The sequence below is a fragment of the Gavia stellata genome, chromosome 13, assembly GCF_030936135.1.
Source record: "Gavia stellata isolate bGavSte3 chromosome 13, bGavSte3.hap2, whole genome shotgun sequence".
In the NCBI taxonomy this organism is placed as follows: Eukaryota; Metazoa; Chordata; class Aves; order Gaviiformes; family Gaviidae; genus Gavia; species Gavia stellata.
The window spans coordinates 1,589,061-1,691,065 of NC_082606.1; the positions used below are offsets into that span (position 1 = coordinate 1,589,061).

General features: G+C 54.9%; 8 protein-coding genes and 2 non-coding genes across 14 annotated transcripts; 3 read left to right on the forward strand and 7 right to left on the reverse strand.

Moving 5' to 3' along the window:
• The first annotated feature begins 4,791 nt into the window (after window positions 1-4,791).
• Window positions 4,792-7,760, forward strand: PPIB (peptidylprolyl isomerase B). Its single transcript, XM_059824188.1, has 5 exons — window positions 4,792-4,947; window positions 5,802-5,915; window positions 6,056-6,149; window positions 6,856-7,040; window positions 7,241-7,760. The coding sequence occupies exons 1-5, from the start codon at window positions 4,792-4,794 to the stop codon at window positions 7,361-7,363; spliced, it is 672 nt and encodes a 223-aa protein (XP_059680171.1). The 3' UTR covers window positions 7,364-7,760.
• Window positions 7,761-7,810: 50 nt separating this feature from the next.
• SNX22 (sorting nexin 22) lies at window positions 7,811-11,409 on the reverse strand. Its single transcript, XM_059824189.1, has 6 exons — window positions 11,338-11,409; window positions 9,128-9,211; window positions 8,843-8,947; window positions 8,664-8,758; window positions 8,388-8,461; window positions 7,811-8,246 (listed from the first exon to the last, which is right to left on the reverse strand). The coding sequence occupies exons 1-6, from the start codon at window positions 11,404-11,406 to the stop codon at window positions 8,137-8,139; spliced, it is 537 nt and encodes a 178-aa protein (XP_059680172.1). The 5' UTR covers window positions 11,407-11,409; the 3' UTR covers window positions 7,811-8,136.
• A 759-nt stretch (window positions 11,410-12,168) lies between these two features.
• On the reverse strand, window positions 12,169-28,636 carry SNX1 (sorting nexin 1). The gene is made up of 15 exons (XM_059823676.1): window positions 28,490-28,636; window positions 23,912-24,014; window positions 22,850-22,986; window positions 21,478-21,544; window positions 20,259-20,302; window positions 19,099-19,240; window positions 18,523-18,601; window positions 17,709-17,784; window positions 16,534-16,647; window positions 16,286-16,379; window positions 15,465-15,670; window positions 13,857-14,000; window positions 13,385-13,465; window positions 12,848-12,919; window positions 12,169-12,561 (listed from the first exon to the last, which is right to left on the reverse strand). Exons 1-15 carry the CDS (start codon window positions 28,634-28,636, stop codon window positions 12,511-12,513), a joined length of 1,557 nt encoding a protein of 518 aa, XP_059679659.1. The 3' UTR covers window positions 12,169-12,510.
• Window positions 28,637-33,100: 4,464 nt separating this feature from the next.
• Window positions 33,101-39,465, reverse strand: PATL2 (PAT1 homolog 2). 2 transcript variants are annotated; one of them, XM_059824089.1, is made up of 19 exons: window positions 39,442-39,465; window positions 38,747-38,849; window positions 38,235-38,557; window positions 38,022-38,090; window positions 37,842-37,907; window positions 37,299-37,466; window positions 37,098-37,184; window positions 36,436-36,590; window positions 36,218-36,301; window positions 35,990-36,128; window positions 35,744-35,864; window positions 35,564-35,661; window positions 35,155-35,199; window positions 34,868-35,016; window positions 34,462-34,621; window positions 33,963-34,103; window positions 33,775-33,872; window positions 33,548-33,697; window positions 33,101-33,140 (listed from the first exon to the last, which is right to left on the reverse strand). In XM_059824089.1, the coding sequence occupies exons 1-19, from the start codon at window positions 39,463-39,465 to the stop codon at window positions 33,101-33,103; spliced, it is 2,220 nt and encodes a 739-aa protein (XP_059680072.1). The 2 variants fall into 2 exon arrangements, with proteins under 2 accessions (XP_059680072.1, XP_059680071.1); XM_059824088.1 differs by having other exon boundaries at window positions 37,098-37,466.
• A 2,364-nt stretch (window positions 39,466-41,829) lies between these two features.
• On the forward strand, window positions 41,830-45,122 carry B2M (beta-2-microglobulin). The gene is made up of 4 exons (XM_059823935.1): window positions 41,830-41,923; window positions 42,191-42,469; window positions 43,017-43,051; window positions 44,831-45,122. Exons 1-3 carry the CDS (start codon window positions 41,857-41,859, stop codon window positions 43,028-43,030), a joined length of 360 nt encoding a protein of 119 aa, XP_059679918.1. The 5' UTR covers window positions 41,830-41,856; the 3' UTR covers window positions 43,031-43,051; window positions 44,831-45,122.
• Window positions 45,123-48,963: 3,841 nt separating this feature from the next.
• On the forward strand, window positions 48,964-52,330 carry TERB2 (telomere repeat binding bouquet formation protein 2). The gene is made up of 7 exons (XM_059824178.1): window positions 48,964-49,027; window positions 49,645-49,726; window positions 50,618-50,763; window positions 51,098-51,159; window positions 51,678-51,766; window positions 51,869-51,960; window positions 52,185-52,330. The coding sequence occupies exons 1-7, from the start codon at window positions 48,964-48,966 to the stop codon at window positions 52,328-52,330; spliced, it is 681 nt and encodes a 226-aa protein (XP_059680161.1).
• Window positions 52,331-53,768: 1,438 nt separating this feature from the next.
• Window positions 53,769-57,230, reverse strand: RPS17 (ribosomal protein S17). The gene is made up of 5 exons (XM_059824049.1): window positions 57,196-57,230; window positions 56,800-56,951; window positions 56,276-56,381; window positions 54,447-54,512; window positions 53,769-53,893 (listed from the first exon to the last, which is right to left on the reverse strand). Exons 1-5 carry the CDS (start codon window positions 57,196-57,198, stop codon window positions 53,813-53,815), a joined length of 408 nt encoding a protein of 135 aa, XP_059680032.1. The 5' UTR covers window positions 57,199-57,230; the 3' UTR covers window positions 53,769-53,812.
• On the reverse strand, window positions 55,751-55,880 carry LOC132318058 (small nucleolar RNA SNORA71). The gene has a single exon (XR_009484277.1). It is a non-coding gene; the product is annotated as a small nucleolar RNA SNORA71 (small nucleolar RNA).
• On the reverse strand, window positions 56,599-56,726 carry LOC132318057 (small nucleolar RNA SNORA71). The gene has a single exon (XR_009484276.1). It is a non-coding gene; the product is annotated as a small nucleolar RNA SNORA71 (small nucleolar RNA).
• A 2,296-nt stretch (window positions 57,231-59,526) lies between the features above and the next one.
• Window positions 59,527-100,921, reverse strand: CPEB1 (cytoplasmic polyadenylation element binding protein 1). 4 transcript variants are annotated; one of them, XM_059823878.1, is made up of 13 exons: window positions 100,907-100,921; window positions 95,166-95,343; window positions 84,883-85,071; window positions 71,333-71,344; window positions 68,689-68,915; window positions 66,804-67,053; window positions 66,382-66,495; window positions 66,188-66,277; window positions 65,039-65,175; window positions 63,615-63,813; window positions 60,891-60,985; window positions 60,556-60,636; window positions 59,527-59,637 (listed from the first exon to the last, which is right to left on the reverse strand). In XM_059823878.1, exons 1-13 carry the CDS (start codon window positions 100,919-100,921, stop codon window positions 59,527-59,529), a joined length of 1,698 nt encoding a protein of 565 aa, XP_059679861.1. The 4 variants fall into 4 exon arrangements, with proteins under 4 accessions (XP_059679861.1, XP_059679860.1, XP_059679859.1 ...); XM_059823877.1 differs by lacking the exon at window positions 71,333-71,344; XM_059823876.1 differs by lacking the exon at window positions 71,333-71,344 and having other exon boundaries at window positions 66,173-66,277.
• Window positions 100,922-102,005: the final 1,084 nt, after the last annotated feature.

Here is a 102,005-nt window from a genome sequence, read left to right on the forward strand (position 1 = left end):
AGGGCAGGAGGATGCAGTGCGGGCAGGAGAGTTGCGTGGGAGAAGGGCCCCACTGCTGCAGCAGTAAGAGACAGGTTCCCTTTTCGTCTCCTGGGGAACAGTTACACTGTAATGTGCAAGCTGTGAGAAATTTGCAATCTACTGTTCCAGTTAGGTTTTTTTTCCGGCTCCCTTGACACCTCCCTCCTCTGACAGTAACAGAGCAATGTGGATTGTTTTAAAGAAGCTGACGTCGTTGCACTTTTTATTATTTTTAGCATTTACAGATGCACATTGTATCTGTGGATCTCTGCGTGGCCATGCGGTGCCAGCGCAGACAGACATTCAGCTGGGAAGGCGGTGGGGAGCAAAGAATGCCCTTGAGTGGGGATGTTGATGACATCCACACAACCCTCGTGCCAGTCTGGGGTTCCCAACGCCCGCCTTGGGCCATGTGCTGAGGAAAGCATACTTGAATTTTCAATCACCCTTTCTAGCTGCCAGTGAATGTCCCTACCATGGTTTCCTACACCGTGCCTGACTCAACTGGCCAGGAGACGTAAGGCCGTAGCCCGGCATTGGCAGGAGTTGAGCGATGTCAGCTTTGCTGAGCTGGAGGAGTTTGCGCTGGCTTAAGAGGTAGATCTGGATTAAGGTAACTGGGAAGCAGCCGCTTCCCAAAGCGTAGGCGTTTCTCGGTGTGAGCAACCGGGCAGCCTTCTCAAATCCCTCCGGTAGGGTGGTTGTGAATACATACCTTCTGCGAGAAAACGTTAGCAGGAGCAAAGCTTCCCCGGCAGGGGAGAGGATACTTCGCTGCCTTAACACTGATTTCATCTCCAGACGGTCAGATAGGTTTGACTGGAATAGCCTTCACGTCCTCTCTGCAAGCACGGGCCTGGAGCTGTGCCAGGTCTGGGGCACTTGGGATGCCGTCCCACCCCACAGGAGAAGCCACGGTTCTCATGCACCGCTTTTGAGCCAAACAAAAAGCTAGCAAAGGGCTTGGGGCGCTTTGCACACGTGTTAAAAAAAAAAAAAAAAAAAAATCTTGCATCCTTCTGCAGTGTTTCCAGACTCGGAGGAGGCCAAGGCTGCCCAGGAGTTACCATAGATGTGGCAGAGCTGTGGGAGAACTCGAGCAGCTTTTGGGGAGGTTGTGAATAGGTTCCTTGTACTTTGTCTTTCCACGTGCGACACCTGACCAGGCAGGGATTGTTCACTTTAGGGACTTCACGTGTCATAAAACGCGGACCTGGCTCACCCCAAATTCCCCGCAGAGCATGAAGGGAGGAAAGGGAGAGACTAGATCTCATTATCTTTTAATTTTTTAATGATGATCTGCATAGCATGGAGTTCGTGGAGCAGCACTCGGGGGAGGTTCGGTTCCCCTGGCTGGGCAGAAGCAGGCTTAGGGGCAGGAGATCATCCTGGGCAGGGAGCTTCTGGTCTTGCTCTTCGTGCGTCCCTAAAGCAGGCAGACGCTGGTGTGGTGCCAGGGCAGAAAAGCCTCACTTCCTTGCCGGGATCCCCGTAGAGCGTCTCTTTGCCATTTTCCGCTGCGTTCTCTCCATGCCTTATCCTGACAAGTGCAGCTCGGAGGCGTGGAGCTCTTTGCTTGCGTGCCCACCAGGAGACGCGTGCACCCCCTGCTTTCCTCGAGCTGTACCGTGGGCCGGGGCAGGAAGGGGACCGCTCACCTCCCGCAGGCGCGTGCTGGGGCGCTTCGCCCTCTCGTCCCCTCCTGCCAGAGGGAGGGCAGGGACCGTGCCACGTTCCACCTTTCTTTTTCCAAACTCCTCTGCTGCCAGTGGCTCCCAGAAGCCCGGTGTCTCTGGCACAGGCGTTCCCCTCTCTGCTGTAGGAAACCATGGTTTGGCGTCTTGGGAGGCGGGGAAAGGGGCACAGGCGCTCCCCGGGGAGCAGTCCTGCCCGCTGCAGATGGAGCCGGGCCCTGAGACACTTCTGTTGCTGCCCTCCCAAGCCCCACTAAGTGCCTGTCACCAGAACTCGATTCCTTCTGCATCTCCTGCCGTGTTTGGTCATTCCTCGCTGCCTCCGGTCAGGGAGCAGCTTGTAGTTGCAGCATATGTAAGTGTTTGCAGGGTGAGGGAGGGCGGGGGGGAAAAGGGGCCATCTCAACAGTTTTTGTTCTTAAATGTTTTTTTTGTTTGTTTTTTTGGGTTTTTTTTAAAGTGAATGTATTTGATTGTTTAGAAACTTTCCTGACCTTGTTTTTAAGTGGGTTGGTTTGAAAGCTGTTTCACGGTGACCCACTACCGCTTCTCTCTGGAGATACGATGTTCTTTTAATCCTACGATGATGTGTTTGTAGGGGAGGACTGTCCCCCCACGGCATGCTGGTAATGCTCACTTGTACCAAGCCCTCTTGCACTATAATCGTACGTTGGACTCTTCAAAAGGGCAAAGATGTGGGGTGGCTTTTTTTAAAAAAAAAAAAAGGTTAACAGCAAGTCCTGTGCTTGAGGAAACCACTGTCCCCAGGGAGCTCAGAGGTGACTAGGAGACACAAGCCAGTCTGAGCCAACCATGCTGTCGTAGGAAGCAGGGCATTAAGCCTACCTGGGGAAACTCTCCTCTCCTCGCTGGAAGTCATTAGCAGCTGGGAGACCCCAGGAGTGTGAGGGGAGGGCTCTCGGGCCAGCACAGCGGAGGGCACCCGGCGCTGGGCTGGCCTCCCTGATGTTGCTCTCCCACGATGTGGCCCACCAACGTTGCGATGCAGTCTTCTGAGGTATCAAGTGAGATGATTATTATTTTTTTTTCAATAAAACATTGCACTGCTGCATTGTTCTCCATGAATATACATATTTATTACCTCTTCTTGACAACATTGCTTGCATTTTCTTTTCCTTTGCTTCTGTTGGGCTCTTTTGGTAGCCCTCCTCTCCTGTGAGAAGCTCTGAACCCTCCTTTGAGGGGACGATGCACAGTGTGGGATCTTACGGGACCTTCTCAACACTTTATGCTTTACAGCCATGGACGGTTGAGCCCCACGGAGCTTGGCCAAGGCATGGTGGCACCAATTTCTCTTCTCCCTGTGCCTGCACGTTCCCACATCAAGCATCCTGGGTAGCAGAATGGCTAAACCATTGATTACTTGGAACACAAAGATATGAACCACTCCAAAGCGTGCTGTCGCCTGGTCCCTGTGTCTCTGGAATAGCATCTACAGCTGCTGCTGTAGGCATCAAGCATGCCTTCCCCAAATGGAAGGGCACCGCGTACACCTGTCTGCGGGCCAGGGCACACCGAGGGGCTTTGGGGTCCAGCCAAAGTAACCACCAGCCAAATCCCTCAGCACACGCCGTGCTGGCAGCCGTGCCTGTGGAGAAAGGTGGCAACAACGCAGGCCCAACCGTTGCTGCCTCGAGTGCCGCCTTCCTCTGCACCTCTGTCCACTTACCAGGATCTTGCATAGAAAGGAGAAGCACTGTGCTGCTTCCATGGAATCAACCACCAGGACCGCGAGATGTTCCAGCATGCAAATAGCTGCTGCTGATTTATTCTCAGTACAGAGAAAAGCATTAAAGAAGATGCCACTATTAGCCAAACATAGCATCTTTTAAAAGCAGCTTTCACTGTATCTAAGACAGGGAGAGCACCTGTGGCGTGACTCCCGCTCTTAGAAACTGCTTCACACTGGGATCTTTGTTGGGACACTTTTTCTCCTTCCGTTTCCCAGCCTTAAACATAGTATTTTTAGCATGAACTTTCATTTCCCGTTCCCAAAAATTAGTCTCGGGACACTTGTACTCTGAGAAGAAAGACAAACTTCAAGCTTTCTCTCCCTGGCCTTTGGAAACATGCATTTCCACCAGGCAGTTGCTTTAAAGGTTTGTATGCTAGGCAATTAGCACTGACCAAGATCTATTTGAGTAGACGTTAGGAAAAAACCTAATTCCCACATACTGAACTAACTCCAGTATTTGTGAACGACTGTGCTAAGCTAGATATTGGCACCTGCAATACTGCAAACACCCGTGCGCTTTCAGCTTGGCCACATCTGGTATTTAAGAGAAATCTGGGCCTCTCTGATGAAGACCATTCTCCTCTCTCATTCCTTTCTTTAGCTTTATCACGCAGCCTCGCCCGCTCTTCAGTCTTGCCCGGGAAAGAGGAGAGGGGGCCAAGGCCCCGCAGCCCCTCTCCCCATTGTACCCTCGCGAGGGGCGCCTCAGGACAAGGCTCCATCTTGGCAGCAGGGGGGCCGCACCACGGGCAAGGCCGCCTCCTCCCGCTGCCGGGCCCGGAGCGGCGAAAGGTCCTGGGGGCGTCGAGCTGTCGTTTACTTTGCCCGTTTAATGCCCCCGCCCGAGGGGACGCGGTTGTCGCCGGTTGTTTGTGTTACCGCCGCGGACACAAACCTCAGCCGCCTCCGCGCTCCTTCCCGCCGGCGGCGCGCGCCCCCTCAGAGCCCCAACGGCCAGAGCGCGTGCTCGCCGCTCGCAGGCCGTCGGCCGCGCCCATTGGCCGACGCGACCCTCGAGGCCCCGCCCCCCAGCCGCCTGCCCCCCGCCCCGCCCCGCCTCCTCTTCCGCGGCGGCCAACCAGCGCGCCGCTTCGCTGCTGATTGGCCGCGCCGCGGCTGCCGAGCGAGGGGCAACGTGGCAGCCGCCCGGCGGCTGGGGCCGGCGCCGCCCCCCACCCGGCCGGAAGGTGCCTCCTCCCCCCCCCCCCCCTCCCCACGGCCGTTGGTCGCGCCCGGGCGGCTGGAGCGGGCGGGCGGGGAGCGCGGCGCGGCGCGTACCACTGCGCGGCGGGGGCGGGGGGGCACGGCGGGCGGGGCCGGATGCAGGCGGCGCGGCGGGCGCTGTGGCCGGGCTGTGAGCGGCGGAGGATGAAGGTGCTGGTGGCGGCGGCGGCGCTGGGCGCTGCCCTCCTGCTCCTGCTGCCCGCCGCCTCGCGGGCCGACGAGCGCAAGAAGGGGCCCAAGGTCACCGCCAAGGTCGGGGGGGGCCCGGCGGGGAAGGCCTGGGCGGGCTCGGCTGCGGCGGGGAGGCCTGGGGTGAAGGCCCGGGGTGAGGGGGGCCCGGTTGGGGCGGCCTGAGGTGAGGGGGGCTCGGATGGGGTGGGAGAGGCCTGAGGTGAGGGGGGCTCGGATGGGGTGGGAGAGGCCTGAGGTGAGGGGGGCTCGGATGGGGTGGGGGACCCTGAGGTGAGGGGGGCTCGGACGGGGTGGGAGAGGCCTGAGGTGAGGGGGGCTCGGATGGGGTGCGGGACCCTGAGGTGAGGGGGGCTCGGATGGGGCGGGAGAGGCCTGGGGTGAGGGGGGATCGGGTGGGGTGGGGGAGGCCTGGGGTGAAGGCCCGGGGTGAGGGGGGCCCGGTTGGGGCGGCCTGAGGTGAGGGGGGCTCGGATGGGGTGGGAGAGGCCTGAGGTGAGGGGGGCTTGGATGGGGTGGGGGGCCCTGAGGTGAGGGGGGCTTGGATGGGGCGGGAGAGCCCTGGGGTGAGGGGGGATCGGGTGGGGTGGGGGAGGCCTGGGGTGAAGGCCCGGGGTGAGGGGGGCTCGAATGGGGCGGGAGAGGCCTGGGGTGAAGGCCCGGGGTGAGGGGAGCTCGGATGGGGCCGGGGGCTGGGGTGGGGGAGGTTCAGCTGGGGTGGGGGAGGCCTGAGGTGAGGAGTGCCCGGCTGAGGTTGGGGGGGGCAGCTGGGGAGGTGGGGGAGGCCTGCCCCAGTGAGGTTAGGCCTGGTTGGAGTTGGTGAGTCAGACTTGAGGGGGGTGTGGGTTGACCCAGCAAGGTGAGGCTGGGTCCACTGATGCCCCCTTAACCTACCTCCCTCCGTTCCCCCCCCCAAGGTGTTCTTCGACCTGCGGATCGGTGAGGAGGACGTGGGCCGCGTCGTCATTGGGCTATTTGGCAAGACGGTGCCCAAGACGGTGGAGAACTTTGTGGCATTGGCCACCGGAGAGGTGAGGGGCCAGCGGCTGCCTGGCTGGGCCTCACCCGGCCCCCTGGGAGGCTCCTGCTGGGCATCCTGGGGCAGAGCTGGATGGAGGGAGCTCTAGTCCGTCCCTTTGCCTCACTCCGTTTTCTCCCTCCCCACCCCCAGAAAGGATTCGGCTTCAAGGGCAGCAAGTTCCACCGTGTGATCAAGGACTTCATGATCCAGGGAGGAGACTTCACCCGTGGAGATGGCACTGGAGGTAATTTGGCCCACGGCAGCCCAAGGATCCAGCTGCTGTCTTGAAGCCAGGCGGCAGCCGTGCTCCCAACCCACTACCTGGCTATGCCTGGGGACCAGGGTGGAGCTGGAGCATGGTGCTACAGTGGGGACGGGTGGGCATGAGTGGGCACACAGCTCATAGAGACCTGGCCTCGAAACAGAGCTTGCTGCTGGGGAGGGATAGGCGCAGTGAGGCTTGGCTGGCTGGTACCTAAATGTTACCCCTGTAACTGTGCCCTCTGCCCCAGGAGGACCTGGAGCTCCTCACTAAGAAAACTTTCCTCTGCAGCAGCTGGTGCCTGTGCCAGGCGTCCTGGCTGCCAGGACGCATTTAGTCCAGTAGCAGCAGAGTTCAAACCTTCCACCAGCACTTAGCAAACATTACTAAAGTTGATGATATCAGCATTTGGGCTTGTAAGCTCTTACCAGGTCTGCTCTCACACAGCCTCCTGCTCCAGTCCCTTGGGGACATGATCCTTCCTGCCCAGATCGTGGGGTGCTTTTAGCTCCCTCTGGTAGCAGGTAGCTCATGGTTCCCAGCAGCCCTGCGGTGTTGGTAGTTGGTAGTCCCCCCTCTAGATGTGCTCATGCACCCCACCCAGCCTGTGGAGGCAGCTGCCATCATCCCCCCTACCCTGACGTACTTCCATGAGAGCAACGCGGCCTTTTTTTCCCCCCGCCCTTAGGAAAAAGTATCTATGGGGACCGCTTCCCCGACGAGAACTTCAAGCTGAAGCACTACGGCCCTGGCTGGGTGAGCATGGCCAACGCTGGCAAGGACACCAACAGTTCCCAGTTCTTCATCACCACTGTGAAGACGCCGTGGCTGGACGGCAAGCACGTGGTGTTTGGCAAAGTGCTGGAGGGCATGGTAAGAGGGTGATGGGTGGTAGGGGGGTGATCAGTTCCCAGGGGGAGAGCGGTACCGGGCAGATGCTGCCTGGGCAAGCTGGCTGGGGGCAGAGCGCTGTGGAGAATGGGCTGGGAGGTGCCTTCTGGGACGGGGATTGCACTGAGCTGGCTTTGCCTGTGCCCAGCATTGCCCCGCTCTCACACCTCTGCTTTCCCCAGGACGTGGTGAGGAAGGTGGAGAACACTAAGACAGACAGCCGGGACAAGCCCCTGAAGGACGTTGTCATCGCCGACTGCGGCACCATTGAGGTGGAGAAGCCATTCGCCATCGCCAAAGAGTAATCTACCCTCACAGCTCTGTGACACAGCGCAGGGCCCCACGCCCTGCAAGGGACCCGTCCGCAAAGGGCTGCGGGCCTGGGGCTGCCCTGCTCCCCCCCTGAGCATTTCCCTGTTGTCCCGGGGCAGGTGAGCAGCAGCAGAGCCGCTGTGCCCCGCTGCCCGGCCTCCCCCTCCACCCTGCCGCCTTCCAGCCAGCCAGCGGGCAGGACGGGGCGCTGGCTCCTCTTCCCATCACTTTTGTAAGAAGCACATGCACCAATAAATGTGACCAATGTGTTTTTTAAAGAGTCGCCTCTCCTGCTCTCGGAAGGGTGCAGATCATTCAGCATCCCTCAAACGGGTGCATCCCTCAACCCTCCAACTCCCTTCTTTCGCCTTTCATCAAGCCGAGAGTGGCACCGCAGTTGGCCCTGGATTTGCTTTGCAGAATTACAGAGCACAGCCGTCTGCCGGTCAAGCCCAAGTGATTTATTGCACCAAAGTCCAGATGCTGAGGGGTTTTCCAGTGTGGTTCAGCCTCCGAAGGCTCCTACTGCAACGCCAAAACACCAGGGCAGAAGGCAGAGCTCCTGCTCTCCCAACAAAGGTGCTTTGGATGGTGGTGGGCCTGGAGAGCAGCTGTGCCTCCTACTGTACCCCTTGGCTTCTCCCCCTGTTTTCCTGCCCCATCCCAGCTCCAGCTTCTCCAGAGGGGAGTTATTTTTACCGCAGGGGTCCTTCCCATTGCCCGGCAGCTTGCCACCGTGGCCCTGGGTGCTGGGGGGGGGCAGTGCTCAGGAGCCCAGTGGGCTGGGGGCTCGGGGTGCTGCCTGGCAGGGGGTGCAGCTCGGGGGGATGTAGAGGCCCTGCAGCACCCCGCTGAGGACGGTGTCAGGGAGCAGGTCTGTGAAGAAAGGGGAGAGCTGGAGCAGCTTTGTTTCCCTTCCAGGCTCCGTCAAAGGGAAAACACATTTTTGGGAGACCAAAAGAGCCTTTTCCCGTGGAGGCTTTGGGGACCAGCACCCGTGGTCCTGCCACTTCTTACCGGTGCCCGGGGGCTGTGCGTAGGGGTCGGTGTAGAAGCCAACGACTGGCCGCTGGGAGGGCACATGGCCGGTGCTACCATGGGAGAGGGGATGTTGGCACCCAGCGAAGTGTCCCGCTTTCACCCCAGGTGACCCGCCATGTGTCCCCCATCGCCCCTCCCGAACCCCGTGTCTTGGGGTGATTAACACGGGAAAGGGGGATGATCCAGACACCGTGCGGGATAAACCAGGTGCCGGCAGAGCCTGACAGCACCGTCCACCGCTCGTCTACTCACAGGGGGCTGCTGGCCTTGGGGTCTTGCTGGCAATGCCGCACCTTCAGGAAGTCCAGCACATCCTGAGGCAGCTCCTCGTTGTGGTACAGGACACCCTGCCGTGCACCCAGGGGAGTCAGCACCCCCAAAAAAAAACCACCACCCCACAACCCAAAAGCCACTGCCAGCCGGCACCTCACCCGGATGTAAAGCTCCAGGCCCTGCCGGCGCTGCTCCAGCACTTTGGGCATCCAGTTGGGGACATGGCGCGGGGGGAAGTCAGGGACCTTGCAGGTCTTCTTGATCTAGGGTAGCGCATGGGGGTGACATCATGGCAGCACGGCCCATGGAGGAGGAGGCTGGGCCTCCCTGCTCCATGGACTTGGTGTCCTCTCCCCGTGTTGTGTCCAACCCCGGTTCCTCCATCCCCCCATGTCATTTCCCCCCACCCACCCACCCACCCCTGCAGTGCCGGGAGGTCTCACCCGCTTGTGCAGTGCCTGGAACTCACTGTAGCGCTTCACCACCGTGTGCCGCCGTCCATTGCACAGCACCTCCACCCTGAACACCTGTGCGGTGGGTCAGCCACCATGGCCTCCATCCTCATCATCAGCCTCCCAAGGCAGGTAGGGGCCTCCAAACCCTGGGGCAGGTGGGGGGGGCACCCCAGGGCAGGCAGAAACCTCCAACCCCACCCTGGGAGAAGTGGGACCACCCATCCCTATCCCTGGGGCAAGCAAGGACCACCATCACATGAAGCAAATGGGGACAATGTGGGGCAGGCAGGGAACCCCCTATACCCCCCCCCCCCCACCTCCCCCCCCCACCCCCCCCACCCCCCCCCACCCCCCCCCCCCCCCCCGCCCCAAGTACCTTTCAAGGGCAGAGAGTGCCCCTGCCCCCCCAGCAGAGACCCATGGGGACAGTTAAGGACCTCCACTCCCCAGGGCAGATGGTACCATCTACCCACCACCCACCACCCCCCCCACCCCCACCCCACCCCCCCCACCCCCCCGAGGCAGGTGGGACCCCTGGGACCAAGCAGGACCCCTGGGACAGGCAGGACCCCAAGGCTGTGGAGGGCAGGTGGGGCCCTCCAGCCCCTGGGGCAGGTGGGGGCACCCTGGGGAGGACAAAGACACCCACCTCCCCCTACACACCCACCCCCCCCCTCCCCAATACTACCCCCCCCCGCCCCAGACAGATGCGACACCCCACCCCACCCCCCCCCCACCCCCCCCCCCACCAGGGACTCTGCCACCCTTTCAAGGGTAGAGGTGTCCATCTGTTGCCCTGTCATCGTCTCCCCCTCCCCAGCATCGGCCTCTTGGGGTACGTGGGGGACCCCGGCAGGCACTTGAGGACCACCAACCCCTGGGGCGGATGGAGGCACCCCCCCCACACACATATTCCACCCTGCTCCCCCACCCTCCCCGGCAGCGGGGACCCGCTGGGGACACTCAAGGACATCCACCCACCCCGGGCAGAGAGGAACCAGGGGATGGTTGGGGTCGTGCACCCCTGGGCAGGTGGGGACATGCACCCCTGCAGCAGATGCGGTGCTCAGGGTCAGGGGAGATGGGACCCCAGGGTCTGATGGGGATCCCCCCAGCTCCCGGGTGTCATAGGGATCCCCCAGGCCAGGGACACCCCCACCCCCCCCCCATTCCAGGGCAGAGGATGTCCCCGACAGGGACCCAGGGCAGGCAGAGACCTCCACCCCCCCCGGGGTATGTGGACACCCCCCCGGGGGACACTTAGGGACCTCCAACCCCTGGGCCAGAGGGAGAAAACCCCACCGAGATGGGTGGGGTCCCCCAGGGGAACCTGGGGGGGGGGCCGCCAATCCCCGGGGCAGGTGGGGACACCCCAGGGCAGACAGGGACACCACAGGGCAGACAGGGACCTCCCCACTCACGGCTGCCAGAGAGGACCCCCGGACCAGGGACTCCCCCTCTTTCGAAAGTAGAGGGTCTGTGCCCCCCAACCGGCGGGGACCCCTGGGGACAGGCAGGGACCTCCACTCCCGGGCCACGTAGGGGACAACTGGGGACAGGCAGGGACCTCCACTCCCGGGCCACGTAGGGGACAACTGGGGACAGGCAGGGACCTCCACTCCCGGGCCACGTAGGGGACAACTGGGGACAGGCAGGGACCTCCACTCCCGGGCCACGTAGGGGACAACTGGGGACAGGCAGGGACCTCCACTCCCGGGCCACGTAGGGGACAACTGGGGACAGGCAGGGACCTCCACTCCCGGGCCACGTAGGGGACCCCTGGGGACAGGCAGGGACCTCCACTCCCGGGCCACGTAGGGGACAACTGGGGACAGGCAGGGACCTCCACTCCCGGGCCACGTAGGGGACAACTGGGGACAGGCAGGGACCTCCACTCCCGGGCCATGTAGGGGACAACTGGGGACAGGCAGGGACCTCCACTCCCGGGCCACGTAGGGGACAACTGGGGACAGGCAGGGACCTCCACTCCCGGGCCATGTAGGGGACAACTGGGGACAACTGGGGACCTCCAACCCCGAGGGCAAAGGGAGACAACCCCCATCCACCCTCCCCGGGCAGGTGGGGACCCGCTGGGGACAGCTAAACCTCCCCCGCCCCGCCTTAAGAGGGACCCCCCCCCCCCCCCCGCCCCGCCGCGCTCCAGAGACCCCCCTCCATAGCCCGAGGGCGCCCCTCACCGTGTGCGCCTTATCGGGGCTGCGCGCCGCCGCCTGAGGCTCCGCCGCCGGGATGGAGACGGCGATCATCGCCCGCCGCTGCCGCCGTCCAGAGAGGAGCGGAGCGGGGGGGGGGGGGGGGGGGAACCGCGGGGCTCTGCGCCGCCGTAACCTCCCGCAGACTCCGGGGACGAGCTCCGGGACTGGGGTCAGCCCCGCTCCGGCACAGCCACAGCCCCGGGGCACCCACAGCCCCTGGGCACCCACAACCCCTGGGCACCCACGGGGGGGGGTGACAGTGGGGAGCCCAGAGCCAGGCCCCAAGGGAGGGAAGGTGCAGCCCCAAGCTCCAAATCCAGCACGCTTGAGGAGTGGTTTGGAGCCTGGAGGTACCACGGGGGGAGAAGGGACAAGGGGAAAGGAAAGTGGGAAGTCAGCACGAGCTGCCTTTCCCTTTTTTTAAGGCAGAAGAAGGGGTATGAGTTTTGATGAAATCCAGGGCTGGGTCTTGGGGAGGGTTTGAAGGAGTAAGAGCCACCCCTTGGCTGTGGGGGAAAGGAACACCACAGTCCCCACACTGGCTTCTTGGGGGCCAAGTCCCCCCCCAAACCCCAGGGAGTGGGGCCACTGAACAGCCCCGCTGAGCTCAGATCCTAAAAACAGCCACCCCCAGGCTCGTGCTTGGAGTGAGGCAGAAAGCCAAAGCTTAATCAGGTGGCTGGGGCAGTGCCCAAGGTCAGCCCCTGGCTCAGTCACAACAAGGCAGGAGGCTCCGCTGCCTCCCTCGGCACCCGCAGGATGCGGCCGTTACCCCACCCCAGCCCACGAACAGACGGAGCCTGTTTGCCCTGATAGAAGTTTTATTACAGAATTTTAATGGCACTGCAGGAGTAAGATAGTCATTAGAGCCCTAAAACCCAGCCTGAAAAATATACATTTTACATATATCGTTAACCCCCTGCTGCAGGTCTGGTCTTAAAGCAGGAAACTAGTTTCTCTTCAGTAAGAAAATATATGTCGCTAAATGAAAAATATACAGTTAGAAGAGTTACTGGCTTGCAAGCTGCTTGTCTGGGGGTTAAACCTTTACCAGCTCCAGAGTGTTTAACTAGGGTTCGTTCATGTGTAAAAGAGGAAGAGGTACAGTGTATAAAAAAAAGGCAAAGTTCAGGTACACTCGTTGGCTCGATCCAATTAAGAAATGGCCTTGGCTTCGGGTAGGAATGCTTCCCAGTACTTCACCAGCTGCGGAGAGGAGAGAAGGAGAGAGTCAGGAGCCCGCGGGCACTTTGCCGCCACAGTTTGAGCCCAGAGTGGGTTGAGAAGCATTTGGGGGGGGCAGAAGCCCCTCCACCATAGCACAGCTCCCCCCAAAAGGCATCAAGGGGGACGCAATGCTTCTATTTCACCCCTCCCCACACCTGGGGAGCAGGACGCACCCACAGTGGGGGTTCACGCTTGGAAGGGGGGCGTGAGCTCACACCGCTGAGCTTTGAGAGGTAAAACCATGGGACAGGCTGGGGCTACTCACCTGTTGCTGTGAGTTTAGTAATGTCTCAAGGTATTTAGTGACGTGGTTTCTGAAGTCCTTGGATTTCTCTTTCTGCAAGAGACGGGTGCAGGAGTGAGTACAAGGCTGAACGAACCACCAAAACCTTTTTGGTGGGGGGAAGGGGAAACCGCCAGGATTTTCCTGTTCCTTCTGGGGCTCCGTCGGACGATCTCAGCTGCCCACATGAAGCAACCAGCATGAGATGCTGAGGATGAAGCTCACCTCTGTCCACGGCCTGATGGCACAGAGGATCTTTGCCCACCCACCTTCATTTTAATGGATACGCTTCTCTGCGTAGGAGCCCTCCAATGGAGCCCACAAGACATCAGCTCTGCCCAAGGCAGCGATGCCCCAACTCACACGTGTCTGGATTTACAAATATTGCTAACCGCTGTACCGGGAGCGGGGTCAGGAGCCGAGGTGACCCTTGGCTAGCCCAGGCTGGTGTTCCCAGCCAAGGCACATCAAGGCCAACCAGCTGGAGGGCTGCATGCCGAGGGCTGGGCCAAAACATACCTCGAACCGTATCACTTCCTTGCGGATGACAGCAGAAATCCGTTCAAAGTCCCTTTCGTACTGTGTCACACGCGACTCCCACTGCAGAGAGAGGAAGCGTGCTGTTTCCAGGGGAGGGGAGGTGAAGAAGCTCTCACTCCCCTCCGCCAGCAGTTTCATAGCCACAACTGTTCGCACGAGAGGTGCTGCCGGAGCAAAGCCCGGCATTTCTGGTCCTCGCCGCCACAGCGAGCTGCATCCCCTGCTTGCTGCAAGCTCAGCAAGGAAGCCACGGGAGGTGGGACCACGAGCAGCCCCTCCTGCAGCTTCTGTGGCTTCCTGCAGGGCTTGCTCAAGGCTGGCTTATCCCTTGATGCAAGCTTGGCAATAGATACCCGTCCTTTCAGCTCAAAAGGTCCCCTTCTTACTGCTCAGCGGCAGAGCACAGAGGGAAGGAGCTGAGCAGAGACCCCAGCAACTCCTCACCCCCTACCTCGGAGATCTCCTCTTTGGCCTGCTGCAGCTTGTCGGGTTTGTTGGCCCAGAGCAGCCTGGCCTCCATCTCCCTCTTCTTCTGCAACATGGTCTGGGCGTCCTGCCACCGCTGCCAGGTCTTCATGCGCTGGTCAAAGGCTCCCTGAAAGGAAGGAGCAGAGACTGAGCTCTGCTCTGCCGCCACACCAGTAGCAGCAGGCAGCTTCAAGGAGCTCTGCAGACAGTGACAACCACGCCTTTGGCAAGGGGGACGTCACCTAACAGCAGAGCCGCTTCATCAGTCAGGTCCTGAACCCATCTCAGCATAACCAAAGCTGAGCCAGAACATGGACTTGCTCTGCTAGCGAAGGAGCCCGGGTGCAACATCAACCAAGTCATGCTTCAGGAGCAGCTTTGAGACCTTCCACCATACAGGGTTGGCAGCAGAGGATTTGCCCACCTGCTCTAGGGTTTGGCAGGAGAGAGTCATTGGAAAAGCTCCAGCTACGCACGTAGTTCAGCACAAGTCTGGACAGGCCTGAGACCACCTACTGAACTGGCAGCATCCCAAACGTGACGTCTAGCCCGTCCCCAAGCTCTGCTGCCTGCCTGTTTCAGTCCTGCCATCGAGAGCAGCCAGTGCAAGGAGCCACTCTTGCCTGTCCCGCACTGGATCTCCACCATGAGCTCCCGCAGACCAAAGTGCTCACAGCTCCTACTGACCACACAGCGTCTGCAAGCTGCTGCTGCAGCGTATCTGCCAGGAGGGTGGATGATTTTAGCAGGCCTGCAAATCACCTGCCCAAGCAAGGAAAACCCATTAGACTTCTGAACGCATCCAGCCAGATCGTGGGGGAAGAGCTAGAAAAGCAGAAAGTGGTGTCCGATAGCCTGGTCAGAAGGACAGCGCAGCCAAGAGACAGGTAATGCCTGAGGCAACACTAGGTCTCCTTACCAGAACATCACAGATAAGTCTTATTACTTTCAGCACTATCAGAGGTCCTGGTCCTGCTCTGGAGCACCCATCACACCTCCCAGTACAGACCAGCAGACCAAGGAGGCTTGTGCCTACTCATCAGGCTGCATTCTGGCCTCTGTAGCATCCAGAAACAACTGCTCAGAGACAGGACAAGTTTGGGGCAGGAAAGAGTCAGCCTGCCAGACTTGCAGCTCACTTGGGACTTGTTTCTTTCAGCCTCCAGGAAGGAGGCCTGTGCACCAGGCAGGCTGCGTGGGCTTGAAGACTCAAGCTCTTCCCCAGTAGGCGCTCGGCAGATCTATCTGCAACACCCAGGCCACCGTTTACCAGCTCGCAGCCTCCGCAGTAGCTGCAGCCTTCACCTCTGGAAGGGTTGAGGGCCACTTATGAGCCATGAACTTGTTCCACACCCACCCTGGAGAACAACAGCCCAGCCAGGCCTCACCTACCCCACTTTTCCAATCTAACCACTCCAACATGTGCACAACTGGACAAGCAGCAAGTCTTGCCATCTGCCTGGAGAGATCAGTGGCACACCATGCCTTGTGCTTGCATTTAGAAGACCAGCTACCTCCTGGCACACCTAAGCCTAAAATCGGTGCTAGGACTAGCAGCATAGCCTAGAGCTTGCCCCAAAGGAGTGCTTACCCTTACAACTGAGAGGAGGCGGATGTAGTCTCCCAGGAGCTCAGCCAGGAGGAAGAAGTCATTGTTAGCCTGTTCCTGGTGCAGCTGTTCAATCTTCTCTTCCACCTCAGCCAGCTGGGACAGCGCCCGGGACAGGGCTGTGTTGTCCTCCGAGCTCCCCAGCATGGCCAGACTCTTTGCAAACTGGGCCGTATTCAACGCTAGCTCTAGTGAACGGAATAAGAGAGTCAACCGATGGGCCTCGGTTACACCGGGTGTTCTGCAAGTAAAGCCCCAGCCTAGAGTTCAGCTCAAGGAGCTGCTTTTCTGTAGCCCCAGGAGACGTCAGCTGGAAGAGCCAGCGCTGTCTCGGTCAGAGCTGGCAGCTTCTGCAGCACAGCGGGGAGGAGGGCTAGGCAACTCCAGCCAGGGAGGAGAAGGAAAGCAGCAGAATGGGAGGACAGGCACAGCTTTGCAGAAGTCAGCCAAAACATGCAGAGGAAGAAAAACCATCCCTGCTCCCTGCCAGAGGACAGCTCGGAATTAGTAATAAAGATCAGCTCCGCTCAGGTTTGCTACAGCAGCCTTCATCCTGCCGGACGCTGGTTCACTTCAAGACCATCATCCTAAGCTTGTAGGGCTGGACAGAAGTGGGATTACGGTTTCACTTCTGGTCTCCCATGATGAAGAGACCTAGAGTCCTTTATAGTAAGGAAGCACTGCCGTATCTTCTCAGAAGCACCTCCTAGGACACCTGCGCGCTGGTGACCTCCAGTCAGACACCGCACAAGGCTCAACTGTTACAGGTCAAGCTACAGAGCAAGCGGTACCAAGCTTGTTACCTTTCCTGTGGTTCACTAGCGTTTCGACGACAGCATGCAACTTCCGTAGCCGCTGGTCCTCGCACTCCACCTCCTGCAGCTTCTCCTCGAACCACTGAAATGGGTAAACCCAGAGCTGATTCCCCACAGAGGGCACTGCTGCAAAGCTGTGGAGCCTTCCTTGCATCTCACACCCAAAGCTTGAGCTGGGGAGAGCATGCAGCTCCGGAGCAAGGACAAGGACAGCCCAGAGGTGTCCAAATACTTACTATGTCCGATTCATTCATCTTGATGGTCATTTTACTGACAGCATCCGTAGCTTTGTTGAACATCTTCAGTATTCCTGCTCCACTCAGGGTCTGGGTGCCTACTGCTCTTGGTAGCTATGAAGAAATAGAAAAAAAGTTTGCTTCGCCAGGAGATAAAAGCAGCTTGGCAAGCAGCCACCACAGTGGCATCACTCTCCCATGCGGGTCCCCTGACAGCAGGGTTTCTGGCTCACAGCTATTGCAAAGGATTAGCCAGACACCGCCCAAGCAGTGGCATAGCCTGTACGGCATTTCAAATAACGGGACTGGAATGGTTTTCAAACGTAGGGGGAGTTCCTAAACCTTACACTGTATCTGCGTCTGCCTGTTCTACTTGGCCAAGGTTACAGACATCCGTAGGAACCAGCCGCGCTACTTGAACCCCTGAACTGAGGGCTGCCCAAGCTGCCACAGGTCACGCAGGCACGTAGACGCGCTTCGGAGCATCTCTCCAAAAGCCAACAGCAGTTTGCATTGCTGGGGGACACTAGAGTAGAGCAGTGCCTTGATGCTGGGGAATACTCCACACCATCCACAATTATTTTCCAGACAGAGCTGCATCTGCTCCGCAGCAAAGTGAGGTGTTTCCATGATATCTGCTCCTACGTCAGAGCTCGCCAGCACAGCATTAGGGATGGAATCACCCAGGCTAGGGTTTCCCCAGGGCTCAGCCTCTTTAAGAGTCTGACTTCTCCACATAAGGTGTGCAGTTGGGCATGGTCACACCCTCCTTAGAGGAGCAGGGACTACATCGGCCACAGCATTCAGTGCAGAGCCAGCGCTCCCTTAACATCTGAGCATCAGGCCAAGCCAGCCCAGGACCCCCCCCCCACCTCCAAACAGCAGGCTACACTTCCATCATGGATTTCGGAGAACAAAGACTACCCGTGCTCTCAACGTGTGCCTCCACCATGATGTATGCAAGCTAGGCCAGAGCTCTTTACGAGTGTACAGTGCTTAGACAAGCACTGACACACAGAAGAAAGTTCTTTTCTCATCATCACTGGTTAAGAGCTCTTAAAGGGTTCTGCTGCTTCCCACTGAGCTTTGAAGCGTCATGCCTCGTTAACTGCTTGTGTACCATTTCCTTCTGCACTTCCAAGGCACTTGTAGCTATGTTATTCCACACTACTGACCTCCTCCTTTTCCAAGAACTCCCTGACGTCTGGGTCCTGCAGCATTGTTGGATGGCTGACCACTCTCCGTAGGTACCTGCAGAGAGGAATGCACCAAGAGTTACTTCGGTTGTAGCAAACCTGTCTCGGTGAGCCGCAACACGCTTGTTATTTATTCTGAAATGGCAGTTCGGTAGCTAGAAGTCAGGCCCAACAAGCTGTTCTCATTCACCCACCAAGAGTCCTACCTCCCTGTGCACCCTAGTGAGACTAGCCTGCAAGACCAGACCTGCCAGACCTTTGATTAATACTTGCTACAGCAAGAAAGTTACTTGATACGCCAAGTGATTTAGCATTACATCTTTAACAATGATGCTTAACGGATCTTTCAGAGGCTGAAGCTGGAGGGGCATCAGCATCCCGGTGCTAACTACAACAATCGACACAGGTGGCAGAGCAAAGGCCACCTGTGGCTCTATAGTTAGGGTGCAAGTTAGACAGAGATCGAGTTGTTTCTCACCCGATCTGCACTGTTTGTACCATTACTTAACAGCCATATTTTGGGGCTCCTGAGACAGCTCAGTTTTCTCCCTGCCTTGTCAGCGGAGTCTGGCCAGATTTGGACCAAACACCAGCGGGGGCTTTTGAAGCAGGAGATTGTTTTACAGCATCAAGGCAACTCTCTGCAGTTGCAATTCTTCAGCAGCCTCCGGGTTTGCTGCAAACCTAGAAGCAGATGGCTTTTCTCATGTAGGGAGGAGAGTGCAGCCAGTCTGACCTTTCAGAGGTCCCTTGCTTGGTTCAGGCACAAGGGGATACCTGTTGGGGTCTGTACCTCTCTAAAGCAGCCCGTCTTTTTTCTAGGAACTCTGCAGAGGAGGAGTCTTCCTTCCCAACTTTCACTTTGGTCATTCCTAGCACAGAAGGAAGACGCAATTAATGAGCTGCTTCAAACTCAACATACAAGGTAGCGTGGTTCATTACAAAGTACAGACTATCAGGGTGACAGTAGAGGAGAGGCATTTTACAACAGGAATTAGACCTTGCATCAGCAAGAGCTACTTGGAAATTTAAAATCTGCTTATACCTAATGTCTAGCAGAAGTTGACATCAAAAAAAAAAAAGGCAAAGCAATGCCAGGCAAGACTGGAAGGGTTACAGGTCTGGACTCTAGGTCAAACAGATACAGAAGCATCTACAAACTCAAACAAGGCTTTAAATCCAGAGCTCCAAGTATGGAACCAGCAGAATTTTGTCTGTGCCACAGAACCCAGATTATTTTTCACACCTGCTTCCATGGCTGCTCTGCAGCTTCCCTCTCAGCTTTGAGGCTGCAGGCAGGCCTACCCTTCAGGCACAAAGCTCGCCATCAGAAGGACCAGCTCTAGTGCTCTGCACCTCCACCACTCACCTATGAGACTCTTCTCAGGCGGTGGAGGAACGATGAACCCATTTTGGGCATGCTTCTCCGACAACTTCTCATAGAGACCCAGAAAGTCACTGAACCTCCTTTTCACTGAAAACTGCTTGCTCCTGAACATTGGCATGCTCGTCTGGGGGGAAGAGACGAGACTCAGATCAGACTCACCCAGGGAAGCTTGCCCCTGCAGGCACAGCCTTGCTAGCTCTATCTGCTGTCACTTCTTGGGATGAAGTAGAACAGCCGGAGCTCTGCAAGATGGGAGGAATGAGTAGAGCAAGCTTCGGCCTAGGTTTTCGGCAACTTACCTCCTAACAGTTCTCCTTGGACCGAGCAGCGGTATTAATGCCACTAAGTAACAGAGCAGCTGTTACTGTGGCCACAGGTTGCTTGGTAAGCCCTGCCCATCGCCTAATCCCATCATCCCTGCTCCCCACAGGTACAGGGACCGCTGTCAAATCAGACTTTATCACCTCAAGACTACAGGGACCATCGGTGGCTTTTGACTGTGTTCGCAGAGCAGGAGTGGAGGCTAACAAGTCCCCCAGTCCCCCTCACACACCCCATCAGCTTCAGACCACAGGATTCCTGTAGTCCAGCAGTTGCTGCACAGACAGCTAGGAACAACTTTTTGCAGAGCTCAGAGCAGCACCCCAAGGCTCCAAGCAGGACAGCAGCTGCAGAAGGCTCCATTTCTTGCGACTAGCCCAGAAGAGCAGGTCCTGACATGAAACTAGCTATAGCAGCAGCTCCTTCAGCGAGAGCTGAGTTCAGGTCAGCTTAATTTGATGCTACCATCGGCACAGAACCATTAGCAACAGCCCCAGTGTCTGGGGCTCTCCCTAACAGACGCCACTCCTGCTGCTCACTCCAACGCTGAGCACTGATATCAGCCAGGACTGCAAAGAGGTAACTGGCTGAAAAAAAAAAAAAACGACAGCCTCCTTCCAAACAGGTTCAAAACCTATTTCTCAGCTAGGCTCATCCTTTGATCTGTAGGAGTGGATTATAACTCCTGAATCCATGTAACAAGGCATTCAGACCTCCTGTCTATTTAGGTCACCACTGGCTTGGCTAAGAGGACAGTCCAGCTGTCTTCAAGCGTAGAAAAATAATGGCACCCCCTCTCAGGAGCGACAAGTTAGACATACCTGTGTTGACACTTTGTAGGCTACATATGCATTCATGCCATCCCCTACGGAAAACAGAAACAAGGCATTAGTATCACAAGATCAGCACTTTCCACTACCACCGGAATGCAAAGCACAAGGCTCCTGTAATCTTCTGGCCTTTGCCTGCTTCAGCAGTTCCAATCTTTGATCTGACGCAGCCCCAAATCTCTGCACAGAACCGCAGGCAGCATCTCACTGCAGGACCCCCTGCCCCCTAGGCATTTCCCTGACCTGACTGCTTAGCCCTCTTTTTACTTCCTAAGGCAGCCAACACCGACAATCAGGCGCTTGTTACACCGACAGCATTTGGGCTGACTCCACGCATCTGCTCAGCACGCAACAATTCGGTGGCTGTACAGCACATGAAGCAGTCTATTCAGAGGATGCAAGTCAGACGGTCCCTGGCTGCGTGTGGTTGGATTCCAAAACATCACAGGCAGTTTTCTCCAGCTAACACACAAATCCCCTTGTTTGGCAAAGGGAGGGTTTTTACCTGGTAGTTCAACTGAAGGGCATCCTGCGATTTACAAGTCAGTGCACCTCCCAGCTCCAGAGATCACAAGCCATAGAGTGAGAACAAGCTGCCACGCGTGACGCTGCTCCCACCAGCTGTGATCAGATGTTACCTGCGTTCTCTGTACCCCAGGGACTGCCACATAGCTAGCCAAGTTCCTCTGACCCCCACTTTCAACAGAGAGAAACCCTCTTGCTTCTCATTTTGAAGCCAGAGCTGCTTCCCTGACAAGCACAGATGCTAGGGAAGGTGGCAGAGCATGGAATAATACACTCAGTTTTAGGTTAAGGCAGTTTTGCCTGCCACCTGCACACAGGACAGTGCTGCCTGGAGGTCAATAAAACTGGTCACCACAGTTCCAGACACCAAGCTCTGCTGCTGCAAGCATCATGTTACCCCTCCCAAAAAATCCAGTCCTGGCTCCCTGCCTTTGAGGTCCCCGGCTTTCCAGAACTTGCTTCTGCCTTGCTCATTTACCACCTAGGCATTTTGCTTTGTTTAGCTTCGTTTCCTCTAGATGTTGGAAGAAGTCTTGGAGAAGTTATTCTAGGATCAAGTTTGCACTTGCAGAGACAGCTCAAAATCTGGAGCTGTGGCACGTGGAAGCGATAGCTACATTTGGTTCCACTGCCAAGCCTAGCTTGTCTGTGCTTCACCGTGCAGCAGGACAGGACATTAACTCACCAACTTTCTCTGGATCACTCACTCCTACAGTCAGCTCAAATTTGTCCTCCTGTTCCTCTTCTTCCAGCTGTTTGGAGGAAGCACACAAGGACAGCAAGTTAAAACAAGAAAGCCAGGCTTCAATCCACCCCAAACCATGAAGTCCCATACATTACGGGGAGCTTGTCACACTGTCAAGGCATCTTTGGCACTTCAGTCTGGCCAAGGCCATTCTATAAAGCCCTTGAGCTTCTCACTTTTGTCCAGGCTACATGTTCCAAGGATCCCAAACTGGATTTGTCTTTACCACACTGCTGTTGTCACAGACTGATGTACAAACTGCTCAGCCCCAAGGTGAAACTCTGCAGAATCCAGCCTCAGCTCTGTGCAAGACAGTTCCCTTTGGGCTCTTTTACATCATGATTTCAGTTCCCATCCAACACAGTGCAAGATACCGAACCTATGCAGAAGGTAAGTTGTACTGTGTAGACACAAGGGGATGGAGAGCCAGGATAGCAACCATCAGACCCAGTCTGAATGGGTCTTTCCATCATACCCTGCTTTGCGAAAGGCTGGTGGGCAGCTATACCAGCAGCACTGGCTCCGACAGACCACGGAGGCTCCAGGCTTGCTTAGCAAGCATTGCAGTGCCTCGTTAGTGGAATGGTGTTAAAGGACTGGCTGAAGCAGAGCTGAGACTTGCCTCAAACAGCCTTTGGTCTACAAGCCTGAAGGTGACAGCTTATCGGTTCACTGATCAGCTCAGCACCCTGTCTGCATTGCTCCTTCACTTAAGCCAGACTGAAGCCAACCTGAGACACTACTCCTGATGGCACTGCAGAGTCAGCCCTCATGAGCTCAGGGGTGCTTGGGGCGGAAAAGGAGCACCTTACTTGTCTCCAAAATAGTTTCAATCTCTCTACAGGAGAAAACCCAGATTTAGGCCAAGTACCACCTGATTAACTGGGCTTGGCAACCAGACTACAAGTTCCACTTAAGGACGCTGCGCTCTCATGTCACCCAGGAGATTGTTTCTTTTAAAAACACGCACAAGAACAGCTACACCACTTGCCTCGTCTGCGGCAATACATGGTGTTAGAGCTCCAAGTCACAGCTCAGGCCCTCAGGACCAGATCAGCTGCTTGCTATTTCGGCTTTGGAAGCAGTCTGCACCACCACACAAGGAAGAATGCCGTCAGGCTGACCTGAACCCCACTTCAGCAGTATCAGTCTCAGACTAATGGCCTGAGATACAAGCCAGGGCATCCAATATGCCAATTACATTAATTGCATCATTTAAGATGCATGTTTACAACTAAGCAAACAGACAGGTTCCTGCCAATTACAGTCCCAAACCAGCGGGGCAAGTGGGAAAGCTCAGAGCAATTCTCACCTCCTCATAGCTCTTTGGAGGGTTTCTAGAAGAAGAGCTTGCAGCTACTTCTAATGAGGGGGCAGGATTGGATGCTTTGGCCAGTTCCTTCTTCTGGTTGTTTTGCGTGCTGTCTAGAGACAACTCTACAGTGGCATCTGTCAAGAGAAGTTTGCAAGGGTCAGCCTCTCTACTTTGGGTTTCTGGAAAGGTAATTTCAATATTGTGAGAGGTTCATGGGATCTAGGGAGTAACAATAGTCTTAATGAGCAAAAAAAAAAAAAAATCCATAGGGAGGACACCTGTAAGCACTGGGAAGAGCACAACTTAATGCATCTGCACTGCAGTAAGAGCATTTGATCAATCCTGCTGGGGAACATTAAGTTAATCCAATGAACTTCTTATTCTAGAAGGAGCCAGGCATCACCTCCTTGCTGTGTGCTAGAGAAGCTGCACACCAGAACGGCTAAAGCCAAGCTGGATTTTTACACTGCACGTAGGCCAGCCTGGAAAGCAGGCTCCTTCCCCGTACACTTCACCCAGAGGAAGTAAAAATTTCCAACTGTTAGCAGGTGTCTCCAGAATTGACTCTCAGATGGCTCTGCCAGAGGTGTGCCACCATGCCAGGGCTGGGGAAGGTCTGACCTTCCTCGTTTTCCCCTGCTGAGGGGAGTTATGTTTCCTGTTCCTTGGGAACAGCCACATCTCTACTAGAGATGCTTTCTCCACCTGCATGGAGGGAGGAGAAGGTAAAGAACAAAAGCCTTTTAACTCCAGGAGGACACTCACCACCTTACAGTTTAAGGCAACAAAACTAAAGCGAACCCCATTTTAATCCTCTTCAGCTTCCAAACAGTTAATCCTGCCGCATGATTATGCTGGAGACCTGGAGGAAGCTACTCCAACCTTCCCCAAAACACCACCAGACCTTAGTGCTTCCAGAACAGACTGGAACACGAGTTTGAGATAAGGACCTGTGACAGTCCAGAAATATCCATGACCTCCATGTTATGCATAAAAGCAGATGACTCCAGGCTTACAGTTCAGAAAGCCCCAGCAAACACCCAGTAGATATAGACTCACCTGCAAATAAGTCCTGATCATCTTGCTCTACACGAACGCCATTCTCTTTGGAGGTGCTGCTGACAGGGAGAAGAGATTCCCTTTTCAGTGCTATGGGCTTGCTCTGCAAGAGAATTAAAAGCATATAAACGAGAAGTTATTTCCACTGAGGCTGGAGGACCAAACAGATCACCTTCCTAGCCGCTGCCACACAGAGTCACTACTATGAATTTTGTGCGAGCACAGTGGCTAAAGGACATCACAGACCGCTTCCCTTCCACCCACCCTTGAGCGTTACGATCTCTGCCAGCAAGGCTGTACCGTGGCATCTGAGTTGTTAAGGACATCGAGTGTCACATGAAACTTCAGAGCCAGTTTTGACCCTGATTTTTTGCAGAATGGGAGCAGCTAGCAGGTCACTAGGACATGGCAGCCCACAGGCCAAGCATCACAGTCCTTCAGCTACAGGTGTCAGGAGCAGTAGGCAGTCAAGTACACGCAAGTGCTCCTGTTCACAACACCCATAACACACCCGGCCACGCCATTTCCAGGTAGTGACTTGCACACCAGCACTAATGCCGCATCAAAGCAGGTGGGCAGCACTAGGGAGCCTCATGTGCTTAACCGTAGTGAGCCGAGCACGCTGCAAACAGGAGATCCCTTGGGAAAGCCAAGTTGCTGCTGCTGGTGGCAGAGACCCGCGGCGGTTTGCTTGCCTGAAGACAAGATGCCCGGGACTGTGGGAGCTTTGTCAGCAGCTTAACTTGTGCTAGCAGTTCAACCGCTACCACGAGCCGAGCTGCCCTTCCCCAGAGGGCTGATTAGAGCCCGTGTGAAGGCAGCCAGGCCATGCTTTAATGCAGCAGCTCACTTCCACTTCCAAGTGGTGCCAGAGGAGCTCACGGATTCCGCTGCCCCAGCACCGCTGGAAGCCAACTTTCATGGAGCTGCACCATCCCCTCCTACAACACCCCTCACAGCAGAGACAAGGCTGCCACGGCAGGACTCAAGCCGGGCACGGCTCTTGGTGTTTTGCAAAGCAATGCTGAGAGAGTCTTGCACACCACGCTTTGCAACCCAAAGCTCATGCTCCCCACTTACAGCTTGGCCAGGACAAGCCAGCCCCAGGGCCAGGACTTACAACACAGCTGATCCTGCCACGGCAAACAGCTCCCAGGGCACACAGCTTCACTGGGGGACTGTCCCAGCTACTGGGAACAGGCTTGGGGGCAAAGTGAAAGCCCACCCAAGAGCTTGTATGCCAATCAGTCCACCACATCAGAAGGAAGAGCTGTTTCGCATTCCTGCTGCAGGCAAGCGCTACGGACACCGGCCTCACAAATCATCCCTCATTTCGCAGGCAGACAAGCAAGTACAAGTTATTCCAAGCAAGAATCGGACAGCAAGCACTATTCTTTAACGTCTTAGCAGAGAACAGAACAGGTCTTTGACAGCCAGTAAATGGAGCACTATTAGCAGTAACTCCGAACCGACAGGCTCCTCAGCGCTTTCTTCAGCAAGGAAACATGATCAGTTCCCACTGCTCCTGAAGGAGTAAAGCAGTGCTAACGCAGCTCCTATTTGAGGTGGGCCCATGTCTTTGGGTACATAAAACATTAGTGTCATTTGATGGCGAGTCCTCCCGTATTTTAGGATATTTTCCTGGAGGAGAAAGCTGGGACCTCTCCCAGCTTGGATCAGAACAGTCATAGGCAGGAGCTACATTTGATAACGATGGAGAGTGGGGAGCAGAGACCCAAACTAAATATCCCACCCAGACCCACCCCCAGGTCCTCCGGACTGGCGCCCAAGCCAACAAGAGTGTTACCACCACAGCAACCTCCTCCAGCCAGCAGCCAAGCCAACAAGAGGGCTGCTAACACCACAGTGATCTATGTTAGGGACCTTTATAGCAGGTCTCATTCAGATCCTCTGCTTCTGCAGGAGCTCCTCAAGCTGGTAAAGAAACTCCACTCCACATGGATGAGGCAAGGTGTGCTCTGAAGTTTCCCTAATGAGTCTGCCAGGTTTCAAATGCAGAAAAGGACTATCTGCTTTTCTGCTGTGACTGGGTTCTCACTTTGCTTTAAATTTAGTTTCTAAGACTGTGAAAGTACCACACCCTGTTCCTACTTCTCCATCTGCTACTACAGAGGAGCCATGGCCTCTTGTATATCAGCCCATGACACAACACCCGCCATCTCAGAGACCTGATTTAGCGCACCCCAACCATCACGCGCACAGGGAGAAGCTCCTTAGGTCCCCCAGTGCAAGCCCAATTCCTACCACAGGGAAGCGGACCTCGGGTCAGAAAAGCCAGCACTTGAGGGCATCCCTAGAGAGGGCTGTGGTCACGCAGCAATCCGACCTTCATCAACAGACAGATGAGGTCCAACTCAGGTTATATTTGTGTCTGACCCAAGCGCTTCTTTGCTGGCTACTGTATGACAGCTAAGCACTGTCAAGCCACCCGAATGCCGGCAGCTGGGTGGATTTGCCTCACCAGCCCAACTCCCCTGCTTCACAGAAAATGTTTTGCTAAGGCTCAAGGGCAGACAGACAAGCAAAGCCACCGGGTCACACAGAAGAGCCAAATATTAGTTATGACAGTTGCTTCAACAACAACACTAAGCACCTGATAAGCTGCTTTAGCTTAACAGGCTCCAGTTTCAGCAAAGGGACCCTTTATTTGCATGAAAGGCCGTGGCAGTTGGCATTTGTCCGTTTTGGTAGGCTGCCTCTACCACAAAGCAACAAGCCACATACTGCATCTTCCAGTTCTTCAATGAAGAAAGGTCCTGAGAAGTTCAAGACCGTCACCATGCCCTGGTGCCAGCCAGAGGTACCAGCATCTTTCTCTTGCAAGGCCAGGGTTGCACTTTCCCCTGTTATGTTCAAAACATACAACTGCCTCTCCATTACGCCAGACCAATGTGACAGTTTCATCCTCACAAGCTCATGCAGGGCAGAATCTACGCACATCTCCCCAACTCTGCCTTGTTCCCTGCTGCTAAGCCACCAGCAGAAGACAGCCTGCTGATGAGCAAGCACGGCTCAAGGACACCAGGGCAGCATCAGGTCAGGAGCTTCATCAGAATTGGGGCAGAGACAGCTCCAGCTTTGTGCCACTGGCAGGAGAAGTTTGGCTGGGTCAGCTCCGTTCCCAGCAGCAGGCAGGTCTGTGTGTTCACGACCATGGTCTCCTGCTCGAGGCCTCCCCGTGCCCAGCCCAGAGAAAACATCAGGGCTGGAAACCTGCAAACAGGAGAAGGTTCCTGGAGAGCTTTCTGCCAGAGACACCAAGTCCTCCTGCCCTGCCAGCAGGAGCAGGCAGGCTGGAAAAAGCCTGGGTGGGGCAGGCAGAGGCCACGGTGTCATCCCTCGCAGGGGACGGTGTGACTGGTCTCAGCTCAGAGAGCTTAGGAAATCAACCCTATTACCTGCAGCATTCAAGCAACCAGCCTGCTAGAGGAGCCAGCTTCTGCAGCCCCTCTAGCAGAGATCCTCGCTCGGTGCAGATGCCAAACCCAAGAACCTAAGGCCAGCAGCTGGCTGGGGAGAGATTCAGCCTGGGAAAGCAGTGTTTTAATTCCCCTCCTGTCTGCTGGTCACTGTCTGGAGCAAGCACCAGTGCAGCTGGCCAAAGCCAGCAGGAGTTAACATCAACAGCCTTCAACGATCAGGGATTCACACACAGGAGACTACTCGAAACAAGAAAAGGTGCCAAAACCCTTCACCATTCACACCTCCACCTTTAGCAGGGAATTCATGCAGTAATACCCTGACCTGGTTTATTGAAGAGGTACCGCCAAACCTTCCTAGATCCTTCTGCAACCGACTGTGCTGGTACAAGGCAAAGGAAATCACCAAGGTGTTGGTCACCCTCATTACCATGAGCAGGGGACATGGGATGCCTGCCATCATCTCACCCCGCTGCACAGAGGGGTTCATCCCCCAATACCAGATGGAAGGCAGCAAGCACCACGCTTTTTTCAGCCCCCTCAGGAGTCACTCGGACCCTGATCTGGGGGGTACTGAGCAGCAGGCAGCTGCCCCCAGCACCATGCCCGAGCCATGCAGGAACATCTTCACACTGACGGGCTCCTTTGAGACGCTCGGATTCTGCAAGAATTGACAGGTTATAAGCCCGGGGAAACAGAGACTGGCCCGGCACAAACTGTTTCGCAGTCCTGCAGCCAAGGGAGCAGCCTGCTCCCCCGGGAACGGCTCCCTGACCCCCGGGCACCCCCCTGTTCCCCCAGGAACTGCTCCCTGAGCCCCGGGCACCCTCCTCCACAGCCACCCAAGGTGCTTGAGGTGCTCGCAGGGAGGGAGGAGACGCTGGGCTCCCTGCAGGCACAAGCACCCTGGGACATCACATCCCTCCCCTTTTATTTTGGAGGGTTTGGGAGTATCCCCCCCCCTTTTTGAACCAAACCCGGAGGCTGTCACGCCGCTGCCTGCAGGCACCGGGCCGTCCCTCAGAGAAGGGCCCACCTGCAGGCACCGCCGCGTCCAGCCCCGCAGTTCCTCCCTCACCGCCGCCCCGGGTCGGGCCTGCCCCCGGGGCGTTCCCCCCGCCCCGCGGCCCACACTCACGGTGCCCGTGAAGATGTCCTCGCCCTCCGTGTCGCTGTCGGCCGCCCCCGGCGCGTCGCTGTCGCCGCCGTGAGGGTCGGGGAAGGGCGGGGGGAGGCGCTCGGCGGGGGAGGGGGAGCGGGAGCCGCAGGCGCCTCCCGACGCCATGGCCGCTCTGCCGCCGCCGCCGCCGCTTCCGCCTGCGACAGCCGCGCCGGAAACCGCCGCCGCCGCCTTAACCCGCCGGGGCGGGGCCGGAGGGGCGGGCGGCCTTCGGATTGGGCGGTGCCTCCGCCCGCCCCGCCCTCCCCCACCAGGGGGAGCCAATGAGCGCAGACGTTGTCGTCCTCTGGCAGGCGTCGCTCCGTCTCCATGGGAACCGCCACGAGCCTGGCGGGGGGCTGGGGGGGGCCTGCCGGGATGTACCATTGCGCTGGCGGAAGGGGCGCGTACCCCCCCCCCCCCCCACGGGGCCAGTGGGCGAGCCCAGGCCTGAGGGGACGGAGGGCGGTGGGACGGGGGCCTCCGCGTCGGGAGGGCGGCGAGGGCGGGTGTCCCCCATGGGCTGTCACCCTGCGTCCCCTCAGCGCCCCGGCCGGGACGGCCGTGGTCCCCTCAACGCCCCAACCGAGATGGCCATGGTCCCCTCAATGAGCCAACCAACCATGGTCCCCTCAACACCACAACCAAGGTGGCCGTGGTCCCCTCAACACCTCAACCGAGATGGTCATGGTCTCATCAACGCCCCAACCAAGATGGCCATGGTCCCCTCAATGATCCAAACAGCCATGGTCCCATCAACGCCCCAACCGAGACAGTCATGGTCCCATCAACGCCCCAACCAAGATGGCCGTGGTCCCCTCAACACCCCAACCAAGATGGCCATGGTCCCCTCAATGAGCCAACCAACCATGGTCCCCTCAACACCACAACCGAGATGGCCATGGTCCTCCCAACACCCCAACCGAGACAGTCGTGGTCCCATCAACGCCCCAACCAAGATGGCCACGGTCACCTCAACAACCCAACCGAGACAGTCATGGTCCCCTCAACACCCCAACCAAGATGGCCATGGTCCTCTCAATGATCCAACCAGCCGTGGTCCCCTCAACGCCCCAACCGAGACAGTCATGGTACCATCAACACCCCAAGCAAGATGGCCGTGGTCCCCTCAACACCCCAACCGAGATGGCCATGGTCCCCTCAATGATCCAACCAGCCATGGTCCCATCAACGCCCCAACCAAGATGGCTGTGGTCCTCTCAACACCCCAACCGAGATGGCCATGCTCCTCTCAATGATCCAACCAGCCATGGTCCCCTCAACACCACAACCGAGACAGTCGTGGTCCCATCAACGCCCCAACCAAGATGGCCGTGGTCCCATCAACACCCCAACTGAGATGGCCACGGTCCTCTCAATGATCCAACCAGCTATGGTCCCATCAATGCCCCAACCGAGACAGTCATGGTCCCATCAATGCCCCAACCAAGATGGCCACAGTCATCTCAACAACCCAACCAAGATGGTCATGGTCCTCTCAATGATCCAACCAGCCATGGTCCCCTCAACACCACAACGGAGACGGTCGTGGTCCCCTCAATGCACCAACCAAGATGGTCACCTCAGCACCCCAACCAAGATGGTCATGGTCCCATCAATGCCCCAACCAAGATGGCCATGGTCCGCTCCACTGAGGGGACCCACCTGAGACCCAATGTCCCAACTGAGATGGCCGCCAACTCCTCGATGCCCTGACCCAGACACCATGGTACCTTTGATGTCCCAACCAAGATGGCCACAAGTCCTCTCCATGCCCCAGCCACCCTCCCTGGGATACCTGAACTCTGAGGCAGCCATGGTCCCCCTCAGTGCCCTGACCAAGATGGCCACTGTCCCCTCAACACCTCAACCAGGACAGCCACCATCCCCTCCACACCCTGACCGGGATGCCACCTGTTCAGCTTGAGGGTTTTCGGGAGAAGCCCAAGAGGCAATGCTGCCACAAACCACCTTGATCCCTCCTTCTCCCTACCTTTGATTCCTCCCCTAAACATCCAGTAATAAGTCTTGTGCAAGCCCAAAATACTCTTCCCTGCATCCCAGGATGAGTCCCATACACTGAAGACAGCCCAGGATGAGTGCCATACCCCCAAGACGTCGCAGGATGAGCCCCATACTCTAGAGACATCCCAGGATGAGCCCCATATCCCTGAGACAGTGACCGCCCTTGGTCCAATCACTCACTCGCGGTGATGGGTCACCACCACCCCATGGGGCAGGTGGTTCTTTCAGGACAATGCCAGGAGGAGCCGGGCAGGGCAGTAGGTAAAGCAGAGCCACGTGAGACACCCTGGACTTTGATCAGGTTTGGGTTAAAGAAGATACCTATGCAGATAAACCAGATGGGATCCCTGACTTGCCGCACACCCCGCAGCTGAATTAATTCACCAGGTGGTGCCCCAGGGAGAGGGTCTCTTTCTCCAGGTGGGAAGCACCGAGGGGAGCTGCTGGGTGCTGCAGGTCCCATGGTTATGGGAGAGTAACCAAAAGAGACGGATTTTCCTTCTTTTGTCTCAGCTGTTTCCTGCAACGAAACAGCAAAGTCCAATAGAGACCTCCAACCCTTCTACGTTGGAGCGTTTGGTTTCGTACGTGATTGCAACCGTGTTGCACTTTCTTCCTTCATCCACGCTGGCTCTCAGGCGAGAAGCACTCGCACTAGGTCTACACTCTGCTCCGTTGCAAACTGAAAACATAACACAGCTTATCCTTATCTTGAAGGACTCGCTGGTGTCCTCCTCTCTCCTCACAAATCAGCGAGCAGCTGGTAGTTCCCTTCTCTCTGAAATTCTCTCTAGGGTTTGTAGTGGCAAGGTCCATCCTTTTGCTTGCAGGTGCATCAGCATGCAGGTATCCTCCCAGATTGCCTCAGCGGGTTTGAAACTATGGGTTTCACCCTGACGACAACCCGCCAGCGTCACTCTTTCGAAGTAAACAGTGGACGGCTAGAGATGCGTAGGGATGAACATAGCTGTCCCAAAGAAGAACTTTCCAGCAATGAAGTGTGAGGAACAAGTGGAGAAGGCTCTGAACCTGCTTTTGGCAAACCTGATTTTGAGGGCAGAGAAAATGCTGAGGCTGTAGGACACCAAGATGAGCAGAAGAGGCGTCAGGATGACAAAAGCAGCTACCAGAATGATCTGGAGCTCCTTCCAGCTGGACCTCGCACCCTTTTAGATGATTGACAGCCTACACCACACCTCTAGCATGAAGGTCAGGAGTCCCCCCTAGGTCCTGCATCACATCGGCGGCATCTCTTGTCTCTGTACAGCTGTATTCAGGCACCTCAGTTGTTCCTCTGAAGCATGTTTCAGAAGCTGTGAGCTGCCTTGGTAAGCAGTGGAGCTAAATCCCACCCAGTTGCTCAGCCTTGTCCATCACATCCTTATTTTCCATGAATTCTCGTTGTGCATTAGTTTGGAGGATGTCAGTTTAAAGGGATAGTTTCATCTGCTCTCATCTACATGAAGTTGGAGCTTGGGCACATGATAGCTACCAGTCTGAGGATGAGACAACTTTCTGGTGCAAACCTCTTTTGAATATAAACACCAGGCTTTGGGTATCAAGTTTAGACCTCTGGATGGACGTAGGTGGACTAGGCTCAGATGTCCCATAGGATTAGGGGAAATATAGCCAGGCAGGAGCCATGAAGATTTCTACAGTGGGACCAGACATCACACCTAGGCACCCCTCAGCCCTAGATGCAGAAGTGAGGGTCAGCTTGTGGTAGTCATGGTCAAAGTGGCTCAAGAACGATGCTTCGGGGAACTTCATGACCAGGCCTGCAAGCCTTTAGACTAGTTAGCCTTTGAGAGCTCAGCAGAGAGAAGAGGTGCTTTATTACCCACCCATGTCTGTTTAAGATCCCCCATATCCTACCCGTGTGCACCCAGATGTGCCTTCCTGCATGCACAGATCTTTTCTTTTCCCTCGGGGCAAACTCTGACCTCAGCTTCCCCACCACATCCTTTTCTTCCAGCCCATTGCTCTCCCTGGAGGCTCAATTCCCCTCTGTCCCCAGGCACATGGGTCCTCTGATCACTTCCACTCCCTTCTGAGCACCTTGCTTTCTCATCCATCCCCTTTTATCCTCTTTCTGGGTCCTCTCTGCACACCTCCCTGCTTCTCCCTCTCCTTTACTGTGCACTCTGATCCCCCACCATCCCCAGCCAGGGGTCCTCCATGCCCCTGGGACGCCTGTGCTTACAGCAGAATCTGCCCACAGGAGCCAGAGGAGCTCGTTAATCACCTTTTTATTTTATTTCAAGTGCTGTACACAAAGTCATTCACCCCCAGGTGCTCCCAGCGCCCCTGTGCAGACCCCGCCTCGACACCCGCTGTGATCCAGTGCTCACTGCTGCTGGGTGCGAGGCCAAAAATAAGTTACCCGCCTCCCCGTGCAGTGCTCCCAGGCACCGGGGCAGGTCGGCACCAGCCCTGCCAGTGCCTGGTTCACCCAGAGTGCCCCGCACCAGGGTAAGTGTTCGCTTTGAAACTCAAAGTCACAGCATCGGGCCCTGCCCGTTTCCAGCACCGCTGGCCCTGGCTCCCATCCCCGGCTCCCAGGGCTCAGCATGGCATGGCAGCTTCCGACGGCAGCGCAGAGCACCTGCAGGGAAAGGACAAGGTTGGAGCATCAGGTTGTCACGCTCATGCTGCCAGCAGCTGCCTGGAACCTGCCTGCCCAACCACCCCAGGATGTCCTAAGAGCTGCTCGCTAAATTGCTGGGGGGATCCTCCCTGTCTTTTCACCCCCCACTTTGATTCATCCCACAGGGACATGCCATTGAGGTGTAGCAAACCTGATGCAAATGCAAAACGCAGAACCAGCCGGCACAGTCCTGGGATTGCTAAAAACAGGAGCAAACCCACAAGGATCAGCTCAGCCCAGCAGAGGTTCGGAGACTTGTGTCCAACGGGGTCCCCAAGGGGACAGAAGCAGTGAGCCCCTGATGCTGTCTGCTGCATCTAAGGGATCCCTGGCAGAAGCAGGGAGCCGTGCCAGGCAGTACTCACTCCATCTTGGCTTCCAAGTGGTGGACAGTCTGCTTGTCCAGGTAGCGGCAGAAGAGCGAGAGAAGGTTGCTGGGCAAGAAGAGAGGCTCCACCAGTGAGGCCTTGGGCACTTGCGACAGCTCCCGGGCGACTAGGAACACCGTGTCTGTCCTGGGAGCATCAACGCAGGGGGTTGAGTGTCCCACTGGCCGGTAAACCCCAACCCTGTTGTTTGCACAGCCCCTCACCACGTCTCGAAGTCGCCACTGCGCGGCTCCAGCGGCACGTCAGAAGACAGCAACCTCTCGCCGTGGCTCAGCAGGCAGTAGAGCAAGGAGATCCCGAACTGCAGGGAAGCACCAGGAGGAATGTCACGGGCAGCAGCAGTGGCATCCTGGGGACGCTGCACACCTCTGCCCTCCTTGGAGCCACCTACCTGGTTCCTCAAGGCCATGGCGAGGGGAAGCTCAGGGGACTCGGGCAGAGGCCTGGTCATCTCCTGCAGGACCTCGATGAGTTTGCTGAAGGTCATCCCGCCCACCACCTCGTTCAACGGGCTGTAGAGCAGGGGGAGAGACTGGGCAGGGCAGAGGGGAGAGCAGGGATCTGAGACTGACCCATCATGGCCACAGCTCCATCCCTGAGCCCCATCCCAACACCTGGGGGGGACACAAGGGTCAATGCTGCAACCCCCCGGGGCGGGAGGGGGACACACACACTGCCACCACAACTGCTTTAATCCCTCCTGGAGACCTTTCTCCTCTTCCTCAGGAAATAAAAGAGGCTCCTGCCTCATGTCAACCCCACCAGCTGCCTGGCCATGCTAGGACCCAGCAAGACGGGTCCCCCCCATTGCCCAGGGTGCCCCACCCCAGCAAGAGCAACAGGGGAAGGAGGCAGCCTGGGATGCCCCTGCCCTGGCTGGAGGTGCTCGCCTCGTCCAACGCGTCCTTCTTCATGAGGAAGGGCAGGTGGTGAGTGATGGTCAGCAGGATCTTCTCCGCTTGCTCCTGGGTCAGGTGGGGCAGCAGCCGGACCACGAGCTTCTTGCCCTTCTGCACACACAGGAGTTGCAGGAATTCATCCTCTGCCTCCCTGGGGACGAAGGCTCCATTGGCATAGATCCCGAGGGACCTGTAGCATCTCTGTCCATCCAGAAGGACCAGCATCAGCTCAAGTGGAAGATAAGGCTTATGGGCAGGGTCAGCATAGGCCATGGTGACACATGGAGGACAGGATCCAACCCTTGCCGTCACCCAGAGCTGCTCATCTGTGACCATCTGAGCCCAGCAAGGACCAGGACGTGCCACCCGCTCCCCTGTCCCCACAGCACAAACTCACTCTTCGCTGCTGCAAGCCCTGATTTTCAAGGCTTGGTAGATACGGTCCACTTCTTGGCTCTTCTGTTCCTGACAGCAGGGCTGCTGCTCCTCCAGGGCCAAAGACATCTTCCGCTGCATCTCCTCCACTTCCAGCAGCTGCAGGAAGAGCTGGAGAAACAGCACAGGGTAAGGGGGCAGCTGGTTATCCAGGATCCCCGCCCAGGTAGGTGTTCCCTCATAGAACTCCCTGGATGAGAACTGAGCATCCAAACCCTCCCACCCTGCCCCAAGTCGCAGCTTGCTCACCTTCTCGATCCTGTGCAGGGCCCGAAGCCGGTGGCTCCCCGCAGCCTTCAGGAGGGGAGAAAGGAAGGCACAAGAGTTACAGCCAGCACCAGACACCGCCACCAGCAGAGCGCTGGGCTAGCCGCTCCCCTGGGGATCAGAGGCGGCTTCAGGATACAGAGCAATCCCACAGGCAGGTGATGGCCAGCTCCGACTGCCTGGAAGCCCATCCCATCCCTCGACAAGCTGCCATCGCTGAGGCGGCACCCACTCCAACTGCGCACCCTGTCCTGCGGCTCGGGGCAGCACCCATGCTTGGTCGCAGCAACTCTTAAAGCTCCTGCTAAAGCTGCTTCAGGGCCTAGGGAAAGCTCGGAGCAGCATCCCTGGGCATCCGAGGCACCAACCAGCCTGCCTTCCCTTCACCTACCTCCTCCACGAGGGCATGGTGCACAGCATCGATGGCCCGTCGAGGGCTGTAGCAGGTGGACACCGCAACCTGGCCCAGCGAGCCTGCGATGCGCACCACTGGAAGAGAGACGGGACACTGTGAGATCACGTCCCGCAACCCCTCGCCCGGCCCCCCCCACCGCCTGCCCCAGCCTCTCACCGGAGTCGTACGTCTCCACTTTCTGGATGAACGGCGTGACTAGCTTGGGGGGCTCCTGCTTGTTGCGCCCGCCGAGCAGCTCCTCCTCTGCCTGTTTGCGCTCCAGTCGGTGGTAATACGTCTGTAACGACAGGCGTAGCCAGGAGGAGAGGCACCGCGAGCCTGGGCACCCTCTAGCTCCTAAAGACATGAAGCCCCAGCCCCAAGGACCAGGATGAGCCACTGGCACTGCTGTCAGGAGCTCACCTGATAGTAGTAATCATCATCCATGTTCTCACTCTGCAGCTGGATCATCTCCACCTTGACGACCCAGTCCTTCTCCTTGGAGGTCATCAGCCTGGCATAAGGGTCCACTTTAGGAGACCACAACTTCTTGGGGGAGATGCTGGCACAGGAGAAGATTACAGCCTGCTATGACTGCCCAGAGACCCCACCACCCCCCCGCATCTCCCCAGGAACCTGGGACCCCCCTACCTCTGCGCCTGCCCGCCTTGCTGCCGCCGCTGGGTCAAGATTCGCTGGTGCTGGGGGTGCAGCTGGGTCATGTGGCTGGGTGCGCTGCAAGGGAGACCAGACAGGGGCTGGGGACTCAGCAGCCACACTAGAGCTGTCCCCAGAGGGGGGACACACCTCCAGCTGCTTTATGGGTCTCTTCCAGTCCCACCCAGGCACCTCGCTGGCCGCCCTGCTACCTGAGGTTCAGCTGGCCGCTGGCTGACGGACTGAAGAAGAGAGCAGGGTCCAAAGAGGGAGACATGGGACCAAAGTGCATGGCAAGAGGCCGCGGCGGGCTGCTGATATTGGGCGACATGGGCCGGAAAGGGGTCGGAGACGCGTACCCTGTGGTCTGGAGAGGAAGAGAGAAGCATTCAGGTGTCTGAGCCTTCCCCTCTGAGGGTCCCAGAGGGGTCTGCCAGCTCTGTGCTGGGTTCTGGCTCCCATCCTTGCAGGGACCACCCTTCCATGCACAGAGGGGGTATGTGGGGCACCGCAGCAAGGTGATACCCTCCATGATCCTGCCACTAAGGCTGGGCAAGGCAAGGGGACCCAGGTGTCACCAGGGATTGCATGCCCCAGGTCCATCACCAGCATCCCAGTGTGACACCAAGCACAACACCATGCCCAGTGCAGGTCCCACAGGGACATCAGGACAAATAGATTTATGAAGCAATGGCTACACTGGTGGCTCCACTTTCCCCATCAGCAAGATGCCAGAGATGGGTGCTCAGGATTAGAAGGAGCTGCAAAGTCTGCCCCAGATGGCAGAGCTTTGGGGAGGCACTGTCCCCAGCCCCTGCCACTCCAGGGCCACCTCAGAGGGGACATGGCAGTGGCTCGCAGCCTGCTGTGTTACCTGGTTGGAAGCAAAGAGTGGAGAGGGTCTGTGAGCCGGCGTGAAGGGCCGAGTGGAGCATGGGGAGCGAGGCATCAGAGGTGACTGCTGCAGGGCAGGAGATGGGAGGTGTCGCTGGGACAAGCCTGTCCTCAAGGCTGCACCTCTGGGGAGGGGAGGACAGAGGAAGGGGGAATCCAAGAGTCCCCCAAAACCCATTACCTGCCGAAGGAAGCGCTGGGAGAAGGACTTGGGGGATATCAGTCTGAAGTCAGGGCGCTTGAGCCGGGGAGAGCCCCCGTATCCTCTCTGCACCGGGGAGCCGAGAAAGTCGAGGGCCACGTTGGTGGAAGGTGGGGGCCTCTCAAGGACCTGGAGGATGGCTTTATCCTGCAGGGAGGAGGCAGCGGGAGATGGGAACGGGGCCCAGCTGGGATCAGTTTAGCTCCCCCAGCATCAGGCAGCTCACCAAAGCTTTCAGTTGTTGCTCAACTAGAGCATGCACCAGCCAGGCTCCCATCCTGGCTGTATGCAACAGCAGGGGACCCCCAGGAACACCTGGCACAGGGGTCCTGATCCCCCCAAACTCAACAGCTCTGCCTTCAAACCCAGGCTCTGCTTAGGGGGGCACCTCCACCCACATCCTTGGACCTCCAGACCCATGATGAGGCTTTGGAGGTCCCCCAGTCACCCCAAATCATCTGCATGACCCTTGGCCCAGGGAGCCCTCAGCTGCTCCCCGAGGGCCTGGCCAGGGGTACCCACCTCCAGCACATGGTGAGCTGGGATGCTGCCGGGGCAGGAGCCCCACACCGCAGGATCCATTGCCAGCTGGAAAACGGAGAGATGGTCAGCAAGGGGAAGGAGGACAGGAGAAGAGGGGCAGGGGATGCCACAGGGGTGTCTCAGTGCTGTCACCAGACTGGGGGGAGGACACATTTTTACCATGTCCTCTTTGCCGAACTCTGCCCAGCAAGCGCCAATCCTGCTGTCCAGCACTGCCGAGTCCTGGCTCTGCAGACAAAGAAGAGGTTACAGACATGTACTCAGCCCTGGCAGAGCAGGTCTCCTTCCCTCGGGCAGGGACCAAACCACCCCCTGGTGCCCCCGGTGGGGCAGGACCCACAGGTGTGGGTCCCCTCCCCGCTCACACATCACCTCCAGTGTGGGTTTACTCTGCACAACTCTCATCACTGCCGGGTCTCCCAGGTCGTTGGGCTCCTCACAAGGCTCCTGGTCTTCCTCCTGTTCGTCAGCCCCCAGATCCTCCTCCTCTTCCTCCAACTCGGAGCCAACCTGCTCAACCTCCAGCTCCATCCCACCTTCCTCCTGGGGCTCTCCCAGCTCCTCCAGCTGCTCAATCACTCCAGATCCTGGTTCCTCCCTGACCTCGGTCTCCTCTGCCACCACTTCGGCCAGCTCAGGGCTCATCTCCAGAGGCATCAAGGGTTTTGTGGCATCCTCCTCAGTGGAGTCTCGGTCTTGGAGGGGGGAGGAAGGAGACCACGCCAGGGTGGGTAAGAGCCTGGGCAGCGCCCACTGGGGTCCCTGCTCCCAACCCAGCTCCTCATCAGGCAGGAGGATGCCTTCCCAACCCTCCACCTCCATCCTCCTCACCCCATTGGGTGCTGGCTGATTTCCCCAACCCTGGGGCTCCTCCGAGATCTTACCTAACCCAAAAGTCATCTCGTTGTACAGGTCGAGCTCTTGGTCCTCCTCGGCCATCTCCTCCAGCAGAGGCACATCTTCCACCAGCAGGTAGTCCTCGAGGATCTGGAGTTGAAAGCAGCAGGGTCCCCAATAAGGCAGACAGGCAGGGGAAATGGTAACCCTAATCTGCCCCCAAAGTGTGGGGCACCCAACCTCTGCACCCCCCATATCCCACTGGTGGTGCTGGGCAGCCCCCAGGGCTCACAGCTGCTGCACAGCTGGAAAGGGGAGCCTGGGAGCCACCAGCACTGCCAGTGAGGGCTGGACCCACTGGCTCAGCACAGAGTGGGAGCCTGCTGAAGCCTGCCGGGACCAGGCTGCAGCCACCTGGAGGTGACGGTGGCCCCTGCCAGGGCAGGGGATGCCAGCATGGAACAGCACCAGCGTGGCTGGTGCTGAGGGACACCGTTAGGCTTCAGAGTGAACGCTCTGCTACCAGGGCATGAACATCACCCGAGCACAAGGCAGCGAAGGGCACCCCACTAGCACCTCCGGGACGGTGTCTTCTCCGGTACCGACCGCTCCCGGGAGAGCCAGTACCGGGAAGGGCGGCCCCGGGGGCAGCCGGCACCGAGGAGGGGGGGGCGTGACCCGGAGCAGCGGGAAAGGAGACGGCTCCGGGGACGGGCCAGGGCGGAGCAGGGCGGGCACTCACAACCGGCTCGCCGCCCTCCGCCATCCGCCCGCCCGCGTCCCTCTACGGGGCCGGGCTGCCCCCGCCGCCGCCTTTTACGGACCGCCGCCGCCGCTCCGGCGGCACCGCGCCGCCGCGCATGCGCTTGCCGTACAGCATGGCGGCGCCCAGCTGGGCCCCACGCTTGCGCAGTCTCTTCGCCCCGCCCCCTCGACTAGGCCCCGCCCACGCGGGCAGGACAGCCGGTGGTGCGTGGAGCAGGGATGGGGATGGAGCTGAGGTTTAAGGACCCCACCCGCGAAAGGGGGTGTAAAACTGCAAACACCTGCGTGTTTCGGGGCACGGAAAACCCCAGCCCGGCTTTTTCCACTGTTCTCATCGCTTCCTGCCAGCCATGGAGTTTCCAAACCGATACTCCTCTGAGCAGTCATGGAAAACCAGCGGGATGTGATCGGTCCAGCTGGAAGTGTGCCTCGGACATTTACAGCGGTAGATTTGAAAGCACAGGGGAGCAAAGCTAAGGCGAAGATGCTGTAAATCTCTGCATCCCGCGAAGTGCAGCGGGCTGCCCTTGTTCCCCCAAACGTCGGGAGTGCCTCAGTTGTGTCAGACCTCACGCACTCCTTAAAATATTTCTCTCCGCTAATAAAAGTAGAAGCGCCCTAAAATAGTATGATTTGGCTGTTCGAATCAAACCAGCGTGGCTTTTTAGAAACATCACGTGGAAGAAACTCGTGGTTCAGCTTCTCTTTATGGGGAAAGCCTGCCGGGAGTTGCCAGTTATGGTGGAATCATCTCTAGGGATTCCCCTCCCAAAAGGCAGAGCCCGGCTGTCAGCGCAGAGACAGGGTCTGTGTCCTGCAATCAGCTATTTGTGTAATTATTCCTCCTCAAACCAAAAGGATTGCTCACCTGGGTAGAGTTAGGCCTGCCTCAGGGTCAGGCCTCGAGGGTGACCCCCAGGTGCCAAGCTCAGCCGCCTCCACACAGCAGTTAGGGCTTGTTTCTGTGAGAGCCCTGAGATCCCTGATAAGGCTCCAGCAGCAGCTGCGTCCCCTTATCTCCCAGCAAAAACACACCGCAGCAGCTGCGTGGTTGCCGGCGCCGCTCACCGGGCAGCCAACAAACCGAGCAAGAGCTCAGCTCAGAGCTGGTCCCGTGGGGATTGATAATGAGTGTTTGCAGGTTTTTTCTTTGCTCAGTCTCTACTGATTTACCTGCTGCCTTTGGGTGGGGGATGTTCTCCGTGCATGCTTTATTGATTTAAAGGTAGGTCTTTAAATGGGATGTATTAAGATGATAAGTCTTAAAAGAGCTCAGTGTTAGAGGAGCTCCATGACACCACTGTTTTCTTCCTGCTAGTAGTAACTTTCCTTTTCTTTTCTTTTTTTTTTTTTAAAACTTTTTAATCCTTACACAGCTAGATAGAGGACAATATACATCTGCTTCCCAGTCTGAAACAGTGGCTCTAAAGATAAGCAGTACATGACCTGTGGAACCACAACCAGACAAGCTCCTAGATGTATAAAATATCTACATGCTTTTTAATACTGGTTCATTTTCCTTTTTTAACCTTGGTTTTCTTAACGTTGCTATTCAAAGCTGCTGTACTTCTCTAAGCAGTGCCTGTAGTGTTACAGAGCCGCTCGGAGGCGTACCCAGCCTCGCCAAACTACGCTGCTCACAGTTTTTCTGGACAAGGCACCAGAAAACCCGCCTCTTTCACCTCTGGGTTCTTGTGTTTGACGTCGGGGAATCCACGCTGCGCTCAGATGGCAGAGCCAATCCATCCCGCAGCTGCCGGACCGAGACGCTGACGCGCCGGCTTTGAAAGAAAGCGAGCCGAGATTCAGAAAGGAAGGTGGCCGGGCTGTGCCAGCGTTGGCTGTTGGCGTGAAAGCGGCCCTGGCTGCAAAATCCTCCACAAAAGGTGGTTTTTTCCCCCCCTTTTGGTGAGGAGCAGCAGGCAGGTGAGCACCTTGTAGCCACTGCTCTGTGACTTGCTCCCAGCGGGGATTCCTGACCGCAGGTGTCCAGCTCAAGGCGCGGGGGAGCAGCAGCTGGGGCCCAGTACAGCCTCACGCCATTGATGCCTCCATCCGAGGTGAAGGCCAAGGGCGGGAATGGCCCCCCGGCGGGAAAGGCCCCCGGGCGGGGCAGCCCGGGCCTGGGGCACAGCCCCACCTGCCGCCGGGCACCGGGGCTGCTCCGGGCCCGCCAAACCCCGGGCGGTGCCTCAGGCCCGAAGCGAAAGCGAAACCGAAAGCAACTCCGCGGACAAGCTCGTATAACCTCTCAGCTCCCCCTCAGCCTGGAGACTGATGACGCGTAGGCATTTCCGCACGGCGATTGGCCGCGTGCGGCAGGGGCTATAAAAGCGGCGGGCGAGGGAGCGGGCCAGTCTGTGAAGGGAGCGGAGCGGAGCGGTCAGTGACCATGGGGCTGGCGCTGAAGGTGGGGGTCCTGCTGCTGATCGCGCTGGTCGGCCTGGCGAAGGCGGATGGTGAGTGCTTGGGGCGGTGTGAAGGGCCCTGCTGGGGGTGAGGGGGGCGGGTGGTGCTGTGAGGGTACCGGTTACCGATGGGCGGAGGTGCTGTGAGGGGCCCGGTACCGGGGAGCGGGGCGGTGAGGGCCCTGTTACTGTGGTGAGCTGGGGGGGTGGGTGTTGTGAGGGTACTGGTTACCGTGCCCGGATGGGCGGGCAGTGGCTTCTCTGCGGCGGTGCCCACTGCAGCTCTGCTTCTCACTACCCCCTTGCCCCGCTCTCCAGAGGCACCGAAGGTGGAGGTGTACTCCCGCACGCTTGCCAGGCAGGGAGAGGAAAACACCCTCAACTGCTTCGTGAGTGGTTTCCACCCTCCGAAGATCGACATCACCCTCCTCAAGAACGGGGAGCCCATGAGCGATGTGAAGTACGCGGACATGTCCTTCAACGACAAGTGGTATTTCCAGCGCCTGGTGTATGCGCCGTTCACCCCCCAGAAGGGTGACGTCTACGTTTGCAGGGTGGCCCATTCTGCCTTCAGAGAGCCGCAGTCGTTCCGATGGGGTATTGTGTGCTTTCCTCTTCAAGCTTTGTTGCTGTTTGCGTGCAGAAGCCAGAGCTCTTTAATTTATAGCCTGCCAGTGTCTCTGTTTCCCTTCTCGGGAAACACGGTGCTATAATGGGGTGGATTTTGAAGGTTGTGTGCTATAGATGGAAAATTAACTTTGTTTCAGCTGGGCTGCTGAAAAGGCTGTGTATACGTACCCGTGAAAGAGTTAGTAGCAGCCAGGGAAGACTTGCCTTGGTATTATCTGTAGGTATTTGGTTATACTGTGTCTGATGACTCTTAGTGGAGCTCTGTGATCTCCTTCTGGGTGAACTTGCCTAGAAAGAGATGGGTCGTGCAGCAATTTTTGGCTTTATATTTGGTGAATATAAAGAAGGATATAGCAGTGGGGACCGATCGCGGTGACCCAGCCTGCTGCAGCAAGCAGACAGCCAAGCAAGGGTAGCTGTCTGGTCACTGCACTGGGGCTGTTTCCAGCAGGGGTGGGCTTGTGGTGTTGGTTGTTTGCCCCAAAGCCTAACCCTCTCCCCTTCTTTCTTGCAGATGCAGACTTCTAAGTTGTGTCTGGGATAATCATGGTGAGTTAAGCTGATGCTCCATGCTGTGCTGATACGGGGAACGTGGCGTGCTTTCTGTAGGGGAAAGTCTGTAGCTTGCAGAGTTGAGGAACAAAAGCAACCACCAAACACCCACCCCACCCCCCACCACCCCCCATATCTATAGTGTTGCTGCTGATTGGGAGTGGGGCTGTTCCCACACCCTTTTCGCCACCCACTATTTTGGCCACTTCTCAGCCTCGCCTTGCCTACAAGAGTCTGCTTGGCTCAAAAGGAGCCCCTTGGAGCAAAACTTCCCTGTGTGTCTTTGGCGTGTCTGGCAGATACTGTTCAGCATCGTCACAGGTCCTCTAGTGCTTCTCCAGACCCTGCGGTGCTATCTCCTGTCTGGTGAGGAGGAAGTTGCCATACCTGGAAATCCCCGTGGCCTGGGGGGAGGCAGGCTGGTTAACCCTGCGGCGTGTCAGCTAGGTAATGCGGGATTTATGAGGCACAGACCAGTGCCTTGCTGCCATGCCAGAAGCAGTCTTGGTCCAGCAGTGTATCACAGTCTGAGTGCTCCAGGTTCTTCAAACTATCTGGGCATAACTGATCTGGATTTAGCAATCAGGTAAATACTAGTTTAACCCTTGATGGGGAAAAGAAGAAACTAAAGATATGCGGCATAGTTGCAATGCTGGTTGAAATGCCTTAGTTACGTACCTGGTACAGGCTGGATAACTAATAACTGCACCCAGGACAAGCCTTGGCAAGACCTCACTTGAAATGCTCTCCACATTGGATCAGAAAAATGTTATTGATGGCTTTTAGACAGACAGAATGATGAGTCAAATGAACTTTGTAAATCAGAAAAACCTCTCTTGGGCATTTCTTATTGGGAAGACGTAGATGGATCCGAGTCCTTTGTCGCTGTCTAATGGTGCTCTCCTTCTAAAGTTCTCCAGCCCTTCCTTGCTGTAGAGCAGCAAAGGCTAGGAGGGATGTTAGTTTTCTGGGGACAAGAGGAAACGGAGGTCAGTTTTCCATCTTTCTAGTGGGGGACAACAGAAGATACGCTCTTAACTTGCAGCAGAAAAGCTGAGGTGTGATGCTGGGGAAAGGCTCAAGAGATCTCCCAGAGCCAAAAATGGTTGGATTGGAAGGATAATTAGAAGGGATGCCCTAAGTGCTTAAGTGTTTGCTTCTAACTGCCGCTTGAGACGGGATGCTGAGGTAAATGGACACATCATTTGATACTGTGCAGACGCTTCTAGGTGACAGAGCTCTGAAAAATTACATACAGCCACTCTTCTGGTTTGTCACTCTCTTTCGGGCAGTGGGGATGGAAACCTGGCTCCAGGGCAGGGCCTGGGTGCGCTGTGCCCACTCGGCGGGGTGGTGAGGAGCAGCTGTGGTGGAATGTCAGCGTGAAGGTCACCGATGGTGAGGGAAACCAAGCTGGATTGGAGGTGGGACATTGGTGACTTCGCTAGAGTCTGGGACAAGGATTTACTGAGCTGGGGCGGAGGAGTTGGGAGCAGGATAAAGGGAAAATATCTGTGCAGCTGGTGCTTGGGGTGGAGAGCAAGGATCGTCTTGGCTGAGGATTGCTCGTCAAGTTCTGAAACCCCACCGAGGAAGGGACGGAAAAGCAGTTTCTGCAGGATTTTTATCTAAATATAATTGGAGGGTTGGTCTGTCTGCCTGCAGCTGGGACTCTGCAGTCAGAGTTCCCTTGAGGAAAATGCTTCTTTTCCTAAAATAATTACAGTTGAAGGTGTGAACAGAGTGACTGATGTCAATCTCCTTTTCCCCACGCAGGTCTGAAGAATTCAGCCTTGCAGATCAAAATCTTGAGCTTCTGTATTTTCTTCACATCTCACTTGATGACTGCTCTTCATCATACCCACTTTATTAAGGAATTCTGCAATGAAGCTTATTGTTAAAATACTGGTCACCGAAAGCAGTATGCAAACTAGGCTTTTTTGATCACATAGCTATAAATGTCCACATTACTGATTAAAAAACAATTGTAGCTCTTCAGTGTTTAGAATTGTACAGGATTTTTATTTAAATAAAATCAGAAGACTCCACTGGAGTCCTTTAAAATGTTTCTTCAGAGTCCTATGACAACCTGAGCTGATTTCTTGGGCTCTGATGGCCACTGGGTTGTGGGTGGATCTGGAGGGTGGTGGCACTGTACTCAGGTGCACTTTTTTATCCTGCTGAGAAGGTGCAGGAATGCTTTTCTGTCAAAAAAAAAAGAATTAAAGGTTTATGTGGGATCTGCCTGGCCACAGGCTCCTGAGTCGCTCTGAAGAGATGGCACAAGGTTAAAAAAAAAAAAAAGGGACAAAGTGACCATGGGGACTCTGGGTCTGATCTTAAACCTGGCCGAGAGGAAAAGGAGCCATGGGCAGGATGTGGTGCCTGCTTAAAGGGGGAGAATGCCAGCTGATGCTTCTCGGGAGTGCATGGTATAAAGCTGGGCTGAGGGGAAGCAGACGTACATGTCTGCAACTTTCATTTCTTGTTTTCTCTTCTGCAAGTGGCTGACTCAACAGAAAAGCCCTGCTGGGGGCCAGTCGTATGCTGTACCTCAGGGGTTTGATGGTGCTACACTAAAATGGCGCTACTTGGTAGAGTCTGGCAGCCTTTTATGAAGAAGTCAGTACAATCATTTGGTGACTGTTGGATCAAAGAGGATCTCATTAGTGCAGATCTCATAGATGTGAACAAGGAGTCCTGGCAACCCAGTGCATCTGATCTATTGCACGTCTCTTCTTCGGTGTATTAAGATTTGCTGTGACTGGTGCCACAGAACACCTACTCAAGATTTTGAGGCATCTTGGCCTGTTTCATAGCTTTTTTCCATTAAAACCACATTTTCTGTGATGCACAAGAATAATACCTGTCCTGTGCAAACCCCTGGCACTGCTTGACAAGATAGTTACCTTGAAGACAAAGTCTTTGCTACAAGTGACAGGTTGCTGGGGTGAAGGGTGCAGTTATGGGGACTTTGCACTCACCAGAGGAGCATTCAAACCAGGAGAGGTGAGGATGTCATGGCTGGGTCATGCAAAACGCTCGTCACCCAGCTTGTGAGCCAGCGTGGGACAGCAGGACTCACCGGAGCCACCGCACAGCTCGGCCTGCAACGCCAGCCCATGCTCTGGAGAGCAGCCAGGGGCTGCACCAGCCCCAGCAGTGGTCCTTCTGTGGTAAAGGATGATCTGGGAGGGGGGGAAAAGGTTTGGGCTTCTCCTCCAAAGACTCCAGTGGGGCAGCACAGCCTGCTGGGAGAGCCTGAGGTGGCTTGAGTCATGGACCACATCCCTGCTTCCTCCTCTGGATGATGGAGAGCCACCAAAGTGCCTACCACTGCCTCGGCTTCACCTTTACTATCCTCAAGAGCATCAGAGAGTAACAGCCAGGTGGATCACATCACCAGGAAATCCTCATCCTAATTCGGACATGAGTGGAGTTGACTGTGGAAGCTGAAGATGCTGCGGCACAGGCAACGTGAGACAACCCCATCTCCAGAGGAAACTTACATCAACAGCTTCCCGCACCAGGGAAGTCTTTGCCCTGATTACATCTGTGGGCTTTTTGTGGTCTTACTTAGGAAATATTTTCACAGCTTACTCAAAAATCCCCCCTCGGGGGGAGAATGATGCATGCCGATCCCAGAGGCTGGCTAATTTTGATTAACAGCTGAATTTTGGGACCATATCTAGAACAGCCTCCTCTGTTTTATCCTTGGGGTCCAGCTTGGGGGTGGGGGTCCAGAGGTATGTGGGGTGTAGCTGCGTGGCTGCTGCTGGCTTTTCAGCAGAAGTTCCCAGGAGGTGGAGTTGTTGAGGGATATCTGGGCAAGTTTAAAGCACGAAACAAGCCTCATTTGTGCTTTATGAAATACAAGCAATTTTACTGCAAGCAAATGATTTCCCGAATCAACCAAATACAGGTGTTTTTAGGAGAACAACTTCTAGAACAACTTCGGAGAACCTTTTTGAAGACCAGCTTCTTCAACGTCACATCTCTTTGGACTTTTTGAAGCTTCACCAGTTCCTGCCTGGTAGGGAGAAAAGCTGAAGGAATGGGGTGCCAGAGGAGGGGGAAATCTTTCAAGACACATGGCTGAATACAGATGTCCTCTGAGAAAAGTGGAACCAAGCGAAAGAGATGCTACTGCACACCCAATCCTGGCTTTGCTGCCCCAGGTCCAGCCCTGTGGGAATGAGTTTGTGATCGGCTCCCTCTCCAGCAAGCAAACCACAGCAAGCACAGGCGAATATCCGCAGAGTGGTTTTGCCAAAACGTTCATGCGGTGTCTGCGAGAGGAAGAGTGCACAGCCCCAGGCCAGCCCCGGCTGCTTGACACAGGCTGGCCCATTTCAGCTCAACTAAACTGACCTTACCTGTGCCACACAGCACTTACACCACGGCCTAACACCTTGCCTTACCTTACCTTGTCCCCTTTAATTTGACAGTGTTACCAAGCCCTTCATGGAAAGGTGAGTGCAAGCAGAAGTAATTCTTCAGCTTGTGTAAAAACTTCATGAAAAATGAGTAAGAATCAAAGACAAGGGGTTTCTGCATCACTTTTCAGTACTGCTGACACCTAACTTGACCATTTGGGGCATATTCAGCTTTGCTTAAATATATGCACTAGTAAATCTTTCTCCTGGGCCATGCAGAAAATCCCAGCGTGGAGGAGACTAGGTTGAGCCCTCACATGGCTGTGTCTCACCCGTGTGTCCTGCTGGGCTGGACTTGCCCTGTTTCATGATCGTACACTGGCTGGCAGGATGGTTTGTTCCCTCCGCAGCACAAAGCACGTGCCATCTGAAGGGGATGGGGTCTGACAGGCAGCTCCAGGCTCCAATCCAGCAGACAGCATGGGAGGCCGTGAAATCCAGGCGAGGAGACAGTCTTCTTCTTGCTGCCTCCTCTTTTGCCAGAGAACAGGAACGCAGAGCATCCCAGGGGAGCTGATTCCCTGCATGTGACAGAGGGAAGGAGCCAGGACCCATTTGCTTCATCTTTCTGCAGAAGTTGGAAGAGGTTCAGAAGATGGGGCAGGGTGTGGAGAGGACTGAGGCCGTCAGACACTGCTCAGCTCTGCCACTGCCTTCTCCAGGGCAAGTCAGCCATGGACGCCATCTCCTCCATGCCCTCAGCTCATCCTGTCCCCTTTCCAGGGGTGACACGAGTTGGTCAGGGCCGTGGAGGGTTTCCAGGGGAGGTGGAGCATCACCAGTATTGAGCAATCCTGGGGCAGCCCCACTTGTAGCCCAGCTGCGCAGTAGGTCTGGGTCACCTGCAGCCATTTTAGGTCGCTCAGCCAAATGCAGACCGGCACGGAGAGGTGGCAGCGGGGGCTGGGACCGGGACCCCTCATGAGGGGCGGTTTGAAACCCGTGTGGCTTCAGTTGCCGGTGCCTGAACGACTGAGGGGAACACGCAGCCCTGGAAACGGCCGTCGCCTCTCGGGGAACCGCGCCTCTCCTCAGCGCCCGCCGCCCCTCGGGTTCCCGCCGCCGCTCCTCAGGGGCTTCCCCCCCCGCCGCCCCTCAGGGCTCGCCCCTTCCCGCCGCCGCCGCCCCTCAGGGGCTTCCCGCCCCGCCGCCCCTCAGGGCTCGCCCCTTCCCGCCCCGCCGTCCCTGAGGGGCTTCCCGCCCCGCCGCCCCACAGGGTTCGCCTCTTCCCGCCGCCTCCGCCCCTCAGGGGCTTCCCGCCCCTCCGCCCCTCAGGGCTCGCCCCTTACCCGCCCCGCCGCCCCTCAGGGGCTTCCCGCCCCGCCGCCCCTCAGGGCTCGCCCCTTACCCGTCCCGCCGCCCCTCAGGGGCTTCTCGCCCCGCCGCCACTCAGGGCTCGCCCCTTCCCGCCCCGCCGCGCCTCAGGGCTCGCCCCTTCCCGCCCCGCCGCGCCTCAGGGCTCCTCCCGCCGCCATGTTCCGCGGCCGCCGCGCTTGGTTCTCGCAGAGCGTCAGCCCGGGCCCGCGGAAGCTGTGGGGTGAGGGGTCCCGGCGGCGCCTCGGGGACGAGCAGTGGGGCACGGAGCTGACACAGCCCCATGGTGGGGCAGAGCAGTGGGGGCACGGTCGTCTCAGCCAGCAGTGGGGCAGAGCAATGGCAGCTCAGCCCTGTCAGCCCTCGGTGGGGCAGAGCAGTGGGGGCACAGCCTTGTCCCCCCCCTCAGTGGGGGAGCAATGGCAGCATGGCCCTGTCACCCCTCAGTGGGGCAGAGCAGTGGGGGCACAGCCTTGTCACCCCCCTCAGTGGGGGAGCAATGACAGTGTGGCCCTGTCACCCCTCAGTGGGGCAGAGCAGGGCTGAGCCCCCCACAGCAGGGCAGAGCATGGGTTTGGCAGCCCCCCCCCAAGTGCTGGGGCAGGGCATGGTGCCCCCACGCTGAAGAAAAGACCAGAAGGGCCCTCAATGGGGCGGTAGGAGACCCACAGGCATGGGGGGGGCCCATCACAGCTCCCACTTCAGGGCCTGGCCCTGCAGCCCCACAACCAGCCCAGGCAGCTGGCCCCATCCCGGGCCACCCCAAGTCCACCCGGGCGTGTTGGAGTGGGGACATGCCGAGGCATCCACCTTCCTCCTCACCCCCTCTTCCCCCCGCAGCGGCCAGCGGTGGGGTGCTTGCCCACCGGCGGGACGCCGACTACCTCTTCAGCAGCGACGCCGCCCACCCGGACACCCGCAGGTGGGCTGTGTCCCCTGGCTGTCCCCCTCTGTGTCACCCCCATGCCGGCAGCACCCTCCTTGCTTGGGAGACGCCTGCGGCCCCGTTGCACGCTCGTGTTGAACCCTCTCCACGCAATGCCTGTAGAGAGCAAAACATCAATGAAGGCATAGATAATGGTTTTAATGTATTTAATGTAAAGTATTTAATGGATGCCGACATCCTTTAAGAGTCAGGGTGGTGTTTTTAAAGTGCCTCGTGCAGGCCTGCCAGGGTTTTACTGCTTAGTGGGGTCTGAAAACTGACATCCACGCTCAACGGTAACTAGACAAAACAGAAAGCAGCTGCAAAAAACCATCCACATGTTAGGCTAGCTTAACTCCGACGTAAATTAAACTAATTGCACTGGTTTTCTCGCTACCTTTGAATTGATCTACTGGAAAACTCAGGGTTTAAAATAGAGGCAACACCGTTCTCAAGGAACCAGGTGCAAAAAAGCCAGCGTGAGTTAGCTCTGTAAGCAGGTGTGAGGCTAAAAATGGCTGGAAAAGGGCTGAATTGCTATTTTCCTTCTGCTTGCTTAATATAAAAAAAACCCAGAGAGCTCAAGAACATTTGTACAAATACAAGGAAAGCCTATTCAGGGTCTTCCTCCAGCGAGTGAGTATTTCTATATATTCAGTATCAGGTAAATATCTTTATGTGAAAGGGAACTGCAATGTTTTCTCACAATGCTCTGCAGCAGGCTTTGCTAAGCAGCTTCTTTTAACACGATTGTTTAAAACTGGCTTAGATTTTTTGTAATCCTTCAGCCACCCATCAGTTTTAACGACAATATCCCTCTAAACTTTTTGGCTTTTTTTTTTTTTTCCAGGTTTACCTTTGGAAACCAGCTGTCTTTTTCTTTTCCAGAATACACGAGAGCCTCGATTACTTGGAGGACAGAGCTACGGTCTTTCACGCCCGTTACCTCTCTGCGTGGGCAAGCACCGGCGTGGGAGCGAAGCCGTCCGTGGTTCTGGGCCACTTCGTCCTGCCACCCGCCTGCCTGCAAGAAGGTCAGGGATAAAAAAACATCAGGGTTTGGCTCCCCTGAGGGTTCCCCTGTGAGTGGAGCCTTTTGGGGGTGCAAACCAGAACCTCCAGTTACTTCTGCTCTAGGTGGGGGGAATTGCCTTCTGCTGAGAGTGATTCTTCCTCCCCAGGGACAGAGGAACTAATGTTCCATCTTTCATATTGCATTAGCGAGCAGCGCTGTGCAGTGAGCTCCTGCCAGGGCTCCCGACTGCGTTCGCTAGCACCTGCGAGAAGCAGGGGCTTGCACAGGCAGCGACTGCTGCACAGTCTCATTATTTGCTGCTCTCACAGTCATTTATTTTTTATTCATGGCAGAAATCAGAAGGAAAATCGGTAGTTTTATTTGGGAGCAGGCGGATGATTCCCTTGCAGAACAGGTAAAATGATAAATTTATACTACAGGAGGTGTAGCTTAAAAAAAAATATCAGTTGTATCAACTTAAGAGACCCTGGGTTTCATCCCAGACCCTCAACCCAAATACGGGATCAAATGTTCTTGTGCTTGCTCCTCTACATGTGTCCCTCCCAGCGTGACATCCCAGGGACGCAGCACCAGACTGAGCGCAGGACGCACAGGAGGGATTTTCTCCCTCACCCAGACAGACATCCAGTCTCCCCAGCACATCCTTCCGGGGCTGCCCCTGGCCGAGGTCTGAGCTCAGCCCTTTTGTGTGGCATTTTCCTTCCCTGTGTAGCTCCGAGACACTGCCCACTCTCTTCTCAAAGCAACTTCTCGGGACTTTTGAAGCAAAAATGTGATTAGATTTAAAATTTTATTCTAAATTATGCTTGAAATGACAAGTCCTAAAAATACCGCTCTCTCGCACCACGTCTCTAGCGTTCTGCAGGGTACCCAGGGCACAATTTTAACTCAACTCTGTGTTGATACTCACAGCCCAACAAAAATCTGACGGATGAACCGGAGGTGGTGAGAGAAGGCTGTGAGGAAGAAGTGGAGGAGGATGTGCTAGACCTGGCCGAAAGGTATTTTCCTGCCCTCGGCGGTAGGATTTGGACGCATTCCCAAATTTCAAGATATCCCCAACACATAGGTAATAATGCACAGATTTTTTTCCCCCAATATAGCCGCGAAGAAGAAACAGGCTCCAGAGCTCCAGCTCAGGGGGAATTTCCATACCGTGCCCTCCAGGAATATCCGATGAATAACATGGTGACAGGTAATGTTCGGCATCGGTAGATTTTTAAGGAGTGAAAAATACGCCTGAAAACGACTGCGGATGAAGCAGGGACCCCCCCGTGTGCTCCTTGCTTCCTCCTGGTACTTACAGCAGCGGAAACGCTGAGGGTGTGACTGGAATTGCCCCCTTCCCCTCCACGCTTTGCATTTTCCATCGTCCTTAGTCGGAGGAGCTCAGGGTTCCCCCACTCTTTCCTTTCGTAGGCTACGCCTCTGCTCGCAACATGAAGAAATATGTTGGAGAGCTCCGCGATTTCATTCCTGGTACCTCGGGCTACGCGGCGTATTGGATTCAGAAAGAAATTAACATTTACTCTGACGTGAAGACTAAAACAAAGAGAAAATTGTAAGTAACAGGTGGCTGTTCGCATCAAAAACTTCACTGCCAGAGAGCTATCGGTCGTGTTTGGAAATTCAATCCTATAGTTAAGACGCTGGGATGCCTCCTTGCTCGCTCTCTTCTGTGGATCGATGGTTATTTTACCTGTCAGTCTGCGTTCTCCCTGTGTTTTAGTTAAATAGTGAAGAGATTGGTGGTATTGAGCTGCAAATTCTGAGTTAAATCTCTGTAGTACTTACGAGGATTTATAAATCACCCCTGCTTGGTTTATCCTGACTGCAGCTCAGCACATTCAATGTGTATTTAAATACCTGGCTACATTTATTGTAAACATTTTCTTCTTTAAAAAACTATTTAAAACAAATTCCACAGCAAACTTTCTCCCCAAAACACAAATCCTTTGTCTTTTTATTTGTGCTGGGGGATTCAAGATGTGGCTGCAAATGGTAGTTTTCCTTGGAGGGACCTCTCCTGCAGGGAGAGGGGAGGAGTCACCCCACAGCACAGATGCACCCACCTGTGGTACACGCTCACCGATGGTACCCAGTGCTGTCGCGGGGCTGGCAGGACAGGCAGGGGCTGGCCCCAGATCTACCGGGCACGCGGGGAGCTCTTGTGGGTTTGCAGAGGTTTTGAGCGCAGGGCTCCAGCCTTCCCCTATGCAAAACCCACGTCGTGCTGGAGCCGGTCACGCAGGCAGGGAGGGAAAACCCAGGGACCTGCGGCCGGCCGGGTGGCCAGGAGCGCCTGCCCTTGCCGAGGGTGCCCTTGCCCGCAGGTCGTGGTGCTGGATGCTGCCAACAGCCAAGGCGGAGACCTGTAGGTCTCCTCTGCCTCCAAGCAGAGCCTCTGCATAGCAGGACAGGAGTTTCAGGGGGGTGAACCCCAAAACTCTTCCATGCCTGTTGCACCATGGGGAAATTGTTGGATGGAGCATCTTGCTGCGGGCAGGACAGCACAAGCCTCACCAGGGCCTGTCTCCATCCCCAGACACAGCGCTGTGCTCGGCTGGGTTCGCTCCCCTCTGAGAAAGAAAACCAGAGATAAGCTTTTTCCTTTCATTTAAGCACTTCAAAGTGACCAACGCTGTTATAAAAAGCAACTTTTATTCTGGCACAGCATGACCCCCGAGCTGTCCACTCAGAGGAGGCGCAGGCAAACCCGGGAGGCGCTGAGGGCAAAGAGCTCTGGCAAGCTCCGAGGAGCCACCACGGTCATCCTCTCCCACCGCCCCGAGAACAGGAGAGCCTGTAAAATAACAGCTTTGCACCTCACACCCCAAACAGCTAGGAAAGAACCCAAAAAGATGCCAGCAAACGTGAAGGTGTTGAGTCCTCCTTGCCCTCTGAAGCCTCGGACACCCGTATCTGGGCCGCGGCACCCCGAGGAACCAGCCCTCCCTCCTCATCCCTGGGGACGCAGGCTTCTAAAGACCAGGCAGGCTGAGATGGTTTCCTCACGTTTATTGGAAAAGTGACATACAGCGACTGACTCAGAGCGCTCCTCGGGGCGTTTTGAAGTTCATCCCCACCGTGGGCTGTGTCACCTGCAGGTTGGACAAGCTGCCGAAGTCCTGGAAAACAGCACGGGATTGGGATCGGTCATACCGCCCTGCCCACCGTCCACACCCGACCCCACCGAGGGCAGAGGCAGATTCCTCGCGGGAGGAGAGCGGGAAGCGTTAAGGTGCTGTGGCAGCACGAAGGGTGGATTCACATCTCCAGAAAGAAGCGAAGACAACCACCCCGCTCCGGAGATCAGCTCATTGGTGGGGGGAATCTGGTCTTTTTACGGGCGAACCCCCTTCACCTCCACCCAGCAAGAGCTGACGAGGAGGCCCCTGGGTCAGCACCCTAGGGTGCTGCGGGAGGAGGGAAAGGCAAGGAGTACACCCAACCTGCTAGTGGGGTCCCGGGCAAAGCCACCCTGCCTCTCCCCTCCCAAGAGCCGTACGGGAATTAATCCGCCTGCAGGTCCCAGGGCAGAGGGATCCCCGCCACGTGCCCAGAGTGTTGAAGCCTTCAGCCAACACCATCAAGCCCCTCGGGGTCCCAGGAGCGCTGCTGGGGACACGCCGCCAGCCTGGCAGGGTTACCCCGGGCAGGGGGACAGCTGGGGCCACTCACCAGGAGCTTCAGCATTTCCTTGGTGTCGGGGTCCACTTCGATGATCTCCTGGTCAAGGGCAGAGACCTGGGGACAGAGGAGAGATGGATGCAGTTTGACGAGGCCCCGCAGCCACGTCCCTGCTGCCACCGGGGTGTCCCCACACATCCACTCTGGTGCCATCCCACCGCAAACAAGATCTCGCTGCCTGTCATGGGGAAGGGCTCCAGCAATAGACTGAGCCAGGAGGACCCTGATGGAGTCCATCTCTCCTGCCAAAACACCACGAGAGGCCATCTGGCAGCAGAGAGGCTCCACACTGCGAGAAGAGCCTCTTTTACGGCCAGTCTTCGGAAACCCGAGGCCTAACCAGTTCCAGGCCAAGGCTGCCGAGAGGAGCCATGGTCAGGTCGACAACTGCACCGGTCCCGGTGGTCACCACCGACAATCGCACTCGTCCTGCGACGCGAGTCCCCAAGGCCGGAGCCCAACCACTGTGGAGCCAGACAGCAATGCCGAATGACCACCTGGGCCATCCCACCCCCAGGACCTGAGGTCTCCTGCTCTTTAATCCCAGAACAACCTCCTCCAACCCTCTCTGGACCCCAAACCTTGATGTCTACACGTTTCCATCCCCAAGAAGCTATGTCACACCAGTATTTTTGTAAGAAACCACAAGCGACGCAGGTTCAGCTAATGCTGCATCGACAACTACAGCACGGACACGCCTTCCCGGCTCGGGGTCCCTCTGGGGGTGACCTCTCCCACCACCACCACCTTGTCCTGCCTTCGAGAGGCAGCTGGAAGGTCACTACATGCAACACACGGACAGTCGCCCTGGCCGGTTCCTCCAAGCCTCCGACACCAGCTGTGCAGGTCAGCACTGTGCTGACACCCAAAATCTGGGGCCTTGAGCAATCTGTGAGAGGATCTGCATGGAGCTGCCGGCGTTTCACGCATCATTTCTAGCTGCTAGGAGTGAGGGAGTCAAACGGAACCCTGGTCTCTTGTGGAGAGCCACATCACCTCACTTCAGACTACGAAACCAAGGCGGCAAAGCAGCAAAGGCATTCCTGAGGCAGATCTCCGAGCGGGGGTGACAGCGCCAGCCCGCCTTACCGCACTGCCGAGGCTCCCGTGACATCCTACCACTGTACCTGTTCTTCCCGCGTCATTGCTAAAATAACCTTGCCCGTAACCAAACCCCAGCACCAACAGTTTAGGAGAGCAGAGGTAACAGAACCGAGCATTTCTGTGCAGCACAGAAGTCAGCAGCTCTACCAGAAGCCGATCAGGGAAATCTGGAAGAGGGGTGAGAAGCGCCATGTCTGAAGGCTACAAGGTTTCGGAGCGATGGGATCGAACCCAAACATGGGAAACGCTTTCGGAGCTCCTCTCCCTGCATTATCAGCCACCGGGTCACAGGTGAGACCTCCAGCCCTTGCAAATGCAGGTTCAAGACGAGAGGGGGTCTCACCAATTCCCCCTCTTCAGCGACATCTGCTGTACAGCAGGTTTTAAGCCACTCTGAAATATCTTCCTGCACCCCATCAAGTTCTATTTTTCCTTATTTTAAGTTCGGAAAATAGAGGAGGGGTATCATCTGCCGACCGGCAGCAGAGTCAAAACGCAAGAAGTCAGCTGCTCCTCCCACCCCAGGCAGCGCTTTTTGAGGGAGCGCCCCGATACGAGGCCAAAATCCACCTCAGCCTTCTGCAACGCAAACCCTCCTCAGCTCCTAATGGCTGAGGTTTTGTTTGAAAGGAATTTGGGGCCACTAATGGGGAAGACAACTCTAGGCAGGACGGACAGACGCCAAAGCGGGCACTCGGGCGCAGACAGAGCCTTACCTCGGGGACGTAGTTGTCCCTCCTCTCCCTCTCCTCCTCCTGTAGTTTGATGGAGATGCCTCGGACGGGTCCCCTCTGAATACGCTTCATCAGGTGGGTGACATACCTGTGGGGGACACAGCACTATCCAGCACTTCCTGATGCTCCCAGAGTCTGCGTCTCCCTTATCCACCCTCGCACTCCCAAAATCGCGGCAGGCTGAGGAGATGGAGCCCCCGTCGCCAACCCCAGTGCTGCCCCATCGCCGAGGTCCCACCGCCGACCCCGGCGCTGCCCCACCGCTGAAGTCCCACCGCCTCCAGGGAACATCCGGGACGGAGAAGTGTCCGACAGCAACAGGGTTTGGGAGGGGACAGACCCCCCCAAACACGGGAAAGCTTTCGGCGTTCCTCTCCCTGCACTATCGATGACCAGGCCACGGGCGAGACCGTGATCACTTTCGAATGCAGGTCGGGGCAGGAATTCCCACCCGTGTCCAGACGCCACGCACCGAACCGCGCGGTTCCCCCCGCCCCGCGTCTCACCCCGCGATCTTGTTCCGCAGCTTCTTGCTGGGGATGATGGCGATCTCCTCGCACACCCGCTTGTTGGTGTGGAAGTCGTTCCCCAGGCGGGTGTAGTACTTCTCGATGATCACCCGGGCGGCCTTCTTCACCGTCTTCGTTCGGACGCGTCCCTGGGCGGGTGGGAAACGTCGGTCAGGCCCCGCCGGAGCCCCACGGCAACCCGGGCCCGGCTTCCCCCGGGCCGCGGCCCCTCAGCAACACGCCTCACCCCAGCCCCGGTCCCCCCTTCCCCAGGCTGCCCGGCCCCGGCCCCAGCCCCTCTCCCCTCTCCCCGGAGCCGCTCAGCGCCCCGGGCGGAGCGGCCCCGGCGGCGGATGGCGGCGGATGGCGGCGGCGGGCGCTGCCGGGACCCACCATGTCGGCGGCGGCCGCGGAAAGAGAGCAAAGGATGCCGGGAGGCGCGCGGGGCCGCCGGGAGCCCGCGGCGCCCACAGCGCCCCCCCGCGGCGCGGAGGACGTCTGCAGCGGCGGGCAAGGGCGGAGCTCCAAAGGGGCTCGGTCCCAGGGGGCGGGGCTCCGAGGGGGCTCGGCCCCAGGAGGCGGGGTCTGCGCGCTGCCCCGGGTCCTAGCGCCCGCCGCCCGCTGGCACCGCGTCCCTCACTGCCGCAGGGCGCTGCGGGATGGGGCGGTGCCCGGGCTGCGGGGCCTGGCCGGGAGCCCCAGGGCGCGGGTCCTGCGCTGCAGCGCCCTCAGCACCACTCTGCTCCCCTGGGCTGGAGCAGCCCCAGCGCAGCCAAGGAGGCAGTTTTGGGGGAGCAGGTGCCCTGGGTAACACCAGCTGGTCACACCTGATGGAGGACAATACAGAGCACCCACAAACTCACACCAGCCATATGGGGGGCTGGCCCCATGGGAGCATCACCCAGCCCCAAAATGAGGGGGGGCCACCCCAGGGTGGTTGCAGAGTTACTCACTGCAGGAGTGAGGGGGAAGAGGAAGGAGCCCAAAGCCCCACCTCCAGGCTCATGGGGCACCCAAGGGTGTCTACTGCCAGCAGCCCCACTGCACACAGGAGCCCATCTCCCCTCTCAACACCCCCCCCCCCAGGGTGTCACCCCTCCACTACAGAGGGTGGGAATGCACCCAGGGGGTGGGACACTCCACTTAACCTCATTAACTTGCTACTGTACCTCAGGGTAGCCCCTGAAGGAACCTTTGGTAACTGGTACCTAAAAATGCACCTTGCAGAGAGCCCCCCCCCTCCAGCAGAGTCACCTACAGCATCCGTATGTTCCCCACCACACCAGGCTGAGGCTCCGCTTCTCACAGCTGTTCCAACACTGAGCACTGAGGATAAGAGACACCACAGCCCTCAGTGGGGTAGAGATGTCGCACACAAGCAAGGACCACAAGAGAGTGGTTTTTTTTGCTGCAACGTGTTTATTATGTGCCAAAAACTACACCACAGCTTACTCCACGCGTCTGTAGGAGAGTGCAGTCTTGCCTGCATATACTACAATGAGGTAGAGACTTCACACACAGCTTCACGAAACCCCACAAAGAGCAGCTGGGATATGCAACAATGCAACATCAGCTCAGCAGGAAAAAAAAAAAGAGGGAGAAATTATGACACTGGTTCTTTGGCACACAGCTTCCGATAGAGGGGAAAGTAAAAAAAAATAATAATAATTAAAGTTCTCAAATCCCAGCAGCAGCATTTCAGTCGACTGCACCATTACTCCGTACATTTCGTAAAGGAAAGGAAAAGTACTTGTCCCCTCTAAGAGAAAGGGCTCCTATGAACCTTCATCTGTCCACCGAAACGCAGCCCTTTTTTAGCTAGTTACAAAAGAAAAGTTAAGTCCTGTGACTTTGTGATTAAAAACCTCTATCAACCCCCCTTAAGTGCAACTTAAAAAAGTGCAACAAACTATTTAAAACTATATACAGCAGCTCAGAGATCGTTTATCTGGTCCAGTTTCAAATCCAAAAAAAAAGCCCGTCCTGTTCTGTTGCAAACCCCTCGATTTACAACTTTCCACCAGCAGCCCCCAGACACAAATTGCAATAATGTTAAAAGCTGCCAGGAAAGAAAAAAATCTCTCGTTTCAAACGACTTAAAAACTGTTTAAGAGTGTAAAAAGGAACTGGTAAAAACCCTCGAGCGTAAAATATGAAATATGATTTGGTTTAAATGAAGAGCAAAGTCTCCTTGTTGTTACAGTAAAAAACGCCAGCTGAACATTCAGTTTATGCCGTTCAGATGGGGGTTAAATGAATGGAAAGGCACTGTATGGCAACTGCAAAAAATGGAGCCAATGAGACCTGCATTATTACCATCAGTATTGCAAGGAATGTAAAAAAGCGCCTTTAATAAATAAAAAAACCTAGGTGAAGGCATCTGCATAAACACCTTCTCAACACGTGGCCCTTTTTTTTTTTGCTTCTCGTCAGCAAACTAGGAACCAAAGTCTGGGAACTGCAGAATCACTTGAGGGGCGCTCCCCCCCCCTCAAAAAACCCCCAAACAAAACCCGACAAAATTCACTGTGCATTAGTGCAGAAACAAAAAGACCAGCAAGTGCAAACGTGAATGTAAGATTTTTTTTTCCCCATTAGTCCTCAGGAAGCGCGTTCCCAGCCTGGGTCTGGCACCAGCAGGCACGCTCGTGCGCTCTCCACTTGGCAGGTTAACAAAAGGACTTTCTCCTGCGCCTGCGGCAGCCCCCGAGCCTCGGCGGCCTCTTAGCTGGAGTCTCTGTTCTTCTGGTTGCGCATCAGCGGGCGGTGGTGACGCAGGACCTCCATGGAGTGCTGCCAGTGCCAGCAGGAGCGACAGAAGTACTTGAAGCAGATCTGTGGGGAAAGCAGAGGGGCAGCGCTGTGGGGCAGGGGTTTCAAGGCAAGGCAAAGGGACACTGGCCTGTCGGAGAAGTGGCATCCCACCCTTCCCCAGTTTTGCAGCCCACAAGCCCATACCAGCACAGCTGATCTTTGAAGCAGAGGGAGGGAATTCCAGCAAGGAATTCCAGCAATGCTGCCAGAGGGCATGTTGTGCTGAGCTTCCAGCTTAAGAGAGGTTTGAAAAAAATCAGGATCTGGGCACTGGCTAGAAGAATCCTCCTGGGGGCACTTGCAGGCAGGGGCTGCAGCCCCTCTGCCCGACACCTGGGCAGGGACAGGGGCAGGGGCAGCAGCCGGGCTCTGCCAGCACTGGCTGCACTCCCACCGCCATCTCTCCCAGCGGAGCAGAGCGCACTGCTGCTCATCTCCCATCCAGACTCTGCGGGAAGCTGCCGGACCCTGGCCGAGCAACTTCACCCACAGTGAGTTGAGGTCAGCTAAAGTCCCCTACATTTCAGGCAGCCCCAAGACCCACTGCAGGGTGACAGCACTCCAACTTCCAGCTTGTCACAGTGGGCAGAGCAGCAGCCTCCCCTCAGGGGCAGCCCGCTGCACAGGGCAGGCCCTGATGCTCTGGCACAGCACCAGTGGAGCTGCGGCATCCCTGGCTCAAGGCAGGGTGGAAAGCTGCCTTTGCCTCCCGGCATGCACTGGAGCTGCCCCCCAGGAGGGCTGCACCTCCTCCAAAACAAGGGCCCACCCAGGGCTCTCGCATGAATGCTTCATCCTCCCCGCTCAGTAAGGGACAACAGGCATCCCCAGACAGTAAAGCGAACACTGATGTGGGCAGCAGAGCCTGCTCCTCCTCAAGGAATCCCCCCCAAGCATGACAACCAGGAGCCAAACGCAGCTGGCGGGGGAAAGCCTTACCTGGTCTCTGCAGAAGAAAGGGCCGGGCTGGGCACTGCAGACTTGGCACATGGAGTCCTCCAGGTACGGGTCAATCTGAACCTGCAAGAGAACCAGGTAGTGGGCACGGAGTGGTGCTGGGGGCAACTGCCCACTCCCTGGGCAGTCCCCGTGGCACTGACCCACCACCCTGGGTACCCCAAATCTATCAGCAGCACCCCTCATAGCAGGCAGAGCAGCAGTTCACCACCTCCCTCTGCCTCCACAGGGACACACTACAGGGATCATGGCGCTCCCAGCAGTGCCACCCATCACACAGACTCAGCTCCCTGGGCCACCCCATCAGCTCCACTCACCTTTTTAGTAAACTTGGTAGTTTTGATTTCCACAAACGCAGCGGTCACTGCCTTCAGATAGCTGCGCTGGTTGTTAAAGGTGACACGGCCAGACCCTGGAACAAGGCGGACCACAAATGTTAGACTGATCCGGCACCTACAGCGGGAACTGGTGGAGGCTGAGTGTGAGCTGCTGCCAGCGCCACCCCTTCCCCGGGTGCAGTTCAGCCACCGGCAAGGAAGCAGCTTTTGCAGGGAGACCATATCCAAGGCCTGGCAGCTCTGCCTGACTCCCTCCCCAGGCAGGAGGAAAGCACAGCAGGCAGCTGGGAGCAGAAGGGCTCTTCCCCAGACACCTCCAGGCTGGTTAAGATGTGGGCCTACGGGCAGCGGTGCTCCCAGGTGGACTGGCAGCAGCCAGCTGAGGGCAGCACAGCAGTGGGCTCCATGCCCACACCTGAAATAAGCCGGTGCGGAGACAGCTCAGCAGCTTTTATTTTAAGCCTCCCACTCATCCTGGAGCCTTGCATTTTGCAGCTTCATTGCCAGTAAGCAGCATTCCTGCACCACTCGTTTCCAGCCAAGTTTTGTTAAGCTCCAGGAAAGCATATCTGTGCTTACCTACGGGTTTCTTTTCTTGGTGTAAGGGGAGCTTTGGCTTTTATGAAACTGTCCTGGCATACTGGCAGACAGCTAGAGCTCAGCTCACCACTGACAGCCATAGTGCAAAGCATTACCCAGAACCCACCCACTCCTCTCCTGTAGCATCACACAGGACACAGGCTGGAGGGCCTGGATCTGGTCTGGGGTTACACTGTGCACAGGAATTGTGGCTGCACTCAGAGGGATCCTGAGGGTCAATTCCAGCTCCTAGTGGGACCCCCAAAAGTTTTCTGGGCAACAGCTTTCTCTCAGACCAGTTGATCTGTGTCAAAGGTAGCTCCTCATAACTACAGCCAGACACTGATTTCTCACACTACATGCCTGCAACAGGATCATCCTTTACCCAAGATGATTCGGCACACAGTGGTCTTCCCTTGAGGAGCCTTCTGCCAAGCCAGGGCCAGCAGTCAAGCAAGCCTGAGGCAGCATCTCAGCACAGGAGATGCTTCAATCAACACTAACAAAGTCAGGGTACAGTTAGTTACTGAAATTGAGTTCATACTTCTGCAACTTTAAGACAACTTCAAGGGTGGAAGTGCCAGGCTCCTGTTGGGACCCAGAGGTCTCACCTACTTGAGGGAGCAACTTGGGCTCTGCATGAAGCCACAGGAGGTTTTAAGGTCATGCTCTAGGAGCTCCCAGTGCCAGCACACAACAGTTTGGTGTGCAAGACTTCATCCGAGGTCATACTAAGAATTTGTTTAAAGTCTCTACTTCCATTCCCAACCCCTTGGGACCGTCGTCCCCCAAAGCCACTTCAGTGCTAGAGCACCGCAGCACCACAGGCATGTCTAAACCCAAGCTTGAAAGCTGTCCAAGGACAGTGATGAGCAGACGACAGCTCTGTGCTACCAAACTCTGACATTGTTCCTGCCTGGCAACATGCAGGAGATTCACAGTCCCTTCTTAAGTACACAGCTTACTGCAGCCTGGAAAGCTGGTCCTCATGCTCAAGCTGTAGGGTTTTTCCCACACAGACCAGTAACCTCAGTGCTGCCGCCTGGCCCATAAAGCCACCAGGGAGGTACAGGGGACATGCTGTGACTTGTGATGTTTCAGCTCCCGCGACATGCGTGGCAAGCACTCCATTCCCCTTTGGGAGGCTGTCTCAGCAGGGCACAGGGACAGGGATGCTCTCCAGGTTACTATAGGGGCTGCACTCATGACCTGCCCTTCTCAAACACACGGCCCTGTCTGGGAGGTGGGACCTCAGAGGCTTCATCCTTTCCACCCACAAGAGCAGAGTAGGTCTTACCTGACCAGAGGTCATGGTTCAGGGCAGCAGCTTGAACCATGGGCAGCAGACTTGCTGCCTGCAGCAGTTTGTAGTTTCAGCCCCATCAGAGGAGGGGAGTGCTGTTCAAGAGTCACACTCATCCCCAGCAGCTCTCTGACCCAAGGAAAGTTGATGCCCTGAGCTGAGGTGGACATGCCGTAACCCAGCAGACCCACTCGGGAGAGCAGGGGAAGCCTCTCCACTTGTGCTACCAGCTGCCTTGGAAGCCCAAAGCAACAGCGTGCTGAAGGGGAACCAAACAGGCCAGTGGGGACACGACACTGCCCACAAGTGCTGGTTCAACTGAGCTGCCCACAGCCCTGCCCTGTTCCTGCTGCCCAACAGCTGGCACCTCCCCAGCAGGAAGGGCCAGCAGGTCTGAGTTTGCCCTGACAGACAGCAGAAGCCAGGGCAAGACCCACAGCTGTCTCTGCTCTGGGGATGGAAGAGCAGCTAAAGCAGCATCTAACATTGACAGCACTGAACAAGGGCAGAAAACCCTTCAGCAATGCCTAAAGAGGTATTAAAAACCTCAAGCTGCTCTGGAACAATCTAGGGCCTTGCAGTTCCCAGGCATGCTGGCTCTGCCAGCCCTCCCGAAGGCTTGTCTCACCTCCCCACATCCAGGAGGCGAGAAGCATCGCCTATGGAAGAGGCTGGCTGGACATCTGCTCCCAGAGCACGCGGAGGCAGAGCCTGGCACCCTGGGCAGTCTTCCCCACTGAGGGTCCAAGCAAAGGGCACTGCTGCAGCCACCTCAGAGCATGCCGTGGGTGACTGCTGATCCTGGTGGGATCACCACTTACCGATGGGATACTTGTGCTTGTCCGTGTCGATGCCAGCATAGACCACCCCTCCAAACAGGTCATACATGACAGCTGCCAGGGCCTCTGCGTTCAGCATCCCATGCAGAGCCCCCACAAACACCGTCTTGCTGGGATCAAGCCGCTGCGACGGACTGCGCACAAAGTTGCTGTCTGCCAGCACCCATGGGATCACCTGCACCTGAAACCACACACAAGCAGGTCAGGTCAGCCAAGGGCCTGCAAAACCACATGCTGTGCTGCTCCACAGTGCTCTCAGCTGACAGCAGAAGCTATCCCAGACCCTCAGACTTTACCCCCAGCCTCAAAATGTCACTTTGTTATTGCTGGTCAGGATCCACGTCCAGGGCACTACAGCTCTGGAGCTCCAGACACCTCCAGAGAGCCCACACGGCCCCTTCAAGGGAACAAAAACCAACTGCCACACTGCTCTGCTTCCAGCCAAACTGGAATCCAAAACACTGGTCCCTTGGGGCTGGCAACCAGGAAACAATCCACACACAAGTGGATTTTACCTACTGCCTGCACCTATGTTTACAGCCCAGTCAGATGCCTCCCTGCACAGAAGCCTGTTGTTGGCGGAGATCAATGAAACAACGCATCCACTGCCAGTTTCGACAGGAGCTTCCATCTGCTAGACAGCTGATACAGGGCTCCGAAGGGGAGAAACTTCTGCCAGAGCTAAATCACCAAGCGTGAAAGTGCTGCCAATAGCCAGACACCAGGAGAACTGTCTGGAGTGCAATTAGTTTATGCCCATCTAGATAAGAGCCGAATCTCAATTCTTTGACTCCAAACTCATGCAGCAGTACCTGACTTATTGCTAAGGTCCCCCTGCACTGGAAGGCCAACCTGAGCCTCTGGCAGCCTCAGCACCTCCACCTCCAGAGCACAGGTCAGCAGCCAAGGCTGCACTGGGGAGCAGCTGCAGTTACAGCTGTGGATCCAAAATATCTGCCTGCGGTGAGCGTGAAAGCCATTTGTTCCGCAAGCAGATGAGGTCTAATAAAGCACCAAAGGGATCAAAGTCTGTCTCCGCAAGCAAAGGTGTGCTGAAAGAAGCACAAAACAGTAAGATCTTCTCTGTTCCTGTGCTCCCTTCCAGGTAACCGAAGCTGCTCAGCTTCATGAAGTCAGGGTCTCCCACAGATCCAGGAGCTCCAGGTCACAATTCCTGACACAAGCTGTTGTGAAGGATGTAAACACAGACCTGACCCTTCCCTCCTTGCCTGCATCCAGCCCTACCACAGGAACACAAAGATGGCCAAGAGCCAGTTTGACTCCAGCTGCTCTGCTTCAGCCCTGCTTTCCTGGAGCAGAGTAACACTGTGTACCCCTGTGTCTCCAAGGATCTCATCAGCATCCCCTGCTGTCACCTTTAGAGCTACTCTCGTGGGTCTGCTCACCTCTTTGCAGCGCATCCTGCGGCTGGACATCTTGAAGTAGTATTCGCTGAGCCCATCAGGGCTCAGCAGGTCCTGGGAGCATGCCTGGAGCAAAGCACGCACAGATTTCTCCGACTCAAACACCAGGTAAACATATCCTTTAGAGGTGAAGGGAAAGAAACAGTTAGAACCGCAGCGGAGGAGAAACAGATCATCCCAGTTTGCAGACACCCTTAAAAATCACTCTTGGATGCCACCCAAAGTATCTGCACTGCATCTCCCTTGCTGTCCCCAAGCCCTTCTAGGAGAGGGCAGCAATTTGCGGCACCTGCCCCAGCAGACTCTACACACAAGATCCACAGAATCTGGCCACACTGGGAAAGAGCCTGAAGTCAGCATGGCACAAGGGGGCTGGTTGCCCACATCCAGTGCCATCTGGGCCACTGTCCCACACACAAAGCCACATCTAGACATGACAAGTGGGCACCACCAACCTGGCCACAGCGTGGTCTGCAGGAAAACAGGCTGTGCTTCACATTTAGGATGTATCGGCCCAGAAATGTAAGTTCAGGGCTTTAAAATCACTTCCATCAGTGCCAGCCCTCTGTACCTCGCATTTCTCTGGTGACTGAACGAGGCCATTAGACACCACCGAGCCTACAAACTAGTCACTCCTTACCCCGTAACTCGCTACTGCTTACACAACACATCAGCCCAGCTACTTCAGACAGGATTACGCCCAAGGCGCTGCTCGGCTCACCAGTCCCCACAGCCTGCCAGCTTGCTGCGGACACACATTTAGATTCACCGCATGCGCTTTATGCCAAGGGTGCGCATGCTTTGGGTGCTGGCACTGGCAGTGGGGACTAGCTGCTATCACCCCGCCCAGAGCAAGACAGCCCCACGTGGGGCTCCAGAAGCACCAGAAAGGGTTTCCCCCCACCCCCCACTTCTGCCCAGCCCTGCTAGGGACAGGTGGGGACGCCAGGTTTGAGGTGCCAGTGCTCTGCAACCCTGGTGCTGACCCAAGTGAGAGCGGGACATTTACCCTAGGGTGCTCTGTACCATCCAGTCACCAGCATGCAGCTGTACCATCCCAGCATCCGTGCTGTAACATAGCATGGGAAAAAAGTAACCCTACCGTGTCGCTATTACCTTTAGGCATATTACCTTTGGGAGGGCAGCGTGGGTGTTTGCCATCCTTACCAGGCCACTCCACACTCAGTGAGCCAAAAACACGGAAGGTGTTGATCAGTCCAGCTACAGACAGAAGGAGAGAAGTCAGCGTCCCCCAAAAAAGCTCTGTCCTACACCCTCCTGATGTCAAAACCCAAGGCCTCAGCGGGGGGCCAGGGGCTGCTCACCTTCCGTAATGTCCCAGGGGACTCCTCCTAGGAACACTTTGCAGGAGTAGACAGGGTTCTTGTAGTTTCGGGGAGGCAGCTGCCCACTCCAGGTGCAGGTTGCTTCATTCACAGCTTGGACAAGCACAAGCAACACTTAGTACAGGACCATTTACTTCCCATCGGTCTCCAAGCAAATCCCCATATTCCACAACTACAGGTTCAGCAGAGCTGCAGCAGCGACAGGCAGCTGCCCAGACAGCCTGCCTGTTTTTCTGCCAGCAGGCAGACCCAGAGTCAGGCTTCTGCATGGAGAAAGGTCTCATCTGCTGCAAACTCATGTCCAGCCGCATTATCTGCGGGGAAGCCTCCTGTGTGCCCTCCCAGAAGCACAGGGCCATCACCATGCACTGAAGCCTGCTGAGCCCCACCATCCAACTTACCTGCTGCTTGCCTATGAAGCCTGGCTTCTCTTTCGATACTAAAGGGGTCTTCTGGAGAGTCCAGGAGATCCCAGGAAGGCCACGCAGATGCTCCAGGCCATCTTTTCGATGCACTGGCTGGGGAGGAAGTTACTGCAGCCAGGGCAGCTTGATCTTGATCCAGCCGGGACCCCACTCCCATCTTTAGGGGGTCTCTTGACACCCCACTGAGGGGCAGGAAGGGCAGAGGGGGAGAGATGCGAAGGCTTGACTGCGAGAGAAAGTCCACATTAAAACCCAGCTTCTGAGTTAAGAGCACATAATAACTGGAGGCTATGCATCATGCTGGGGCCCTGCCTTCACCCATGACAGGAGAAGGGGCTCTCAGTGACCTCCTGTTCTCCCGAGACCCTCTGAGGGCTGGCTGAGGCAGGAAAGCAGCCATCTCACCTGTCCCAGTAGCCTGATGGGACCACAGTTTCCCTGGGCAAGGCCTGCCCCTGCAGCCATTTCCCACTGAACCCATGCCAAATTATCATCAGCAGGGATCATTAAGCAGGAGGCACCTTGCAGACCACAAAGCCAGCAACTACCCCCCACCACAGCCTCAAGGACAGCTGCCACCCCCAGGGAGCACCAACCACCCCATGAGGAGCCTCTGTTTTGCTTCAGGCCCTGCCTGCAGCAGGCAGGGCTTGCCAGCAGCACCCACGAGCTCTGCAGGCAGCCAACTGGCTCTTGCCCTCTGCAGACTAGCTCCCAGGCCTGCCTGACCAGGGTGTGGGCTCAGCTGGCTGCAGACCCGACTGCTTGCAGGTTTAACATGCCTCTCCCAGGGCAGAAAGAGTAAAAGCACGGAGTTATAAAACAGCAGGGATGCGAGACACTGTGCAGCTTAAGAGTGCCAGCCGCTCTGCTGATCTAGCCATGCCCTGCTGCATCACAGCCACCCACACCAAGGCTGTGCTGGGGAAGACCTGACCTTCACAAACAAGCCCATGCGGCCTGCCATCCTCAGGGCCCAGGGTGCTGCACCTGCTTACAGCACCCCTGCTTGAGATCCCAATTCTCCAGGGTGGATCATAGGAGAATCAACTCCACATCAAGCCAGCCAGCTGTGTCCTTCACACCCGCCTCAACACAGGGGTCAAGGCCACAGCTGCACCACAGCAGAGCCAGGAGCAGCTCAGTCCTGGCTTTAGCCTCAGGTCCTGAGGACGAGCCATGCAGCAGCACCCACAGAGCTGCCTGGAGCCAGGCTGTCCTGCTGGCACCCAGAGCTGCCACTCACACTGCAACGCAGACCCAGCAGCACAGACTGGGTCAGCAAGACAGGCACTTGCCTCGCTCGCTGGCTTCCAAATTTAGCTATGCTTTAGGGAACAGGAGCAGGCTAGACCCAGTTTGCTCTAGAAGAAACAGCCCTGAGACTGAGAAGTGCAGTCAGCAAACAGGAAGGGCAATGAAAGGCAGGGACAGGAGCTTTGAGAAGCCCAGGCTGGAGTCTGGAGGCAGCTGTGCTGACCAACCATCTCCCTGCTGGGATCAGGGCACAGACACCCTCCTGCCACACACCAGCTCAAGCACTCAGACCCCTCTGGGAGCTACTTTAACCCATTAGGGCTGCAGGCACAAAGCCAAAAGACCAAAACATTATTTAGAAGGAAAAAAATGTAAGGATAGTGCTAGTTTGTGCCAAAGGAGGACTGCATAAACAGCCCTTCTTCCAAACCCCAAGCTGCAGAGCCTCACTGTGTCACTGTGGGCATGACATCTCCCTCCAGCACTCCCTTCCCTTCCTGAGCAGGCAGGGCTGCAGCTTGAAGCCCCGGACAGCTCTCCTGTGCTCCCCAGCAACAGAGCAAGACACCAGGAACCACAGAATGGGTGCAAGACTCAAACTTACAATCAAGTCTGAGAGGTGGTCGGAGCCAGAGCTGAACCCACTGGTGTCTGAGTCCGAGGGGCTGCTGGAGCGGGAGTCCAGGAGGGAGCGGGAGTCCAGGCGGGAGTTCCTCAGCGTCGGCGTGGAAAACTTTTCTGACAGGTCCGAACCAATGGGGTCTAGAGGCAGGAAACCCAGCGGGGGCTTCCCCAGGACGTTCCCGAGAGGGTTACTCAGCATGCTGAGAACTGCAACAGAGAAAGCCTGTCAGTGCTGCAGCATGACACACCTCCTCCCCTCCTGGCTGTCACGGCAGAGCGCCAGGAGGGTACTGGGCTCCTGTCAGCCCACAAACATCTTGTCGAGGACGTGGCATGTCTGGCAAGTACCAACTCTCTGCACAGTTCTGGAAGGGCTGCATGCTCTTTGCCATCAATTGCAGCACAGTGCTGCACAGCTGGAGCCAACAGCAGCAGCCTGGTGTGGCCAAACACCAAGGGTGGGTTACTCTCCCAAGCTTGAGATCAGCCAGGAGATCCCACTTCATCTGGGAGCAGAATTGGAGACCCCACATCCTGGTTATGCACCTCATACAGGTGCTCCAGACAGGCCCCTCCACTCAGTCCATGCCATTACGCTGGCATTTCTTGCTGCTTGTGCTGGAGCAAGCCGGGATGCAGGGGGGGCAGCTCCCCACACAATTTTAGCAATGGGGGGCAGACTGGGCCCATAGCCAGCGTTTGCTGCACGCACCGATGGCCAGGCTGAGAGGAGTCAAGCCTGGCCCATCAGCAGGCATCGGCAGGCTTGGAGGTGGGATGCCGCACACGTCAGCCCCAACAGGAGCTGGCTACGGGCAGCCAGCGACGTGCCAGTCTGGCCTGCTGACAAAGGAGACGCTTCACAGTCAGCGGCAAGCACCGTCCCCGGTACGCATTCACAACAAGCCTGTCTGGTCAGGCCTTTGCCCGAGAGCCGACAGACAAGCACGCACCAGACTGCTTCCCTCACACAGCAGCAGGTTTTCCTCCCACTGAGGAGAATCGAGGCGAGCAGATTCCTCCCTACAAACAGAGCTGCCCCCCCCCCCCCCAAGCAGAGTACCAGGCCACCAAGGGGTCATGAAAGTCCCATCCTGCTCTGTGGGTCAGCGGTGTGGGGCCAGCTGCCACCCAGGAGAGGGAACACAGGGCAGGCTCAGCCACGCAGGATCCCATGGGGGCACAACACCAGCCAGCTCTATTCAAAAGGAGCAAGTCTCAGCAAGCTGAATGTGTCCCCAAACCAAATGAAAAGAGCAAAGCATTCAGGAATGGTTTTAATTATTCAGAGGCTGCAAAACAAGGCAGCTTGCCCTGAAGCTTTCAGTTTTCAAAGCAAGTTTGGGATCCATTTGCTATCGTCCAGCCCCACCTGATCTCAACCAGCTAGGACCACAAGGTTTTTAACCCAGATTTTCAGTAGCTCTTGTACAGGAGAGAATTAATAATCCAAAACACTGCCCAAACCAGGTGAGTAAAAAATGCCATCACACTCAAGTGCACTATGGTCTGACACCAGTATCAACTCAGAGCCAGCACCAGAAAAAGCTGCCAAACGTGCCTGAAGCGAGATGCTGGGATATACCTGTCCCAAGCCACATCATCTAGTGGCATACCTGCAAGGGAGCTGGCATCTCTAGCCTCACACTACAGGAAGAAACCTCACAACACCAACAGAAACCCCAGGCAAGTACAGGTGGGTCCTTTACTTGGAGTATCTACCTCAACCTGAGGCAGAGCTGGTCTGCAGGAGCCCTCAGTGACAGTCACAGCATCTTCCCACATTTGTAGAGCCTTATCCCTATGAGTTTCCCCAGAGCTGCAGACCCATTTTAGCTATGGTACAGGACTATGAACTCACCTCTGACCACACTTGGAAAGGGACCTCTTGCCCTTCAAATATCTGCTTGGTTCTCCCTGACAGCAGCACCTGTGCTTACGCCCAACCCCACAGCCACAGAAAACCCTCACTGGCCCAGCAGTACTTACCCTGGGCAGAGCTCAAGGAGCAGCAGCAGCCCTGCTAGCTGCAGTGGGTAGCAAGGGAAAGCTGCCGCAGACAGCTCGAGCCAGGGAGGAGACTGCTCCCTCCTAGTCACAGCACAGAGCAGGGCAGAGCATCTCCCAGCCCAGGCAAGCCGCACTACACTGGTTTGCCGACTTCTCTGAAGCCACGTGACATGTTTAAAAATACAGCCAGCGTATTGTTCAAGGGAGACAGCTGAATTTGTTAAACAGGCTCAAAAATCTGATTAGTCACTAAACAGTACAAGAGTCAAAGCACAGCAGCTGATCCCACGGCCCAAGTCTCACTGCCGACAAACACTCCAGCACTGACGCCCTCCTCCTCAGCCATCGAGCACAGTGGGTTTTAGCACCAGGCAGCGAGCAGCCCTGTGCTGACCCCGTGGGCACAGCGTTGCTAGCAACCTGGAGCAGCAAATGCCATGCAGATTACTACCAGGCAATGCTGTCCTGTACCTCATCTCCTGGTTATCAGATATGCAGGACCAGAACTCCATTTGGGATGCATCAGCAAGGGTTCAGGGGCTCATCAGGAGCTCCCAAACACATTACAGGGTCTAACTGCTCCGCCCCATTTATTTCACCCTCATCTCAGCCACCACTCTGGCTTGCTACAGCCACTGCTTACACATTCGCTCCCAGGATGGCTTAGCTCTCACCACAGCTAGAAAACCAGTAAGGCCAGTATGAGTGCATTCAAGTAGCACGATTACTGGCCTTTAAAGGGATCTACTGTCTGGGCATCTGAGTTTCAGAACCTACCACCAAGCAAAATCCTGCCGGCTACAACTGACCCACTCCTAACCTCATGTCCTGGAAGCGCGGACATCCTGCTGTTAACGCAGATGAATTTCATCCACTCCAGAAGCTTTGACAGGTCTGCACAGGCAGCACTCGGTTACACACTCTGCAGGCTACACTGAGCTCATGGGAGACCCCACATCACCCCCGTGGGCCTGACTCAGCTTCACTTGGTACCTACAGCCACTCACAGGGACCATCAGGAGGAAAAGCCATGAGCCATGCTCAGGCATTTCCTCCTTTACACTTGCTTAGCAATCAGCTTGTGTCCCCTGAAGCCAGCCTTTGCAGGTAGCCTAGGAAACATCAGCATAAGAGACCAAATCTTATTTTTCACCCCCCCAACCCAAAGACATCCTGCTCTAACCCACAGAACCCTCTCCTGGGAGATGGGGCACAAGAGCCTGACCAAGGCTGTCCACCTAAAAAAGCCCTCAAGTCATTGGGGCCACTCAATAAACCCACAGTTCTTCCAGGGAAGTTGGCCTTATCTCCTCACCCAGGCAGACAGCTTGCAGAAGAGAAAAAAAGCATTTCCAATGCACAGGCAAGATGCATCAGCAATTTCTGGTGTCAAGAGCATCCCTGAAGATCCCGAAGTGAAGCAGCGAATATCAGGTAACTACTCAGACTAAGGAAAAAAACATAAGCGCAAACAACTAAGTATTTTTCACATCTATGGGGGAATTAAGCAAAGGGTCAATGCGATTCCCATCCATCTGCTCATAGACAGCAGCCCTGCTGTCCAGAGCATGGCAGTTTGCAGAGAGCTTCTGGAACTTTTCATGCCTCTGCTTGGAGCTGCAAGAGAGGCACATGCCAATGCTCCTTTGCAGGGGACAGCAAAAAAAGGTAGCTTTTAATAGAAACTCAGCTCTGACTTTTGACTCACTGCTGCAGCTTTAATGACTGGATTCGGAGCCAGCATGCTCCATCTTTGAGCATGTCAGCCAAACGCTGACAGATTTAAGAGCTCTGTGGAGCAGTCTCGATACCAGTGTGGCACTCTTCCAGATCGCAGGCGCTCAGGTCGCTCTCCAGAGAACGAGCATTTTACAAACCACTCCTCCTGAGCTGAGCTTTCCCTAGTAAATGCTATCAGGACAATGCTGCTGCAATACGTCCTCTTAATCCCTGCATCATCCTGGGGACCCTAGAGATACTGAGGGGAGCGCACCCAAGCCAGACACTTCACAGCAGAAGCATGCAGCTACACCAAGCCCACAGCGGTAGGTTCACAGGATGGCTAGTTTCAACTCTTCAGGCCCATTCTGTCCTGTAGACCCCAAATCATCTTTTAAATCTGCTTACCAACTGCTGGGTAAACTCACATTAACGTGATAGCTCAATCTCAAGCAGATCACTCCAACAGCACAAGCTGAAATTCACAGCACGCACCTTGGGAAAGGTGCCCCAACAGCAAGATGCTCAACACCCAACCCAGCCAGCCTCAGCACAGCTTTTCTTCCATGCGCTGGTTAGACTTGCAATTTAAGATTTTCAGCACCTGCCCAAGACCTTGAAGCATATGGCTTTCTTCCCTGCATACTGTAATTTACAGCCATTTAAGAATTAGACCTTCCTGGTAGCTTTGACCAAGCCCATTTTATAAGAGATGGATGTAAAGATGAGCCCTAAGGAGCTGGGCTTACCACTGCTGGCAGCTCAGGGAAGGGCTCTGGGTAAATAAACCACCTTACCACTACGCTGATGACAAATGACGCTTTAATACCTTGAATAAGACCTTAAGATAAGAAGAGCACTACACACAGAGCATCTGCTGAATTTGTTCTTGACAGCTAGAGTTGACAAAAAGCTCTGCCACTATTAAGCTGTCCTCTGAACAAGTACTTCTGCTTTAGCTTGGGTCTGCAGGAGACCACCCAGCAGAACAAGCCAACAGCACATCAGCAGAGCAGTGCTGATGCTCTTGACTAAAAATGACGCACCAAGGAGCAAAGTTATCTGGAAACTGAGTCTTGTCCAGAGCAAAAAACCTCTCACCTTACAGCTGTCCAGGTCCTTCTGCTCAAGATCCTTCCCCACACTGTAAGAACATCAGTGGAAGCTTCCCCATAGATGAAAACATTTTCCATAGGGCAACACACACGACTCGGCCTATTCACAAGCCTGAAGGCACACGTAACCGTGTGCATGCACAGAAGAAACTCCTGTTGAGCTGAGCAGCATGCCAGGCCCCCAATTCTTATATTGCATGCAACATCTGGCACCTGCATGCTTAATGCACGGGCAGTTCAACACCACATTTGGCAGTGGCACCAAGTGCTAGATGAGCACGTGCATGCACTTTTTGAAGTCATGCTCTGAATACATATCTCAGCCTTTGAAAGCTCACCACAGGGCTTGAGAAAGGCTATTTAGAAGGGACCAGGACTTGTCTGAGCAGGTCTATGATGCTGAGCTCTTCAGAGGGTCACTTTTGCTGGCTGGCACCACCATCAAGGTTAGACAGACAGACATTTCAATCTCCTGAGATACCAGAAGTTTGTCTGCTGGGAGATTACTCAGCACAGGAAGGCTGGCAGACTGTCAAGACCTCCCCTTCAACCCCCAACTACTACTTACACTGAAAGTCCACCCTTCTGCCCTGATCTCCTTGCAGAGGCAGGGGCAAAGAGATCGATAGGAAAGCTCTTACCAAGAGAAGCAGGGCAGAAGAGATGGGTCTCAGTGCCACCATGCTTCTGCTTCCACTCGGAGACACCTGCCATGCCCAGCGGCCGCAGAGCTGTATGCACATTTGGGGCAGGGTGGCGGAGGAGGGAAGCAGCGTGACTGAGGCCCTGGAGACCGAACACAGTGCAGTTTCTTTTGTCATTCGTCAAATAAGCTTGTAAAGAAAAAAGGCTGATGTCCCAAACAATAGCCTGCTGCAGTTCCAGAAAAACAGCTCGTCTGCAGTTTTTACCGCCCAGCCAGACTCTACCCTGGTGGGGTGGGAGCAGGCCGAATGTTTTAGTCAGCCAAAAAAGCAGCACCTCCTACAGACACTAAGCAACTTCATGGCAAAAGAAACATTTGCATGTCTGAAAGGAAAACAGGCACTTTATCCACCCCTTACAGCTACAGTTAATGTCTCTCTAGTTACGGCAGCAACACAGCCAGACAGGCTGCCAGAGTGAGTTTTCCCCCCTCTACCACACACAAGCACTAAGCTGCTTAAAACCTGACACAATCACCAGAGGGGAAGGGGTGATCAATACTCCGGACTAATCTTAAGCGAAGTTCTAGCACATCATGGCTGCAGCCATGGGACCCTGCACTGCCTGCAAGGAGCCAGCACGCCTGCAGCCACAGCGTGGGGAAAGCAGGGGACACCAACTGAACCAAGCCCAGCAGAAGCTGCGATGACAGATGTAGGGCTGCAGCACACAGTACGGGAACGGGCTTTGCTTGGTGCAGGGAAGGCAGACGTTGGATTCCACCCTCTATTCATGCCTTAACAGGGAGCTACAGGGAACAGCCAGGCTCTTACAGGTGCACAAAGAAACAGGGAAAAGTTGCAGCAAGAGAAGTGGCACAAAAATTTCTTCCTCTTACGTAGAGCAGCTGTGGGACAGGGCCCAGAGAGGTGGAGGGCATCTCCATCCTTACACATTTAGAGCTCATCAAGCAGCATATTGGGTACCTCCAGAGGTCTTACCCAGCTCAAATCCTCCCAGATTTGATTATACTCCCATTACTCCAATGGAGAAAGAAGTCTCTGCTGTTATGAGAAAAGCCACCTGAAGTCAGATGCACACACCCTTTCCGGAGCTGTACATAACAGAAGCCTCGGTCATCTCAAACCAACTGCCAACACTCAAGAAAAGCAGCTCCCAGAACTGCAGATGTGATCAAACCAGCAGTAACCACCACCTAAACAGAACTACAGCACAGCCCTTTTTGTTTCTGAACTACAAAAGAGGAACCTCTGCCCTGATGGAGTCTTCATTTGGGGCAAAGAAGAACTGAGGATATTCGGGCAGCTATTTCTGGTTTGCTAAGAAGGGGGCAGGGGAATAAAAAAAGGCAGCATGATCCAACAGCTGAACCACAGAATTAGAGTCAGGACACCTGAGGTCTATTCTTGGTTCTGGCACCAACATGGTAAGTCACTTCCCCAGCGTGCCCTGAAAAATTGAAACAGCGGCAGAACTAGGAACACAGAGAAGCTTATTGCATTAACATTTGAGCGCACAGGTCCTCCTCCTGCACCAAGAGCAGGACCTGGCTGACAAACCCAGCTGCTTCTTGAGACAGAGAATTTACTACTGTGTTTCTGGGAAGGGAAAACAGATGCCCAAGGTAAATATAAAAATCAGTAAAGACAGCTAAAACATGATTCAGGATTAGAAGCGCGCAGGTAATTGCATTCACTAAGCAGACTGCCACAACTGCATTCGTCTTTAAAAAGATCAGAACATTGAAATACAGCAGGTTTTAACATGTATCAGTCCGGGAGAGATTTAAAAGCCAACATATTCAGGTCAAATTCTGCAAAACAAGCTTCAGCTTTGCAAGCCTCAGGAACAACACACTTCTATATTTAAGTACCAAACTCCTCTCAATTATCTGCTGCAACATCCAGGGTGCAAGCTCTGCAGCATGTGTTAGTTTATGTGCTAACAAGGATGAGACTGACTCATTTTCACCACTCAGCTGCATCGCAGTTTTGATTTGTCAAGTCCATCAGGATACCACCTTTAGGAGAAGGTATGTTCTTTAGAGGGAGAGCAGGCTGTCGGCCATACCCCCTTACGCAAGGCAGCAGGCTGCAGTAAAGGAAAGACAACAAAAGCTTAGTCCCAAATGCAATCTTATCTGAAAAATGGCACACAAGCCTCACTAAGGCATTCAGCTGGCATAAAGTCACATATTTCATCGCTAGATTGGCACACCCAGTACCACCAGTGATGCCTGCAGGTTCCCATTACCTTCCAGAGGTCTGCACGCCTCAGGTACAGAATGACAGCCTTAGGGGTTTGCCTCACCTTCCCTCTGCACTCTTGGAGAGAAAACAAGCCAGAGGGGCAAGGAGGGAAACCAGGCATTTCTCCATGGCCATCTCAAATGGATGGCAGCTGCTGCTGTGTCTGAGAGCAGCCTCTGAGCTGGCAGTAGCACAGACATCACCTGTGATTCAGCTGTTTTACCAGCGCCTAAGGGACCACGCACAAGGCAAGCGAGCCCAGAGATGTGGATACAAGGTGCCGAGATGGAAGATGCAGCACCAGCTGGAGATGCCCTGCCCAGTGCCCCTGCCCACACCCTCCGGGAGGCTGTTTATTCAGCCCCGCAGTGGTACTACGCAGCGTCTGCGCGGTGACAGCTCAAGGACCACGGCACCTTTCGGAAGATCATTTTGGAGCCAGCTCAGGGGAGGCGCCCATTTAAACAGGCCTTGTTCCGGGAACACTATGGCAGCCCATGAATTAGTTTCTACAGCCCCTTAGACTACACCACTTTCCCCACCCTTCAGCAGCTTTCCTATCCTGCTTTGAGCAGGAGGCTGGACTAGATAACTTCAAGAGGTCCTTTCCAACCTGAATTACCCTACCACCCTAAAAAGACAACCAGTCAAGAGCACTGCAGAGGGCCTAAGATGCCCTCTTACAGCAGTCCCACATGCAGTCACTGCACAAGCAGTCAGCTAGAGGGATTTCAGCTGTACAGACAGGTCAAACACTCTCTGCTGGCTCAGTGGCTTTGCCCCTACTGTCACTGCAATGACAGGTCATGCTGCAACACCATGCTACACAGCCCGGTTATCAGAGCAGCAAGCTGCGCCCAGGCACAACGCAGTACCAGGCACAAACTCGTCTAAGGTGGGAGCAGATGCTAAACTCTGGGCCTGTCCCACCAGAGCTGGGGAAGGGGAGGAGCAGGCATCATTCCAACCTTTGCCACAGGCAGCCCCAGCGCACTGGGAGAGCAGCTGCAGAAGTTGTGCAGGAGTTCAGGCAGTTCCCTTACCCAGCTCCAAGTGGAAGCACTCAGACCTGCATGCACTGTGGAGTTTATAATGAAGGCACCAAGCCAGAAGTGTATTCAGACCTCTTCTAGAGAGCTACTGTATTACTGTCGATGAAGCTGTGGCAGAGCCTTTCATGTCTGCTCTGCCCAGCAAGCAAGTATCCCATCCACTGCTTAGACATGTAGCAGCGCGAGGGTTGGAGGAAAACCTACTCGCCCCAGCTCTCATTTGACTGGCACAATTTTGGGGATGAATCTTAGCCCAGGCCACAGCTTGTGCACACCTAAACCACCCTGCCCCTACCTTCAATATCAGTCGCAAGGGGAAAGAAAAATTAAGCTGCTAGCGGCCTGGGGCAGCTCAGAGCCACCGAACAGCAGTTCTGGTGCTCTCCTCAGAAGGGAACATGCTTGTTAAGGCTCTCTTCAGGAGTTAGCCGAGAACCACATGCTCCAGACTACAACTTGAGTCAGAAAGCTTATAGGCAAGCCCCACGAGCCCGATGTATTTGTGCACACCGGCACGACCAGGCAGCGGAGCACCAGTCAGCATGTCCGTGAAGGGTGCAGATCTGCCACTGCTGGAGCATTTTCATCATCACACTGCCAACATCTTTGAACAGGATCAGATGCTTGAGAAGTCTCTGCCTTCCTTGCACTCACACTCATCCACCATTACCTCTAGAGAGCACACAGGCAGCAGCAACAGCCCCTCAGGGTTGCTCCTGAACTCAGGGGGAGAGGGTTTTGGGTGGTGCATGCCTGCTCTTGCAAGCCATCTCCAGCACAAGACTGGAGGTTGCCCTGACCCACTTCAGTATTAGTTGGATGCAAGCAGAGATGCCAGTTAGGTTCCTGTTCTAGTTACTCATCTATTTGCATCTTCTATTTTACTGCATCAGCGCAAATAAAAATAAATCTGTTTAGAAGATGCTCAAATGGAAGCTTTAAGAGGTGGATTAAGAGCAACTTCCATTAGAAACCAGTTGCAAACTTGGGAGTTTTGGTACTTGTTTTACTTACCTGATACATATTTTATTCTGTTAAGGATCAAATACTGCTGCCACATGAGCAGGCTGCAGCTAGTAAGTGCTCCCTGCTTTCCACTCCACAGCATGGCTAGCTCCAGCCAGCAGTTGAGAAATCAGCCCACAGAACATAAGCAGCCCCCACTGAAACACGCTCAAGAAACAAGGGCTCATTAAGCATCCACACCAAGTGCATCCTCAGAAAAGCCTTACAGGAGCTAAGATGGCATGGGGCAAGCTTATAGTAAGGCCGTCTCAGGTACTCCTGAAGTACAACCAGAATGCAGGAGACCTTGCAAGTCAAGCCAGCTCCCAGCTTTGTTCCCTCACAGTGTTATAATTAATCTCCACAGACAGCACCACCACCATGTTCGTGCTTCCACTACTAAGCCCTGAACAGTAGGCAGGCTGCTCCAGAAGGACCAGGGCTTAACACACAGCTGTCGGGAAAGCCTGTCTTCAAGGCAACAAAGGACACATGGGGATTCAGGATCCCCACTGCCAGCAAGCCTTTGGTTACCCATTTGCCCAAATCAGGTGCAGGTCTGAGGCCAGCTTCCTTGCTCCAGCACAAACAGCCATATCATCAGCAGTATGAAGGAACCTTTTACTGAGTTTTCCAGGCAGACTCAGGCTTAAACCCGAGTGAGGCTGCAGGTTAACTCCGATGAAGTGAGTCTCACTCAGGCCCCCCCAGATCTGAAGCTCCCCCCCTTCACTAGGAAGCAGAAAGAGCCCTTCTTGAATAGTCTGGTGGTGGCATGTAACCACCTAGAGTGATCCAGACACTGAGCTCTTCCCTGTCACAATGAGCCTCCGAAACCTTCCTCTAGCACAAGGAAAAGGATTTTCACGCAGCCAAGCAGGAATATGCAGGAGTTGAGGGTTACACTGCTGTTTGAGTTGATGCAGCTACTGGGCACACCTAGGTGACTGTCTTCTGAAGCCTCTTGTCCAAGACACAGCAGGTAAAAGAGCAGGGAGAGACCTGGACATGCAGAGGGGCACAACGGAGAGCGCTATGGAGCAGGCACTCAGCACCATGCGGCAGCACAGGTTAGCCTAGCAGCAAATTAAAACAGCCAGGAAGAGCAGCCAGAGACCTGGGGGACCTCCCTCACCCAAATCCTCTGCCCCTCTAGGGTCTTCTTCAAGCTCTGCAGCTGAACACTCAAACCAACAACTCAAGCAAGGCCAGCAATTGCTATGCTGTGCTTATTAGCAACAACCACCCCCAGACTGATTAGCAATTCTCACTGGGGGGGGTGGTGTCTGTGTGTTCTCATGGTGCCTGCCACCACCTATACAGCATTTCTGAGGACAGTCTGAAAACAGCCCATCCTGGGGGAGCAGCTTACAAGTCCCTCCTGCTGTTATCGAGAAGAAAGGCTAGGAGTCCACGACAACAACCGTGCTTCCTTCTGCGCAACAGGTCTTTTCTTTCATCCTTCCGAGATAGGGTTTTGCCTTGAAGACTTCAGAGTGATTTGTACTCAGAGGCCTCAGCTATCTGCCAGACACCGCACAACAGATTGCCTGCAGTTCTAGCCTAGCAGATTTTAAGCAACTACAGATAATCAGCATGTTCAAGCTTATTGCAGAAAGAAGTTGCTGTGCACTGGGAAGCAGGAGAACCAAGGGCTGGAAAGATTCAGCAGCATTTCCCTACCACAGGCCACTTCCCTAGCACCACAGCAAGCAGAGCTGTAACCTTGCAGGCTAGAGAATGAGACAGCAGCAGCCACCCTGAAGAGAGCACAGATGAGGCTGGAGCTGCAGTCTCAAGAACAGATCCAAGGAAAAGCTCGAATCTGTTGCTGCACCAGCAACTTTAGGGTCACACACCAAGCAGAGAGGCAGATACAGCAAGGTGGCCCATCAAAACCATCAGGAAGAGCTCACCTGCTCAGGCTGGGCTCACCTGGAGAGGCAGATGTCCTCTCTGGAAGAAGAGTAATCCTCCTGCAAGTGTCCTTGCAGGTTAGCATTGCAAACTTAGTGTTAACAGACTGGTTTTAGGATGATTTCCCAGTGGGCAACTCTGCCTGTCCCACATAGGATTAGCCTCAGCCTCCCGATGTAGGGCAGGACAGACCAGCTAGACCAAGCAGCTGGCATACAGGCTAGAAACCAGCCAGGGAGACCCAAAATCCGCACATGGATCTGCTTGTGTACTGCTGTCACCCGTTCTCTAGGCAAAAATTGGATCAAGACCCCATTTGCTTGTGCTCCTTGAGGAACAGGGCAGTGAAGGTAAAGGATACCATCAAGGGCAGTCCCATCTCACTGCCTCTTAACCCCTCCTTGCCCCTGCAGAGCAATAAACTCCAAGGACTTAACACAAGCATCCACCTATTATGAGGCTACTTTAAAGAATGGGAAATGCTGCCTCAAGAAACACAGCTAGGGATGGGAGGACTGGAAGCTTTCAAGGCCAGTTTCCTGCAAAAGCTCCTCCCCAGGCCACAGAGCAGGTTTCTGGGACTTGCTGAAGTATTTTCAGCCTCACAGATCTAGTGGCAGCACTGGGTTTGAGATGCCTTTCCTGCTATGAGACAGCAGTTCAATCCTACAGCCAATAAATGCAGGCAGCTCAAGCCTGCAGCAGCTGCTGCCTCCCGGAGAGGCTCTCTGGACACCAGCCTCAGGGACTGGCAGCGCATCTGGCACGCTCTCAAGGGCTAAACACACATCCTCAGTGCATCACAGCACTGGACCGAGAAGGAAAACTCGTTACAAATAACTTTGTCTGGGTGCTAGGGGTTAAGCGGTCCTCTGGGAAAGGGAACATAGGCAGGATCAGAGTGTACAAACCAGCCTCGCTGCTCTCTGGCCTCCTCCGGTACGCCCCGGCCGGCAGCAGGCACCTGATCCCACTGCACCAAGCTGCACAGTGACACTGCTCTGGGAGCACAAGGTGACACCACAAGGGTTTGCAGCCAAAGGTCCTTCCTGGGCTGAGAACACGCCACACTGGCAGGGACTATGCAGAGAGGAGGGGAGGTCCCAGCTCATCAGTACTCAAGCACAGGCACTGCAGGGGACCACATCAGCAATATTTTTAGCCCGATTGTTAGGTTTTCTGCATTTCTACCCTTCCAGCCACCTCCCTGTGGGTCTGCGCAGCTGAGTCACTGCTGGAACCTTCCAAACGCTTGGGCGCCAGTGGCACAACAGCTCTGCTTGGCAGCATCATCCCTCCCCAGCCCCTAGAGACAGCCCAGCACTGATGCAGCCTCACCTGCTTGCAGGACACCCTGATGGAGACCCCAGCCCTTGGGGCTAGGCCAGCTGCAGCCTCCCAGGCCTCAGCACTGCGCATCAGGAGTACCTGGACACAGTAGCATCCTCTCCATGTTCTCCCTCTGTCACAGCACAGCTAGGCCACCTGGAAGCATCAGCATCTGCCGACTCCTTAGATCCATACAGCTTTCAGACAGAGGAGCACTCCTCTGCCACCCGGCGTGCATTTCACAGCCTTTCAGAAGATGCTCCTGAACTACAAGATCTCCCCTCCCACGGAGCTCCACATTGCCACTCCAGGGCCCTTATAAAGGAGGAAAAGATGAGGCTCTGCAGACATGGAAGGTGTGGGCAGGCTGAAGCAATACAACAGCTGTGCACAGATGTCAGCCTTTCACTGCTCCAGCCAGCATACACCATATCCCCACAGCTCTGAGTACTCCTGGCCCAGCTGCTGCACACCCGGGAAGGGAGTGTGAGATTGAGGGGGAGAACATGATCTCAGGACCACAACACCCCCAAGTCATATGGCACTAGACCCTCTGCACAGCCTCTGAAGGCCAGAGGCTCCTCTGTGGAAGGAGCACACCTGCATTTGGGCTGGTTTTACACCCCAGCCATCCCCTCCTTGCATACTGAGGGGAATACCAGGAGTGAGAAGTGAGGAAACGGGCCTCTCCAGACAGTATTGGGTGCCATCTTCCAGCAGCTGTTACCACAAGTTGTCAAACACTCACTGGGTACAGATCACCCAAGCACTGGGCAGTGCCTGGGGTTAGATCCTTCCTATGCTCTTCCCAGGCCTCTGCGGCAGGCAGGAGCTCCAGCACGATGCACTGCAGTCAGCGGGGGCACCTGACACCAGATACACCCCGTGCGAGCAGGGAGGTCCCAGGAGCGCCTTCAAATCAATCTCCAAATTAATCTCCCTCCTGAAACCAGAAGCCCCTCCACCCTTGACAGTGAACCCCACCACCACCACGGTCCACTTAGCCCCACTGCCCAACCCGTGAGGTGCAAAGCCTGCCACAGGCTTGTGCGAATACTGCTCGCCTGCCTGCCGGAGCGCTGCAGAGACATCCACGCCTCTGCCAAGACAGCCTGGCAGGAAGCTGGCCAAGAGAGCACTGGAGACAGCTACAGCGGATTAGGGGCTGGGACATCCGCACAGAGCATCCGCCTTGGTGTGCAACAGCCCTTGTTCTGCAGCACCATTGTGCACTGAGCTCCAGGTGTTGTGGTTGTTAGCAGCAGCAGAACTGTTCAGCATGGATGTTGCCTGCTTTAAGTGTACTCTTTACACTGAAGATCCTGTAACACAGGTTCAGTGCCCCACAGTCTGCTAACAACCATGAGGGGCTCAGTGCACAGCTCTAAGGCACCTGTCCAGCCCACTGCACACGAATAACTTTCCTTTCTCCCTCCTCCTTCAAGGTTTTGGCTGGCAACAGAAGGACAGATACTGGCTGTGTGGTATTCCCTGGTTCATTAGGGGAAGCCCATAGGACCATGCGCTGGAGCAGGGCAAGGCTTAATAAAGCTACTGCAGCCTGACTGCAAGCAGATCTTAAGTGCCTGTGCTAGGGCCCCCATGCAAGCCTGCTCACTAAGTCTTGTGGAAATTAGATGTAGAAACTAGAGTGACTGTGCTGATGAAGCTGCTGTTTCAAACTCTACTCCCCATGAGCAATTTTTTCTTTTCACAACCCATGCAGCAACATTCAGGGCTGTCCCAGAAGCTCTTCCTATCCCGAGGGCAGCATCCCCTGGACATCAGAGGCAGTCGACAGCAGCCCCTTGCCCCCCCAAACATCTATGTGGGCAAATCACACTGCCCAGGCCACCCCAGAAGCTATCTACATTCCTGTCAGCACCAACTTTATGCCTGGGGCCTCCCTGTGTCACCCAAGTCTGCACAGAGATGCACTACCTTTTTAACAAAGCAGCAGCGTGCTGCTATAAAGAGATGAGTTTCTGTAGCAACCAGGCTGAACTTGTACAAACTCTGCCAAAGCACTAGATCTTTCCATGGACTGATACTTGAACGAACACACCACCATTTGTGAAACTGTGTTTTTTTTTTACAGCCCTCAAAGGCTGGGAAATTAACTCTTCCCCCTGTTTTACCCCTCTGCCCCATCACCAGGCTGAGGAGATGCATTAAGTTCATGCACACAGCACCCCTTTCTCTTCGTGAGATTTTACAGAGAAGGCTAGCGCCTCTGAAAGAGTTCACTGAACCCTGCATCACTCCAGGGGAAGCACCCAGCACCCCAAAAACTCCCCATCTGATCCCAGCTGCAAAACCAGACTGGAAAGGATTGAGGGGGAAGGGCAAGCCAGCAGCGCGTGGCTGCAAGCCCACACCCTGCCGATCACGTAGATTTGCGCTGGACCAAAAGAGTTAACGCAAGAAGCCATTCCACTGCATCTCCTCCAGCCCACTGCTAGGCACAGACCGCTATTTCTAGTTGAACGTGGGAGTGGAGAAGGATCCCTCCAAGTCTTCCACCCAGCCTGCGAGCTGCCGGCTGAAGTTGTTAGTCGGGTGCTGGCTGCGCCTACCACACCCCACAGGCAGAGTTCAGCCGGCAACGCTGCTGTAGCGTAGGAGTGAGTGGTGCTGCCTGGACGTTCGCAGTCAGGCAGGGGGGTCCCTCTGCAAGCACGCGCACCCCTGCCTGCAGAGCTACCTGCCACCAGGCATTTTCTCAGGCGGCCGGAGCAAAGTTCAGCCTCGCTCCCACCCGGCATGTTCAGCCTCCTGATACCACACCCCCCACCCACTCCCTCCAAACGCAGGAAGGGGATTTCTCCTCTCAGCGAGGTTATTCCTCCACCGGCATTACAGCACGGAGAAAAACATAAGCCTGGGCACTTCTTGTCTGCAGTGAACTGACAGCAGAGCAGAGGGGGCTGTGGCACAGCCAGCCACAGCCTCCCCAACTCAACTGCCACATTACACAAGCATTACGGGCCAAGAAGCCCCTACCAGTAACTCCCAGCACCCTGTTACACAAGCAAATCACTCCGCATTAGCTTTAAAACAACCAAAAAATAAGAGGAATCCAACAACTGTTGCTGCATGTCAGCAGACTCACCGGACTGTGTGCTGGTTTGTGCTGCAGCATCAGAGTCCTGGGTGCTCCAGGGTCTGTCCCACCCCGTCAGGTTGAGGGACTGCAGGCCAAGGCACAGATCGTTGGTGTCTGGGAGGCCACGGGAAGACTCTTGCGTGGATGTGGGGAAAAGCATCCTGCTTGCCACTGCTTCTTCAGAGTCCTGGAAGTCTGCTCAGATTGAGAACAAACAGAAGCTTGAGAGTTCAGGGCTGCTTTTTTCTTTTTAAAGAAGGAGTTTTCCGAAGCGTTAAGCCCCGAGCCAGGTCTCGTGCCGCTCTGAAGCCACAGCTTCTGCAACTAGCAGTTGCACCCCAAAAGGGAGGGCTACCATATGTCCAGAAGCCAGCCCCCCACCCCCCCAGCCCCTCCACCTTCCTATCCCGTCTGCATTACTGACTGGGTCAGCATGTGACCAGGCTGCTGATGCTTACTGTGCTGACAGTGACGTCACTCAGCCATGCAAGAGAACTGCATCAGCTCTTACAAAATAAAGGTAGGAAGAAAGGATAAGATTTCCCCCGAAAGACAAGACAGCAGGCAGAAGGAGAGAGGTGCAGCTCCAGTAAATCAAGGGAGGCAGGCAGCACAAAAGCAGGGCTCCACAATACGGCACAGCAGACGACGGGCTCGAGGCAGCAATCCCCCCAGCAACGACGATAGCGGCAGCGACAGAGCAGACAGTTTTAGTGCTACCCAGCTCTCCTGTCCCCGCCTCCCTCCACCCACAAAACCCAAAAACACTTTAGCCCTGGACAGACTCCAGCTGCTGGCTCCAATTCAGAGCCCAATGCAAAGCTTCGCAATTCTGCTAGCATAATCTATTTGGTTCAACTTGGCCACTGTGCCTCACTGACTCTGCATTGTTTACCACTGAGTAACAAGGGTAACCTTCAACCCCCCCGCTACCCGGAGAGAAGCCCATTATCCCGGGTCCAGCCCGAGCGGGCACATCACACTGGTGCAGGGAGAAGAGGGCCGGCCGAAGCACAGGACCCATTTCACATCAGGAATTTTTCATGGCCTGTTTACCTTCCGCCTGCCTGGTCCCCCCCCTTCCTTTCCCAGCCCTCCCCTCCCCTGCAGGGTGTTCACAAGCCTACGGTACTGGAGACACCAGATTCTTGCCTCGGTTTAAGCCTGTGCCAACAGCCTAAGGAAACGCAGCAGGTTCATAGTCTGAGAATTCCAGTTTAATGCAGGGATCTGGGGGCTGATGAAACCACAAGATGCTCAGCTGTGTTACCCAAAATCTGAGTCAGAGGGCATTTATAAGCCAGCTACCAAGCAGCAGCAGCTGTCTCCTCCTCCTCCCCCTGCCCCCACACCCTCCCACTGTGCCATCAGATGTACACCTCGCACACACCACTCCCGGCTCTTCAGCGGGGCGCTGCAGTGACTCCAGCCTGTCACGTTATCCCTCATGTGCAGCCCCGGCCATCCCAGACAGCCTGACAGCGTTCCTGGCCTCCTTTTCCACACCCACATCCTGTGCCACTCAGTTGCCCACAACCTAGGGAAGCCCAGTCAAGGCCTCATCATCAGTGGGTACCCCACACAAGAGACAGGCCACTGCCGCCACCAGAGGTGGGATCCTCACCTTCACCTCCCCCCCACAGCGATCTGGGGAGCGCCAGTGTTCCCAGATTACAGCGAGGGGGCTGAAACACTGCAGTCAGGATGAGACCAGCTAAAACCGTACCTGCTGGCAACATGCTGCCTCCCCCCTTCCCAGCTGCAGCCTCCTCCACAGTACTTCACCAGGATAGCATCCACCGGGTTTTTTTTTTTACTCCCCTAGTAGTACTAGTACAAGCTGTAGTGCCAATTCAGTCACATTACTATCAAGCACCTGTAACAGCATCAAATATTCCTCCAAAAGCATCATGGTGCATCTTCAGCAGGGTATTTCACTGCATTAGTTCTTCCAGTATAGTTTTCAGATTGCTTGTTTTGGACAGGCCCTAAAAACATTTATAATGCAGCTGTAGGGAGGAGAGGATAAAGGCACATTGCTCAGACAACTCCGTTCCCACAGCAACCATAACTTGCCCATATGAATATGTAACATTTCTGCATTTATGAAAATGCAGAAGTGCTGTGCCCTAGCCCAGATCCCTGGCAGTAGGAGACTACCTTCCCTGTGGGGACCAGGATCTTGCTAGGTTTTATGCCACCATCAAGATTAATTCCCACCAAGCTTCATCTTCTGGGAAGCATAGACACAAACAGAGCATCAACAGACAGCAGAACCTGAACCCCACACAGATCCAACATCTTGGATGAAACCCACCACTGAAGGAAAATAGGGAACAAATTCATCAGGGACTGCTGGAAGCACTCACTTCACAGCATCCAGCCACATTTTCCCTAGCTATCTACATTTTTCAGGAAATAAGCTGTTTTGTTTAATTGAACCCAATCAGATTCAAGTTCAAGAGATCTATGTTTCCCTCTGATGACTTCAATCTACATTAAAGACAAGCTCCCTGCAATTCAGTTACGGGTATAACTGCTGAAGCACAGAGTAGAATTTGCTCAGATAACCAGCATTTTTTAATTAGATCTTTTCCCATCCAAAGCAAATAGCCAGCACAAGCCTGCTTCCCCTTTAACACTCCCAGCCACACTGAAAGATAAATATGGGTCATCAAGGAAAAGCACCAACTTGAAAAACAGAATTTAAATGGATTGCTGGAATAGTTATTTTCAAATTCAGAGCCTGGAAATTTGTTACGAAGCAATCAATTGTTGACAGCAGACAAAACTAATAGGATACTGGGGCAGGAAGAATTAATTTCCTACAAAAAATCAACTGAAAGTCATATCCTCAAGTTATTAGTAAGTAAATGTCTACCAAATATTAAATAATTTCACTTTGCAACCTGATACAGCCCAACCCAGCCCAAATGCTTCACTGCAGACTTTTCCAAGCCCCATGAACCAGCGTGAATCTTTCCAACCTGGATTTTTCCCTGGAGTTGCCACTGGAAGCCAACCATCCTGGCAGAGGGAGCCACACTGCAGCAGGCTCGTGCCCAAGCGTCTGGGAGAGACTGAGCTCCCACCTCCTGAGCAGGTTAGGTTTGATTTCAACAGCATCATGAGAAGCAAGTCCTTAGTAAAACACTCCCATGCAGCTCTCGGAGCCAGCAACTCTCCTGGATGACATCCTCCTGTCTGTCCAGGAGATCCCTGGAGCCAGGGTGTACCGCAGCACAGGCTGGACAGCTTTCCACACCACCACCTGGACAGAAAGCTGCATTTTTCAGACTTCAGATGTTAGCATCGCATTTAAGACATTTCAAAGGCTTCTTAAAGGTGAGCATCTCCACAGAGTACAGCTCTTAACCTGCAGCTAAACCCTACCAGCCCAGACAGCTTACACAAGCTGCAGCCCCAGCCACTTGTCCCCACCCCAGCACTCCCTCCCCACTTATACCAGTTTAGGCAGGTGAGTTTCCACACAGGAAGCTGGGCTGGGAAGCCAATCTAGTTAAAACCAAGCCACCAGGAGTTAGTTTTAAGCCTGGCTCATTCCCCTGATCTGGTATGCAGTGTGGCTGCACCAACCAGGCATTTGAAATAGGAAAATATTTAGAAAATTACAGCCTAAGCCTGTGTGGAGAGGACAAACGGGGACTGGGACCAGGAGCTGCGATCCACAGGCAATTTGTGGCAGGCGGGTTAAGGTAGTATGGGGAGAGCTGAGCATGATTCAGTCCCTGTCCCGTAGCAGCAGCATCCCTCTGTGCCAGACTTAGTTTTGAAAGGTAATGCTTCAGCCAAGCGCAAAGATGTTCAGATGTTTGAGCCTTCCAGACCTAAGCCACTTGCAAAGCCAGCTAAAAATCCAGCAAATATGCTTTTTAACTTGAAAACTAAGAAATTCCAAAGAAAGGCCACAGAATGGTTAAGCAACCATGAACTAAAGAAGCCAGATCCCACTCCTACCACCTCTCCAGCCATGAAGAGGTCTTCCTTTGCTCCCACATGCTAATTTCTAGCAGAACCTGAGTACAGAGGAAGCCCCTCCACAAACAAACAAGGCCCAAGTGTAGAAAGCGGGGGAAGGATAAGCACAACCCAGCTGTAAGCTCTGTTCACGGACAAAACCAGACTCACCTTTGTGTGCAGCAACCTTGTGGACTAGAGCTTTGACAGATGCTGAACTTCCAAGCCAAATCCAGAAAAGCAAGAGGCAAGGCCAGCATTTCTGCAGCCTTTAGATCATAAATGGGAAGGCAGCTCACAGCAGAAGCATTGTTTTACCTTACACATCCCCAGTTGTAAAGACTGGGAATTGCGTCCCTGAAAATTAAGCTTCTCAAGTACATTTTGCACACAAGACAAACAAGTCTCAAGTGAAAGCTTTTAGAAGATGAGGCAGTTGTATTCGTTAAGTGCACTGGGGATCATCAGGGGCTTAGAAAACTCTTGTTAGGCATAAACCTACCAGTTACAAGATGTTTTCCTGATATAGAACTAAGCATCCTCCCTGTAATCTGAAAAATTCCTCAAGTGGAGACATTGGCTGCTGCATGACCTGTTTCACAGCCAGATGGGGTCTGCCATATTCCCATAACCACAAACACCTGAACAATTGGCAAGCAACTATTTGGGAAACTAAGGAAGAGAGCACAGCAACTTCACCTTGCTGCTCTACCTACCTCTTCCAAGAGTAAGAGTGAGAGACTGCCACAGGATTACCACACCAAAACCTGAATGACAGAGCACAGCACATCAGGAAAAGCACAGGAAACCTGCTGGATCTTCAGCAGCACCATCCAATTTGGGACCGCTGCAGAGTGTGACAGCTCTAGGCCAAGTCCCTGCTCTGCACAGAACATGGCACCATGACCTGCTTCCATTTGCAGATCTGATGAAGAAACCCATTTACTAGAGCTACTTTCCAGTACAGAAAAGCACTGCATCCATGTAAGCAAAGACCTCTTAATGTGACACTTGAAATGTTACAGCCAAAACCTAAGGCAGTAGGTGTGCACCTACTTCTTTTGGGGCACAGGTGTTGAATTTCCCTATTCTGCATGTATGTACCAGACAGAGCACTTACTTGGGGCAAGCAGAATGGTTCTCAGCTGCCAGCTCCAGGTGAGCTCCTGCTAACAGCCTTGCTCTGCCTCGGGCACCCGGTTAATCCCACACACTCCAGGCAAGCAGCACTACATTTTGGGTCTCTGCATCTACAACATTTTATCCCCGCATCCAAGACCACAAGCATCAGGTCAGATCCAGCCATCAGGTCAGATCCAGCGCTGTCTGCCATGTTTCCTCATGGCTGCAGGGCAGTGAAGAGCAGATGAATTTACATCATAGTACCAGAGAGGATTTTTTGGGTAGCTAAACAAGTGAGAGGTCATTAATTGACTGCAATTGAGAGCAAACAGGAAGCCGATTTAGTTATCAGCTAGCATGGGTTTGCATTTGTCCTTCAGTTTTCCTTAAATAAAGCAGCCACTGAGAATCATTAGGACCTGATGGGCCACAATTAACAGCCTTTACACTGAACTTGGCACCTTAAGCCACTCCCATGCACAGCAAGTCATTTAAGCATCTCCCATTTCTCCACACAATGGACTGTCATCTTATAGCAAAAATAATGCCTTCTTTGTCTCAGTTAGATGAGCAGAGCTTAATGAAAGGGAAATCAATGCTGCCAAGACATCTGGGGTACCTACAGTCCTTTTAAATCAATTTCTTTGAAGCCAGCACTGCCTTCAGTTGAAGCCAGTCAGCTTAGCCAGGTGAGTAAACGGGCATGCAAAGGCAGAAGAGGGAGCTTTACGCACTGTTCTACTTAAGCTGGAAGTTGTGCCTGCAGAACAGGCTGATGATTTCAAAAGCTGGTTTAGTTGTTTTTTAACCAAATCTGGTAGCAGCACCTTCCACCCAGCAAGGCCCAGCTTTAAAACCTGGCAAACAAGCCACCTGCTACCTTAAGAAACTGGCTTTGCTCACATTCTTATTCAGACCAGCGATGAACACACAGATCAGCTTTAAATTTGGGAGAGGAGAACCCCATTCCCTGTGAAACGGTTGCCCAAGGACAGCTTGCACTCCAGCAGCACTGGCAGGAGTTGAGTTAGTGAGAGATGTTGACTCCTGCCCCTATCACAGCCACATTCTCTCCTATCTGCAACACCACACTAAAAGCCTCTAAAGGTTAATGTCTGCACTACACAACCTTGCTGAAGTTTTGCCTTTCAGAGAGGCCTGAATCAGCTTGAAAGGCAGGTGTTTTGAAGCACCACACAATCCTGTCCCAGAAGCTACTGGACAGGTTCTACAATTACAGCTTTCACCACACTGCTGCACTGTACCCTTTGGTTTGGGCTAGCGACCTAAGCCTAGGCTTGGGGAAACTCCTGGAGCAAGCACCCATGAACCACTGCGGTGGTGGTCAGGCTGGGCCTGACAACTCAGATCATTTTGACAAGGCAACTAAGTTCACCAAGGATTATCATTAACTGCAAACTGATCTTTATAGAGATTTAACACCAGGTATGGCAAGCTAAATCTCCAGTGGCAGTCCCTTCTGCCACGCAGCTCTGCCCAGGTCTGGATAACTCTCCAACTGTGTCAGGTCCAGGACTGCTGAATAAGCTTGTTCTCTCACATTGCTCAGACTGCTGCTGTACTGATCTTCTCAGCACTGTCTTGCCACACACCTCATTGCACTGAGTGAGGTGTCTCCACACGTGTTTCCCCAATAGCATTAGTGAAAGGTCACAAACCTCTGCCATCCCTTTTCCACCACGTGTAATCCTCTTAATGCTGAAAGGGCCTTCTTACACACAAGCCCAATCCAGGATAAATTTAGTTTGACCTGAGGAAGACAACTGAAAAGCTTGAGGGACCATGAGTAGATTAAGTACAAGTATTTCCCCTGCTGGAATAAAATCTCTTCCCCAAGCCCCCCAACCAAAAGAGTTTAAGTTATAAAAAGACAGTCTGTTCACCTGTTATAGGTACTACATTAAGGGTGGATCTCCAGGCTCATTAAGACTGGCCAAGCTACAAGTTCCCTGATAACAAAGCCTAACAACAATACGCAAGTTGTAAACTGAATAAAAGCACCAGAGGCTCATGAATTCTTCAGAAGTGATTTAACTTGGAGCAGTGACAAGACACATGAGATCGAGGGTCTCTCCACTCCATTGGTCACCTACCCAGAAGCCAGGCTCACCAAAGGCAAGACACTGACCCTGCAGAGCCTCATCTTGTTCTCTCAAAGGCACAGCAAACAGCTCCAAGAGCCTGCTTTGGGCTCTAAACCAGCTGCCCAATGCAGGGGGCAATTAGCAACTTTATGTTCTGAATTTTAGCGATCAGCTGCTCAGCCTTACAGCCATCAGGCATGAATTTCTGCAAGAGACTGCCACAACCTAGGCCAGGGTACAAGGGCCAAAGCACCTCCCCATTCATGGATCATGGCTGTCCTAGGATTCACATCCTTGCTGGCAGCACCAACTTCTTCACGGAGAAGATGCTCATTAGCAACACATTAAACAGAAGCAGCTCACATACTTTTCTGATCCAGAGACAGAAAGAAGGAAGCTTGCAGAACTGCTGCATTCAGGCCCTCATTACCTACCAAGAGGTCCTGACTCCAACACTAACAAAACAAGGCTGGGACTGGAGTAGACTAATAACTCTGAATTGCTGATGCACTGGCAGATGCTGACTCATCCACAAATTTACAGCTGATAACTGCTGGCCTGGCCAGGCTAGCTCAGGTTGTACTCTATTATCAGTCTCTTGTACAGCCCAGAGGCACCTTCTGAAAGAGAACACATGTTTCCATTAGCCTAAACAGTGAGGGCACCCAAGGCAGCCACTTCCTAGCCCTGGCTCAGCAGCACCCAGCATCCTTCAGGGAGTGAGCAAGCCTCTTTCCTCATGCCATCACAAGCATTGTGCCACTGCACAAAGAATTTGATACAAGCTGAAATCCTCCTGTCAGGTTACCCAATGCCGAGCAGGGCCCTCACCCTGGTACCCAAACTGCACAAGTGGCTGTGCCAGCAGCCAGCGCCTACTTGTGAGACCAGCCTCAACTGCTACGTCAGGAACAAGAAAAGCTGCTTAGGATGTCCTAAAAAGCACAACTTCGGTTGCCCTGCAGCAGAAATAACGTCTGCTAGAGGAAGCCTCCCTTTTTTACATGCAAGTCCCATTGTACTTGTCCTACAAGAGGTCTTCCATAGAAGTTACTCAATGATAGCCTGAAATACAAGTGCAGTTTAACACCACTGAAGGGAAATTCACCCAGTTTCCAATCAAGGCACCACCTCTCAGCAGCTCCACACCAGGCAAGACCCTCTGCTCCAGGCATCCAGAATAAATACCACAGTAACTGACAGACCAAGCAGAGATTTACATGCAGCAGGTCAGTAAGCAAGTTCATTTCATCACCAGGTGAACACCCCAGTCCCTCAGAGATGATCTTTAGAAGTCTAGAAGACAGTACTGCAAATTGAAATTGATGTGCCAGCTCTAAGCCCAGACCTAAAACTAACCCACATCTTCACAGGATGAATCTGCTCTAGTACGCAGGGATAGTTCTTTTATCAACTAGGTTAGCTTTGGCAAGTAAGCTGAAACTTAATTAGGAAACATCCCCATTTCAAATTATAAATGGACTATGAAGGGCTACAGCTAAAACTTCAACAAGGCAGCCAGAAACAACTCTTTAATGAATTCAATGTAAGGAGATAAAGGAAGATACTTAAGTATCTCCCTTGCGCTTCCAGTGCATCAAGATCAGATACAACACTGACTACCACTGTTCTAAGGGTCAAAAACATCTAAACAGCTCAGTAAAACAGCAAATCTCTACAAATGCATCACTAACCACACCACTGACCTGAATTAGTTAATATTCACTACGCAACTGCTCAGGAGTAGCCAGCATATCCTCCAATACTGTTTTACTAGGCACGTTTCAAGCAATGCTGGCTATAGATCCGTACCTCAAAATGAACGATTCGCTTCCTCTGGTATTTCTGCAGCGCCAGCACAGGATCACATGGACAGATCAGCCCCTGGTCCACAGTGCTAAGCCCTTCAAATACCCAGGAGATTAAGCTGCACTGGAAGTCATCTGGTAGCAGTCATTTTGCCGGTCCAGAACAAAGTTGCACTGCACAAGCATCAAACACACCCACAGGATGCCCAGACACCCATTTGCAGCTTTTTTTACACCCATTTGATTAAAACTCAGATTATCCATGAGCACAAGACAACCCTGTCTCCAAGTGACTGCAGAGAAAACTCCCCTGCCTACAGCAGCCTGCAAGGTCACCAGCTGGTGAGGTTTTTCCCTTTACTTCCCACTTTGTTTTGGGACAAGTCCAGAGGGTCAGTTTGCTTCCAATAACAGCCAAAGTGTTTATTGACCCTATAATTCAGAGGCTGGAGGAGCAACAGTGATCTCTTCAAGTGCCCAAATCCTTGGCAGAAGTACCACTGCACAGAAGTGCGCTGGCAGGAGGAACATCAGGCACTGGGCAGGTACATTTACTGGCAGATCTCACCTACTGTAAAGGGACAACAGCATGTCCTTCAGTTACAGAAAAATGAGACTGGACCCAACACTCTTTGCTTTGGCACAGAGCCTTCTGTTTTGAGGCCGACTGAGTGCAAGACAGCAGAATGTGCCCACTCCCCTCAGCATGCAGGAAGCAAAACTTGCAGCACTGATTTCATAATCCCAAGCTTGCTTCGCAAGAAAATCTTCACCTACATGTACTGTTTCAGTGTGCTCTTAAATACATGATTAACTGACCTGTAGCAAACATGGTTATTCAAAATTCTTTTGCATTTTTCATGTATGCAGCAGATCAGCTATATTAAGCACTAACAGATTACTCCTGTCTCCAGAAAGGTGGACTCTAAAGGAGTCTGCTGGAACAATCTACACCAGAAGTTGGCAGGTCAGGCAGCAAGAGCTCACATCCTGCCCACACAATGATCCACAGCACCACAGGGAGCTTAAGCAAGCCTTCCCAGGCACCTCCACACTGCCGGGGAATACTTGGATTATCCATTTCAGGCACACAAATGAAGCCCCCAGTACCAAAACAGCATTAATCCTGACTGCAAGCATCTCTGCTCACAAGCATGCACCCACAACCACACCACCAAGGATTACCACCACATGTTCGCTAGGTCCCACGCGACAACTCCCCACTTCCACCAGCCCCAGACCCTCAAGCTTGCCTCGAACCCAGCCAAACACTCACCTGGCAGGATGTCACGTTTGCTTTTTGTGACAGGCGTGGTGCAGACTCCACTGAAATCCAAAGAGTTGTCCAACATGGCATTTATTCGGCGGAATATATCTGCATTGCTGCAAGTGGAAAGTGCAGGGGCATCCGGGCTATCCCAGCAGTCCTTTATGCTCCTCCCAGTATCTTCTTTCTGGTAAAAAAGAACAAGTATTAGTGTCAAGCAGGCTGGTACACACCACCCGGCTTTCAACACTTTGTGGGAAGTCTGGATAGCCTCCAATACTCATATTAGCTTTAGCTCCAGGTCTTAGCAACGCTCAAGTACAATTCTTGGCATTAAGGAAACAGTTAAGCAAACGGGTCAGCAATTTGTCAGCACAGCACATCAGACCAGGACTTCTCCAGTCACAAACAGGTACCAGTACACCTCGGCTGGGATGAACTTTAGACTAATAGCCACAGCACCCAACTAGTTTGGTTGCCAACACGAGCTCCTTGCTGCTTTTCTCCAGCACCTCACAACACTAAAGCAGAGATCTGAGAATCAGCCTCCTGACACTGGGGGACAAAAGGGATGCTCATGGTCAAGGCAGCCACCATGAGAAACCACAGTAGCTCCTCCTGTCCACAGCAGACGAGAGCAAGACTCACTTTACCAGCCATGTTTGGGAGCTCTAACAGCATCTTGGAATGGCTCAAGTCACCAGCCATGCAATCACTTCAGAAGACAGGCTTGTGGAAAAAAACATGACTTCCCAGCTAATCAAACATAGCCCTAAATCCTATGATCTCCCTTGGAAAGGCAGAGAACCAAACCCTGATCTTCCCTTTAGGCAGCAGCTCCTGACCACAAAGGGAGGTTACCCCAAACCAGCTCTGCTTTAGCATGGCCCTCCACAGGCACTGATCTACCAGCAGCAAGGTTTTGGGACCGTCCTACACAAGCCAGAGCTCTTGTAAAGCTTCCTCTGCATGAAAGAGACCAAACCCTTCCTGGTGCTTGTCCAGAAAACCAGCAAGAACAGCTGCTTCCCCCAGCTCTCCTTGCAAGGCACTTTCACATCTAGGCTTGTTTCAGTGCAGCCACACAACATTCAAGCCTCTGTCAGTCTAGAAGCTGCTAAACTTAATCTCTAACCAGCAGTTTTGGACCAAGGGCAGGTCTTCCCACCACCCAAAAGCCACTGCAGCAAAACTCTGCTCCTGAACATGCTGAGCAAACGGTATCGTTATCAATTAAGACACACATTAAGGAGAAGAGCAGGAAGGCACAACCTCGCCAGTCTTGGCCTCCGGAGCAGAATCCTTGCCATTAAGCAAATCGAGTTAGAACTAAATTCAAAGAACTGAATTGCAGCAAGGCTGGTGAACAAGCCCCTGGTACTCCAAGACACACAAAAGCCTATAGCTCTAAATTGGGTCATTTGTACTTGTCAAGGAGACATTTAATACATCTACCTTTTGGATGCATTCCTGCAAGAGTTGTGGGCTTGGCTTCCCCCATATCTCTCCCCCTGCTTCACCCACGAGCAAGCCTGAAGCGCCAAGCTGGTTTTACTTTCAAATGATCACTTACCGATCCTTCCAGAGTGCAGCCACTGGCAGAAGGCTGGTCTGAACTGAATTTCACATGGACACAGGAACTTTAGCCCAGCCCAGTACGGGACTTGCACCTCCCCCAGCCCTGTCGTTACGAGCAGTTTTACTGCCGTAGGGCATGATCTGATAGTTTTTCCACACACACGAGCTTCCCACCACCACCACCATTTAGCTAGAAGCAAAGGAAACCCTGTCCTGGAAGCAGCAGGAATAAGCCACTGAACTGTCAACTCGCACAATGCCTCCAGGCAGGACCTGAACAATTGATTCGGGATTTCAGCCCATTTAAGGCCATTAGCATCTATTCAGCACTGGAGTCCGGGATCTTTGCTCATTGAAAGGCTCAGCCCACCCCCAGATAAGGTCCTGGGACTCTGCGGGCACAATGCAGGAGCATTTACAAGCCAGGAGTGAAACAGGTAGGGCTCAAAGCGAGTTTCAGGCAAGAGGAGACAGGCAGAGCAAGCTTTAAGTCATCTTTATAAAGAGCAGCTGAGGAGTACAGGAGCTCAGTTTAAGAAAGTATTGCCAGTCGTCTTTAATAAAAAGAAGTGCTGCATCAGGCTGCTTTGGCACAAGTGTGAAACTCCATATTCTACTCCTGTTACTGCTAAAGAACCACTTACAGCAGGAGGCAAAGCTTTTCCCTAGGAGTCTGTGCTAGCAAGACAAAAATAAACCCGAGCAGCAAACCAAACACCTGACCCGTTCCTGCTCATTTAGCATTTGATGCTTCCCACAGCTGGCAGCACCAGTCCTGCTACAAAGAACAGAAAACAGCAAGAGTATGGCCAAGCATTTCCACAAGAACTCCTTCCACTTACAGAGCTTTTAACCTTAAGACTGTCAAGGATATTCTGGAGATACTGCCAGCACCCCCGACACAGGAGCTTGCATCCAGTTCCTAGTTGGAAGTGGCTCATGTCTCTGTACCTTCCCCTGGTAAAGCTCAGGCCCCTTCCTAAACCAGAGATACTCCTTTGAGAAGAGCTCTGCAGGTCTTCAAAGCGCACAGGGCCCAAACCATTCAGCAGCTTGGAGAGTCCAGTGGGAAGAGTTTGCAAACATGTAGCTGGAGAATATGCCCATATCCTTTAGTCTCAGAGTTGATACCAAAGCACAGGGAAATACCACACCTGAGGCAGCATCCTCTAGAACCTGCTCCACTCTCACATCCCCAGGTCAGGACAAGCAAAGGAGCACTCTTGAGCCCCGCTAGGATTAGCTTTCAGTGCTCCATCTTGAAGGATTTTGCAATAGTTAAACACATGCTGCCTGTCCAGGCTTCTCTGGAAGTCCTCCGCACAGCTGCAGCTACAGCTCAGGCTCACAGCTGGCAATCCGCTCTGCTTTCACCAAGGCACCAGTCCAGGAGCACTGGTGGGTCCTTCTTCTGTGGGCCCCAGCAGTGACCTGGCACACTGTATGAAACACTGGGGTGTAACTAGCAAGCCAACAACAGCCGTTCTCAGCCAGCCCTGCCGGCTATGACACACAATCCCAATCCAGCAGAGGGGACACCATTTTATCAGCACAGCCAGCAGATGCACAAGTGAAAACAGAAGTGTGATACAGCTGACAGGTCATTTAAAGTCATCAGGAACCAAACACTGCTTCCTGACACCTGGGAAGACACCTAGTCTCCATTTAAGAGCTGAGAGTTTCTAGGGATGTTCCTAGATCAGAAACAAACGAGAAAGGCAATTCAGTTCCCTGCAGCAGGCACACAGTGCCACAGAGCAAACCATTGAAAGGTTTCAGGTTAAATCGTTGTGGTAGATCCGGAACACAGACCTAAGAAGCATCGCACACAAAGACACAGCAAGGTGAATCTCAGACAGGACTACAGTCCATCATACCCTGGCTCAGCTAAACCCTTAGCCAAGAACCCATGTCCAGGCATGAAGATGCATCCCCAGGACACTCCGAGGTCTCAAGGAGAGCATGGTCAGGCTCCAGACACCTCTAGCACTCCAAACAAAACACACCAGCATGAGAAAGGGAGCTCCAGGCTTGATTTGAAATAGAATGAAGTTTCCACTCCCTTAGAGTAACAGGAAGATGACCAATGAGCCTTACCACCATGGTACAGAGCTTTGTTTGCTGGCTCTGCATCGAGAAGCCGGCAGCCGAAGCACAGCAGCTGTCAGGTCTCGAGTTCAGATCCCATCAGCCCCAAGCAAACCCTGTGGCTGCAGCCTGCGGTTTACCTGCAGGAGGTCCTGCTCCAGAGAGACATCCACAACCTGCAGCAGCTCACTCGGTGCAACAACATGCGGTTGTGTGGCAAAAGCCACCAAAGATGTCTGAGGTAAGTGGAAATGAAGGCACCGCCACAGCCTGAAGCAGACACGCCAGTAGGAAACCTACAGATAATGAAATCCCAGGGCTAGGCAGAACCCCCAGCATCACAACAGCGCTGGCACAGGATTAGGATATCCTAATCCTTAGGGAAGTCATTAAACACAGCTCGGCTGCCGGTGTGGCCAAGACGTGCATTAGCTCCTGGGGACGCTCCGGAGCAGACAAGGCTCATCCACCTCAGCTACAATTCAGCTTTTGCTTTTATGTCTTTCGTAGAAATCCCACCAGTGGGGCAGCACTATGCCAATGCCCAAAGGGGTTTGCAGGACTGTAGCTATAGCCAAGAGGACATTGAATCCTGAGCCAGAATTTAAGATGCTGTTAAAATGGCATCAGTCTCAACATAATCAAGTCAAGATGGCTCCATACATTGATCTAAGGCAGCTTGAAGTCCTTTCTTACCAGTAACTTGTTTCCCAAGCTGAAGTCAGCTACACCAATAAAAAGTATAATATCGGTGTGACCATTCCTACCAAGCAACAGGCTCACATATCCCACTCACCCCAAACAGAGTTAGGCTAGGCTGCATGAGCTCTCACCACCAGCAAGGCTGAGCTTAAGCAGCTCTCCCAGGGTCTGTGTGTGGACAGGGTCTTGAACACACCTGGCTGGAATCAACACTGGAAGGGATTTTGATGGTATTCTTTTATAAGGAAGCATTGACCTCAGAACACTACTAATTTTGCCAAAACTCCTGTTTTTAAATAAGTTTCCCTGTTGATGCACCTACTTTTTGGCATTTTTTAGAACAAAACATTTTTGAAGCAATGGCTCAAGCAGTTTTGGAAACAAGCAGTATCACAGCTGCCTGTTTCAGCACATTATCAAAGCAGAATAAGGTTTTAATTGGTTTAGGGAGACTGTTCCAGTTGAGATAAACTGCGGCAAAGCAACGGGATCCTGAAACTCCTCAGAAAGCACAGCTCCTATCCTTTGCACAGCTCTAGCTGGAGCCTCTCACCAACCCTCCAGCTGCCAACACACATGGTTAGCCTATCATGAAAGCAGCTGCAACGAGTGTTAATTGGTTTTAGCTGGGGAATATGGAAAGATAAAAAAATAACTTGTTTTTCAGAAGGCACTCTCTCTTGCCTCTGCCCATACAACACAGATTAGGCACCAAGTCTCCTGGGGTCACCAACAGAAGCCAGTCTTGCTACCTGGAGCTTGCAGTCACCTGGTTTAAGAGTAAACTAACTGCTCTGTTCACTTTGTATGCTAAAAAAGAGTTTAGAAGTGCTCAGAACTACCACTTGCTACCAAGCAAGACCACGGGTTCCCACTCAAGCCAAAACGCACCCCACCATCACAAACCAGAGCTCAGCACCTCCAGCTCAGCCTCACTCCCCCATAACCTGGGATGAGAACAACCACAGGCACCACTTGCTGGTCAGGCTGGGCCCACTGGGTTTCCTCTGGGAATGGCTTCATTCCTGAAGGCAGCACCCCTCCGTTGATGGGTTGCCTGAGGTGAAGCTCCCTCAGAGCCCCTGGTTCCCTCAGCAGGGGAGGGGGGGGCAGCCGCCGGGCCTCAGGACTTCACTCAGCAGCGGGGCCCGGCCTCGGGGGGTGGATCGCGGCCCCACTCCGCCGCCACACACGGCGAAAGGGCGGGAAATCACCTCAGCGCCGCTCCCCCCTTCCCCCTCCCGACCTCCGCCGCCAACGTGTGAAACCACGTGACGGGGCGGCCTTAAAGGGGCCGCGCGCGCCGCCTCTCTCCTCCCTCCCGCCTCGGCTCCGTGAGGCGCCGGGACCGCGGGCACGTGTCCCGCCCGCTCCCCCCTCACCGGCGGGAAGGCCATGGGCGGCGCTGCGGGCGGGCGGATCCCGGAGAGGAAGGAAGCGACGGCAACAGGCAGCCCTGCCCGCCCCGCCGGTTTTTATGGGCCGCCGCCCCGCCGGGGTGGGTGGGGGGCGCTGAGGGGAGGGGCCGAGGCGCATGCGCGCTGCGCCCGCCCGCCGCGTGGCGCCCCCCCCCCCCCCCCATTACTCCTCCCCTATCCCGGCGTGCACCGGTTCCCGCGCCGAGGCCGTGTCTCTCCTTCTCCTCACGACGCCCGGCGGCGGCTTCAGCCTCCCCGGGGCCGCCTCAGCGCGGGCACCTCGCCGGACGCAGGCTGGGGCGTTGGCTGTGCTCCGTGTGAGGGGAATGGGGCCCCCAAGGGGTTAAAACAGCCCCCCCCAGGGGGAATGGGGTGGTGGCGGCAGCGCTGGCAGTTCTCTGCTTCACCCCCTTCCCCGGGTGTGAGGCAGCGCTGTGGCTCTGGCCCCGATCGTTGGGGAAATGGGGTTTTCCCTGTGGGAACAAATGCTTGATGCCCGGTGGTTGGTGGTGCTGCGGCTCTGGCTGACATTTTGTCACCGTAAAAAAAAAAAAAAAAAGGTGATTTTGTCCGGTGTCCTACCCACACGCCGGAAAAAGCAGAAGGCCCCTCACCGTTTTTGCAGCAGCAGAAGGGGTTGGACTCAGGCGACTTTGGGTTCAGGCCTTGCTGTGTGTCCCTTGCTCATCTACTCCCTCCAGTGCTGGGCCTGGCTCCCCGCTGGGCTGCAGCTTTGGAAAGGGAGAGCTGCTGGGGCTCTCTTAAATCCCACCCAACCGGTGCTGGGAGGAGAGATTTTGATAAAGAGTCAAATTTCCTTTTTTTTTTTTTTTTCCCTCCCCAGTTTGGAGATGAAAAGCCTCCTGGAGCCGGCCCCAGGAATCCCAGTGACACTGCGGAATAGACCCAGGCCTGACGTAGCAGGTATTTCTGCGGTCAAAGCATGAGCAATTCTGCTTTGAATAAATAGCTGGAAACCTCCCAGCACTCCTCAGATCCCTGGTTGGGACTGAACGCCTCCCGCCCTTCGCTGAGCCCCAGGGGGGTTTATCCTGACCCTGCA

Excerpts from the sequence above, each read along its gene's own strand:
- RPS17 (XM_059824049.1), bottom strand. Across the intron at positions 56,382-56,799 it reads CTGCGGAACAAGATCGCGGG|GTATGTCACCCACCTGATGA; the intron begins GTGAGACGCGGG and ends TGTCCCCCACAG. Across the intron at positions 53,894-54,446 it reads AGGAAATGCTGAAGCTCCTG|GACTTCGGCAGCTTGTCCAA; the intron begins GTGAGTGGCCCC and ends GCTGTTTTCCAG.
- B2M (XM_059823935.1), top strand. The coding sequence starts at position 41,857 with ATGGGGCTGGCGCTGAAGGTGGGGGTCCTGCTGCTGATCGCGCTGGTC. Across the intron at positions 41,924-42,190 it reads CGGCCTGGCGAAGGCGGATG|AGGCACCGAAGGTGGAGGTG; the intron begins GTGAGTGCTTGG and ends CCCGCTCTCCAG.
- TERB2 (XM_059824178.1), top strand. The coding sequence starts at position 48,964 with ATGTTCCGCGGCCGCCGCGCTTGGTTCTCGCAGAGCGTCAGCCCGGGC. Across the intron at positions 49,727-50,617 it reads GCCCACCCGGACACCCGCAG|AATACACGAGAGCCTCGATT; the intron begins GTGGGCTGTGTC and ends TTTCTTTTCCAG. Across the intron at positions 51,767-51,868 it reads GTGCTAGACCTGGCCGAAAG|CCGCGAAGAAGAAACAGGCT; the intron begins GTATTTTCCTGC and ends CCCCCAATATAG.
- PPIB (XM_059824188.1), top strand. The coding sequence starts at position 4,792 with ATGCAGGCGGCGCGGCGGGCGCTGTGGCCGGGCTGTGAGCGGCGGAGG. Across the intron at positions 6,150-6,855 it reads CCGTGGAGATGGCACTGGAG|GAAAAAGTATCTATGGGGAC; the intron begins GTAATTTGGCCC and ends CCCCGCCCTTAG. Across the intron at positions 7,041-7,240 it reads GCAAAGTGCTGGAGGGCATG|GACGTGGTGAGGAAGGTGGA; the intron begins GTAAGAGGGTGA and ends TGCTTTCCCCAG.
- PATL2 (XM_059824088.1), bottom strand. The coding sequence starts at position 39,465 with ATGGCGGAGGGCGGCGAGCCGGTT. Across the intron at positions 35,865-35,989 it reads ATGATGATTACTACTATCAG|ACGTATTACCACCGACTGGA; the intron begins GTGAGCTCCTGA and ends CTGTCGTTACAG. Across the intron at positions 34,622-34,867 it reads AGGGCTTGCAGCAGCGAAGA|GGAGGCAGAGGATGAATTCC; the intron begins GTGAGTTTGTGC and ends CTTCGTCCCCAG.
- SNX1 (XM_059823676.1), bottom strand. The coding sequence starts at position 28,636 with ATGGCGTCGGGAGGCGCCTGCGGCTCCCGCTCCCCCTCCCCCGCCGAG. Across the intron at positions 18,602-19,098 it reads GCCTGAGAAGAGTCTCATAG|GAATGACCAAAGTGAAAGTT; the intron begins GTGAGTGGTGGA and ends CTTCTGTGCTAG. Across the intron at positions 13,466-13,856 it reads CCAAAGAGGAGATCTCCGAG|TGGGAGTCGCGTGTGACACA; the intron begins GTAGGGGGTGAG and ends CTCTCTCTGCAG.
- SNX22 (XM_059824189.1), bottom strand. The coding sequence starts at position 11,406 with ATGATCGCCGTCTCCATCCCGGCGGCGGAGCCTCAGGCGGCGGCGCGC. Across the intron at positions 9,212-11,337 it reads GCCCCGATAAGGCGCACACG|GTGTTCAGGGTGGAGGTGCT; the intron begins GTGAGGGGCGCC and ends CCCACCGCACAG. Across the intron at positions 8,247-8,387 it reads CGCACAGCCCCCGGGCACCG|ACCTGCTCCCTGACACCGTC; the intron begins GTAAGAAGTGGC and ends CTTTCTTCACAG.
- CPEB1 (XM_059823876.1), bottom strand. Across the intron at positions 65,176-66,172 it reads CAAAGGTAATATGCCTAAAG|GATATGTTTACCTGGTGTTT; the intron begins GTAATAGCGACA and ends TCACCTCTAAAG. Across the intron at positions 63,814-65,038 it reads GCAGGATGCGCTGCAAAGAG|GTGCAGGTGATCCCATGGGT; the intron begins GTGAGCAGACCC and ends GTGTGGTTTCAG.